Source organism: Letharia columbiana, assembly GCF_014066305.1.
Source record: "Letharia columbiana isolate WasteWater2 chromosome Unknown Sc0000008_s0, whole genome shotgun sequence".
NCBI classification, from domain to species: Eukaryota; Fungi; Ascomycota; class Lecanoromycetes; order Lecanorales; family Parmeliaceae; genus Letharia; species Letharia columbiana.
The window spans coordinates 1-105,502 of record NW_023501044.1 but is presented as its reverse complement, the minus strand read 5'-3'; the positions used below and the strand labels follow the sequence as shown (position 1 = coordinate 105,502).

The 105,502-nt window shown below is 45.3% G+C and overlaps 32 protein-coding genes across 32 annotated transcripts; 22 read left to right on the top strand and 10 right to left on the bottom strand.

Annotated features, from left to right (window-relative positions):
- Window positions 1-9,800: 9,800 nt before the first annotated feature.
- Window positions 9,801-11,084, top strand: HO173_003383 (uncharacterized protein; the record flags this gene model as incomplete). The annotated part of the gene is made up of 1 exon (XM_037305310.1): window positions 9,801-11,084. One exon carries the CDS (start codon window positions 9,801-9,803, stop codon window positions 11,082-11,084), a length of 1,284 nt encoding a protein of 427 aa, XP_037167718.1.
- Window positions 11,085-11,251: 167 nt separating this feature from the next.
- HO173_003382 (uncharacterized protein) lies at window positions 11,252-14,011 on the top strand (the record flags this gene model as incomplete). The annotated part of the gene is made up of 3 exons (XM_037305309.1): window positions 11,252-11,819; window positions 11,875-11,985; window positions 12,045-14,011. The coding sequence occupies 3 exons, from the start codon at window positions 11,252-11,254 to the stop codon at window positions 14,009-14,011; spliced, it is 2,646 nt and encodes an 881-aa protein (XP_037167717.1).
- Window positions 14,012-14,804: 793 nt separating this feature from the next.
- Window positions 14,805-15,782, bottom strand: HO173_003381 (uncharacterized protein; the record flags this gene model as incomplete). Its single annotated transcript, XM_037305308.1, has 4 exons — window positions 14,805-14,963; window positions 15,045-15,232; window positions 15,403-15,616; window positions 15,780-15,782. The coding sequence occupies 4 exons, from the start codon at window positions 15,780-15,782 to the stop codon at window positions 14,805-14,807; spliced, it is 564 nt and encodes a 187-aa protein (XP_037167716.1).
- A 208-nt stretch (window positions 15,783-15,990) lies between these two features.
- HO173_003380 (uncharacterized protein) lies at window positions 15,991-17,523 on the top strand (the record flags this gene model as incomplete). The annotated part of the gene is made up of 7 exons (XM_037305307.1): window positions 15,991-16,000; window positions 16,210-16,322; window positions 16,457-16,593; window positions 16,655-16,844; window positions 16,893-16,930; window positions 16,985-17,430; window positions 17,480-17,523. 7 exons carry the CDS (start codon window positions 15,991-15,993, stop codon window positions 17,521-17,523), a joined length of 978 nt encoding a protein of 325 aa, XP_037167715.1.
- An 8,732-nt stretch (window positions 17,524-26,255) lies between these two features.
- HO173_003379 (uncharacterized protein) lies at window positions 26,256-27,044 on the top strand (the record flags this gene model as incomplete). Its single annotated transcript, XM_037305306.1, has 2 exons — window positions 26,256-26,353; window positions 26,393-27,044. The coding sequence occupies 2 exons, from the start codon at window positions 26,256-26,258 to the stop codon at window positions 27,042-27,044; spliced, it is 750 nt and encodes a 249-aa protein (XP_037167714.1).
- Window positions 27,045-30,034: 2,990 nt separating this feature from the next.
- HO173_003378 (uncharacterized protein) lies at window positions 30,035-30,640 on the top strand (the record flags this gene model as incomplete). Its single annotated transcript, XM_037305305.1, has 1 exon — window positions 30,035-30,640. The coding sequence occupies one exon, from the start codon at window positions 30,035-30,037 to the stop codon at window positions 30,638-30,640; it is 606 nt and encodes a 201-aa protein (XP_037167713.1).
- A 2,234-nt stretch (window positions 30,641-32,874) lies between these two features.
- On the top strand, window positions 32,875-34,488 carry HO173_003377 (uncharacterized protein; the record flags this gene model as incomplete). Its single annotated transcript, XM_037305304.1, has 1 exon — window positions 32,875-34,488. One exon carries the CDS (start codon window positions 32,875-32,877, stop codon window positions 34,486-34,488), a length of 1,614 nt encoding a protein of 537 aa, XP_037167712.1.
- A 953-nt stretch (window positions 34,489-35,441) lies between these two features.
- Window positions 35,442-39,530, top strand: HO173_003376 (uncharacterized protein; the record flags this gene model as incomplete). Its single annotated transcript, XM_037305303.1, has 1 exon — window positions 35,442-39,530. The coding sequence occupies one exon, from the start codon at window positions 35,442-35,444 to the stop codon at window positions 39,528-39,530; it is 4,089 nt and encodes a 1,362-aa protein (XP_037167711.1).
- Window positions 39,531-40,352: 822 nt separating this feature from the next.
- On the top strand, window positions 40,353-42,432 carry HO173_003375 (uncharacterized protein; the record flags this gene model as incomplete). The annotated part of the gene is made up of 3 exons (XM_037305302.1): window positions 40,353-40,377; window positions 40,434-40,465; window positions 40,633-42,432. The coding sequence occupies 3 exons, from the start codon at window positions 40,353-40,355 to the stop codon at window positions 42,430-42,432; spliced, it is 1,857 nt and encodes a 618-aa protein (XP_037167710.1).
- A 1,416-nt stretch (window positions 42,433-43,848) lies between these two features.
- HO173_003374 (uncharacterized protein) lies at window positions 43,849-45,903 on the top strand (the record flags this gene model as incomplete). Its single annotated transcript, XM_037305301.1, has 5 exons — window positions 43,849-44,007; window positions 44,061-44,301; window positions 44,356-44,558; window positions 44,615-45,767; window positions 45,830-45,903. The coding sequence occupies 5 exons, from the start codon at window positions 43,849-43,851 to the stop codon at window positions 45,901-45,903; spliced, it is 1,830 nt and encodes a 609-aa protein (XP_037167709.1).
- A 275-nt stretch (window positions 45,904-46,178) lies between these two features.
- HO173_003373 (uncharacterized protein) lies at window positions 46,179-46,592 on the bottom strand (the record flags this gene model as incomplete). Its single annotated transcript, XM_037305300.1, has 1 exon — window positions 46,179-46,592. The coding sequence occupies one exon, from the start codon at window positions 46,590-46,592 to the stop codon at window positions 46,179-46,181; it is 414 nt and encodes a 137-aa protein (XP_037167708.1).
- A 770-nt stretch (window positions 46,593-47,362) lies between these two features.
- On the top strand, window positions 47,363-47,827 carry HO173_003372 (uncharacterized protein; the record flags this gene model as incomplete). The annotated part of the gene is made up of 1 exon (XM_037305299.1): window positions 47,363-47,827. The coding sequence occupies one exon, from the start codon at window positions 47,363-47,365 to the stop codon at window positions 47,825-47,827; it is 465 nt and encodes a 154-aa protein (XP_037167707.1).
- A 247-nt stretch (window positions 47,828-48,074) lies between these two features.
- Window positions 48,075-50,275, top strand: HO173_003371 (uncharacterized protein; the record flags this gene model as incomplete). Its single annotated transcript, XM_037305298.1, has 2 exons — window positions 48,075-49,217; window positions 49,268-50,275. 2 exons carry the CDS (start codon window positions 48,075-48,077, stop codon window positions 50,273-50,275), a joined length of 2,151 nt encoding a protein of 716 aa, XP_037167706.1.
- A 708-nt stretch (window positions 50,276-50,983) lies between these two features.
- On the bottom strand, window positions 50,984-51,751 carry HO173_003370 (uncharacterized protein; the record flags this gene model as incomplete). The annotated part of the gene is made up of 1 exon (XM_037305297.1): window positions 50,984-51,751. One exon carries the CDS (start codon window positions 51,749-51,751, stop codon window positions 50,984-50,986), a length of 768 nt encoding a protein of 255 aa, XP_037167705.1.
- A 3,058-nt stretch (window positions 51,752-54,809) lies between these two features.
- On the bottom strand, window positions 54,810-55,294 carry HO173_003369 (uncharacterized protein; the record flags this gene model as incomplete). The annotated part of the gene is made up of 3 exons (XM_037305296.1): window positions 54,810-54,967; window positions 55,020-55,208; window positions 55,267-55,294. The coding sequence occupies 3 exons, from the start codon at window positions 55,292-55,294 to the stop codon at window positions 54,810-54,812; spliced, it is 375 nt and encodes a 124-aa protein (XP_037167704.1).
- A 364-nt stretch (window positions 55,295-55,658) lies between these two features.
- Window positions 55,659-55,868, bottom strand: HO173_003368 (uncharacterized protein; the record flags this gene model as incomplete). Its single annotated transcript, XM_037305295.1, has 1 exon — window positions 55,659-55,868. One exon carries the CDS (start codon window positions 55,866-55,868, stop codon window positions 55,659-55,661), a length of 210 nt encoding a protein of 69 aa, XP_037167703.1.
- Window positions 55,869-56,875: 1,007 nt separating this feature from the next.
- On the top strand, window positions 56,876-58,732 carry HO173_003367 (uncharacterized protein; the record flags this gene model as incomplete). The annotated part of the gene is made up of 3 exons (XM_037305294.1): window positions 56,876-56,988; window positions 57,687-58,603; window positions 58,659-58,732. The coding sequence occupies 3 exons, from the start codon at window positions 56,876-56,878 to the stop codon at window positions 58,730-58,732; spliced, it is 1,104 nt and encodes a 367-aa protein (XP_037167702.1).
- Window positions 58,733-61,010: 2,278 nt separating this feature from the next.
- Window positions 61,011-62,911, top strand: HO173_003366 (uncharacterized protein; the record flags this gene model as incomplete). Its single annotated transcript, XM_037305293.1, has 5 exons — window positions 61,011-61,499; window positions 61,558-61,987; window positions 62,043-62,482; window positions 62,539-62,664; window positions 62,723-62,911. 5 exons carry the CDS (start codon window positions 61,011-61,013, stop codon window positions 62,909-62,911), a joined length of 1,674 nt encoding a protein of 557 aa, XP_037167701.1.
- A 3,673-nt stretch (window positions 62,912-66,584) lies between these two features.
- On the top strand, window positions 66,585-67,034 carry HO173_003365 (uncharacterized protein; the record flags this gene model as incomplete). The annotated part of the gene is made up of 1 exon (XM_037305292.1): window positions 66,585-67,034. One exon carries the CDS (start codon window positions 66,585-66,587, stop codon window positions 67,032-67,034), a length of 450 nt encoding a protein of 149 aa, XP_037167700.1.
- A 176-nt stretch (window positions 67,035-67,210) lies between these two features.
- HO173_003364 (uncharacterized protein) lies at window positions 67,211-67,636 on the top strand (the record flags this gene model as incomplete). The annotated part of the gene is made up of 1 exon (XM_037305291.1): window positions 67,211-67,636. One exon carries the CDS (start codon window positions 67,211-67,213, stop codon window positions 67,634-67,636), a length of 426 nt encoding a protein of 141 aa, XP_037167699.1.
- A 1,141-nt stretch (window positions 67,637-68,777) lies between these two features.
- Window positions 68,778-70,112, top strand: HO173_003363 (uncharacterized protein; the record flags this gene model as incomplete). Its single annotated transcript, XM_037305290.1, has 5 exons — window positions 68,778-68,967; window positions 69,014-69,084; window positions 69,147-69,526; window positions 69,584-69,648; window positions 69,697-70,112. 5 exons carry the CDS (start codon window positions 68,778-68,780, stop codon window positions 70,110-70,112), a joined length of 1,122 nt encoding a protein of 373 aa, XP_037167698.1.
- A 650-nt stretch (window positions 70,113-70,762) lies between these two features.
- On the bottom strand, window positions 70,763-72,433 carry HO173_003362 (uncharacterized protein; the record flags this gene model as incomplete). Its single annotated transcript, XM_037305289.1, has 1 exon — window positions 70,763-72,433. The coding sequence occupies one exon, from the start codon at window positions 72,431-72,433 to the stop codon at window positions 70,763-70,765; it is 1,671 nt and encodes a 556-aa protein (XP_037167697.1).
- Window positions 72,434-74,291: 1,858 nt separating this feature from the next.
- On the top strand, window positions 74,292-75,419 carry HO173_003361 (uncharacterized protein; the record flags this gene model as incomplete). Its single annotated transcript, XM_037305288.1, has 1 exon — window positions 74,292-75,419. One exon carries the CDS (start codon window positions 74,292-74,294, stop codon window positions 75,417-75,419), a length of 1,128 nt encoding a protein of 375 aa, XP_037167696.1.
- Window positions 75,420-76,632: 1,213 nt separating this feature from the next.
- HO173_003360 (uncharacterized protein) lies at window positions 76,633-77,353 on the bottom strand (the record flags this gene model as incomplete). The annotated part of the gene is made up of 2 exons (XM_037305287.1): window positions 76,633-77,135; window positions 77,203-77,353. 2 exons carry the CDS (start codon window positions 77,351-77,353, stop codon window positions 76,633-76,635), a joined length of 654 nt encoding a protein of 217 aa, XP_037167695.1.
- Window positions 77,354-84,144: 6,791 nt separating this feature from the next.
- Window positions 84,145-84,999, top strand: HO173_003359 (uncharacterized protein; the record flags this gene model as incomplete). The annotated part of the gene is made up of 1 exon (XM_037305286.1): window positions 84,145-84,999. One exon carries the CDS (start codon window positions 84,145-84,147, stop codon window positions 84,997-84,999), a length of 855 nt encoding a protein of 284 aa, XP_037167694.1.
- Window positions 85,000-85,290: 291 nt separating this feature from the next.
- HO173_003358 (uncharacterized protein) lies at window positions 85,291-85,888 on the bottom strand (the record flags this gene model as incomplete). Its single annotated transcript, XM_037305285.1, has 2 exons — window positions 85,291-85,493; window positions 85,594-85,888. The coding sequence occupies 2 exons, from the start codon at window positions 85,886-85,888 to the stop codon at window positions 85,291-85,293; spliced, it is 498 nt and encodes a 165-aa protein (XP_037167693.1).
- Window positions 85,889-86,993: 1,105 nt separating this feature from the next.
- Window positions 86,994-87,905, bottom strand: HO173_003357 (uncharacterized protein; the record flags this gene model as incomplete). Its single annotated transcript, XM_037305284.1, has 3 exons — window positions 86,994-87,710; window positions 87,761-87,816; window positions 87,872-87,905. 3 exons carry the CDS (start codon window positions 87,903-87,905, stop codon window positions 86,994-86,996), a joined length of 807 nt encoding a protein of 268 aa, XP_037167692.1.
- A 4,274-nt stretch (window positions 87,906-92,179) lies between these two features.
- On the top strand, window positions 92,180-94,249 carry HO173_003356 (uncharacterized protein; the record flags this gene model as incomplete). Its single annotated transcript, XM_037305283.1, has 1 exon — window positions 92,180-94,249. One exon carries the CDS (start codon window positions 92,180-92,182, stop codon window positions 94,247-94,249), a length of 2,070 nt encoding a protein of 689 aa, XP_037167691.1.
- A 166-nt stretch (window positions 94,250-94,415) lies between these two features.
- Window positions 94,416-95,399, bottom strand: HO173_003355 (uncharacterized protein; the record flags this gene model as incomplete). The annotated part of the gene is made up of 1 exon (XM_037305282.1): window positions 94,416-95,399. One exon carries the CDS (start codon window positions 95,397-95,399, stop codon window positions 94,416-94,418), a length of 984 nt encoding a protein of 327 aa, XP_037167690.1.
- A 6,186-nt stretch (window positions 95,400-101,585) lies between these two features.
- Window positions 101,586-102,244, top strand: HO173_003354 (uncharacterized protein; the record flags this gene model as incomplete). The annotated part of the gene is made up of 2 exons (XM_037305281.1): window positions 101,586-101,710; window positions 101,746-102,244. The coding sequence occupies 2 exons, from the start codon at window positions 101,586-101,588 to the stop codon at window positions 102,242-102,244; spliced, it is 624 nt and encodes a 207-aa protein (XP_037167689.1).
- A 1,110-nt stretch (window positions 102,245-103,354) lies between these two features.
- On the top strand, window positions 103,355-103,549 carry HO173_003353 (uncharacterized protein; the record flags this gene model as incomplete). The annotated part of the gene is made up of 1 exon (XM_037305280.1): window positions 103,355-103,549. One exon carries the CDS (start codon window positions 103,355-103,357, stop codon window positions 103,547-103,549), a length of 195 nt encoding a protein of 64 aa, XP_037167688.1.
- A 148-nt stretch (window positions 103,550-103,697) lies between these two features.
- HO173_003352 (uncharacterized protein) lies at window positions 103,698-104,255 on the top strand (the record flags this gene model as incomplete). The annotated part of the gene is made up of 2 exons (XM_037305279.1): window positions 103,698-103,946; window positions 104,007-104,255. 2 exons carry the CDS (start codon window positions 103,698-103,700, stop codon window positions 104,253-104,255), a joined length of 498 nt encoding a protein of 165 aa, XP_037167687.1.
- Window positions 104,256-105,502: the final 1,247 nt, after the last annotated feature.

Sequence of the window (105,502 nt, the reverse complement as noted above, 5' to 3'; positions counted from 1 at the left end):
GATAAAGAGTTTAACTTATATATTATAAGACTAATCCTCTTTAAGCTTAAAAGCCTTAAATCTAAAGAGAATCTTCTCGCCCTTTATACTTCTTTTTCTTAGATACTTCTTTACTAATCTCTTAATAGTTAAATTTAAAGACTCGGCTTTAAAACGTTATCGACTACGTACTACTTTAAGAAATTATTCAACTTTACTCTCTTCTCTATAAGACCTTTAACGAAGAATATCTTAGAAGTTAATTTTAAATACTTATTAATATATATCTAGATATTTATCTAAAGTATTTTAAGTATAATAGCGATTAAACTATAATTATTAATATAATTTACGATATAGTATATCTCTTACTAACCCGCCTATAGATATATTAGCAATAAGATCGAAATAATCGTAAAAATAAAGTGGCGAATCAAGGCTAAGTCTAGCCTTTTGGCTTAAGACGGCCATAATGCTTCTTAACATATAGAGGGTCGAGAGACCCTAAATTCCTCCTCCATCTGGGCATCGTCAGCGCTTTCGTTAGAAAAATGAGTCATAACTCTATATACCTAGGGAAAGCAACCGGAACGGTCTATGAAGGTCAGCCATGTTCGCAAGTCTCCTCAATCAAAGACTGGGTATTGGAGTTATGAAGAAGTGGTCAACCCTTAGCCTTGGGCGGCCTCGCTCTACCACACGGGCTAGATCTACACGGTGCTACCTTGAATTACTTTTAGCGCGGGGCTTCCTTGCCAAGCCGAATAATTAGCTCACGCTTGACCAGATGAAGGTACCTCGCCCAGACGAAAATAAACTGCAGACGGGCGCAATTCTGACGTTGAATAAATCTTCAACGGTTCAATATACGCTTTTAATTTTGGTTAGGAATTTATATAACCAGTCAATTAGAGTAATTTGTAGCGGGCCCTGAGTGCAGTTTATTTTTGTCTGGGCGAGGGTACTTGTATCAGTATCCAAAATTAAATAGATCGAGAGAGCTAGTTCTAGCACGTTCTAGCAACCCGCTCCATTCTGGCAACCCCGCCCTCTGGCATTCACGGTCCCGGCTTTTACTATCTTGCTTTCCGCGATGCAGCCTTTCACTGCGCTTCATAGGACTGTCTCTGCCAGTGCTAGCTTCATCCTCCTACTATTTATATATTGGAATTTTCATGTAACCGACGGTTAAAATAGGAGCCGTTTTTCTTCGGGCTCGAATGCATGCCCACTTCTTTTCCCCATCTTTCTACTTCTATCCATCCTACTTCTACTCTTTACTACTTCTTCCCCCACTCAACTATAGAATAGATATATCAAAGTGCAATAGAACCTTTAATATATTATTAAGCGCAACTAGCCGGTTAAAAAGAATTTTTAACAATCAGCTTACTTCGAGGATACCCCTATTAAGAGAGTAGATATTAATATTATATCTCGGCTTCCTTAACGTCGCTATCGTATAGTATTATTTATATTATTAAATATATACGATATAATATTAAATTTCTTAAACTTATATATCTTTCGAAGTCTTAATTAAATTAAATTTCTTATTCGATAAATTCTTTAAGTTTAAGTTATATAAAATCTTATAAATAATATAATTAAAGTCTTTAAATAGTAGATTAATAGATAATGAGTATAAGGCTTTCTAAGCTTAAGTTAGCTTAAAGGTCGATATATCGAATTTATATATATAATCTCTATTATATTAAAAGACTATTATTTATAATTAGTTAATCGATAAGTATAATAGCTTTTATTTCTACGAATAATTAATATAACGTCTACGTAAGATAATCGCGCTAGCTAATCTACTTTTTTTATTAAATTTAATTTTCTTCTAGTAAACTACTATGCTTTTGCTTTTGCTTTTACTACGTAAGATATTTTCTATCTTTTCTATTAAGTTAACAATATTCTTAGTAGAGAATAGACGAGAGAATATATTAAAGACGAGTATTAGTATATCTCTAAACTTCCTACTCCACTTTTAAATTACTTTATCTTATCTTCCTCGCACTTCTATACTTCATTTTTAAATCGTCCCTCGAGTTTCATTTTTAAAACCCTCCTCTTAAAACAAAGTTCCACTTTTAATCTCCTTTCTTACGCTTCGATTCTAGTATTAAGAGAGTAAGAATATCCTCGAATTTAATATATTTATCTCTAGAAGTCTATACACTCTAAGATAGTATAATAATTTAAAGATTATATAAACTTTAAAAGTAAGTATATTTAAAACGTTTATAAAATCGAAGGCTATATAATTTAAATATAAATTTAAATATTATTATAGAATTAGAATATATAATATTAGAAAGTTTAATATATTTAAAACTTTAGTATTATCTTATTATTCTAGATAATATAATAATATATAATAGAAAGTATACTCTCGAAGAATATATATTCTTCGAGTTAATATACTATCTTAGAATATAGTCTTATAAAGATAAATCTAGAAAAGAATAAGATATTCTTACTTTCTTAGCGCTAGAGCTTTTTAAGTTATTAAAGTATCGAGATAAAAAAAATATAGAATAATTACTCTAATAGATATAATAAATTTATAAGACTAGATAAATAATAATTAGTCTAAAACTTTATAAGATATACTAATTTTATTAGATATATAGACTCTATAAACGGTCGCTATATAATTCTTAAAATATATTATATTATTAAGTATAACTATCGTATATTTAAGATAAGAGAAAGAATAGAGTTCGCGGGGTCGAAAAGGGTGACGGCGGTCGAAATATCGCTATAATAAATATTTATTATTAAGATTATAAAGTCGCTTCTTTAAAGATAGATCGATATTATCGAGATAGTAAAGATATTAATAGAATTTATATCTTATAGAAAAGAGATAAAAGATTAAAAAGTTTGACTTAGACTCGAACTTAACGGCGTTTAAAAAACGTTCTATATTATTAAGACTATTTTCTCTCGTCTAACTTCTTTATATTTAATAAACTTTACGAAATACTTTCTTCTATCGAATATAGAGCGATATTATATTATCGATAATAAAGATATATTAATCTATATCGCTTTTAATACTACGAGTTAATAGCGAGTTAAAGAAGATCTTAACGATATATAATCGTTCTATAAACGCGTATTAAACGCGTTTTAAGATATAAAGAATAGAATTAAATAACTTTATATCTTTCTTAAATTACGCTTATATATCTTATATAAAAACGATAATATTATATTCTTTTTAGATCTACTTTATAAGTTTTTACTTTCGCGCTTTAATCTTTCGATTTATAATTTATTTAATTTTCTTATATTAATTATAAATAGCTTATTTCTCTATATAATAGATAAATATAAATTAATAATAAATACGTTAGAATAGTTTATCTCGACGATCGCGAAGCTTCTAAATATCTTTCTTCTAGCGAATACTTATATTTTACGCCTTAATTAGCTCTTTAGATTATTGAGAGTTAATCTATTAATTTATTTAATTAGCTGCTTAAATTAATCTTATTTAAGACGCTATATCTCTATATATAATTTAGATATTATATTAAATTATATAAGATAGATAGTTACGCTAAAAGATAGCTAAATTAATATAATTTATAATTAGATTATAAACGATCTTATTAAAATTAAAATTATCTAATAAATAATTATATTAATCTAAACTCCGTAAAATTAAAAACCTTCGAACTTACTATTAATAATATTTTTTATTATTTATCGAAGATAATAAATTATAAAGATCTATACGAAGCTAGTCTCTTCTTTTAATTATTTAATTTACTCGTAATACTTATTATAGAAAAGCGCGATATTAGCCGCGATAATATAACTTCTAAAGAATTATATAAATATATAAAATAACGATATATTTAATATATTCTCTTTTTATAAAATTAATTAATAGTTTAATTTCTTTAAAATGTTAAGAGTTAGAATTATCTTAGAATTTATATTTAAAAAAAGATAAGCGTTATCGTCGTAGATAAGATCGATAATATAAGATATAATATAAAAGAGAGAATTAGTATCGATAAAGAATATATAGATTTTTCTATATATCTATTAGATTAATAAACTCGAATTTCTTAATAATTACTTATAATTTCTTATACTTCTTATAAGACTTAATTTAAATAAACTTTAATTATAAGATAAGCGCTATTTCTTCGATAATCTTATCGCGCTAGATAAATAAACCTAAATCGCGATAAATAATTTCGAGAAGAGCTTTAAATTAAGATTTAGTAAATATCGCGATTAGTAGAATCGTTATTAGCTAAACTCATTATCGTTTATAAGAGAAGATATTAATATTTATTACTTAATAGTAACGTAGTAACTCTATAAAATTAATCGTATTTAAGAGAGACTTATTAATTTCGCTATTATCTAATCTATATTCTTTTATTAATAAATCGTTAATAAATTATTTTAATATTACTTATATATATAGAAACATTAATCTATATATCTCGATTTATATTATAAATTTACTTTAAGATTAATAAATTAATTTATTAATTCTTTTATTTAATATAGAGTTAACTTAGTTAATACTAATAAATTTTAATTAAACTAATTTTCTTAATAGAGTAATAATTATATATTTAATAAAAGAAATTCTTAATTTAATTTTTTATTAATTATTTTAGAGTGTAATAGAAATTAATATCGATAATATCGTAATATCTAGAGATTAAGAATTAATAATCTAAATAAAATAATTATAAATTCTATATTAGAGATAACTTACTCTCTTTATAAATCTTCGAGATAATTAATATAAGAGTTAATGATATTAATATAAAGAGTCGTTAATCGATAGTATTTATTAACCTTCTTATATCGTATATTATAGTATTCTCGAGCTAAAAGCTAATTTCTCATAAAGATAGAGGAGTAAGATAAGTTTATATCTTATCGTTAAGTATATAATAATATTTTATAATAAGCTATAGCGAATAATAGTAAGAAGGCTTATCTATATATAAAAGAAGGAGATATAAGTTCTTAAGAATAGAAATAAATAGAGGAAAGTAAGTTGAATAGAGAGGAACGTAGAGAGAAAGATAGAAGGAAGGAGTAGGGCTATTTTTATGGTCACCTGAAACGGCCGAGGGTCCCAGTATCCTCTTTCTCTCTCCCTCTTCTCCCTCTTTCCCTCCTCACCTCTATATCTCACGTATTAAGAATTTTATAAGCGACCTATGATAAAGTAATAAAGATGATTAAGGAGATATAGAAACGACTTAACTCGATACGATTACTAGTACGCAAGCCTATATACAGCCGTTAAGAGATTGAAAGGGAGAGTAAGAGAGTGTATTAGACGTTCAGGCAGCGTAGCGCTTAAATAGGGGACCCTGGTGCAAAAGGTGCTTAAAACGGCGTTTAAGTATGCCGAAAATGGCGACCTTTTTACCCGAATCCAGGTTAAGTAAAGAATAAACTTTATTATCTTTTCTATAGTATTAAGTAAAGCTATTAATTAATATTCTTTAGAAATCGAGTAGTTTTTATTTAACTTTAAAAGAATAATTATTATTAATATTCTAAAGTGCTTTAAATAATAGCCGTTTATTATATATATATTAAATATTCTATATAGATAAAAAAATAACGACTTTAAAATCTTCTTAAGAATTAGATTAAAGATCGCGTTTTCCCTCGAGACTCTCTTTAATAATACTTATATTATAATCTTTCTTATCTTATTTATAATAATTATATTTATTAAATAGATTTATAGATATATTATATTAATATTAATATTATCTAACTTTATCTATATCGATAATAAAAAGAACGTTCTTATAAGAAGATCTACCTTCGAGTTTAATTTATTATATTCTTATTTATCTTTATTAAATAGCGAAGAAAGATATATCTATATTATAAGTTATTTTCTAACTTACTTAATCTTTTTCTATATTATTTATAATAACTTATATATCTCTATTATAAACTCTCTAAACGCCTTTCTAATAATTCTCTTAATTAGATTATTTTTAAAGTTCTTAGCGACTTTATACTTATTCTATACTTTCTTTAAAAGCATTATTCTTTAACTTTTTTTTAGCGATTTATAATACTTTTATACTTTCTTATATTTTAATATAAATTCTAATCTAGATTATAGCGATAATCTAATAATTAAAGTAGATTTCTTTATAGTAGTTTAAATAGAGTTAATAATAGTCGCTATTTAATAATCGATATCATCGTTAATAAGATTTCTATTATTTTTTAGAGAATTAATTAAATACTCTTTCGATATTATAGCTCTAGCGAGTATCTCTCTTAGAATCTCGATATCTAGTTTATTAAAGTTTTAGTATATTATTAATATTAACTCTATTACGACTAGCTTAAGCTTTATAAAAATTAAAAGATAATTAAATTTACTTTTTAAATTATTTTCGATATTATAATTAATAATATTTATTATTAATACTAGAATAATAAATAGTAGATCTATTATTATTTAATAGTTTTCTTTATATATTATTATTTCTATTAGTAATACTTATTTTATAATAAATTCTTTCGTTATAAGTATTAATTCTTCTACTCTCTTATTAATATAAGTATTTAATTTCTCTTATATCGTATAGTAAAGATTAAAGTCGTCTAATATAATTTATTTATTATTTTTAAACTTTATAAGCGTCTTATATAGTTCGTTAAGTTCATCTATTTATTAATTATCGAGGTTATAAATATTATATATATATATAATTCTATTATTTTTAAACTTAATATTAAGAGTATAGAGGTTTAATAAATAATATAATAAATATTATTACTTTAATAATATTCTCTTATTAATATAGAAATATATTTATATATTATTATAATAAAGATAGATTAAGTTAAATCTATTCTTTAGAGAATAATATAATATATTTATATTAATATTTCTTTAAAGCTTCTAAATTACTACTATATTAATATTATAAATCTTTTTATTATCGAAGAGTTCTATTATAATTATTTTAAATTTTCTTATATTATATTATAATATTAATAGCTAATTAGAATATATTACTATTTCTTAATATTATTATTAATATTACTTACTCGCTTCGCCTAGTTTATAAAGTTTATATCTTCTTTTTAAGTATTCTCCTTTTCTTAATTATCGATAAATCGAATATATCTCTTTTTATTCCTATTAACGAAGATCGTAATTCTCTTATTACTACTCTTTTAACTTAGAGACTATCTATTATTCTTAAAATTATTAATTTCTCTTATCGCTATATCGTTTTTATATTATTTAGCTTTATCTATTACTTTAGAGAATAATCTATTTCTAAGCGAGATTCTTATTAATAATATAGAAGTATATCTTCTTTTATTTAATTAAAGATTTAATATAGTAGTTCTTTTAAGATTTAGCTCTCTAATTTCTCTTCTATTAACTATTCTATCTCTATCTACTAGTCTATTATATATAAATACTAGCCTTAAAAAAAATTCTTATTTCGCTTATAATTAAATATATTCTAAAAGTAATTACTTAATTAATCGCTTATTTAATAGCTAGTCGATACTTTCTTTATTATTATAAATCGTAAAAGAGTCTATTATCTCGCCATTCTTATTCTTACTATCTCTCTCTTCTTTATTATATATATCTTATTTTAAGTCTTATATAGTCTCTCGCAAATCGAGTATTTATAAGTATCGACTATATATTCTTTATAATAATACTTCTCTAAGCATTTCCCGTATATTAAGTAATTCTTTTTAAGATATATAATTAATAGATAATTATATTTTCAGTATACGAAGTATTACTTTAATTTATACTATTTATTATAGATATAATAGTTATATAATTTTAAATCGATAACTAGATCTTCTTTTAATACTCTATTTTCTTTCTCTAGAGATATTAATTTAATAATCAATAAACTCTTATTATAACTCTTTTTATTCGCGTTAAATTAGTTTAGTTATATTATATTAAGACTTAGTATATTAATATTCTTATTTTAAACTCTTTTAATTATTATAGTTATATCTTTAATATTAAATATATTAATTCTTACTTTATAAAGTAGAAGATTATATATTTTAATAATTACTCTTATACTATTACTTATCTTTAAAGTTTAATCTTTACTTTTTCTTAATTTATTTATCTTCTTCTTATTTATAATTATAATATATATATTATTACTTATTAGTCTTCTAGTCGTTTTAATAGATTTTCTTATAATATTTATACTTTTTATATATTTATTAATTATTATAATTATCTCGCTCGATATCTTTCTCTTTAATACTTTATTTATTATCTTATCTTATAACTTTATAATAATCTTATTTAGCTTATTATATAATACTTAATCTTATTTTAATATTATTAATAATATAATAGAAATTTCTTTAATAGTAGAGAAGAATATTAAGAATTAGCTTAGTACGCTAATATAGCTAATTATTAATATATTACTTCTTAGACTAACTATCTAATACTTAATATATATAATCTTTTTCTCTATATTATTATCTCGATTACTTAAATTAATAGCTAGTTTATATATTTTATTTAAAATTATCTAGATTTTAAATTTATTATTTACTCTTTTTATAAATATTATTATCGTTTTAAAGATAGTAACTACTTTATTTATTAATAGTTTCTAGTCTTTATCTATTATTTTTAATATAATATTTATCGATAACTTTAATATAAATACGTGCTTCTTAAAATCGTAATTACTATAATCTTATTAGGACTAGCTAATTTTATTTAGTATAATTATAGGAGTATAGACGTCCCCTAAAGTTAATTGAAGAGGTACTGGCCTTACTGAGTGTTTTGAATACGTATATCTACTTTCTATAGCTCAATAATATAGCATGAGCGTTGTGCGAAAGTTTTGGTGATCGTGCGGACCACAAGATAGGGATGAGGAGGTGTTGATTCGTGCATCAGTTAGTGCTAGAGCACAATGAGGGAAGCTCGGAGTTTTCCGCTGCCCGGCATAACATCACGATGATAAACTCCAGCAGGCTGGGGTGGCATGTACTCCAAGAGCGGTTGGACTGATTGCCTTGCGTTGCAATTCGAAACCAACACTAAACTAATGATCAATGGTGAAGCTGAGCACTCGAGGAATTATCATTATTGAAAAGTGTGCGAAATAGCCTCTGTAAACGGAAAGTATGGGTCCCACCACGAGGTCTTCCTTCTTCCTTAGGAGCTCAGCCCCCTATTTTGGTGCCAAGGCGCTACTGACGCCTTATGGCAGTGGGACCAGTTCATGCAGCACAAAAACGTCCTTCAACGAACATGCATATACCCGCATGTCTTCAAGACAGATCCCATCGTATGCCTCTTATAGCTGCTTCTTTTCAACGTGTACCTGTTAATAAACCTTTTCTCCGGTCCGGCTCCAACTCAAGTGGGCAAAGCCGCGCATTCCAGCATAGGTAGCTCTAAGCTTGATCGGGGTTCCCACCTCTCTAACTTTTATCAGGTAAGACTAGCCATACATATGACTTGAATCTACTGGCTTGATCTTGATGCTAAGAGACTCTAGTCTAGTACTTCAAGCTTGGTTGTGGATGCACAATCTGAAAAAGGAACCACAGACAGATTTACCCACAACATCGCCTTACAGCGGTGGGTTTCAGTTGAAGTAGCAAGCATGGTAACTTAGCGTTGTGGTGCGTATGAAGTAGGAAGAGAAGCTAATTCAATGGCAAGTCAACATCAAGGGTTCGCTGACAGCTTCTGCAAATAGAACACATCCATTCCTTCCTCATCTCAGCAGACATTTCTGCCGCTCCCCACTATGGCCAATGCGCACCGCGGCGGGCCTGACAGCCATTCCAATGCTCAGGACATCTGGCTACCTCACCTAGCAGCTACCCCGATGGTCAATTTCCCCGAAATATCGGTTGATGATTGGAACGCTGCAGATACTGCTCAGCGCCTAATAGAGCTTGATGATGAAGCCAGAGCACATACAACCCCAGAAGAGTATTCGGAGTCAAATTCTAGACTTGTTAATGTCTGGGCTCAACACGAAGAAAGGACCCTCGCGCGGTACCGCGCTTTGCACAATCGAAACGATTCAGATGTCAGTCGAGAAAGCACAAACATGCGGACTCGCCCCTTGGACAGCCAGTATGGTTCGGATGGAAATCAGTACAACCCGTATGCGCCGCATACCTCCGAGGAATATATGTTGCAAGAGATAGAAGCTGGGCGGATGGATCCAGAGATGATGGATATACCTCGAGATCCATTGATTCCTGCACAGTCGCCGTTGTCTGAAAACGGCCCTGGTCCACCATTAGCTCATGTTCATGCCGGCAGCCATGCATCGTGGATGGCGCCGGGTCCTCGCCCCCGTGTCAGGCAAGGTCTGAATCGTCCAGGAGTAAATGCCGATCTACCAGCTGCACATGAAGCGTCATGGTTCCAGCATCCTTACGATGGCAGTACGGCCGCCGAGGATCTAGGCGAAGAAGAATACCATGATGACTATCCTGCTATGCTCCCATACCTCGATGTCGGAGAATCCCCAGCCGGCTCACATAGCTCATATGGTACCGCTCCTGACCCTGTCTTCCCTAACCTGGAAAGCCCTTTTGGCATTCAGGGCCCCCCTACCTCATCGCTGGATCCGCCAAGTCTAAACGGGGTTTTTGCATTGGGAGTCCCACGACAGACACGTCCAGCATCAACTGGAAGAGAGAGGAAGCGACTGGCGAAGCCTTCACTAATGGTGAAGCTCGAGACAGATCCTGCGCAGAAAAAGTCGCAAGCCCCTGTATCAATCAGAAGAGGCAGATCTGATGCGTCTTCGTCAAGCGAATCATCCTCCGTCGTTGCCCAGACCACTCAGAATTCGCGTCCCTTCAACCTAAGGTCTCGAGGATCTATGGGTATGAGCTCAACAAATGCTAGGACTCGTGCTGGTTGGGAACCCCAAGCCGTACGGAGACTGACACGAAGAGCGGAAGCAATTCAGAGCCCACATCGAAAGAGGAGGCGTGACGCCGTATCACCTCAAGATGTCAGTACAGAAGAAACTACACTGACTGCGGGCCTACCACAAGGCAAGCAATAACACATATCAGCCCAGCGGATCCCCACTAACACGTTCCAGCTCCCGCAAGTCATGGTCGACGTGCTAGTACTGGAACCTCCGAACCGCAGCAACGTTCCGTTTTGCGTGCTGAAGCTCCTGTATTTGTAAATGGGTTGGCAGCGACGAGTGGACGAACGTCCGAGGACATGGCGGCGCTAGAAGCCATAAGGCTAACCCTTGCTCGCCAAATGGAGCGCCAAGCCAATTACTTTCCTTCTCTTCCTCGACCCTCATCCTATCTGCCACCATTCAGATACCTTCGTACCCGCCGCCTCGTCTTTACCTCTGAGCTTCTCCCTCATAGGTTTGGCGCGCAAAAGCGCCGGGCTATTCTAAACATTTTCCGGACAAAAGCACCGTACATACCAGCGTGCATCAACATTGCTCCTGGTATGCCTAGGATGCAGTATCACGTTTTTGATGAGAAACCTCCAATTGATAATGTGCCCTATCATGCACCACTTGGACCAAATAGGCTGGGTTGGCCAAAGGATAGCCTGCCTCTCGAGGTGTTCCATAACATCGCTGGTCATCTTTCTCGCGATGACCTGTTGCAGATGCGCTTGGTAAACCCTGAATTTGAGCGGAAGACATCCAACATTGTCTTTCATACAGTGGTCGTGCCTTTTCGGCCAGAGATCTATGGCATGATGATTCATGATGGTCCTGCTCTGGACACAAAAATTGACACCAAGGGCAAAGGAAAGGCCACAGGTAGGACCGACCCAAATCCCATGCCGGAACCGATGTGCTGACTCATTGCTTCCAGAAATATATGGACCGGTTGAGCAAGAAAGGACTGTCCATGACGGAATGAAGGTATTCCAAGCATGGGGGCCCCACATCAAGAAGTTTGCAATGGCTTTCGATGTGGAAGAGGGTAAGCTCGTGGCGTGCTCCTCCTGAAGATCTCCAAATCTTACGCTGACCCATCCACAGACCAATTGGTGAAGCCTCCAGTCAAAGGCAAATTCGAATTCTTCTCGGAATTTTGGGGCAAGTACAAATGGCCCCATCCATACTACAGTAGATTCGACTTCTGCGCAGGCCTCGAAAAGAAAGCCGACGAATTCCGATGCATGTCTGCGGCACTTTCCAACCTTCAGGGAGTCCGTGAGCTCGGTGTATCCATCGACAGTGGTCTCGGATACCTTTGTGGACCAGACATCTCTGATCATGCTCAGCTCTTCCAAGAGAAGCCTAAGATCTTTGGTGTCTCAGAAACTCAGAAGAGCTTGAAACTTCTCGAGCGTCAAGGTTTATGGAACGGCATCGTACGCTCGCTCGGTCCCGCCACTGCTACAGACTATGTCATACAAGGGGACACCATCCTGGCCAATCAAACTTCGCTCATGCCAAATGAATTGGGATACTTCGAAGTCCACCTCCACTTCCCGCCAAACCCTCGTTCGGACTCCTGGCTTGTGGGCTCTCCGAGACTTAGAGGCCCTCGCGTCGTGTTCGTCGATGCAAATGGAGACAGGCCTACGGATCGACCTCTCGTCTTTCAAGGTATCAACCTCGCCTACACTCCTCATACTGGTGGAGCGACGGAGGCCCTCACAATCGGAGATGTGAACATTCATGACCCTGCTTCATTCCAGGGGCGGGAAAAGAGCCCCTTTCATACTGCTGCTTTGATTCCCAACAACCTCACGCCTGCACAGAAGGAATGGCTCTTAGAGACCGAATGGGCTCAACGTGCGTTCCTTTCAAGCTACTGCATGGCCTTGACGGACAATTCGCATACATTTCAACATGTGCAGTCTTTCACTGTGGCCAAATTGTCTAGCAGATACCTGTCAGCTCTTCAACGCGAAGACTTTTGGAAAGCTCTTCCGAACCTAAACACCCTGACCATCAACGTCTCCGCCGACTGGCGCAACATTATCAAATCAGACTCTGGTGTTGTTGAAGCTCCAGATATTCGCCCCTCTGGCGCTACAACGCAATTCCACAAGCTTCTTGCGACATGTATTGCTGTTGTTCCAGGGATCAAAACCTTGAGCCTAGGCTACTTTGGTGGTGGGGAGCATCAAGTTGGAATCTTCGGGCGTAATAAGCATATCTTTCCTGCGCCTCTGACCAATTTCTCCGATCACCATGCTGCTACGAGCGTCAATGCTGACATGCTTGCGCTACCACATGTCGAGCACCTAACTCTCACCAATTGTTGGATTACTCCACCTGCACTCAAGACCTTCGTCGCGCAGATGCGTGCAGCCAGTCTGCGTACCCTCACATTAGATTCAGTATCGCTCACAGGTCACTCGGGGGTCCTGGACAACATGGAGCCTAATCCGCTTGATAATGGGGTGCTACGTATTCCCGATGGACCTCCACGACGATTCGGCGATCCTGCTGTGGGAAATCTATTCCAGCAAAGAGGCAGTGCCCCAGATCCACGATCTGACGGGACTGGATGGATGGTCGAATCACGTCGCATCGGCTCCTGGGGCAATGTCATCGACGCAATCACTCCAGGGCCTACCGTCAACCTCTTGCGCTACGCCTATCAACACCTCCACGACGTGCCTAAAATGCGTAACCCAGGTCCACTTGAGCGTATTAACTTCGTCTCATGCGGCTATGTCAAGCTTGTCAATATGAAGGACTTCAACCAAGCCTTCCTCGGCGAGGTCAACAACAATCCTCCCCATTGCCTTCGCAAGCGTGCTCTCGATTTGATGCCTATTATGATGCATCGCAATGATGACCCTCTTCTGGGACAAATCATCCCACTGTTGCACGACCACGAGCTGGAGGTTTTTCAGACTGCCTTCCCCATGGAGACCAATTGGAAGGATGTGACTGAATGGGACAACTGTCAGGACGGGCAACCCATCGGCGGATCCGGTCGCTTCAGTGGCCATGTGAAAAAATTGATTTTCCCTACCGAGTGTTGATCGTCTCCATCAATTTCATGCCAAAACTACAGGACCCTCGTCACTTGGTATAACCTTCAGCCCAACCTCCCGAACCTACGACGTTCTCGATTATCATGCTCGTTCAACGTTACAAAAGTTCGACAGATAGATCAATGCGAATACAACTCATTGATGGGCTTTTGAAGAGCTCTGCTTCGCTTTACGTGCTTCGGTCCACACGAGCAGCATTCCCAGCCCACCACCTCATTCCATACCTCAGCACACGACTTCAACGCCGGCACAACCGATGAAACCTCCACACCAAGGCCTGTCAATAGTTTGTCTTAAGATCCCCACGTCTTTGACGTGATCCGGCATTATTTACCTAGCCGCATTATGTCCTCAGCAGCATCATCTAACCTATTTCAGCGAGCCAGATGAGAGACGCTATGACGGATATAGATTACATGATACAGCATATCTTCATGCTGAGATTATTGATGAGCTTGAACACAAAGCCAATTCGATAGATATCTTTTTATGATGGGTGATGGTAGAGTATTCTTTTACCGCTCCTCTGTGAGAGAGCTTCATGCTTGTACATACGTTTTACCAGCGATACTCAGCCCATTGATAGATAGCGTTTGCAAACCAAAAAAGACTTCATTGAAATTGTGCCTCCTCTAAAGAGAACTGATTCAGAGCGTAGTGCTTGATTCTAGGTTGATAAAATCCTCTCCGGCTTGCAATGATATGATGGTGACTAGCTAGCTAGAGCATTTTAAGCTAAGTAGCTAACGATCAGAACCTTTTCGGCACCAACACCCGCAATCTATCCCTGCGTAATAGTCCTCCTCAACCTCACGCCGCGCTGCCTGCTGTTCAATCTCTTCTTCTCGATCTCCGCGACTTGAGGGCCCTTCTGCACGACCTCTTCACCTTCCGTCAGAATCAACTCAATGTGGCACGGGTTTGACATATAAGGATTAATCTGTAATCGCTAAAGTTAGCAATGATGGTCCCAAAGATCCTACTGTGTCAGACTCTGAGTGCGCAGTAGGGGGTGACATACACGACCATGAGCACGGTAGGTACGACGGCGCTGCTTGGGGGCCTGGTTGACTTGAATATGCTTGACGATCAGGTTGCCAGTGTCAAGGCCTTTGGTGTCTGCGTTTGACTCGGCATTCTTGAGGAGACTGAGGAGGAACTCGGCGGACTTTTTGGGCCAGCGGGCTTTGGAGACACCGAATTGTTTGCCTGTCCGTTACCTCAACGTCAGCATCGCATTCACATAGTTGTATGCAGAGTAGCGATGTAGAGCTATCCGAAGCTCAAGAGTCCCAGTTTCCCTTTCCCAACCCAATTTCCACTCCACCGGCGTCCTCCTTCCCAGCCCTATCCCACCAAGATGGCACCATCCCACGTACCTTGCGCAGTCCTCCCCGTACTTCCAGCATACCGCCTCATGGGCACCGCCTCTTTATGATCGATCACATTGCCCAAATATGTCAGAGCGCGCTCGAGCTTCCAGCCATTGATAGCCTGAGCCGTTTCGCGGGTATTTTTGAAGGAGACGCGGAGATAGGAGCCGTGAGCGCGGGCGGATTTGCCTTGCTCGATCGTGGTGGCTGCGTAGCGGACCTAGAAGAGGAGGAGCGGATTAGTCGGCGTAGAATCAAGAATGAGACACAGGTGATGATAGAGATGCGTGATCGAGGGCAGACGATTCGGCGGTGCTTGGTGCGTTTGGAGTAGTGGAAAGTACACGGTAGGAATCATCAGGCCCGGAGGAAGAGTAGCTTACCATATTGATGGTGCCTTGACTGTTGTCGTTGTTGGTGGTCCTGCTGAAGTTGGCGGGCGTTGACGATGCTCCAAATTCAGAGTCGCTTAGCATTTGTGTGCCGCTAGTCTGTTTAGAGACTAGCAGATCTGGAAAATGATCGTCCGCGAACTTTTGCTTCGAGCTCTCACGATATCCAATTGCTACCAAATAATTTATCAGAGCCCGCGACATGGCGCGAGGTATGTTTCCTACGGATAATCAAGGCCTCTCTTGAGTCCCAAGCTTGCTGACCAGCTTTTGCTTCGCAGAATTGAGGACCACATGCTGGATATCCTAGTCACAAAAATTGCAATTTCCAGAATTGGGAACAAAATTACTACAACAACCACAGATCCTTCCCAAAAACCTATGCTATTGCCGTAACTCTCGAACATCCATAAACATACAGGATTATGGCATTTACACCCAGAGGTCGCGGTGGAGACCGTGGAGGATCGAGAGGAGGAGATCGAGGTGGATTTCGTGGAGGCAGAGGTGGTGCGCCTCGCGGTGGTAGTAGAGGTTAGTCTTTTCGTATGGTCCCTGTGGTTCCTGGTGCCGCTGGGCTGCATGACGTTCATGTCACCATGCTTGCACTCAGTCAGACAGACAGCTACGCGGTGTCTAGGGAGCTCTTGCTAAAGCATTCTGCCTAGGTGGATTCGGCGACCGAGGAGGTAGAGGTGGAGGGCGAGGAGCACCAAGGGGTCGTGGCGCCCCTAGAGGAGGCGGCCGTGGAGGTGGAAGGGGAGGAAGCGCATTTGGCGCAAAAGGCGGCGCAAAAACTATTATCGTACGTTTAGGGGCTTTCCCTTACAAGACAAGAGCTCAGGGTTTGTGCAGGAGCCCCATAGGCATCCGGGAGTCTTCGTCGCTCGTGGAAAGGAAGACATGCTGGTAACGAAGAACATCACACCAGGAGAGTCAGTCTACGGGGAGAAGAGAATCTCAGTGGAATCTAGCGCAACAACTGGTCTTACAAACGGCGACGCTGCGCCAGCCACCAAGACGGAATACCGTGTCTGGAATCCTTTCCGCTCCAAGGTATGAATGCTGTTGGCAAGAAAGAAACCATATAGTGACAAACCATAGCTTGCCGCAGGTATCCTCGGAGGTCTTGATGAGATCTTGTGAGTAATCCTTCCCGACTGGTTGGCATCTTCAGCCTCTGACGTCTCCGGTAGCATCCGCCCAGGCGCGAAGGTCCTCTATCTGGGAGCAGCAAGCGGCACATCCGTCTCTCACGTTGCCGATATCGTTGGCCCTACAGGCACAGTCTTCGCGGTCGAATTCTCCCACCGCTCAGGTAGAGATCTCATCAACATGGCCACACACCGCACAAATGTCATCCCAATCATAGAAGACGCCCGCCACCCTCTCCGCTACCGCATGCTAGTATCAATGGTCGACGTCATATTTGCCGATGTGGCGCAGCCTGACCAGGCTAGGATAGTTGGGCTGAACGCCCATCTATACCTGAAGGTAGGGGGAGGAGTCGTGGTCTCAGTCAAAGCCAACTGTATCGACAGTACGGCAGCCCCAGAGGCCGTTTTCGCGAGGGAAGTTCAGAAACTGAAGGAAGAGAGGATCAAGCCATTTGAACAGTTGACATTGGAGCCTTTTGAGAGGGGTGAGTGCTGCCTTTCATGGTTTTGCTTCAGACTGACACGGTTTTATAGATCATTGCATTGTGACGGGCAGATACGTGCGTTCTATGACTTGAACAATATCAGGATATGTGAATGGGAGGTGACAAGCCTGCATGCTTCTCAGGCGCCGGAGCTCGGCGATTGTAAATCCCTTCTGCAACGATGTAGATTTACTACAATCAAATGTTCGTTACTACGATGCCCATGACGCTAGGTCTACTGTCCGTGATAGTAGTGTGGTTGAAAACCATAGAAGGTGAGTCAAACATCCAGCGGCCAGGATCGAAGAACTAGATCATAATCGTATGGGAACACGCTACACTTAGTATGGGCCACCCCAACGCTAAGGCCACCCCAACACCAATTTTCTCAATTTTTTGACCCATCCATCCCCCACCTATCTACCACAACCACAACGATGCCTAACTCATATACCGTTATTCAAGAACATATTTAACAGGCCTTAGTCTCTATTGCCCCCGGAATAAAGCCCAAAGTCACTCGATTGATTACTTAATTTAACGTGCCTTACGATTAGCTCCTATATCGCTATAATAAGATCCCCCTTAAAGATAATCACTCTTACGCGCCCATAGATCTTAAAAAATAGATTCTTTATTAATACATATAACGACTCGATAGATCGGGAATATCTTATTATTATCTGATGTTTATAAAAATTATAATTTTTTTTTAGATCTACTCGTTAAGCGAGAATTAGATATTATTTAATAAGTTATAATAGTCTAAGTAACTCGAAAAGTAAAATCAATACGATGATTTAGAAGAGAGGTATTATTATTCTTATTAGGCTCGGTCTTAGATTATTATATATAAGAAAATAAAAATTAAAAGAACTTTAAGAGCTTTAAAGTAGGTAAATACTAAGAAGTCTCGGATATATAATATATTTATAAATAAGAATATTAAGTAATTTAAGACTACTATATAAAGAATTAGAAAGTTAATTAAGATTAAAGTAATTAAAAAGATTAAAATAGATTATAGTAGATAGCTCTAAATAAATATATATATAGGTAAGTAGAAGTTAATAGACGTAACTTTCTTATAAACTTTTATAGCTAGTTTATATATAGTATAGCTTAATCTAGTAAAATAAATATTCTACTATCGTAGACTTTCATAGATTCTATATCCTTACTACCTACTCACGATTCTCCTTTTAAATCTAGCGATATTAGGGAGACTTATAGTGGCCTTATAAGAGATCGATTGATTTATTCTTCTTATCTAAGTCTGTTCTATTAGTGTAAAACTTATTATAATTAAATCTACTTATATAACTATATAACCTATTTTCTTATTTTTCGTATATCTAAGATCCTTATTTCTATACTTCTTTATATATCTCTATTCTTATATCTTATTATATAATCTTATTTATATCTTACTATACTCTAGAGTTATTAAAGAAAGTAATTTCTCGAAGAAAGTCGTAACGTTATCGTTCTTCTTATCGCTTTTCTTATCGTTTTTCTTATTTCTTAAAACCTTTTTTATTAGTATTATTCTTTAAAAAGTCTTTTATAAATTATCGTTATTAGATTAATTCTAGTATTTATATTTTTATCTCGAAAAATAAAAAGAATCTTATTAAAAGAACTTACGTACTTCTACGCTCTTAACTATCTAGACTTTTTATAAGATTCTATTATTAAAAGTCTAACTAATTTTATAAGCTTATACGACGAGAGAATATTTACTTCTTAGTCTAAGTCTATTATATTTTTTATTTCTATACTATCTCTTTTACTATTTTAAGAAGCTATCTTAATTATAATAATTTCTTTCTTTGCTTTTTATAAAAGATTTATAAAAAAGGATATATTAGTTTTTCGCTAGTTAAAGATCTTAAATTATAAACTTACTTCTTTAAGAAATTTAGACTTATTATCTTTATAAGCTTATCTTAAATATTTAAATCTTCTTCTTTTTAAAAATGCTATTAAATAAATAAAGTCGAATCTTAAAGCTATTTATCTTCTTAATAGTATCTCTTCTACTTAAATAGTTATAAATTAATTTATCTTACTCTTTAAGTAGAGGTTTTCCGCGAAGATTATTAAAGTAATATCTCTTATATTTAATATCGAGCTCGCTAAACTATAATAGCTATCTTAAAAAACTATAATCTTTTATTATAATAAGACGCTTAATCTAATATAAAAGTATAATATTAAGAATCGTAGCTCGATAGAGCTTCTATCTCTAATAGAGAGTTTCTTATTAATATATTTCTATATATATAGATTCGTAATCTAACTAATATCTCTATTAAACGTAAGTATACTTAAGTATATAAGATCTTCTAATTAATTACTTAGAATACTCTATAATATAGTCGAATCTATATATCAAGTTAATCTCGAGATTTAGAAGCTTTTTAAGAATAAAGTTAAAGAGAATAAGCTTTAATTTTATAAGGAGATTATTTAGAGAAATATACTTAAGACTTAGATCGATACTCTACTTATTATATATTATATTAAAATATATAATAAGAGTTAACTTTAGAAGCGTAATAACTATTTTAATTATTAATTTTCTTCTTTATATTAGTTTAAGAAATCTAAGATATCTATATTAGTATTATCTTTAATACCTTCGATATCTTCTTAGAAATCTCTTATAACGAATTCTAATCGTATAAACTAAAGACCTTTATATCGAAATTAATTATTCTTTTAAGATCGTTTCTATTACTAATAATCTCTTTTAAAGAATCTTTCTAATCGTAAGACTTCGAAGAATCTTTATATTAATAAATCGAAGTTCTTTAATTATAGAGTAAACGGTTATTTATATATTAGATATAGTTATTTAAGTTATATTATAAAAGACTATATAAACGAGATACTTTCTACTTAAAAATAAGTATATCTAAAAGATATCGTATTTAAGAATTTATTTTAAGTAAGCTTTACTATAGTAGGCTTCGATAACTACGATAGTAATACTTCTTCTTATAGAAGTAGCTTATCTTCGAAGTCTTCTATAGTTTATACTTTATCTACTACTAGTTTATTCTCTAATTTATATATTAACTCGATAAATTTTATTTATATTAATATTATTAGTTTATTTCTTATTAAGTTTATTAAGTTTAAGAGTATTATAGTAAATCTCGAGAAAGAATTAGACTTTAATAAGAGATCTCGTATTAAGAATTCTAGATTCTTATTTTAGTAGTAGTAGTTCGTATCTTAGTATCTTATAAATTAAAGAATCTAGTATTTAGTCGAGTTAATTCTATTAGTTTTAAACTATTTTATAATAGTCTTTTATAGCTATATTTAAGAATAAGAAACGTCTTAAGCGTAAAGATAAGAAGAGAGTCGAGAAGAAAGTCGAATCTTAATTACTTATAGAAATATTTAACGATACTCTTAGAAAGTATAATTCTTTTATTTCGATATATTAGATTCTTTAGAATAATAAGATTAATATAACGTAAATAAATCTAATTACGTAGTTATCTTTAATATATAAAGAACTTAAGCGTTTATATATTAGAGTTATAAAGAAATATATTTCTAAGAATACTTAATCTTAAATATTATAATAGATATTATTTTAATAGTAGTTTACGTTTTAGTCTATTTCTTAGATTCTATAGTCTATATCGTTATATATAATACTCGTTTTATCTTTTTAATCTATAATAAGTAGTAGTTTATAGAATTCTTCTACTTTTAATTCGAATTAGAATTCTTCTTTATAGCTATTTCGAAGAACTTAATCTATTAAAATCGTTTTTACTCTTATAATAGCGTAGGCTAAGAAGTATATTCGTTTTCTATCTAATATAATAGAAGTTAATAAAGCCTTTTATATTCTCTATACTATTTCTAAATCTAATAATATTATAATAACTCTTAATAAGAAGTTTATTTAGACGAATTAAGAATTCGATATAAATATAATATCGATAGAATTTATTCGATTTCTTATTCTATAGCTTCGCTTACTCGAAGAAGTTAGCTTTAAGAGCTTCTCTATATATACTACTAATTATTATAAGATTATTCTATATTACTAGATCTAGTTACGTCTAATAGTTAAGGGAATTATTCGAGATATTTAATATTTTATTACTTCTAAGCTATTTTATACTACTATTACTAAAGAGATTAAATATTTAAATTTAATTCTCGAGATTTTATAGCTTTATTTAGTAAATATTATAATATTTATATATTAGTCTAAGATTATTATTAATAATATCGATATTAGAGAATAGATTCGTACTATTATAAACTTATAATTTATATTCTATAAAGATTATAATCTTCTTATATATTCGAAGTCTACTATTTCTTAAATCGAAGCTATCGAGTTTAATAATAATAATACTTCTTCTTTTAATTCTTCTTCTAATAAGAGTAATAATATCGAGAATATTAAGAATTCTATAACGCTTTTTCGCTAAGTTCTTAGTATAACTCGAAATTAATTAAATCTTAAGAATATATACGATTTTCTAGTAAGAGTTTATTAAAAGCTTTGCTTATAAAAGTCTATTATTATAATTATAACTATAATTATAATAAGAATCTCGAAGTTTCTTATAAGACCTTATTAATTAATAATTATAATTCGTTTTCTATTAGTAAGTTTAATTAATCTATTAATTCTCTTAGTATATTTAATTTACTTTATTATTCTTATATTTCTTAGATTAATACGAAATCTATTAAGTTATATAAATCTCTTTATTCTAGTAAGCTAATTTTATATCTAAGTATTTCGACTAGTATATTATCTACGACTCTAAAATATTAAATAAAATCTATAAAACTTATATTAGAATTACTTATTTCTTCGAAGATTACTAGACTTTAAGTTCTTACGTTATTATATTACTATCGTTATCTTAATAATATAAATCTTATAAATCTTTCTTATATAAATCTTATCTTATATTAAATACGAGTTATATCTAATATAAGGCTAGCTTCTAATATTATTTAGAAATAATAACTTATTTATATCGAGTAATAACTAAGAAAGATTATTTAGAAAGATCTTAATAAAGGTATTTATAAGCTTATGAAATCTATTAATAAAAGGCTTTTATAGTAAAATATCTATGCTATAATAATCGATAAAGTAGATAATTCTACTTCTTAGAATAAGTCGAGAATTATATTTAATTATTCTCGTATTAAGAAAGATCTTCTAAAAATCTATATAAAACTTAGCTTTAAGATGTATAATAATCTTTCGAATTTAAGGTATAAATATCTTTTTATAGCGAATCTCAAGTATACGTATCTAACGATATCTCTTTATCTCGAGAATTATTACTACTTTACTTTTATTATTTTAGATATTAAATAGCTATAATCTACGAGAATATAGTAGAGTTTTAAATTAATAGGCTTTATTATAACTAAGCTTAATTATAAAACTTTTAAATCTCTTTTATCTTCTTATAAAGAATTCTTATTTCTTTACTTATCTAATTATAAGAATCTTTCTATATTTATATTCTATATAAATAATCTATTTAATAGATTTAGTTCTTTCTAAAAATAGTATAACTTCTTACGAAAGTACTTTTTATCTCGAATCGAGTAAGCTCGTCTAAGGCTATCTTTTAAGAAGTTAAAGCTCTTTATTAATAAGATTAAGGCTCTTAATATTATATATAATATCGAGGGTTTTATACGTATTTTAGAAGATTAAATCTCGAAGATCGTTAAGTAGCTTACCTCTATAAATTAGATTAAAGTATACTCTTTTCTCGAGATAATAGAAATTATATATCGTTAAGTAAAGAACTTTATAGAGATTATTAAATCTCTTATAATATTTACGAGAAAGATAGATTAAAAGTAGACTATATCTAAGAAGCTATTCTTCGAGATTCTTAAGATTAAGTATTCTACTCGTTCTAGTATATATAAAATTAATCTTAATCTTATAATTTATTTTTATACGAATACGTTAGACTTTATAGAAGATATTACTATTACTTAATTTTAATTTATTTATATTATAAAAGTCTTCGATAACTTTCTTATAGAAGTATCTATTATCTATAATTCTTTTATATTTACTTTTACTCATCGAAAGTACTCTATTTATAAGCGAGAATTATATATTATTATAGAGTTCGTTTAAAAGTATAACTACTTATATAAGCACTCTTATTATATCTCTATAATATATATTAATTATAAGTCTCTTACTTACTTTCTAAAGTTTAATATATATAAAAGAATTTATAAGTACTAGGCGGATTAAATAAAACGTCTTAATTTTAAAATTAAGTATATATTAGACTATAAAAATAAGATAGTAAACGTATTATTAAGAATCTTATTTAATACGAATTATAGTAGTACGTAGTAAGTATAGAAAGCTTATAGTAGACTTATATAGTATAGCGCGAAGTAAATCTAAAAGAATAAAAAGGATAATTATAAAGCTTTTCTTAGCTCTCTTATAATCGTAGAAAAAGATTAAATTATTAATTAAGATACTATCTATAGTATCTTAATATTCGCTACTATATTTATTATTATAATAGCTTCTTTATAGAACGAAGTATACTTTAAGTTATAATAGTTTAATAAAATCTATAAATTTCTTTTAGATTAGTATAAGAAAGAGTCGCCCTTTATCGTACTACTACGAAAGACTTTTAATTATCGTATATATAATAATATTCTATAAATCTATCGTTATAATAATTTTTACTTATTATATATATCTAAGTTTAAGATATTATTAATTTTTATAAAAGCTTATAACTCTAATAGCTATTAGATTAAAATAGGTATTATAACTTAACTTCGTAATCTTTACTATTAATTAGATTAATCTTAAGACGTAAAATAGTATATTAAGAAATATTTAATATATACTTAGTATAATTTTATTACTCGTTCTTAATCTCTTAATTCTATCGTTATAACGTATTTCTTTTAGCTTATAGAGATGAATTTTATCGATTCGCTTAAAACTATAATAGTAGAAAATAGATTTATTCTTAACTTAAATTATTATATATCTCGATTTAATATATCTTTCGCTTATAAGAATAATAACGTCGAGAACGTTATTTAATACTTAAAGTATTTCTTTACTATATATCGAAAGTCTTACGTCTTCTATATTAATTAAAAATAATACTTTAATTATAATAAGCTTCGAGAATTTCTACGATATAAGAATATTACTATTAACTATAGTTCTATAGCTTTCTATAAGTTAACTAATATAATTAAAGTTATAAATCGAATTCTAAAAGAAGTCGTTTATAAGCTAGAAAAAGAATAGGATTACTTCTTAGTAGATATTAGAAGTTCTATTAATTCGCGAGTTATTAGCTATCTCGATATCTCTTCTAAAGAAATCATTCTTAGTTTCTTATTAGAGACTTCACGTATAACTACTATCTTACGATCGCTATTAAAATATAATATATATACGTAAACTACTTAATTAAAGAAAGCTATTTATAGAAATAAAGTTTATATTTATTTAAGATATAGAGTTAAAGTCTATAATACTATTAAAGTAGCGTTATTACGTTAAAAGAAGAATATAATAATACGCTATAATAAAGATATTAAGCGAGTAGTATATTATATAAACGAACTCGCTATACTCTATTAGAAGAAGGCTAATAAGCTATAATCTCGCTAACGTAGATTATTTAGAATTTCGGACTACGGAGAATTATATAAATAAAGCTTTATACTAAGATAGCTTAATAATAGATATATTAGAAATATATTTTACGAAGATTATTTAAAGACCTATATATCTCAAATAGGCTATTTAGTAATAGATTCTTCTCTATCTATTTTATTATAGTAGTAGAATATTAGAAGATCTCGTAAGAAGCTTTTTATTACCTAGGATCATTATAGATAACTTTGTTAACCTAAACGAACTCGCATACTAAAAGAGTATTAACCGACCTATATATGAGGGAGTTCTAAAGTAGATATAGTAGTCTTATAGATAGAAGTTTCAGATTGCTACGATTATTGTTGTTGTTGTGCTACACTATGATGCATATTATATAGCCTGCGATAGGCTTTAGGAACATTCTTTACTATAGTTTATTTGCTTTCTGCTATCTTGCTTGCGAATAGCTTCAGTCGCTGGGGCTCTCTGTCTTATTTGTATGGGAGTAGTTAACAGGCGTAACTTCCTTGCAGGCTTTTACAGCTAGCCACATATAGTATAGCTTAACCTGGTGGGATAAATATCTTGCTGCCGTAGGCTTTTATAGATTCTATATCCTTTGCTACCCACATAGTAGAACTGTTTCGTTCAACTGTAGGTAGATTAATTGAAAAAATTGGTGTTGGGGTGGCCTTAGCGTTGGGGTGGCCCATACTAAGTGTAGCGTGTTCCCATACGAATAGGCGTTAAGGGTCGGCCTTCTCTGTCAGCCCTCTGATACAAGATCAGTTATATGCCTCTTGGATGACGGCATTCGCGGTGGCAGGAGCTAGCACAAGTACAGGTGAAGACTTTGCCAATCAGGATCGAATACCATACCCAAGCTGACATCAAGCTACCCTACTCTCCTCCTCCTCCAAGACGCCCTAATTTAGCGAGCTAGCGTAGAGCACCTTTACATAAACAACGCTCTCCCTCACCCTCTCTCTCAGACTTTTGCCCACCAAGTCCTCCCCGTCAGCAGCTCTCATTGGCTACCAGCTTTTCACCTGCATTTCCTGCCTCGTCCGAAGTGGGGCCATTGCCAACACATCCTACCCCCAACCTGCAAGCGAAAGGGCGTTCACCTGCCAAGATCGACATGGACTTCCCGATGGACGATCACTTTGATTTCGACGCCTTCATCAATTGGCCCGATAACGTGTCCCCCGCGCATGATGCCGCAGGGGGCGAGGATGGGTGAGAGGTTTTTTTTTATTGGCTAACCGGAGGGCACAGAAGGGACCCGCTTGGAAGTGCGACTTTTGGGCATGCGCAGCCACTAGCAGAAGCGATACCTGGCTACAGTGCCAACACCGCCAATGATGATACCGACCAGGTCACCGCCGCTCCCATCCCACCACCAGGTGGCGTCGACACTCCAAGCTTGGGCCAAGAGTCGTCAAGCACAAACCCTAGTAAGAAATGTGCCTGCATGGTGTGCCTGGGAATAGGCATAGTATTTAGTCGTGGCTCGATCCCGTATCTATGTCATTTTGCAGGCTGCAGCTGGGATCCTGCGATTTGGGCCAGAAAGTCCGAGTATCGGGTGCAGCATGAGAAGACCCATTACGAGCGAGGTCCAGAAAACTCGCAAACCCCCTTTTACTGCCTCGTCGAGAATTGCCGCTTCAGCTCAAAGCGTTGGTCGGACCTCCGCCGCCATACCACCGCCAAACATTGCAACAGTCCCAACACGTTCGCGTGCTCTGTGATCGGATGCAAGTACCATGGAGAAGGCAATGGCTTCACCAGAAAGGACAAGCTCACAGCCCACTACAAGAACATGCACCAGGGGCAGAAAATTCCCGGCCAGGCCGCACGAGCAATCAAGCCAGCTCCAGCTTCATCCCACGCCGAAGCATCAGGGTCCAGTAGCATTGGTGCGTAGGGGGTGTAGAGAACGGTGGGTTCTCAGGACTGCTGCAGTACCTCGAGAATCTAGCGATGGGCATGCTGAAGGGAAGAAGGAGATGAATGGTCTTCGCCGAGAAAATGTGGAGAACGAGCGAGTCTTCTATGCATAGGTGATACAGGCATCACATTCTTTAATGACTCGCAATTTTTGATATTTTGATATCGGTATCACCACTGTCCCTTTTACGCCTCATCACACTCTGGGTGAATTTGGTGATGGTAAACCATGGGCAGACCTAATCACTCCTTTTATAACGGCAGAAATATCGATAGACTTGAGTGGACGCAATCACTTTTTTACCAAACAGTATTCTGTTCATATTTGACTATGACATGGACGGTCCATACATCATACTGCGCTGCAACCCTAGAAGAACTGCTTCGAGACAGCAGAAACCGAAGTTGACCTTCGAGTTGGTCAAACAACAGCCGACCCAAATGCTAGGTAGCGACTTCCTTTTCTCTAGAACTGTCATTACGACCGTCCATGAACTCGCGTATGTAAACCTTGAAAGGAAACTCTGGACTGGTCGCCATTAGTAGGGATGGGGGGCGTGTGTACTGAATAACATGATGAAAGCATCGAGAAGTTGTGTTACGAGTGTGTGAGCAGCTGAAGGAATAAGTTTGCATTCGCCATACATGTGTCGGGCTATTTATGACTTTATTCCAAATTCTCGATCATGCATCGACCAGCCAGCCATTTCTCAAGTCCTCCCACGTTCACTACTACTTAGCAAAGAACCAGTCATTCCTCTCAATATCCCCTTCTGCAACTTCTTCGCAATCTTTGGTCCGAAAAGGTGAATGTTCTGGCGCATCCGAAACCGAGGACTGGCCCAGGTCAACCTCTCTCCCGGCCTGCATGCGCTTTATCGACAAGCGTTTCTTGAAGACGTTGAAGGGCTTCCTTTGTTTTGAGACTCAGTGCCAATTCACCCGGACTGTGAGTGTGATAAACATGTCCATGTCTGATAGAGATCACTGCGGAGGACTGTCGTAGGGCTGACAGCTTCTGGACCGAGTCGACCAGCTGTGAGTCCCGATATCGCACCATCGTCGAGGGCGACTCGTAAGTGTTAAAGAAAAGTTATAACTCTCGCAGGCCCCGCAAAGATGCCAAGTCTGACTTTTGGAGGTTGAGTTCCCACTCACAACCTTCAACGAAGTGGTTTATGTCGAGGCGAAGGTTCTTGAAGAACATGACACGGCTGTCCTCAAAGCAGAAGAAATTGGTTGACCATAAAATTGGGAAAGCCTCGAGATAGGTCTGACGGCAGGTAGAGAGCAGTCCAAGGTGCAATGGCGCCGAAAAGCAAGCTTCGGTCCGAGAAGATGTTCTCTCGTCTCGGGCGCCGTCACAGTCGCATACCAAGCGAGGTTGGCGTGATTTATGTCGGCGAAGGGATTGAGGATGAAAGGGGTAGATGAGGCGCGAAGACGTCCTGTTTGAGGCTAAGATACAGATGTCACTCCTCACACTATGGCAACTAGTGTGTTGATGAGTGGCCAAGGACCCTAACAACAACGACAATGAAATTACTTGACGCATTGCAAGCGTGACCGGTAGGAGACCCATTCATCTTGGTGCAGGAAAGCTGGGCTGCCGGAAAGTGTTCTGGGCCAACCATCTAACCGCCAAGTATGATCCAAGGCTTCCAATGGTCCGCCCCCACCGTTTGGACCATTAGGATGGACATGTCCAGGTGTTCGAACGGACGGCCATGGCAATGTACGAGGACGCGGATGGACGGCCAGGACCAATGGTCCGATGTCCTGATTTTGGGTTGGATATCTGAGTATCATGAGCATAGTTTCTTTAAGAGTTTCACTAGATGTTGTGACGTTAGGCTCTTGGACAATCAGGATGGACGGTTCCATTTGGTCTGGACATGTGCAGACGGTGGAAGAATTGCAGACCACAACAATGGCTTCAATTTGAACATGTCCAGGCCTTTGGACCGACGATCCGGAGCATGGAGAGCATTGCCAGTGAAATATCCCTTATCTTTGGTTCTCTTCCATTATTGCCCGAGACTAGTATTGTATAGCTTTAGCAACCGAGGAGAGACTGATATTGAGACTGGTTCAGGGAATGTTAGAGCCGGAGAACAATAAGCTGAGGCTGGTTGACTTACTTGCGATCTCAATAGCTGTAAGAACCACTCAATAACGAACTTACCAAGCGCTACCTACATTCGAACAGACGACGCTAAGACCACTCATATCATCCAGGCTCTGCCTGTTGAAGCCCCGGTTTGCTAATAACACTGAATCTTTCCCGATCGTTGTCAATAATTTCTTTATGTTGAAGTCTCATCCTGCCACTCGACGCAGACTCTCATCCTCTTTCCTGGAACGGAGTTCTATTTGCCAAATCTCTACTCTGCCACCTCGTACCGCTGCTCGCGCACTTTTTTATAACAATCTGTTGTTTTCCAAGGCATCATACTGCCACATCATACCGGCCTTGGTCCACATCTTTTTGGCGTTCTTGTTTTGGTGAAGATCCCTCTGGACCGTAGAACATGGCTCTAATCTACATTTTGCCGACAATCTGCTGTCATCCCTCGATACAGAAGGAGAAGCAATAGATAACGCTGAAGCCTTCATTAAGTCTTCTACTTCCATGAGCAGCACGATGACATGCAACCAGCGCTGCTGTCATTTCATCTACCCTTCCAGATAGGACACTCAATAGGGTACTGGATTGCTGTAGAAGGCAAGAGGATTGGCAAGCAACTTGGCCAAGCGAATCACAAATAAAGCACTTGATCTTAGTGTGCTGACAGACACGACATGAACCAAGTACGTGGCATTGCATATGTCCAATTGAGCTTCTAAAAAAGTTTGCTTGCCAACAGTATGTTTTCTGCTAAATGAAAAATTCCATTTCGACATTAAAATGACCTTGAACTCTATCTACACCATAAGCTCACAGAAACTTTGGTCAATTTTGTGAAAATGCCACAACGTCTGCGGACAGCTGGGGGCGGTCGAGGGAACACACCGGACCTGTCTGGAGCGATGGACGCCACTAGGAGGTTAACTGACGCGATGGCATCGCCAAGCGGAGCCCGCGATGCTGATGCAGCCAGTGAAATTGAAGGTTCCCCGGGCACAGGTAGAGAACAGTTGAATGCCACCACACCTCCACCTCCATACGCTGAGTCTGAAGCTTCAAAAACACATCAACCGGTAGAGCGTTACGTCAGAGCCGATGGCAAGATCGGAGTCATCATATCACATGGCCACTATGGTGCTTGGTCCACGAGGATCCGGCTTCTGTTTGACCCTAGAGATCCGGCCACCCCGGGGAAAACGCGCAGGATGGAAGAAGTCGCTGTTTTCGACAAGGAAGTCGTTGCAATCGTGTTGGAAGGACACATAGATCAAGCAAAGAGGATTGCAATGGCAAAAATGGGGCTGCCGATCCAGCATCAAATGACTTTTGATCATGTGCAGTTGAGTGTTGTGTGGGTGGCTCCTGGAGACGAATTTGAGGTGGCAGCTAGTCCTGGTTTTGAGAGGATCAGAGTGAAGAACTTGATTGATTGGTGGCGTGCTTGAGGGTAAGTATGGTGATACCGGATTTCTGTCAAAGGGAAGGAGCATGTGCCCGTGCGTAAGGTGGGGGAGGTGGAGGAGGAGGTGATGGTGCAGGAGCCGCGCTTGTCGCCTGCGTGCCAGCAGTTGCAGTTGCATTCGTGATGGGTGGGGTGTCAAGGGCGGGTACCCCCGTCAAGATGCGGCGATTGCACGTCTTGTCCCAATAAGTGCCGATGGTTGCAAGCATTCAATTGTCTGCGTTTTCCGGAGCCTGGTGCTCGTCGTTTTGGGCACATTATAGCATTCCACAGAGCCATATCTCTCACCCGCAGATTGAAAGGTGCCTGGGTATTGTCGCAGATGCCAAGGTAAAGAAATTCGTGTAGTAAAGTTGCAGCTGGAGTTTCGAACTCTTCGACGGTACGATCGTTACCACCGCAATCATCCAACACGTCCGAAGTGCTTGGAAAGTTGGTGTTGTCGAACCACGGATCGCAGAGATTGATGGAACCAGTTTCAGTGTCCTCGTCCCAGACCGTGTGAGCGTAAGAGCTGCCATCTTGTCCGTTGAACCAAAGTCCGGGTCGGCACCGAAGTCGTTAATGTCTGTGCAAGGTAGCCTACCAATGGACGAACTCCCTGGAGGCCAAGGCTGAGACAGTGCCGCTGTCACAGATGAAGGTCTCCACGAAACTTATCTCACATATCAAGTACGTGCAGGGATACGGTGGTCAAATGTCGCGCAATCTTTTGCGGTTGTTTTGGATAACAACGCGGTCATTTTCATCTCAACAACAGACCCGGAGAAACCGATCGATTCTGCATGCGACGCCATCATCGTACCTCAAGAGACAGTAGAGACTTCGGACTGAATCTGCGGTGTGGCTTTGACTGTCTTTGCCCCGGAAGGTGATGTTCCGATGTTTTGCTACGGTCAGAGAGTGTCCATGACCTTCATGGAGCAGAAAGAACGGGAAGTTGTGGAAAAAGCGAACCTTTCCTGCATCCAGTAGATTGATGGAAATGATTGTCTCCTAGGTTTACAAGGTGAGGTTTATACCAGAAGGGCGCCGGAACAGCTTGTAAAGATTTATACAGCCTATTTGAATTTGCGTTTGATGCCGGTGCCATATGGTCCCCTTTTGAAGATAACCCTGATAGCATGGTGTGGAGAAGATCGCTCGCTGATATTGAGCGATTCAGCGTCTCCCGTTCTCTCTTACCCAGACTTTGAGCCTTCGTTTAAGTGCCGCAGGCACTCATGAGCCTTGAAGCGGAGTAAGTAGTGTGAGCTGACTTCGCGTCAGATTTTGGGCTGTAGAGATGCTGCAGCAAGCTCCATTCGCTGCTCCCCAGAGATGGCTGTTATCGAAATAGAAGGCCTGCTCTCGCATCGTGTGTCGGCGAGGTTATGCGGGCAATGACCTGTTCGAATGTTTGTTGACGGACACCACGATCTTCATACCTAATGACACTTGTCCTTTGTTTCTCACGCCTGATAATTCAAGAAAAGAAATTGGTACAGTCTGCGCAAGCCTAGAGGGCATGAACGGAGACATTTACGCCAAAATGCAGCCGGACGAAAGGGAAATTGACCTACCATTGCGATAGGGACGTCGTCTAGGTAGGCAAAGTCATGTCAGCCTTTAGTGCTTTTCTGGTATTCACAGTAATGCAGTGTAGCCACCTGCCTCTTCCCCTATTGACATGTAGGGGCGGTCCATTGGGATGTCCGATGTTGACCAATGCTTTCGTCGCGCAAAACAATCAGCCTAAGGCGCATTCTATCGACACCGCCATCAGATGACAGCCTGTTGTAGATCATGAGTGACCGCCAGCCTTACGCAGCCAGAAAATAGGCCGCGCTCTCATTTGCTAGCCTTTTTCTTCCACAGCCAAGAGTGGGGCATGGACAGACAGCTTCACCCGACTGCACCCGATTGTTAGCCTCGACCCAGCAGGCTCATTCCCAGACGAGATGCGCCTTATATGGATGGATATCGCTGTTAAGGATGTTGACCTCTAACTCGGCTGACCTTTATTCAGCGCTTTCAAAGAAAAATTGTTCGACGAATTTGCTCTTGATTTTGAGCACAATACTCCGCAAAGTGCGCTTGTGTCTTTGACGCTACCAATACCTCACCGAAAGGGTCTACAGATATTCCGCACCTAGTATCGGTGACCAAGTAAATGCTTTAATCAAATTCCTTGCTGGGTCCGTCAGACTTGGAACACTGTAACCCAGTACGGTACATATGGAGGCCGTTGGAGGCGCTGCTTCTATCCTTGCCATTGCAGGAGCAGGAATCCAAATATCACTAAAGCTGATCGCGTTCGCGGACCAGATCGGAACGGCATCCAAGAGGATCCAAGATGTTGGTACAGATGTCTCGGTCACGGCCGGGACGCTTCGAGAGCTAGGCGAGTTCATGAACAAGAAGATGCCTTCTAAGAAATCGACCGCGATATTCAACCCCGATCAAGTCCAGAATATTGTGGCTTCCTCCACTAGATGCAAAAAAATATTCGACGAGCTCAAAAACATCCTGGGCAAAGCTAGTCAGCAACTGCGGGACGTTTATAAGAAAAAGACGAAGAGCCAAGACGCATCTGCAAAGATCAAATTGTCGAGACTGGAGCGCATGAAATGGCCATTCTTGCAGCCTTCCATGGAGTCACTCAAGGGAGCACTGAGAGATGCTAAAGGCACGCTGACATTGATACTTCAAGTCGTTCACCTACGACATGCCCACACCACAGCCAGCCTCGACCGGGAAGAGCAGAACGATCTCATTCGGATGATAGCTGCAATGAGGCGGCAACAGCTGATCTCAAAATGTGGTGGTGGAGGCGGCTATCAAGATTTAGACGCCGGCGATACCGAGGACTCTGACTCCAGGAATTCTTCAGAAGTTCGAAATATATTGGAAGCTTGGTCTGTTACTCCCAACACCTCGTCTGACGAAAGCTTCCAAAATTTCCTAATCACGCCAATACCGATATCTCAGCAACAAATTGAAAGAGCATTGGAAACTTCGCCACAAGCTTTTCGTGAGATTGCTTCGATGATAGATAGCTTGTCCGTTCCGGAACGGGACGCCATACTCGGAAGGGTCCTAGGTAACAATCGATCACACCCAGATGACCCAACCATGCGGTCAATCTCATCTCAAAGCTGGACAGGCTCTCATGACTTGTTTGGGAACGTCACTAGTCGCAAGTTCAGATTGATAATCGAACGACGAGTTGGCATATCCAAATCCTCAGGGACCAACATAAAACATAAATCGCCTGGCCCCATCCACAGACAGGGATATGCAATGCATGAGGCGCAGCATTACAAGTTTAATTCTGACCCCCATGCATACGTTAGCTATTCCGATTCTGACAGCATCCATGGGACAGAAGCGGATAAGCCTGAGCCAAGCCCCTCGCCGCCTGCAGGGGGTAATGAAAGACGTAGAAGGAGACGTCCAGCTCGAGTACCTCCAGTGCCCTCTCTCGAGACAAGGAGGCGTCCAAGTCAAGCATACCCAACGGCCTCTTTTTGGAGAAGAAGACCGGATGAGTGGGAGCGAAAGCAGGACATCGATGAGAAGAAGCACAAAGAACAGACGAGTATTATCAGGAACAAAATGATAGAAAGGCCACCGGTCCACCAGCACGAAGGGGAGAGTCCTGGTAGCCAACGATGGACGGAGCCGCAATTCGCCAGCGAACCATCAGATGACGAATTGGTAAGAAGTCTATTGGCTCAATACACCAACTTCGAACTTGGAGAACCATTGGTGCAAGGTATTGTAACACCACCCCCACCAACCTACGATGAGGCTTTCGTAATCCCAAAGAGGGTCCCACAACCGTATTGATGTTGTGCGAGCTCTACTCAGCTGGAGATGCTCTGTTTAGCCATCGGCCCTTTGGCTTACATGAAGCCATCTTTGGGAGAAATTGTCCAAGTCATCCATGAAAAGAGATTGCGAATCTCGAGAAGCCCTTTTGCCATTCCATAGGCTTCACTAAAGTGATTATCCAAGTTGAAGGCTCTTCTACTTGAATCACGGCATCTACGGGAGAAGCGGTCGCCTGATCCAAGGATCGTGAGGGTTTTGTGCTGTATGATATAAATGTAATAGAGCAATATTTGAGGATAGGAAAGATATTTTTGAATGAATAGGCAAAGCAGCGTTTTCGTCGTAGGGGCGAAGGTCAAACAATTGTCGAAGGAAGCATGATGCCCGAGTGAATGAGGGGTCCGCATGATTTAGAAGCCATGAAGGTGTACGGTAACAACAAATCTTTAGTTCAGGCTGGCGACGGGATCGAAGAGTACCGGAGGTTAAATAAGAAATGAATTAAAGACAAGATATTGGCGAGGGACAAAGTCTAGGTATGCCACTAATCTTGCTCCTTGATGTTGCAGAGAATTGGACTGGCAGTCAAACCAGCTGGCTATCTCCTTTAGCAATGCACGATAGCGTTCAACAAGGCATCAAAGCCGTTGTCGTGACCGCCATCCGAGCGTCTTGACCTCAATCACTGTGACTATATTCCCACGACTGTCGCTTGGAAGATTGGAAAAGCTAACGGAGGATTACGATCTGGATTGTGAAATTGCTAGTCTAGATAAGATAATCGGAGTAGGAGTAATATGTCCCCGAAAAAGCTTGGCAACAACAGGGATTGTAATCCTCTGTGCGGCTGTGCTCGGAGAGAGCTCGCCTCGCCCAGCCCTCGACGATTTGGCCATGGATCGGCGCAGTCCTTCAATCTGCCCATCCGGGCTGTTTCTTTACTTTCCACAGCCTGTGCATAGGAAGGTATGGAAGCCATCGCTGGCATCAGCTCCATTCTGCAAGTTATCGAAAGCGTCACCAAAGTAGCTAAGCGTTTGAACGAAGTTAGAGAGAGCTACAACAATGTCGCGCTCAACACTACCCTGGTCGCCAGCCAGCTGTCTACAATTCGAGCCGCCTTAGAAGCTCTCTATGAATGGCGAGCAAGCGACCGAGACTCGACTGGACCCTCAAGGCAACTCGACAAGGACCTGGGTATGTCCCTGAGCTGCTGTGCAATCCTGATCAGCGTTATCGATGGCAAACTGGACGACTCTGGCCATATGCCTGGGCTGAAACAAAAGATCAAGTACCTTTGGCTGGAAGACATTCTCAAAGAGTACATATCAAACCTCGAAGGTCAGGTCCGGGCTCTACAGCTTCTATTGACCATCTTCCAATGCAGGACTGCGACGGAGAAGAGGCAAAAGCTTGCAAACGAGGAGAGTCGAACTATAATAGAGCAAGTGCGGGCAGAGACAGCATCCCTGGCGCTGGACAACATGGGTTTCCAAGATGCGGCCTCTGTATTGTCACTGAATCCATCCGTGACCCTCGATATCGACTCTATACTCATGAAATCGCCTGCCTACAAGCGTGTGTATGGAGATGCGCGGCTGCGTATATCACCTGTAGTTAGCGCGAGTCCCATTGGAAATAGCGAACAGGAAGCCCGTCCAGGACCCACACCTGTCCTAAACAAAACGCTCCAACCGCCACCTCTGCCCTCACGACCAATTCGGAAATCGATGCCCCAGAGTCGAGGCAGGATCAATGTCTGGGACTTTTATCCTGGCGAAGAAGAGCAGGACTACAATGTTGATGCGACGATCATGGCGGACTCTAGCGATGTCTTTGAGCTTCCAGGGGAGACGCAGGGGAGCGCTGCTGCATCGCAACTGAATGAAGAGTCAAAAAGAGAGCCCGATGTCCCGCTGCAGCGTCAAGAAGAAGTAACAGAGAGCGTTAACAGCGAAGTGGAAACGACCGGCGCTGAGTTCTCCCAGGACAGTGTTTCGGAGGTTAAATCTTTGTCGATGCAGGCCGAGAAGGTTGTCTCAACAGCGCTCCCAGCCGCAGTCGATGACACAGAGCAAATTTCTGCTCTCGAGGATTTTAGGAACCAGCTGAATCTTGCGTTTGAAGGGAAGAGCCCTTCCCATAACGGTGAACGTGATTTGGGGCTCTTGTATGGAACGGCCATGCTTTTCCAAAGTGAGGAGAGCCATAAAGTTGTTGTCACAAGAGACGAGACTTCGCAAGCTGTCTCTCGCAAACGTTCGAAAGATCTCAGGCGCCATAAGAAGCCGGAATCTGAAGACTTGGGTCTTGATCTCGGTGGCAAAAAAAGCTTACGAGAAGAAATTCAGAGGCCGATGTCAACACACTCGAGTCTCTATGAATGCAGCATAATCGCGGTGTCGAAGGAGCAAAGTACTAGGACGTCTTCTCCATATTCTTGTGTCTCCTGCAGGGATGGTGGTGCAACAGACCACATTTTGGAAAATGATATACTGGAGGCGGAGATACATCATCTTGTCCGTTTAAGTCCGCAATCAGAATACGGAAGCGCCGATGTACAACAAATTGCAACTGACAGAAATTTGATGAATTCCAGTATACTGGACCAGAGTCAACAGAACCCAGTGAGTGCCGGTGCTGACACTTCGAATGAGTCACAGTCCCAGCGTTCAACGAGTGTCTTGCCCGTTTTCCCAAAGGTCACAAGCGTCGAACAACCTACGCACGTTGGGGATCTCGCAACGCGTTCCACTCCTCCTGTAGACAATGTTGCCAAGCCGGGGTCTGAAGAAATCGAGCGGATCGAGACGTCGCGGTCCACTGCCGGCCTTGGCCTGCAGCATGTCAAGGCACCAGAGATGAGCAACCCTCATCCTCAGGTGATCACAGAATTGCCTTTAACCATGCAACCTCCTCCTAGACGCGCTGCACCCGCGAAAGTCTTATCTTCCCAAAGTCCACCAGCTCTTGTGTTCTCCCCATCCACGGAATCCAGGAATCCTGAAAGCGAGCAATCTACGCTATCTTCCAACAGAGGCTCGTCTGCGCATGATGCAACGTCCACTATATCCTCTTCCGAGGCGCCTGAAGACAGCACAATCCTGAGCTTACAACACTCTACCTGCAACACCACAGCAACTTCTATCGGTACTCACGCGCCAGGATTGGATCGGGATCAAGCGCAGTCTGATTTACGCAGATTACAGAACAAGCTTGCTACAGCCAAAGTCAGAGGCGACAGCCGCACAGTGCAAGATTCTTTGCAGCGATCAATCGAAGTCATCAGACGTACATATTTGGCAGGATCACCAGCTGAGGACATCAATGCACCTGCAAACTCCCCGAATCCTCGACTTAGCAAAGCGCGATCAAACCTCATGCGCTTCCCATCTCTGCCTGGTTCAACAAAGGGTGTGACGCTCGGCGATTTTGCGGCATCTGGCAATACGATTTCGGTCCAAAAGATTTTGAAAGAAAAGGTGAACGTCGACTCAAGATCGGACAACTTCAAGACCCCTCTGATGCGAGCGGCAATGAATGGGCACATCGAGTGTATGAAGTTGCTCAAGCGGTCTGGCGCCGACGAGATTGCCGTAGATGCTAACGGAAGGACCGCCCTTCATATAGCAGTGGCAAGCAATCGATTGGCTGCCGTAAAATGGCTGTTAGAAGCTTATCCTCCGCCTAGACCTGATCAGATGAGGCACCGACCTTCAATACTATTTCGGGCAACAGATGTAGTCAAAGGCGTTAGGTCGCAGAAGAACTTGCGAGAAGCGTCTGATGCAGAAGGCTCAAAGCCATTACACATAGCCGCTGAATTGGACAAAGGAGGTATGGTGAAGACACTTATTGCAGCAGGCGTTGACACCGATTCTAAGGACAATTGGGGACGAACACCATTTCACCGAGCAATCATCTCGAAACGCCGCGATTCATTCGACACACTATTTCGAAGCGGTGCCAAGATAGCCGCAGTGGACGCAAAGTCTGCATCGTCATTGCATTTGGCAGCACAAGCTGGACAGGCAAACATGATCGAAACCCTCCTGGAAAACGGGGCAAAGCGATGGGACTTTGATGCTAATGGTAATCAGCCTATTCACTCCGCTGTTTGGGGAGGAAACCCATCTGCCATCGAAGCACTTGTTACAGGAAGAGCAGACCTTGACAAGCAAACTAAATCAGGCGAGACGCTGCTACACCTGGCTTGTCTGAAGAAAGATCTGGAACTTGCGAAATATCTTCTGACGAAGCTTGTCGACGTCAATCCTTGGGCCGGGCCTAGTTTCGGCGTGTCGCAGGTGCTGTCTCACACTAGGATAAAAGGGTCTTCGATGACTCCTTTACACTATGCATGCTGCACTCACGATTTCGAAATGGCCCTCTTACTCTTAGATCACGAGGCTCTGGTCAACGCTCCCACTCCAGAAGGGGCGACAGCGCTCATGATGGCAGTTGAGACCGAGGATACTAATTTGGCCAATTTGTTGCTCCAGAGGGGGGCCAAGGTGAATGCTAAAGTTCCAGGTACTTTGATCACTGCATTACATCTTGCAGCCAGAAGGGGAGATTTGGAAACCGTTCAACAACTCTGCCGCCATCGCGCGGATGACAGCGCCCGGACAAGCGGCTCTTCATACGGCAGAAGTCCGATAGACGAGTGTACGAAATGTCCCAACAAGGAAAAAGGTCAAGCCGTGGAAATATATCTTCGGACAGTAGTCACCAACAGACTCAATAACGCTCTACACGCTAACGCTCGCAACCATCAAGCCAGCCATCCTGAGTTATACCAGCCATATCACAACCCATCAACAGCGCAGATACCACCTCTTGCCGGTTCTGTTAGCTATGCCCCGTGGGGCAGGGCCCAGCATGGCTACTCCCCAAATCCGGAGTATATTGCGCAGCAAGCACAAGCGCCGAACCCGCAGTACTGCCATCCTGATTTTGATGTTCCGGATGAGCGTCTGCCGGTGTATGAGCCTGGCCCTTCTGCGCCGGCAAATCTTGCGAATCAAGCGCCGGTTTACCGAGAAGGGTATGCTTGATCGTGCTACTGTCAATGTGATGGTACTTTGGACCCAATGGTACCAATCATGGCCTTTGTTTGGTATAGACGATCCTTTGCCGATGTTGAGAGCGGTTGATGGAAGTTCCAGATGAGTCATGTCGAGCTATCTATTTGTTGTTTTCCACCTCCAGTAAACGAAACATATAGAGCCGTCTAGGAGACTCATATACCCTTGATCTTGATTATGATAGAATAATTCTCTGGTCGTGGATTGTTTGCGTTCTAAAGCAGCGCCCAAAAAGTCTTCGAATGATCTGTACAAATTTGATCTGGGCCTTTACGCCGATTCCGAAGACCGAAGACGAGTTGCGTAACATAGACGCAGAGATTTTCACATATCGACAGAGACGGAAGGACATAGCAACAGATGTTGATGCAGCGTGCAGACTATGGCAAGAGCTCGTCCCTTGTATTGGGATCAACCCTGAGAGAATTGAGATAGCTTGTAGATTTAGGTTTTCTATCTTGATATCGGTAGAGCAAGATAAAAGAAATTTCAAGCATTGTTGGTGTAGATCTCGTATAGTTTCCAGGCTAACCTTTTTCGTGGTGTTTCGCGAGACAGCTGAGTGGCTGATGCAGACTAAAAAGTTAATTAACCCACGTTTGAGGCTGAGCAGTGAGAGAAACCGGCCACTACCGAATGATTTATCTTATATATGCTACTGGCAGTTGCATCGATATATATACCTAAACACACTTCGCGATCAAAAGGCGTCATCCCAAGCGCTCCTAATGCTAGACCGATCTTGATCCTACTCAAAAAGGAAGGCAAGAGAGCGTCACTCAAAACCGTACAATGGTAAAAGCACCAAGAAGCAAAGGTGATTAATGGCCCTCAAATCTTTGTATCGCTTGGTTGGCTGACACCCTCGCGAAGGTTGCCGAGTATGTGTACAACGCCGTGTCAAGGTAAGCAAGTCCAAATTAGCCGACATTGTTGCGCGCATGTCTCAACCCACATGCTTAGGGGGCAACCTCAGGTTTTGCCGGATTGGGATCATTAAAATCAAGAGCCTCATCGAAACGCAAAGATAATTTAGCCTGCAGCCTATCGCATGCGCTGACTTGCTGTCTAGTGCGACCAAGAGCAACCTACCTGTCTGCGGTGCCGAAAAGCTGGTCGGCAATGTCCTGGCTACCAGACTATAAGCTTCGTAGACGAGGGCCCATCAATTCGGGATCTATACAAGACGGACGATAAAGGCGAAAGACCTATCGATAGGGGGTCACCCCCATCATTGTTGACTTCTTCCGGTAGTAGACCTGTCAACTCTGCGCCTTTCGAGTATTTGACCCAGGATGTCTCTCGTGAAAGTGGCATCAATCCGGTACCGGATAACAGTGGACGATCCCAAGACATCGAGAGATCCGCTTTGGTGTCCATCTTGTCACCGACAGCATACCAATCCCAGCTGCTCTCATTGTTCCTCGGTACAGTTGTGTCGGATAATCCCGTGCACATCGCACCAACCTTCAATTGCCACAGCATTTGGCTTGCTCAAATGGCAAGTCGTACCGAAGTATCTTCGACCCTTAATCACGCTATCCGCGCCATATCGCTCTCGTTTTTGGGCCGCCAAACACGGGACAGAAATCTGGTGCAGAACTCCCGCTTGATTTACGGTAAAACACTACTCAAATTGAACCAATCTCTCCAAGACCCAACAGAAGGGCTTGATTCCGACACTCTTAGTGCGACGGTTCTCCTCACATTCTACGAACTGCTGAACTGCACGGAACATAACTCGTGGGTCCGCCATGCGGGCGGGGCGGCCCATCTAATGCAGCTCCGTGGAGTGGCTCGGCACCGTACGGAGTTTGATAAAGCTGTATTTCTAGCCTGCCGATACTCGATAGTTTTGGAATCGTACCATACAGGGAAGCCATGTTTCCTATCGTTGGCGCCATGGCGGAAGTTATCCCAAGAGATTCACGACTCCTCGGCTAGTAAAAGTGCGTTTGAAGACGCGCGAGAGGCATTCTTTCAGGAGATTGTGCAGCAGCCTGGGTACGTTATGGAGGCGGTACACTACATGGCGAGTGGGGGCCGGGATCGCTCGGTGCTGCAGGATCTGGTCCGCCGAGGGCATATGCACAGGTCGAATCACAAAGCCATTCACAAGAAATGCGTTGAGGCATTGACGGAGGCCGGACAAGAACCCACAGAAGTACCATCTTCTGTCGACGACAAGGTGTTTCCCACCGTCTATCAGTACCATGGCATTCTTGTCGCCTCCTTTTTTTGCTGTTACTGGACGCTTTTGAAAGTCTTGAACATCGCTTTGATTGGGCTAGAAGCTAAGCTTTCAGCCATGGAATCGACCTTCCAAACGTCCCGGGAACCGATGACACCAGCCCAAAAACTTGCAGCGCGCAACATGGTATTCTCTCGCGAGACCTTGACCAGTGTCATCGTCGCAGAGTCTACGCCGCCCCGAGATGTCGAAAGCGCTGCTCTTACAAGAAAGACCAACGTCACGAGCAGCGGAGAAACCCCGCAAACCTTGCCAGATCGGATATCGTCTTCCCCAATTACAGACGTGCCTATGAGGACTAGATCCACTGGATCTTCAACACCAGCAGCAACCAGCCCATCCGACTGTCCCACCATGAGCCCAAACGACACCGCAAAGCGACGGGCAATGTACATGGCCGAAAACAGACACTGCGCCCACCAGATCTGCAAATCAGTCGAAAATGTATCCACCGCGGCATTTCTGGGGCCCATCTTCATCATACTCTCATTGAAAGCGATCAGCAGAATGTTGGATAAACCGGAAGAGAAGGAATGGGTATTGCGTAAAATGGCGGCATTGGGGAAAACGTGGGGTCTTGCGAACCAGAAGCCAGATGTTGTGTTAGTACATAGAGCATGATAGGGTCGTCGGGCTATCAAGTGCGGGCACCCCCGGGTTTATGCCAATGGGCAAGCCCGGAGAGGCAAGTCTTGCGTGGACTAGTATACTATTCAGCTGGCTTCAAGAGAGTCGGGTCGGCTATGAAGCCTGTGGAATTACAAGAGAATCATGAGAGTATGACAGGTTCATACCCATTAATACTCCTGACTCCTGCGTTATCGTGTCTGTGGCAGGTATCACGGTACTTGCTGGATCTCCATAGACATCTGGACGCTTCGGCTTTAAATAGTAGATGAACTCCGAGAGCGGACCTCCATCCAATCGGGATGTTTTCATTCATTTCGCTCAGAATTGGTATCTGATCATTGGCAGAGAGCTCGCCTTCCTCATGTCCGTTCACCGTCCCGGCCTGGTGAATGACCGAGGACAACTTCCCTCTTCGCTCGAACGTTTCGGAGCAAGTCATGAATGGTTGCACGCCTCTTGAGTACCTGCCGTGCAAGATAGATACTTTCCGAGGTACCTGCATCAGCAATGCGGCTGAGTCGCAAGTTCACGACGCTAAGATCTGTTGCATGAGGACGGTAATCCAACGGACTCCCTTCCCACCCGTTTGCCACTTGACCGGGGCTCCGCTTCTGTGTGTGTGTGTGTGTGGGGGGCTAATCAACGCTCTTACGTCACGATACAACAGCTTATTGGCGTGCCTGGATTATCCCATCTTCGCACGGATATTGGTTGAGATCCTTCTACCATCATTATTGGCCATGCTACGGACGTTTTATCTCCATTGGAATGCTTCTATCAGCAATCTCGAAGGCGGAGACAATAATAGGTGGACGGCATCGGCATGTGGGGCGTGTCATGTCCTTCTGCCGACTTAATTCATGCATCATTTGATCTATGCATGTCAGGTATGCATGATAGCTCTACCAATGGCTGTGGTGCCTCATTTAGGGGCTCGGCGATACCTTGAATTTTGTGTGTGACTGGGATTAAAGTATGTTTGTGTGACTCGCGTGAGAGAGGCCCGTAGGCGCGGCCAGTAGAAAGTGGGGCAGGCGGGAAAGCGGGAGAGTACCGAGAATAGCTTCGGTCGGGCCCCTGCATCTGGCACCATGACCGATATTCCCTATCCCGCCTCACAATTCCATCCCTCCAGATGCCTCCTTTACCATCCGAACAAGGCATCTACCTTTGATACTGCAGCTGACTTTACATTCTTAAATGACTTGTATGGCTGTGACTACATTGCTCTACCATCCACGCTAATGGCATCTCATCGCCCACAATCAGGTGCCGAGGTTGGCCATCCACTCTTGCCCTTCCTTACTCCTTTTTTGATGGCAGCCACGACCGTCATAAAGCTATGCTGGGGCCCAACACCATGCCTGCAATCTCACCAACCTCGAATGACCACTTCGGAGATCCAACATGAAGCAAACACTAGCCTTGGCCTTATCCTTGGCGGCATTATGTCGTACAGCTCCAGCAGGTCTAGGCCTTAGCTTCGATAAGCGAGCGGGCTCCCTGCCTACCTTGAAATTACCATATGCGACATACCAGGCCGCCAACTACAACCCCGATGGCGACGTCTGCCTCTCTCTCCACACTTCTTTCGTGCCTACCTCTAATCTGTTTCACAGATCTACACCTTCAAAAACATCCGCTTCGCCGCCCCGCCCGTCGGAGATCTTCGATGGGCTAAACCAGCTGCGCCGGAGACGGAGACCGAAGTCCAAGATGGCTCTTACGGCCCCATTTGTATCCAAGCACCTCTGAAAGGGCCTCAATTGACGGGACCTGGCGCCAGCAGTCCGGTTGGGGAGGCTGCGAATCAATTTCTGGCGGGGATACCAGTCCCGTACTTTGCCAATGCTAGTGAAGGTATGTCCATGTTTCTGTCCCGCAGTAGGTAAAAGAGTGTTGATCAAAGCGTAGATTGTCTGTTCTTGGATATCTACGTTCCAGCCGCAGCCGTGGAGAACCCATCGGTGAAGCTACCGGTCGTATCTTGGTTCTATGGAGGAGCCTACATCTTTGGAGGCAAAGATTCTTTTGGAGACATACTGCCATTGTACGATGGGACCGGTATACTACAGGAGTCAGGCGGGAATGTTATTTTTGTCGCGAGTAATTACCGGGTAGATCCACCTTTCCTAGCCAATGTTCGCCCCTGTCAATTCTGACAAGAAATCAGCTCGGCGCCTACGGCTGGCTCGCCGGTACGACGATGGAATCTGACGGCCTCCCGAATGCCGGCCTCTACGACCAACGCGCTGCCCTCCAATGGATCCAGTCTTACATCTCCCTTGTAGGCGGCGACCCAACCCAAGTATCTGCTTGGGGCGAATCAGCCGGTGCAGGCTCCATATTGCACCATCTCGTCTCCTTTGGCGGAAGCCAAGATCCTCTGTTCAGCAAAGCAGTAATGCAGAGCCCAGCTTTTCAATTCTTATTTGACCGCAAAGGAGGTTTGGAGCAGACATTCCAGAATTTTACGACGTTAGCTGGATGCGCTGGTCAAGGCCTTGCTTGTCTGAGGGCTGCGAGCGCGGAGACTTTGCAGAGCGCTAATACGAAATTGAACGAGCAGGGCCCCGAGGGGACTTTTGCTGTTGGGCCGGCTGCTGATGGGAGTTTGATTCGGCAGTTGGCTGTGCTGGAATACGCATCAGGGAACTTTTACAAAGACATCGACTCGTTGATCCTGAGCCACGTCTCCGATGAAGCCTTCATATTCGTCCCGTCGGACGTGACAACCGACGCCCAGTTCTCAACCTTCGTCTCTGAAGTCTTTCCACCTTACGGGCAAAGTGCTGGCGTGAACGCTGTGATCGAAGCACGCTACCCGCCCGTCATGAGCGGAAGCTCTAATTACACTACCGAGTTCGACCGCACCAAAGCTTTGTTGGCCGATAGTTCGTTCCAATGCAACGTCCGCTACCTCAGCGATGCGTACAACGGGATCAACTACAACCTTCAATATTCAGTCACGCCAGGCTTCCACGGTACAGATCTCCTTCCCACATTCTACGACCTCAACGTAGACTTGACAGCTCTCGGCGACAATGCACCATTCCCGCTCATCCCCGGCTTTGGTTCCTTCGCACAAACTTATCAATCCTACATCGTGTCACATGCGAGAAGTGGAGATCCGAATACCTATGCCAAGCTGCTTAATATACCGCCCGCGATCAACTGGCCTAAAGCTGGGAGTAGCAACGCTGATGTGTTGACAAACGTTTTGAATGCGGGAGATTTGGGCTTTAGTGTGATTAGTGATAGTGAGACGACGGAGAGTGTATGCGGATTTTGGAGGGAGGTGGCCGCTGCAGTTACCAATTTAGGCGGTGAGTGATGCCTCGAGATCGAAACGGTCCTGCGAAAATTGCTGACCTGAAGTCACCTATAGGCTATGCGCCTCCAGGAAGCGTTGTGACGAGTACGATTGTGCCTGTTGCGGGCGACTCGTCTGCTAATTACTAATTTTGATTGACGCTTGCGGCGACGGAGTTAATTTTTCATGAGAGTTTTCATGTACACTATATCCCTAATTCTTTCGCTCCCTATTTTATGTCCATAGCTCGTTTAGCATTCATTGTCCATATTCACACCTTCATATCGGAGCGATCAGGTGCATTCTTGCTCCTTCCATGCACACTTCGAACTCGCTCTACCTCCTACTGTCTCCATCAACTAGCCAGATCCCCCCAAAAGATCTAAAAGCCCCCTACCATTCCAAACCATTCCCCTTCCAGCCTTTACCATTCATCCGCAGTGTACTCCTCATCCGGCGATATTCCTAATCGAAAGCTCGAAGCGGCGTCGCGAGCTCTGCATTCGACGCGCTTGACGAGGATCTGTGGTGGGAGTATAGTACTTGGGGTCTGCCGTACCGGATTTGGATGGTTCCTCTTTCGACTCTGTTTCGATGTCGGTCGTTTATGGCGTCGTTTCCTAGATGAACAGAACAGACATCGCTGCGGAAATGTTGATGATGCATGAAAATAGCTCGTATGGACTTCCTTCCCTTCCTCCCGACCCACCGCACAGCCCAGCCCAGCCCAGCCCAGCCCAGCGACGACGTGTATCTCCAGCCGCGTCGACACGGGGCCTACTTCCCAATCCGAACCCCTTTCCCACTCCTTGGCTGAAATCCGTCCCGAGCTGGCCATGGCCTGGGCAGAATAGATGCAAGGGTACGGAGCGGAGCGGTTGGTTTTTTTTATCGTTGTGCTTTATTCACGGTTGTAGCGACTGACGCCGGCGTTCTTGCGTGAGGCGCCGTTGGCGGGTGGGATGGGGATGTGGAGGTTGCTGGGTTTCAGGGAGGGGAGAGTGGGGCGGAGGGGTGGAGCTGAGCAGAGCAGATTGGGGGAGGGTTTCCGGGGATATGGTGTGACGCACGTGAGTGTTGGGATGTGGCCGATGGGTAATGGTGGAGTACGGACCAAAAGGGCCTCGTGTCACCTTACGGCGAACGGGGCTCTGCGCGATCGTATGCATTTATATATTTGGAGACTCGTTGCGGAGCGTCACGATCGGACGGACGGAAGAAGCTCTCTGTGACTTGATCGAGTCGGAACACAGCAATGCTGTCCGGGAAGACGTCCACGTTGTCGCTGGCATTTCGCGAGACTGACGCGGTCTCTTCATGTCATGCTCTCCGCTCCTTGTCGTGTTCGGATTGTAATTATTCACGTTGCTCGTCTGCGTATAGACTAGAGGCAACAGAATGGTATAAAAGGCTTTCCAGCGCAAAAGGTATGATGGATTGTTCAGAACTGAGAAATATTAGTAGCGGCATTACAATTGAGGGTAGACCTAAGCATACTTGTACTCGAAACCATATGTCGAGCAAGAACGGGACAGCACCGATTTCGATAACCACCAATGTGCGGTCATCGAAAAATAAGGAACATTCGAGGATCTGCCACCTCTTGAAATGTGGCACATCGGAGAATTATCAGACGGTGTCATCACGGTAGGGATGCGCTTGACGCGTATATACAAAGAAGAGACCGACTTCAAGCTGACGCGGGAGCCCCATGAGTATATCATGGCTCCTTATGCTAATATTCATGCTCATGGAAACTCGAAGCCCGCCCGTACGCAAGGCAGAAGTCTACATCGGTACCAAACCAGTGAGACATCTGTCGAGACGAAACCGAGTCCAGAATCAGCAACCGGAGACGGACTCTTCCCCTGCAAAATCACAACAAGCAATCTACTCAACCCCAGGCCCCCCCAGCGTAAGCTCCGCTGCCCTGGAGTCAAGTGTGCTTCAAAAGCGATAAGCGTCCATCATGTGCGCATAAACAAGCGCAGAGGTCGATGGCGTTGCTTGGTCGTGAGGGACTTGGAGAGAGGGGACAGGTTTGCGAAGTTTTGCGGGAGGGGTTCTGCATGACTTCTTGATGAAAGTTCTAGTCGAAACGAATTGTACTGTCTGTATCTTTATTCAGGAAATAGCTACAGCTCTGTCCCCAAAAATTAAAATTAAGCTCTAAAACATGTCTTTCGAGTTTGTAATCCCACCTATAAAGTGTTGCGGTGGGGACAAACCGTGATGCCAAGCTTTTGCAAGAGTTATTCACACGCTAAATTTACGCTCTTGCGCGTCGACTAGACTCTCGAGCCTCTCGGCAGCAGAGACCATGACGGACTACAACATGTACCTTGGCGGACTCATGGCAGACTGTCAGAGGAGCGTGCAACGCCCTTCCCACCCGCCCGAACATCCCACTATACCTACTCAACACTTCGCGACACCGCCAACCCCTCTCCCTTCCTATTCATTCAAGGAACCACAGACCATTGCGCCTCGACCATGTATCTCTAGAGGCCTACCGTCCACAGCTGCTGACCCTGCGGCCTATACTTCTAGGAATATACCGCCTGCAGGCACTGCATTTCGACCTTATGTCTCCAAACACCTAACGCTCCCAGCTGCTGGCCCTCGACCCTATGCCACCAAGGACCGACCGCCTGCAGCTGATACCGATCACCCCAATGTCAACAAGAACGTTCCACCTGCTGCTACTGCCTCTCGATCTGCTATCTCTAGGAATCCACTCCCCGTACCTACTGCTCCTTCGCCTTTCGTTCCTCTATTTCAACTACCTATCGTTAATTCAATATCCGCTTGTGCTCCGCAAAAGATCCATGAACCTACAACCCCGATTGGTCAGGCAGCACCGATGCAAGACACGCGCAAAGGTTGCAGCAAAAAAGAACCAGACAAAGTATTCCCCATACGCTACAAGAACCTGAGTCAGAGTGCCATGAGAGAAGAACTCAGAGCACGTGGCCTACTCTGCCATGGTAAGAACTCCGACCTTGTCGAGCGCTTGGAAAAAGACGACGAATTCCAAGCCAAGCCGAGGACAGCCGAGAATTACGATACAATGAGTCCGGAAGATACTTGCAGTCTTTGCGTCCGCCGCTGTATCCCGTCCCAGGGTCTGGTTTCATCACTTAAGGACCGCTTGAAAGCTCACGACAAAAGGAGAAATGAGACAGATGCTGCCGTGCCAGGACTTAGCCCGTCAATAGTTTCTCGCGAGCCTCTCTCTGCTCTCGAAGTCAAAGCCAGCCAAGAAATGCCTGAAGAGAAGCAGCTTGTGCAGAAAGCGAAGAATGAACTGGCCTCAGTGACAGAAACAGCGGAGAAGACCGATCATACGGCGGAAACCGTGGCACTCACGAAACCCATGAAACGTGTCGAACACAAACCAATCAATGGTATGCCGCTGGGCCAAAACATACATAAAGCGTGCAATGACTGCCACAACAGACATGTCAGCAGTATACCTACGATCCAATTAGAGCTAGCTGACTCATGCCACAGCGTCGTTGTATACATGACATGAACGGCAATGAGGACCCTGCGAGAGCCATTGAGCCTGCAATTCCAGAACCGACTGGTTTTGAAGCGTACATCGAAGATAGAACGGAATTCATCGCTGAGGAGAAGCCAACACTGGCTGTCCAAGAAGTCGCGCCGAAACGTACTACAAGACTTCGTCTATCACACCCAAGAGTATCGGCTTCTCAAAACGACAAGAAGCCAACAATGGCTATTGAAGAATTGGCTGGAACACGTGGCACAAGATCTCGCGGATCATACCCAAAAGCATCGGCTTCTCCGAACGAATCGAGAAGATCAGCGCAAACTGGGCTTATGAGAAAGGATGTGAAAAGGAAAGACAATGTGCCAAAATCTAGGCGAACTCAGTTGTACTACCAGCCGAAAGATGAAATCATCCTACTTCAGATATGCCTCAAGTTGAAAGATGTGGTTGATTGGGGAAATATTTCGGGCTTCTGGAACATGGTGCAGGACACGTTGCAGCTGGAGACGGGCAAGCCGTATAAGAAAGTCAGCCGTCATGTCAGAATCCTTGTTTGTAAGCGGCATGCTGAACAGCAGGAAATCGAGCAACGGGGCAAGATCTCTATCTCTAGGGTCAGTGCAGAATGCAGGCCGCTTCTGGACAAATGGATCGCGGGGGCAAACGGAACACGTCATGTCTCGCCAAACACCTCAACTATACCCACCTCGATCGAAGACGAGGACAACATGAGCCTTGGTAGGGTAGGAAGACAGCAGTTGGATCCAGACGACTCTGTGCTTGAAGTACAGAAGAGATCCGCTACGGATGCCTGGCTAGATACTTCGTGTGACACTACACCATGCAAAACACTCGAGCTTTGCACCTCCGAGCTAACCTCTAGTACAAGCAAATCTTGTGCTGACAGTGTAGGATGCTGGAGCCTGTCGGGTTCTAGCGTGACGAGTGAGAGTAGCCTTGAAGACGAGAGTGAAGACGAGGACGACATGGAGAGTGGAGACTAGTACTCTACAAGTGTCAAGAGCGGAAGTGAGGAGGATCTTGTGACTAGAGGGAGTAGCGTCACATCCCCTGGTCTGGTAACGAATCTGAGTCCCATCAAATCCAAACATGCACTACTCTTTCTAGCACATTATCCTACCCGCGATAGACAGTAGGAACAGCTGAGAGCTTAGCTAAATTATCAGAAGCATGAGCCTCGAAATGTCCGATATTGATTAAAGTCTATCGTGAACAATACATGATTTTCACACGAAGGAGACGGAAGCGCTGGGAGACACAAGCTGCGTCGAGCGAGGAAGAAATTCATCGAGGCCTTCAGCTGAAGGTCAGATAAGAGTGTGTAGCAAACATGATGCATAGAGGGCGAAAACCCTTGATGGAATCGTAGAATCTGCTAAAGTCGTCTCTTACAACTCAGACGCAGTACCAGAAGAAAGCGACGGTTTCACAAATCTTTCTTTTTGTGTGTCCAACTGTTTCTGCTTAAGATCCTTTGACAGCAAGAGCCGATTTATTTTGATTGATAAAGGAGGAGAGCTTTCTCCTGTTGTGAATTGAGATCCTCGCTATGCATGACTTTTCAGTTTTACAACCTCTAGACCGCTGAAAAAAATATATTTTTTTGAAAGAGGAGACTACATGACCACGGAACTCAAAAGACTTCGGTAACTAAAACAAAGCGCTAGATAGCCTGACCCGGCCACACCTGCTCATGAAGTAAGCCTTCTGCCTCGGTTTTCATCCTTTCCCCATGTATCAGCCGATCTGCCAGCGGTTTCGCGTTTCTGAAGGTGCGGTTCCCCCACGGGTCTCGCTGTCGCCCACGATACCGTCTTCTGAGGTACAGGTGCTTCTCCCGGGGGTAGCACCGCATCCGCTGTCGCGGCTGGTCCTCTCGGCCTCTTTTCGCTCGCTCGTGTTTCTGACGTTGCTTGTACCCTGTGCCTCGAGCGTCGATGTCCTCGCGCTGGTCTTCCTTCACACATCCCCGTGTCGCCCACCCTTGCCGCCGTCTTCTCTTGTATCGTCATGCCCTTCCAGAGGTCCAGATGCAAACATTCGGCTCCGAAGCCACCCCAGCTCCACACCGCCTCCGCCAGCCTTTCCGCCATCGCCACACTCCTATGCATGCCCGCCGTGCAATTGATCAGGACCGCGACGCAACCTCCCCGCGGTTCACGCTTCATCCTTTGCTCGAGCTCTCCCAAGGCCCGGTGAAACTCGTCCTCGTTCGCGGGGACGGAAAAGAAGCTCTCGGCAACCTCTCTGTTCCGCCCAGTGAATTCTTCACAGAGGTGCTTTTGAGGCGGCCGATGTTTGGACAAGTCCAGTTCAAGGATGAGAGGGCAGCCGTGCACCTCCGCCGATCCGTAAGAGAGACCGAAGGTGATGAAATGAACGCAGTGGCGAGGGCATGGTCCGTTGCCTTTGGGATGCCTCACGATGTATTGCGTGACAAGCACATTCGCAACAGGCATGATTTCTCAAAGAGGACGGTACAGGCGACAGGGACTCGGCCTGTCCCCTCGTCAGCCTAGAGCCAAACTGCGATCCAGGAGTCCGATTGTCGTTCTCGTGGAGCGCGGATTCGGGAACGATACGAAGTTGGGTAGACCCTAATCTGCCATCTTCGAGCAACGAGGGACGCAGGTTTACGTTTGCACTGGAAATCGCAAGCTGCGAGGAATCCAGTCGGAATCAACCTCTCGTACTCGTGACTCGCTCGTAGCGCCGACTCACATCATCTTTGGCGGTTCGGCTGTGGCGACTGAAACAGACCAGAGACGAATCTGCAACGGACACGGCCGAAACCTTTCCCCAGTTCCTCCACAACTTCGTCGCACACTCGCAAAGCGGGGCTGTCTCTTCGAAGCTCACCATGGTTCATTTCTCGCCTGCAAGGTATAGCCAGATCACCTTTGCGGTTTCCTGCGTGATACCCCTACGTGTCGAAAGTATGCTACTGCCTCGCATCCCCCCTCGAGAATTCAAAACACGAACAGCATCTGCCCAAGACCCGTAGCGCGGTTTGGACCTGCCCTGAGCCTGTTGCACAATCAGCCGCGAGTGCCTCGCTCTGGGGAAATATTCCCTGATTGGCTAACCAAGACGAACACTGCCGCCTCGCTGCACCTGCCCGGGCCCATCCAGGAAAGAGATCTCCCTCCGAAGCGCTTACTCCGCCTTCTGGAGTCGTTTCAAACCATGCCGCAGTCAGATGGCCGCTTCCCGGGCCACTAGCTCCTCTAGCGTCTCATGGTCAGGGTCGTGCTCAGCGGGTGTTTCCGAGTCGTCCGCGAGGGAGGTTTTGCTACCCTGCGCGGTAATTTCGAGAGACTCATCCTGCGCCTCCTTTATTTCCATTCTTTTTTTCCAATCGGCAGCGTTCCCGCATACAGGGGGAAATCAGGCATTGTGAAGCAGACCGCACGTCTCCGTCCTGGAGAGTATGGCTTTTCAAGTGGGTGGAAACATGTATCTGCGATTGAGGACGGCCTTCAGGTGTCTGTGCGATCCTGGCTCTTTGTCGCAAACGTAGTCTGCGACCACATCCTTCACGACTTCGGGGCTCCGCTGCGTGGCGTATTGACCGATTTGGCTTCTTTTCAATCATAGATTTCTTGGGTCTCAATAGGTACTTTCCACAGAAAAGATGACAGTTGTAACTGAGTGAACCCTAGATAAGTGTCCTTTTTAGTGAAGGAAGAATATTTTGCCTGCTTCAAATGGCCTTTATTCCGAAGACCTTGAGGTGAACAGTCAACTTACCCTGGTTAATGCCCACAAAAGTGTGCCAAAATGGAAAGGAAGAAAGAAGCCTCTAGGGTTCTTTTCTCCCCCTTGATGCACCACTCTTGCTCGATCCTCTTACACAGATGCGGATCCTCTCCCCGAGAATAACTCACTCAGCTGGCCCTCCACACCGTAAGCATTCCCTTCACTCCCTCCAAAACCCCCTCAACCCCACCAACATCCCCTCATCAACCCCCAACTCCTTCCCTTCCCACTCACGACCCCCCCGCTTTCCCTCAACTCCCCAAAGTCCGGCACCGTCCCCCGCCCACATGAACCGCGCCGCCAATCCGCCCAGGACTCCGGAAACAAAGCGTCGAATTTCGGATCGCACTCGTTGGAGTCCTGCAGTCCAGGCGCGTTGCCAAGCAAAAGTGACACTTTTCAAGAAATCATCCCAGATGCTCTGATTTTCCTCTCTTAATTTTGAGTCCGACGGCCGCACGTCTCACACCCTACGCTCCCTGTATCTTCATTCGCTCATGTTTTTTTTGGGGTATTCATCAGAGCGAGTCGGCTCTTCCTGTCAAAGGATGTTGAACGGAAATGACCAAACGCATCGAAAACACTTCCCGTACAGGGAAAGTGACGAGGTTTGGGGGGATCAGTGCATCAATCTGGCAGGTTGATCTCCGCAGGTGAAGACTTGTTTCGTGATCTGGCTACCTATCTAGGCCGACGGTTCGTCCGTGATGAGTACACGTCTCAAGGGGAAATTACGAAGCAGAAAGTGAGGGGAGAGACTTACTGACGAACATCCATTCTGGTCTCTTCTATATTGCCGCCGCGTTGAGAGATAGTGCGAGCTTGTCCTCGTCCAGGTCGTGCGACCAGTTAGTGTTGCAGCCAGAATATATCTCATATCCGTCGCAACAACATTTGTGATCTTCCTCATGAGTCTTCGAATTTGGCTATAATTCTCAAGTATGGAGCTGAATGCTCGTCGAACTCGACTTGACATTCTTGAGGGCTTGATGGTAATGAGGATGGGGGGTGCGTGACGGAGCTTTCGTCTCCGGTACAGAGGGTTTTATCCTCATCGACGGACACAATCGTCGAGCTTCCGAGGTTGCTACAATCCGGATCCAGCCATTAGGAGCGGTTCGAACAGAAAGCGAAGAAGTCGATCTATGTTTGCAGCTGGTCATGTCTCCAGGCTTACCCACCAAGCACCCAAAAAGCAGAGCCTACGCGTGTGCTGCTGTGAGCTGCCACATATGTTCAATTTTATCAGTAAGTGACAGCAGTTGATGGGGTTAGCAGCGCATCTGTCCTCGAAGTGATTGGTATTTGGACACCGCCGTTGCGATGGCGCTTGCCGCCACGAATGTCTGCAGACCCCTGGACAAACTTCTCAACGTGCGAGTATATATCGAGGCAAAGGTCGTGTTTTAGGCATCATTCCCTTTGTCTTGTCACGGAAATCGCGGTAGATTATTGAAGGACAGTGATTTCAGAGGCAGAAAATGATGCATGGGAACATGAGAGCAGATACTCAGAGTTTCGACCGAATGACTATCACATAAGAGTAACACTTGCTTCTTCTAACGGTCTCTCATCTAGAAGCAGAACTTCAGTCTGCTTTTATTCTCTCTGCACTACGACTCGCATGTCTCCCGAGACGATTAGTTCTTTGAATCGTATTTCATGAATGTGATTGCAATTGAACCAGACAACGCGCTTGACCCACAACTGTCCATGTACTAAGATAAAAGCTAGCACGGCTTCAGACTCTGAACGACTTCAGTCATCCAGGATTATGTGAACTCCAGATCCGTTTCCAGAAGTAAGCAATCTCGTGAGATTTGACGAGAACGGAAGCGTGGGGGCTCCCTGTGGAACCTCTCGGTCCTCAGCTGAGTTGGTAGTCCATATAAACACACCCATGGAGTCGCGCTCCCCTGTTGATGGTCAGACCATGTAGGCACCAAAGGAGACAACGAAGTGCCTCACCAACGAGCGCCCAACCAGGGGTGTGCTGAAATTCGAGACAACATAACTCTATGTAATCGGCAGCGAGCCAAAGGTCCTGAAAAGACGCAAGGTCCGTATCTGCATAGTCGTGGTGACTCAAGGGATCTTGGCCAGGCAGTGAGCCACGAGGGAAGGTCTCCAGCATGACGATAGCAAGGGTGCATTTGCCTGACGGGCTCTCCGTCAGTGCCTGCGCGAAATTTCTGAAGCTCAGATCATGACTGACCGACACTGTATCTCCTTGGTGTTTGCATTACAGGATTCGAAGTGTAGGGCATTGCCCCGGGTGACAAAAACTCGAATTCGGTATCATGATGCTTTGTTACCTCAACAGTGTAGAGGCGTTGAACTGTGGCACGGCAATCCTCATTGTTATAACCATCGCCAACCCAGTCAATGGATGTAGTACATTCACAATGTGATTGGCTTTGAAGTCCTCCAGTCTTTAGGCAAGAAGGGGCGACAGGTAAAGCGCGTATGTTCGCACCACAGGCAAGGCAGGTGAACACAACGGCGAACAAGACAATGGTCACGAGCATCGTGGCAGCGATGCCTATCGAGTTGCTACATCCAGAAATGCAGTCTCGAGCGTTATTTATGCTGGGTGATAGCTGCCCCTCATGCGCTGTCCCATGGGGGCTTCGCATCGCGCGTAGAGATCATTTGATCGGCACCAAGATCGCGAGTGGGGTGTCCTGAGGGCAGTTCATGGGACCATGATGCAAGATTCTGGACTGGACGCTTGATAAGAGGCTTCGCGATCAAATCAGAATCCGCTTTATTTGGCTGTTCATCGGTTCTGGAACAATGCCCTGCATTGCTTGCCATATCTGGCGTAACATCAGCGGCAGGACCACCTGTTTGGGATGATACCCTGCATTCTTTGGAATATCTCGCGCAATCAATAGCCATAGGGCCAGCTGTTTTGAATGACGACCCATATTTTTTCGGATACCTGGGCGGCACGACTCTCCGGACGCATCAAAAGTCATGGGACCAAATGATGAGTCTAGTCGCGAGGGTAGACTTTCTGTAGCCAGTGAATGAGTTCAGTGAGACCTTCGTTTCATGACGCTGATTCTCATTATGGATGGCAATGCCTCGGTCCTTCTAGGGTCTCCTCATCGCCATCCTGCGAGTCCATCGCCGCCGTGAAGCGGGAGCCAAGAACCTCGGCTAAGCGAAGTCTTTGTAGAATTTTTTGCTTCCTAGCCCTCTCATTCATGACACTTGAAGGGATCACTTCGCAAGCTTAGTACAGATGGTATGGATTAGATGTATATTGGATTGGCTGGCCAGTCGTAGGCAAAAAAGAGTTCGCTCTTGGTCGTACGGAAACCATGATCCTCCGAGAGGCAAGATAATTGCCCCCTCGATCATGTCGGCAGCGTGCCTGTCGATTCTTGGGTCTACCGTTGGAGGTACAGCGTCTGGATATTAAACGGCGAGGACGGTGACATTGGGAAATCATGTTGTGCTACCCTTTCTGGCCTATCTCAATCAGCGACATTTGCATGCCCGGTCCTGGTAATGGAGCATACATGGCTTAATATGGGTCCACCAATATCGCATACCGAGACATGCGGTCACTGAGAACACGGAGGAAGATTGCTGAGCGCATGAGCTTGGTGACGCGAGGTGCCTTCAGCTGTATAAGTAGCATTTGGTCACCATGATTGATGTGACGCCCTGCAAAAAGACAGCGTAGTATATTACTCAGCACTTTAGCACCACCAGGCACCATAAAGTAAGGTATTGTATGGTAGTTTTAGGCACTTCTGGCACCGAGGCATCTTTTGCCGGACCAGTGCCAAGAACTCGCCTTTTCCGGCTCCATGAGAAAACACCGCTCGAATGGGAGCTGGTGGATTTTCCCTATACTTGAAGCGGAGCAAGCAGCAGAAAGCCAATTCACCCGCGCCGCTTCCTCTGTCCCCTACTGCTATCTGTGATTCTTGGATGCCTGTAACCCTCCAAAGTCGCTGTGGTGCGGTACAATGCCCTAGCTTCAAGCACGCAGATTGCTTCGCAGGAAGTATGGCATCCTGTCTGCTGGTCACAGAAATGGTGCTACGCGGGCTCCATTCATGAATATGACCACCGGAGCTCTCAGAACCAGCCCAAAGTCCTTTGAAGAATTCCGGGAAGCGCTTCGCCGCGGCAGCGCACTTTCTAGATATCCTTTTTTCTTGTACTTTCTTTGTCAGTATAGTCACTACTCTTCATTTCTATTGCTATTCATTATCCTTCCTTGTGCTCCTAAACATTCATCTAGTATGATAAAGCCGCCTGTTTTACGATGAATGAAAAACAAGAAATCTCGATAAAGAGCACCGATAAACAATCAGAGATAGACGAACCCGTTCAGCTCATGTATCAATGCCATTTCTTTCTTGTTTAGCTATGATTGGAAACACACGATTCGAGATAAGGAGCCATAATCAAACACAAGAGTCACGACAGACTCTGTCAATCTGTGCATAAATATCATACATACCCTTACTGTTCCAGTGCCAACAATTACATCGCATCCAAAAAATCGTGGTTCAGTTCTCAGCATTCACCCTCATAGCGATCGATTCGCTTCCCTTTTCCTCTCTGATCGGCCCTTTACATCAAGATGCGCAGCCGCTCACTTGTCAGCAGTGCCCTGGTAGTACGTTTGCTGTTCACAATCCCACTCATTACTCGAGGCTCTTTCGCAACAAACACCACCACCGTTCAAGACAGCGACACATTCTTGGGCATTGCCTACAGTGCTGGGATCTCCGTGGAATCCCTCGAAGCCGCAAACCCCGGTGTGATCGCCACTGATCTGTTCGTCGGTCAAATACTCACCGTTCCCGTCAATGGACAACCCGCTACTGATACGCCCGCGTCTAATGCAGCATCATCGATAGCGACAGCTCCGACTTTGACAACATTGGCCACTTCTGCTAGCTCTCCAGTGAGTTCCAACCCTTTGCTAAGCGGCTCACTGTCGGCGACCCTATCAGTATCCCCAAGCGCTTCGTCCACAGCGGCTTCTTCTTCAACTCCCACAGGTGCCTCATCCACGACGACCTCACCGACTTCCACGAATGTCTCATCCACAGTGCCATCCACTTCGTCCTCGGTGGCTTCATCCACGACTTCCACAACAAGTTCGCCCTCATCGACTCCTCCAGCAACTTCCACAAGTTCCCCTCCACCCCCATCGTCTGCCCCACCAACGAGTACAACAGCATCGAGCACTCCTAACAGTCCGCCCGCCCCTGTTAGCTGCAGGCCGAGTCCCACAGGCAGTTACCATGACGCTACTCAGGTCCAACAAAAAACCGACGGCTTTTGCAGCGCCAACAAGAATGTGCTACTGACGGTGATCCAGAGCGATAACGGAATTTTGGACGGAAGCAGCCAAGGAAACAATCACAACCAGGGTTCAACACTTGACGAAAGTGGATATAACATGACAGTCACTGCGACACCCGGTTGCTCCATTGACAATGCTACCGTCATGTACCCTCTACCTACAACGCCCGATTTCAATTGCACTACGCTCCTTTACAATGCTTGGGAGACATGTAAGTACTTGGCTGCTACGACCCCGTCCAAACTTGAACACTGATAGGTTTCCAGGTTACTCTAATGACGGTATGGGAGGGAGTATCACTGCTGGGTGCTTGACATACAATTTCGATCCTGACCCATGAATGCGCCTCTGCTGGGTGCTCGGGACTGGTCCGAGTATGCATTTGGTACTCGATATTTTGTAGTTTGGTTTGTCTGTTGCTCGCTATCATTTGTCTTATTTCTCAGTCCACTCTTCGCTACTCTTGACGTGATTGAAGTTCGCTCGAATTCTGCCATGACGTTTTTGGGTACAGAGGTGCTGACAGAAAAAAGGCACCATTGCTGAAGGCTTCTTGGGGTGGTGAAGGGGTATGAGAAAAGAAAGGGTGCTCATTCGCCGATGAATGGGTCAGGATATGAGGCTGTTCATGAGGTGACGAAGGAGGTTGGAGGAACAGAAAGTGCGGCAGTGACAATCACTTTTAATGGCATTTCGAGGTGGGTGAATGCTTCCTAGCGGTTCCTCCTCTTTCTTTTGCCATTTTGTCTCACCTTTCTTCTGCAGTCGCGCAGATTTGCAAGCAGCAGCATCACTACGAATTAGAAGTGGATGAGGGGCTCTCATTCCGCTACCATTGGAATCCTTTGTCCTCTTCGTACTCGGCAGGCAAGGGTCGCTGAGTACTGTCAGGCTGTCAGCGTGGGTGGCGGTGCCCCGTATTTCAGAAGGACACCGGCATCGCACTATTGGATTACTGGCTGACTTTGCCGTCCGACCAGTGTCGAAGCACGTCGCAAAAGCTGGGACAAGTCAGAACATGAAGCCGAGGTCGCCCCTTTTGATTATTTCCATTCTCCCGGTCCTTTGCACGTCTTCTGACTCGGCTATATTTTCCGGAGGCGTTTCATGCCTTTGAATTAGCCAAAAGCACGGCTAAAGTCTCCATGTCTGTAGCCGCATCGAGCACGCGACTTTTTTTTCGGTTCGGCCAATTAAAGCAACCATCAGACATGGGTTCAGATGTCGGATCTTACCACGTGGAAGGTGTAATCCTTCGGCGACCAATCGCCGATTTGTTCGAGACTTGGGCCTCTCTACGATCTACTCTAGGTACTTTATACACTGTCGGTTCTCATCGGCCAATGACTGCAGGAGGTTGAAGAGTAAAGGTTTGGCGTCAAGGAGAGGCTGGGACGCTTCCTCACTTCATTGCCATCTTCAATTTGACTTTCCATATAGGGTTAAGGTGTTAATCCGGGGAAACCAAAGGCCCAGACCTGCAGCGACTCTGCTTCAACAGCTAAGGAAACTAAGGTAATGTAGGTTCCTGCCCGACGCTTACCGAGCGCCAAGACTGCCAAGATCACCAAACCACGCAGATCGCGGAGATGGCCGAAACGGGCGCTAAAATTCGGGGTTCAAGGGACCAAGCTCGAAACCAGGAAATCACATCGCTCTCCGAAGGAGCCCAAACTCATCTTTCTCTTTTCTGTCGGCACATTTCCTATTACGTATGAGCAGGAAGAAGTGAATCCAAAAGGGCAGGTGTGCAATTTACTGTTCTGACAACGCCCCTCAGCATTGCAGAATCTTAGACGAGACGGTCCAGATGAAGAGACGGAGCTAGAAAACCGTCATGCGTGCGTCTGGATCTTCTTGAAAAGTAGCAAATCAAGCTCCAAAGGCTTGCGAGCAGCTGCGGCGCGCTTATTATTTCCACCACTCACAAGGCCGGAGTCAATGTTATCTCCTTGAGCTAGGGACCCAGAAAAAGCGGGGAAAATGGGCTAGGCGCGGGGGTTCGACTTTTACAAGTTCGGCTTTTTGCTGACTCGACCATTCACTTTTTCCAATTACTTCCTGCACCTAGACCAGCTGACATCCAATCACAGCTGAATACCGTACGAGCTAGAGAACGGGGCGTGAAATGTAAATTAAATACCACCCACACTTCCCCCCCCCAACAACCTCTGCCAGGATCCATCTGTGCTCCGTGTATCACGTGTATCACGTGTATCGAGGGTGTCCAGCAGTGATACAGTCGGCGATACTAAAGTACCTTAGCGATACGAGTGGATCATCCAATTGATCATCATGGTTGCACCACATGATCAACCGGCGGCAGTCATCACGGACTTCACCTTGACGAGGTTAGCTCGCTCGCTTTGGCTTTTGCTTCTCTGCGGCCTGCCAACGGAATAATTCCTAAGGTACTGTATTACTTACTCCCTGAGTCCCTTAGCAGTATGCGGGGTGCGGGAGGCGTTTGATAAATAAGTACCTTAGTGTCTTGTCCACCACACACATATAATAAGAACCCTCAGCCCCCCCTGCGTCGACCTTCTCGCTCTTTCCTGTACCTCACCTCTCTTAACTTTTACCGCTCCAAGGTACTTCCAACTAATATCACCGCCATCATGCCTGGAGGAGGAGTAGCACCCGTTGTCATTACCGGCACGGCGGACACGTCGCGCCTCGAGGCCCCCATCACTATGAGGGCCTACTTGATCTGTGCCTTCGCGGCCTTTGGTGGTATCTTCTTCGGCTACGACACCGGCTGGATGGGTGGTGTTCTGGCCATGAAGTACTTCATCCGTCAATACACCGGCCTGCCTTACCCCGACCCAAATGATGCCGCTGCTGTCAAGGCTTTCCATTTGCCCGCAAGCGATCAGTCTTTGACCACCTCGATTCTATCCTGCGGCACCTTTTTCGGCGCTCTCATCGCCGGGGACATTGCCGACTTCGTTGGACGTCGAACCACCATCATTTCGGGCTGTTTCATTTTCAGCGTGGGTTGCATTCTCGAGACTGCTTCCACCGGCCTCGGTGTCATGTGCGCTGGCCGTGTTATTTGCGGACTTGGTGTCGGCTTCATCTCGGCCATTGTCATCCTGTACATGTCCGTAAGTAAAACCCCAACCAGCTCCCACCGTATCACACATATCCTGACAAACTTTCTAGGAAATCGCACCAAAAGCTGTCCGTGGTGCGGTTGTGGCAGGATACCAATTCTGTATTACAATCGGTATCCTCCTAGCCAATTGTGTTGTCTACGCAACTCAAGACCGCGACGATACCGGCTCTTACCGAATCCCAATCGCTGTCCAATTCCTCTGGGCTATCATCCTGGCCATTGGTCTCTTCATCCTGCCAGAGTCTCCTAGATACTTTGTCAAGAAGGGCAAGCTCGAGTCTGCCGCGCTGGCTCTGTCCAAAGTCCGTGGACAGCCAATCGATTCCGACTTTATCCAGGATGAGCTGGCTGAGATCATTGCCAACCACGAATACGAGTTGCAGATCATCCCACAAACCACATGGCTAGGCAGCTGGACCAACTGCTTTTCCGGAAATATCACAAACGGCAACAGCAACGTCCGTCGTACGGTAGTTGGTGAGTCGCCATGGCCTTCTCTTGATAAGCGCAACGACTGACACCCACGTGCTAGGCATTCTCATGCAAATGATGCAGCAATTGACCGGTATCAACTTCATCTTCTACTTCGGAACCGTCTTCTTCACCTCCCTCGGCACGATCAAGAACCCCTTCCTCATCTCCCTCATCACGACCCTCGTCAACGTCTGCTCGACTCCCGTCTCCTTTTGGACAGTCGAACGCTTCGGTCGCCGCAAGATCCTCATCATCGGAGGCACGGGGATGATCATCATGCAATTCATCGTTGGTATCATTGGTGTTACCGCCGGCAAGAGCTCGAGACATGACAGTGCTGCTGTCTCGGCCATGATTGCCTTCATCTGCTTCAACATCTCCTTCTTCGCTGCGAGCTGGGGCCCGTGTGCGTGGGTGGTCGTTGGCGAGATCTTCCCTCTTCCGATTCGATCTCGCGGTGTCGGTATCTCTACTTCATCCAATTGGTTCTGGAATTGCGTAAGTTCGAGCCTTTATCTACGAATAGGTGATCTTGTTGATACTGACCATGACAGATCATTGCCGTCATCACTCCTTACTTGGTCGGTACCAACAAAGGTGACGCGAACCTCGGCGCCAAGGTCTTCTTCCTCTGGGGCTCCCTTTGCTGCCTCTCCACCGCCTTTGCATACTTCCTGGTTGTAAGTTATCATCTTCTCCCCATGAGCATGCCGCACAAGCTGACACGTCACTCCTCAGCCCGAAACCAAAGGTCTCTCCCTCGAACAGGTCGACAAGATGATGGAAGAGACGAACGCCCGGCACTCCGCCGCCTGGAAGCCCCACTCCACCTTCGCCGAGGAGATGGGTCTCACGCACAAGGGTCTCGCTCTGGACGTGGCACCGGAGGATGTCCACACTGCCGTTATTGAAAAAGCGGCCGGTTGAGAATCGATTTCACATGTTTGTCTTGTCTTGGAGAGGGGGAAACCGATGGGAGGTACTAGTACGCGTCTGTAAATAGTCGAGTGGTATACCCTAGTTGCCGTCACGATTACTGCTCTACACATCTTTTTCGTTCCTCCTCCATCCCATGATGCCATCTTCAACAATACCGACCCAACGACGCTTCCATGAACGCTACCCCGAGTCGCCAGCATGTGTCCTGAAACCAGACATGAAACCCGTCCGTCCCTGCTCCATGCACCCCCCCCCCACCCCCCAGTCATTTCTCTCTCCGGCACCCACCAACCAGCCCAGGTACATCCCTTACAGGTCGCAAGTCCGTCCACCCACGGAAATCCTCAATCCCCGTCGCCAAAAATCCTGCCACATACCCAAATTTTTTTCGCCAGCCTCGGTCTCGGATACCGCCGCCGGTTCCCCGGGATGTTTCAGGGGGGTTGTTCGTGCTTTTTTTTGTTTTTATGGATGTTTGTTTGTTTGTATTGTATCACATCCCATCCCATCCCATCCCTTTCTCAACCGAGACCATGACGGGGTTTGACACGGGTGGGTTCGGCGACTAGAGCCGAGGCGAGTGGGGCGGTAGGTGCGTACGCGCGTATATATGTGTGTATGTTGTTGGAATTGGGTCAATTTGCGGCGCGGGGGTTGGATGGTGGATGTGGTGCTTTGTTTGTATGTATATGTATATGCGTCCGCGCTTTGCGTTTGAGACTTTGATGTTTAGGTGGCTGTTTTTATAATGAAAGAAAGGGGGGGGGGGGGGATGGTGCTGGCGTTGTTGAGGCGGTCTTGTTGCGGCATCGGAGGGGGTATGTGTGTGTGTTTCGGATGGGGGGCTTGGTTTGGGTTGGTGTGGTTGTGGCTTCGTTGGGTATGCGGTCGCTGACACCCTAACTGTATATATATATGTGGGGTCATGGCCGCTTGTATGCCTCTTTGTCTTCTTTCTCTGTGGGGTAGGATTCGGGGTGGGGTTTTGGCGTGTCGTGAAGGCCTGGTGGGCGTCTCGGGTTTCGATTGGTGTTGGTTTTCCGTCTGGAGTCTTCGTCGTTGTTGTTGGTGGTGTTTGGTGGCTGCGTTTTGTTGCTGCGTGCATAGCTCTTTTGGTGGCTTGACGCTTCCGTCGGTATCTCCATCCCTTTGCTTCGAGAAGAAGGCGTTTTTGATAACGTGGATTCTTGGCTGGGTGTCGATCACATCTGTGGGGCTGGGTTTTAGATTCTCTGAAGGAAAGGGACGGATGCTATATTCATACTGGGCACATACGGAAGGCGAAAGCGATGCCGGCCGCCTGTTCTGTTCGAGAGAGGGGGAGACTAGGCCTTGCCGGCGAAAGAATCAGTTATCGATATGAATCAGCACATCATGCTCGCTCGGCGACCGTCTTGCACGTTGAGCTTCTGATGAACATACATCTCCAGATGCACCACGATGAGAGGAAACCCGCGTAGCAAGCAGCCACGGGTGACCAGGCGTCGACTTGCATTGATCATGTTCCAAATGGGTAGAGTCTCCGAACACGTGTGTACGATAAACCCACTGCAAGTTCCAGCAACGTGCAGTCATCGTGTTACTTCTGCGGCTGCAGCTTCTTACCGATTCCCTTACTCCTGGCCAATCAACATGATCGATTCACACGGGTAGGCGATGTACTATACACTTAATCTCATTCCTTCACGTTCCGTCAATGTCCTTGATCATTTTCGGATTCTTAGCTCCTTGGTTTCCACAACTATCTGGCTCGAGGCCCAGAAGCATTCCACAATTCTATCATAGCAACGGTCCAACGCGTCCTCCTCACCGGCGCAAACGGCTTCCTCGGAACCCACATCCTCTCTCAACTCCTCGCCTCCAACTTCTCAGTCCGCGCTATAGTCTGCTCCCAGAGCAAAGCCAATCAGGTGTGCTCCGACCATCCCGCAGCCAGCCGGCAAGATCTTAATTCGGCATCGTGCCCGACATCACCGCTCCCGGTGCGTTCGATGCTGTTGTCAAGGCTGACCTCCCTATTGACTTGGTCATTGATACCGCTTCCCCCTTTTTCTATGAAACGGTTTCGGACAACTTGAAAGATTTCCTCCATCCCGGCTAAGCAAGGCACAGAGGAGATCTAGACAGCAGTTAAGGCGCATGCGCGGAGTGTGACGAGGGTAGTTGTCGCGAGTAGTTGTGCTGCTGTGTTTGGTTTTGCCGCTGGCGATAATGACAGGAGACATACTGCGCATGATTGGAATCCCTCGACACGGGAGGAAGCTGTCATGTAAAAGGTATTAATTTAAAAGAGTTTATATACGATCTTAAATTAATTAATTAATAATTTTTCATTATTAATAAAAAAAAATATATTTTTAAAAAATACCTTATAATAATCAAAACAACCTAAGACATCCCTTTATTTATTTTATCTTTTATTATAAAACATACTTTTATCGGTGCTTGAAGCGAAGCATATGGCATCAGCATCATGGCATCAGCACATGGCAATGAAGAATCAGCGAGAAGTGTAAAAGGAATACGAGACCATGGTCAGAGGAGACAAGAACCACTGACATGACAAAGATAAGGGATGGACGCATAACGCTAGTGGATACGAATCACCTGGAACGATCTAGAGGCTGGGGGAAAGAAAGACACTATACTACCAATAGGAGCCGCTAGCACAGTCTACAGAAATAGCAGATGACCGGATCACCAAGCAGAGGAGTAATTGCGGTCAGGGGAAGAAGGAATGTAAAGATAGCCTCATTTGTTTTGCCAGTTTGAAGACACACACACATACATTCGGTCTAGCTGTATAAGGATTCAATAATACTTCTTAGACATCATAAAATACATATCAGTGATAGTCTATAAACACGGACAAGTTGATAAGGGCGTGGGGTATTCTATAGGACGAGCAAGAATATTGCTGAGAGAGCCGGTCAGTCTTTTCGAGATCGCATCGTCTGATCACTGTATGCTTTGGGCCCTAACGACAGCGTTTCCCAGCATGGAACTACGGGGAATGAGAGACACCTGCTTTCGATCTGGTCAGTTTGTGTCCGTCAATGATCTATGGACCTCCGGCCCATCACATCCCCAGCCTTGCAGATTTGAACGAATCCAACGCGTGCATTTAGAATTTCTTTGTCAGTTCGTCCCGAACCGTAGAGCTGCCGCCGAATGGCCTTTACCTGTACGTAGACGTGAGGGTAAGCGGTTCCTTCTACATCATCATCATCATCATCATCATCATCATCATTCACCTACCGGATTGAAAAACTCCTAAGCTCGAAAAATCCCAACCCAAATCAAACCAGACCACAGGACATCGCCACAGCCCACCTCCGCGCCGCGACCGTCCCAGAAGCCTCAAACAGGCGCTTCATCGTCTCCCAAGGTCAGATCGGCAGCCAGCAGATCTCGGATCTCCTCCGCCATAGCCTACCAGCGCTGGCCAGCCGCACCCCGGAGGGCACCCCCAGCACGAGCTCTTTGCCCGCAAACGCGTACGGCGCGGACAGCTCGCCCGCGGAGCAGGTCCTCGGGGTCGAATCACTGAGCGCGGCGGACACGTTTGTGGATTTTGGGGAAAGGGTTGTTGGCGGTTGGGGTACGGCGGTCTGGAGGGCTGGAGGCGGTGGTGATTGTGTTTGCGATTGGCTTGTGTGGGATGAGTGGTGCTGGATCTGAGCGTCTGCTATTCAGCCCAAGGTATCTTGAACCACATTGGTACCAACTTGCAGGTATTCGTACAACCTGCATCACAAGCTCCAGGTTCAAAAAAGGAAGCCCAGACATCAGCGCTGGCATTGCCTTCAAAAACAACAACGTCAAAAGCGGCAGGATAAACCAAGCTCTTACCACTAGAGACTCGGAACTACCTGAATCCGTAGGAGAAGGGGGAACTATGCTTGTTGGCATTGATGTGACACATCAGGCTCCTGGCAGTATGGACGGCGTCCCAAGTATCGCTAGTGTTGTGGCAAGTATCGATTGGAAGTCTTGTCGATTACCTGGGAGTCTGTGCTGTCAAGAAAACAAAGAGGAGATTGTCAAAGATCATCGTGAGATGATGAAAGAGCGCTTGAACGTCTGTATGAGCAAGAACGCAAATGGGTGAGCACAGAGAAATAATCGTCTACCGCAATGGTAGGTGATGTAAAAGACAAGATCAAGATATATTGCTGATACAAGACTCATACATCAAGGGTATCTGAAGGGAAGTCTGATGATGTCTTAAACACAGAGCTCAAGAGGGTACAGAACGCATACAAAAATCTCAACAATCCTTAAGACATGCCCAAGATCGCTATCATCATTGTGGGTAAGCATCATCATACCCGGTTCCATCCCGCAACAAAAGGCAAAGCCGACACCGTGAGCGACTGGAACCCTCCGAACAGTACGGTCGTCGACAGAGGAATCACAATGGAGCGTCGTTGGGATTTCGAAACACAAGCACATGCGGCTTTGGAAGGCACCGTCAGTGACAGATCAATACCCGCTTTCTATGACCAAGTCGAGCGATTGACTCACTGGTTGTGCCGTCTCTATTGCCGAGCCACCAAGGCCGCTTCGATCTGTCCTCCCGCTTACCATGCGGATCGCATCTGCGCCCGCGGGCGATGCTTTCTCAATGAATGCCTCGACAGAGAATGGCCCAAGGATCAAAAGTTCCAGATCAAAATGGCGCTTTGGACGCAAGGAGTCCACGAAGAGTAGGGGTTAACCACCACATGCGGTCCTCTACCGCTTTATGACGCGGCGCGCCGACAGCATGTAGGTTGGAAGACTCGATGTTCTACATCTCGGTCGGATATTGCGGTGTGTTTTGCTCAAATCGCAGAGTCGACGGTCAGTGGCTCGCTGAGATTCATCAGCATGGGTCGTATCCTAGACGATGAGCCAACAAATTCGACGAGGTAATTTTGGCTTGAACAGCGGGCATGAAAGAATGACGTGGAAAAGGGCCGAAGCCGGGCTACATCACGGGGCGGGGATTGAGTACCGACGGCAACCTACCTGCCTTGGGGTCTCGTCAATGCGCAGCTGATATGGGTAGTAAGAAGCCCACTTGCAATCCAGCGGGCAGATGCTGCATTAGCTCGTGGATTGATGCACCAACCGATTACAGTCAAACGATAGAATTGACCAAATTTCTGAATCGATAAAAGCCTCTGATGTTGCACCTTTTTTAAACTCCCTCCTTCCATCTGGGCCTCTTTCCATTGTCATTTCCTATGTAGTAGCTAGTCGCAAGGCGGGAGAATAGCGTAGACGGTGCTTTGCGTGCAATTCTTTACGAGTATCACGACTCAATCTCTTCGACTATGCTTCGGCGTCTATGATCCCAGCAACGTTGACGGAAGGTCTCCGTGACAGTACGGGCCGCTTTGGCGATGATGATGATGGCTGCGGCTTCCCGCAACTCCACCGTCGCTGCCACCCGTTTGGGAAATACGTCCGTTCTATCGTTAGCGCTGGCCATTCTTTCGACCTTTAATACTCGCCTGGTTGGCTGGGGGTTCGAAATTCGCTACGGCCGTTCTTGAGTGTCATAGCTTGACAGCTTGGGTTCGTCCCGGGAATCCGGGAAGGACGGCGCTATCGTATGCGAATACCCGTGAGTTTGGTGGGCGGTAATGACTACCTACTATGGTACGTTCAACGCCAAGCATCGATCAGAATGGATTTTCATTGCCTGAGTTGCCCTCGGCACTCGCTGTTTCCACCATGCATGTGTTGAGTCCCCCTAGCCCCACTGCGGTCGGGCTTCGCTTGGCGTCTGCTCTTTCCGTTATAATATTTCGATGAGAAGTGGATAGATGACCACACAACAAACGAATTCATCGTACTTACGACCATGGAAACCAACAATTCAGGACGTGACCAGGTCGTCCGCGTGACCGTGGCGTGTGGTATTCTCGCGACCCTGGCGGTATGCCTCCGCTTTGTGGCACGATTGAGGAGTAAAGCTACCTTCGGCGCCGACGACTGGTGGATGGCCGCAAGTTTGATCCCATCGTACTGCATGCTGGCAGTGGGCTCGATCAGTCCGTCCTATGCTCCAGCGTTTCCATTCCATGCTGACGAATACAGTGATTACGAGTGGTAAAGGTGGCCAGCATGCTGACACGTTGACTGAGAGCCAGATGGCAACGTTCTTGAAGGTAGGAAGACGAACCTCGAAACGTTTCCTTGGGGAAGTCCCTGACTCGTTTGTACATTTTAGACACTCGACGCATCTTTAATAACCTACACTCTCACCATCACCATGGTCAAGATCTCCATCCTACTCCTCTACCGCCGCATCTTCACCACCCCCAGCTTCAAAAGAGCAACCACGGTAGTCGGCATCGCGTGCATTTCTTGGCTCATTGCAGCGCTTTTCTGCCTCGCTTTTCAATGTCACACTGATGCCGAGAGGTACAATGCGGATAGTATTTTCTCAAACCAATGCATCGATCTGAAGGCTTACTGGGCTGCTACCACCGGCTCGAACATGGCTCTCGATCTTGTTATATTGTGCATGCCGCTTTATATGGTGTGGAACCTCAAACTTGCGACTCATCAGAAGATATGGCTTTCTGGCACCTTCGCCTTGGGCACATTGTGAGTGGAATGACTTGGTTGATTCGCAAAATTGCTGTGGCTGACGAAGCGTGGCAGGGTTTGTGTCGCCGGATTAATGCGCATCATTACGATTAAACTGGTCAAAGGGGGGGATCTTACCTGTACGGAATGTCAGAATTCAGAGCTTTAGTATCCTGACGTGGGTACAGATACCGTAGTCACATGCTACATGTGGTCTCAAGTCGAGCCCACCATGGCCATCGTCTGTGCCTGCCTCACCACTTTGCCCCCCCTCTTCGCCGGACTTCACAACTTCCTCCCTTCTCTCAGCTGGACTAGCAGACGTACTGCATCATCTTCTTCCGCCAAGAACAACGGACGCCGCTCCGACCTGGGGATTGACCCCGAAAGCGACCAGAAAATTGAGAAGAGGCCGATGAGATGGCCGTCGGAACGTCGTAAGAGTGACATGGAACTATCTGGATTTGAGCAGCTGGCCAATGCCGGAATGCAGGGGGGGATTAGCTTCTTGGAGATAGCCGAGAGCGAGAGGACGGAGCACAGTTTGCAGGAGGATGGGGCATCTACCACGGCCAGGGCGAAGAGTGAGGAGTCTTTTGTTTGAAGTTGCGGAGAGGCTTCAAGCAAATACTTTGAAGGAACAATTTGCAACGAAAAGCAAAGTCATAGACAGGATATATGGTTTGTGAATAAATGCAGCATAAAAAAAGTCAAACTATCGACGGCTCTGTTTGCACTGTGGTACGCACATAGCTAGCTCTTAGCTCCTAGGGTAGTAATATTCTCATATCTCCGGACGAAGCAACTGCAAGTAGACCCCACGAGTGCGAGCTAAAAACTTCGCATAAACACACAAATCAGTGAGTTGCCCCTTAGCGCGCAACATGTGTATGAGAGAGCGTGATATGCTGATTTGGACTAACACAAATCGTATGTGGAAACAGTGAACAGGCACACAGGCACAATCAAATGACATTATCTGCGGTCGGGCCCTCTCAACGCCGGCGTTAGTAAATCTGAACCGGCACATCCTGTCAAGATGAAGGTTCCCAGCTCCTCTCAAGCAGACATGGGACCAACCACTTGACAATTATGGCTTTGAAAGAGATACATCGATTGAATAACCAAATGCTGGTAAAGGACCGAGTATAAATAGAGCTTGTTGTTTGACTTTTCCAGTCTGGACTCTCATATGCGACCCACTAACCCACAGTCCCACTGTGACGATTATTGGCCAGGGTCTTCAATCCAGTGTTAGGCAAGAAAGACCCTTCTTCGAAAATAATTAGTCAACTCTGGATCCGCAGGTATGGAATCCGTGATCCAGCCCCAAAGGTAGTTTGCATATATGTCAACAGCCCACCCGGGTACATTGCGCGATTTTTCCGTTTCCTCCGCCTGAAGATAGCAACGCTCTAAGTATAGTCTCACGTTTCTCTGGAAAGGCTCGGTTTCTTCCGCTCCCTCTCGGAGCCAGAACAATTTCGATCCGACGGCGGCAGCAAGTGAGATTCTGATATCCTCCAGCTTGATGTTCTTGTGTCGGAAGACCATAGACATCGCCTCATGGTATGTCGAGGTCAGAAAGCTGTGTTTTTCGTCAATGAAGAAACGTTCCTTATCGCCGGTAACGAGATTGAGCGATTGCGATAGTTCCTCGCCAGTTCTTCCCTCGGACCGAAACGTCTTGTCCGGTATCAACTCGAGTTCACGTTGCAGGACCCTAATCGTGAATTCTCTCGTCTTATAAAAAGGATCCAAAATCAATTTGACAGCGACCACCATATGCTCTGGAAGGACGGGCAACAAACCCCAAGGCTGAATGGCGGTTATTGCATGCGTAGCATTTAACAGCTCCCTCGCTATGTTTGCAGACTTGGGTCCCGATTTTCCAGCGGACCATTGCGCTACCGAAGTAAGTCCACTCGAAGATATCAGATTTTCCATTACCAGAACATCATCGGCCTCAAAAACGTCATTCCTTTGCGCGTAATCCGCAACCGCCAGCTCTCCGGTACCTACAAAGCGCTCAAAGGAGTACTGAATCGTTTTGAGTTGCTGTGGCAACGCATATCCACTCCAGACCTCCGTCGAAGACTTATGGAACTGCATGTCCGGCACGGTGTTCCATTCACGGGGAATTACCCATCCCCTTCCGTGACGACCCTCGATAGGAATCATACCAAACGCAAGGTCAAGGCTGTGAGCAACGGGAACGTCACGCATACCCGTCGTAACGCTCCTGATGGCGTCACGGAATCCATGATGAGAGTCGAAATTCGCAATCTGCGAGAACGGTCCGTAGTCGGCGACGCGCATCTGGCCATAGAAAGACGTCGAATGTCGTGAGCTCTGCGGCGCGAAGTCTCCAGGACGGAAACCGCAGAGGATGATCAGTGCTGCAAACTCTGGCGCCGAGAAGCCGTAGGAAATGCTCCCATTTTCAACTAACGCATCTCCGAGTCCCGACCTTAAAGGGCGGATCCAGAGGTTACGACCCGAAATGACACGTTTCCGCGTTGGAGCTAGCTGTGGTCTCAACCCACCATATGCGTCTAGATCAGCAGCCTTTATATCCATCCGACCAAAGAGATTACTCCAGGAACTTTTCCCACATACTCCATGATCGTCTTGCGATGTGGCAATGGTCTTCTCTTGCAAGTAGAAATGCTGTAGCCAGCCAGAAAACGTAGGAATTACGCCTTCTTGGATCCCATTGCTGGGCAACTGGTCCATCAGAATGCAACTGGCCCACGCGCCAGCGGCCCTTTCTTTCCATCGTCGGTTCTCCGCAGTCACATACAGCAGCAAGCTACGAAGCTGGGTCAATACAGCAAGCAGGCCGACACCGGTGAAAATAGTTCCCAGCCAAGTCCCCGCCAGTGACGCAACATTGGCCGATTTGTCAAAGTCAAGTGGAGCCATGTGCTTGAAGATTCTGAGACTAGAAAGAACGATGCGAGAACAAAGGCGATGATGGACGGAATGAATCTTCTTAATTAAATAAGAAACTCAATGGGTGCATTACCAGTGACACTGGAAAGATCTTGTCAGCTGGCACTGGGAAAGAGAGTAGATGTACAAGGTGATGGAACCTCTCTTGAATCTCATATTGCTCGCCCTTGATTCTAATAAAGTGGGGTGTGAGATGCCAAAATGCCAACGCATGCCCATGGCGGAGGCGGAGCAAGCACACCACTTGGGGGCCGGCGACTACCTTTCCAATCATAGTTCTCGTTATACTAAGACAGTAAGCAGGTCTAGACAGGATCAATACCGCCCCACACCACCTTCATGGCAAGGCTGTAGGAACCATGACAAGGCTGTAGGAACCATGGCAAGGCTGTAGGAACCATGGCAAGGCTGTAGGAGTCATGGACCGAGGCGGACGACGTTGGCCGCGAAAGTCCTGAACTCCTGGGCTGGAGAAACCCGGATAGAGCAGCGGAAGGAGGAAAACATGCCCAAAATGACACGAAGGCATAAAAAGAAGATGTCGCACGTAAGAATAGAAGCCGAAGGACCCATGCAGTGGACCACCAGATCTCTTGTTATAATTAAACAGGGGGATTCACTAAGGACCCCGCGCCTTAGTATTCTGCTAGGATTCATGTGCGTGCGCCCGTGTGGCACGATTAGAATTCCGTCCCTTCATCAAATAGGGCTGTCTCGCGGAAGCATCAAGATGTGAATAGAGAAAGAGAGAGCGAGGGGAGGTCAATATGATGATAAACTCATGCCTCGTAGGATATGTGGTCTACTCATGGTAGCATCATGACTGTATTCGTATAATCCAGAAGTGAGTTCTTTGATAAAGTAATTCGGCTAAGTGGAAGGATTTACTGGCGTCCTCGCTCTATCAAAGAACTCACTTCTGGATTATACGTGTATGAATGTTGGTATTGCGCAGTCTGGCCGACCTCCGGGGTTAGCAGCGGGCGTAACCGCCGCCCCACTGGCCCGAAACAGGGGCGATCATCCTGCGTGGGGATTGCGATTACGACGACTTTCCATCTTTGCTTCAACTTCTATGCCACCCCCTATCCTTCGCCCTCAACCATGAATCGCCAAGCGAAAAGTCATCAAAATCTTTTTACGGCGTCAGTGTGATTGAGCCCCCTTGATACTATGATTGAAGGAAGCAAGGCTCATGTTTCACTTTTATCAGCATCGAGCATGCAGGATCACCGATTTCAGGCAAGAGAGACCGTCCTCGCCGAGCAAGTCCCTGGCTCCCTGCATCCAGGGGATTCGATTGCGTAAATACAATCAAATACGATAGTTTTTCACCGGCCATGGCAGAAGCTCGGCGTCTATTTCCTTGCATCGATCAAGGGGTTTGTGAAACGCTGAAACACAGAAAGAATTTATTGGTGCTGGGTGAGCCTTGCGTTAGTTAGATGAAGCCCCTCCCATCTTATAGCCCCGCTCCACTCACTCCCAACTGCCATCCACTCGGTAACTCCTGAGTCTTCCTCTTGTGTTTTTTTCTCTCCACTTCTCTATCGACCCTTTACTTTCTTTTCTTCGTTGTTAAAAGCAGATTTCGTTCTTTCATCTGCTTGGACAGACAGTCACTCATTCATTCACTTCTGCCCTTTGCGAGCTTGGTTCTTGCCACAATCATTCTTTCAAAAGTACATACTTTGTAAGGCTACAGACCACTTTTACACCTTCAAAACTTGCATTTTATCGGCTGCTTCGGTTGTCTTAGGAAGCAAAACATACACAAACTCGCGATCCCAACTTCACCCACTTGACAAGTACCCTGAACGACGTCAAAATGCATACCTCAGTCCTCATTTCAACCTTCCTCGGCGCTGGCGCCCTTGCTTTCCCTCAACACAAGCATGCACACCTCCACGAGAAGAAAGACGTCGTCTTGTACTCCCAGTGGCAAGAAGGTCCTCACACTCTCGTCCAAGAGTTCATCAACGAGAACAAGGTGGTTGGGACCGCACCTCCTCTTGCTCCAACCTCCGCCGCCGCCGTTCAGGTCAAGGCAGATTACGCCTTTCCTCAGGGAGGTCATTACTCTTGGGCAGGCGAGGCAGGGAAGCTGCATGAGCGCCCTTCATTCCCTATGACAAGTGCGGCCGCTGCTCCCGAAGCTCCTTCCCCAGTCATCACATCGCCCGTCGTCTCCTCTACTCCACCCGCCCCCGTAGTCATACAGGCCAGCCCAGTCGACTCACCCCCCGCCTCCTCTTCCTCCTCCGCCCCCAAATCCTCAGGCAGCGATACCACCACCGGCACCACCAGCGGCGCCTGCAACCCCACCGACGGGGACGCATGGTACTCACCTCCCTGCACTGGATCCTCCGGCGCCTCAGCCCTCGACAAAATGAGCAATTTGCGTAAGACATGGAACGACACCCTCACTGACTACGCATGGAGTCCCGGCCTCGCCCAAAACGCCCACGACACGGCCTGGCTCAGCACCACCTGGACCTCGGGCGTTGACTCGAACGGCAACCCAACCGAGACCCCCAACGGCGAAGGCCGAGGCTGGGTCATGGGCCATCACTTGTTCAACGGCAGCGACGGACAGTGTATCGCCGAAGGCGACAACACGGAATCGGTCGGGGACCTCACGCCCATCGAAGCCATGTTTTTGATGTGGATCTGTGAGAGGCCGAACGCAGCCATCCAGGACATGTGCACTGCGATCAACAGCACCGGCGGTGACGCTGACTGCTGGTGTGATTTGTTAACCGATCCGAGTTGTCCCTGTGGCCATGCGATGATCATCATAGACCCGGGTACGAATAGCCTCGGGTGCTACTTCATGGATGCGGTGGCGGCGGCGGACAAGGCGGATAACGCAGTGAATGACATTGAAAAGGCGAAGGAGTTGGGCTCGCCGGGGAATGGCGCCCCGGGGATGTTGACTTGTGATTTCTCTACGTGAGACGATGGTTCCGTCGTCTGGCCTCTCTGCCTGTGCCTATTTACATGCTCCAACTCTTAACCAGAACATTTCTAACGTTGCATGTGGGAACCGAGCACGAGGTCTACCCAGCCGAGAGAAGCAGCTTGGTGTGCATGCATGGTGGTTCCCGTACTCTCTTCACACTTTCGCTTCTTCCTTTCACATAGCTCGCCGTCAAGCCGTTGTTCTCGAGTACATCATTCGGGTGCGCCGATAGATAGATGTATGTATGGATGGATGGACGTATGTACTAGTACATATACGATATATACGATTCACCCCCTCTTACGCGGTGAAAACAAGATATGCTCTGCTCACCCCCTACCTACCTCCCTACCCACCTCAACCAACGAGATAACCGCGACACGAGGCTGCTGTGCCGCCTCCTTCTCCATCACCTACCCCGAACGCGAACACAAATCTCATATACCGAAGCCTTCTCCTTTCCCGGATAAGAGTGAACCTGTAGGCCTTCTGTGCAACCCGTAGACGGGCTCCGCAACGCATACGATACGTGTTATGTAAGGTAGTCAGTCACTCAGACCTCCGTGTCGGAAAACATGTCACTCTTGACGATTCGACATGACCGGGTAATCCTGACCACCACTGTATCGGATGTTGGTATTTCTGGAGTTGTAAGGACGAGATGTTCCGTTCGGCTTGTAACTCGTTGTTGGATATGCCGTTGACGACTGTAGGTCCAAATGGGAACATCTCGATGGCGTGACTGTTATCGGTCCAGTGGCCCGTGTCGAATCTTACGTACGGTCGGGAGTTTTTGTGATCAGTTTCGTTGGTCGGGACTGAGCGGTGAGCTTGTTTGAGAAAGGGGTTTGAGTGCTGTCGGTGTTGGGATTTTGGAGGAAGGTTGTGGAGCGCAGATGAGGTGGGAAGATGTTCGGCTGGGATGAGGATGTGCAGGGTCGACTGGCGGAGGTGTTGGGGTTCAGGATTTGATTTGAGATATGCGGAGCGCGTCTCGTAGTCACCAGGGTATTCCGGATCAGAGCAGATGGGTTAGGTAGTATTGCAAAAGCTCAGGTCTATTGATTTCCTGTGCCAAGACTGGGACATGGTGTTTGTCCTTTGCTCTATCTGCTTTAGGCACACCAACGCCTTTTTGCACACCCTACTGTTTCCATTCACGCTTCATTACCCCCATCCTCAGACCTCTCCTCCCGCAATCTCACCTTCAATACCTCCCCGCAGCCCCATTGGCATACACCGCGCCCGTCTTCTTTGCCCACGGCCCGTGCGTCCCCGACGCGAACCCCGTGCTCGCCCCATACCCATACCCGGAGGACGCCGTGTGACTCGGCGCCGAACAATTGCTCCCGAGGACGAACCAGTTGGCCGCGAGCAGCGGGGAGTGGAAATCCACCGCCACCCTGCTCACGTTGAACGCGACGCGGAAGGTGTCGTTGTAGGGGAAATTGGACGGGATGATGAAGCCGGGCGGTTGCGTGTAGAGGAGGGCGAGGTAGGCGTGGCCGACGGACGAAGGGGCGACGTAGGGGACTTGGGCGCTGGTGTTTGCGCTGCCGATGCCGGCGGAGGAGAAGGTGACGTCTTGTTGGAACCAGACCAGGTCGGCGGGGATTGGGGAGCTCAGGTTCGCGGTCGTATCGACTATGATCGCGATGTAGGTTTCGTTGAGGCCGAGGGTGCTGCTGAGGGTGGGGGTGGTTGAGGGGACTGGGTTTGAGGGTTAGTAGGGAAGTGGAAGTGGACACGGGAATGGGAATGGGAGGGGGGTACTGACCTTTGTAGGGGAGAGTCTCGCCGGCTTCTACGGAGACGCTGCCGTATGATAGGCCTAATGTCTGGTTGGTGACGGCTAAAGTATAGCTGGGGGGTGTTTGGGTCAGGACGCTGCCGATGAGACACACCGCTGCGGCGATTAAGGAAAGCATTGTAGTTGCGGTTTTGAATTAAAGTGAGTGGGTTTTCGAAGGTAGGCAAGGAAACGGCGTGCACCCAAAGTGCAGCAATGTGTGTCAAAGTGTTAAGAACACAGGAACGCGAAGATGCGCATTGCTATTTAATGCTGGTGTTATACGTGCAGCAACGCTCACCGAAGGACGGTTTGATTTCATGTCTAATGATGATTACGCAGGTACGAACTGCAACGTGAATTTCGTGCTCCCTAAAAGGGAATATCGCGTTAGACCCGTGGGATAATTCTCGATGACCGAATTCCTCGTTGCGCGGATTTTGAAGCTATCCGCATTCGGTCATGCAGGTTTCGGTGATCTCGTCGATCCCTAAAATAGGCCAAGGATCAAGGGATATTGGCACTACCACATCGTAATGACTGAAGCAAGTCCGCTTGCTCATGTAGATAGTATAAAGGCTTTCCTTTGGCATGGTCATTGAACGAACAGACAATGCGGTCAATCGGTTCAAGCAAATTGGTTCCATCCGCCGCGGCGCGAGGAATAGTCAAGAAGCAATCTCCCTACCTTCCGCAGCCACAGCAGAAGTCTCAGACGTATGCGTTGTATCCAGACATTCGACGGGTTCTATCGGTGGCAGAATCGCGGAGCCACTTTGAGCCTACCGAGATAGATGGCACTGGGGCAATGGCATTGTTCGTGATAATCATCATCGATTTATGGTTACCGATTCGACGTGAGATTAGCGAGACCGCATGTCAGCGCTTAAATGCGCCGCTAGATTGGTGTGAGCGCGCTGCAATGGAACTCAATCAATCTGGCGTAAGAATCATGGAGTGACCGAAACATGCATTGGTCAACGCTCGCGGCCACATCTGGCCTCGCGTTTTCAACTTGAGATTCTAATTCCCTATTCGATCTTAAGTGCTAGTCAATTAGTAGGTATGAAAATCTCATAGATATAGTTTATCTAGATATGACAGGTCCTTCGTTGCTGTTGCTGGGATGACTGGAGATGATAAAGAGAAAGAGATGCTGGCAGAGAGGCACAAAGAAAAATTTCCGGGCAATTCTCGGTTAATTTGTTCTGGGGAACGAGCTAACTCAATTTCCATTCACGTCGGGTCAATTCTACGGCATAACCTGTAGCAAGCACAACCCTGTATGCAACCACTGGGAAGTATTGTTGCCTAGATGAGGTACGAGGTATGCAGGCCTTGCCCAAGATTGGATTGCGGGCTATCCTCGTAGATCGGGTAATAATGATGATGGAAATCCGGAACCGCCAGAGCCGAACGCGACGACGGAGGATTTCACGAGCTGCAGGCGATTGTACATGCGAGCAAATTTTCACATTTTGGAGGTTAGAAGTCTTTTGTCTTTACAAAAGCGGACTCTTGTCGCCCTCTCTACTAGATACCTAAAAAATGACCCTACCGAACAGGTCAAAGAAACAAAGGAGCAGAGATTCTGACCTACAGCGAAGAATTTCTTAACACTTTTCAATTCTCGAAAGCAGCAGTTGGGCCCGTTAACTGCCTAATTACATTAACACGTAGCAACTCTAGCATGTATATCTTCAACCTTTTTCAACTCTCAAAGCAGCGTTCGAGTCGGTTATTCTGCGAAAGTGCTTTGATACATAGCAACTTTAACTTGCACCGAAGAGATTCTTAAATATTTTTTAACTATGAAAGGAGTAGTCAGAGCCGTTTTCTGCATAAGATCTATAACACATAGCAAATTAAACCTGCATCGAAGAATATCTTTAACACTTTTTAATTATTCAAGTAGTGGTTGGACCTGGACTGTCTTGGAAATGCATCGAAGAAAACCTCCAACACTTATTGAGTCCTTAGACCCCTTTTTCTGCAAGATTTCCTGAAAGCACAGCAACTTTGGCATGTATCATGGAGAATTATTTATGCCATTGTATGCTAACGTGGCCCCAGCAACAGTTCGCAAATCTAGAATCCGCTTTCCCACAGTGGAATTGATTTTAACATCTCTAGCAAATCCTTGACATTTCCTTAAATATGAGTCCGTACGACCGAGAGGCGGTTCTAGCTTCATTACGGAGCCAGAAAATCGCCATAGCCGACCTGAAGGCGAAGCTCAGTGGTTGGCCTCGCAGGATCAGTCCCAACCTTGACACGCTACGCCAGGATGTGGAAGCTTGGCTTGAAAGGTACGGTGCGATACCTGTCTATAGAGAAGTCATCATAACCGGCTGACAGGACTGATACGGATTGATAGCACGAAGGGCCACAGCAAATCTCATACTATAGTCCCTAAAATCTGCAGACTTTGCACTGTTTGGCGCAGTATGGTGGCCGCAGGCAAGTATGGAACGTTTGAGAATTTTCACTTACCTTGCAACTTGGGTACGTCCTCTGACAATCGTTGCTGCAGATGACGATACTGATAGAAAGACCATTTCTCGATATTCTTCTGGGACGACAGTAAGCACTGCCAAATGAAAGTGGCGTGACACGCAGTATTAATGAGAATTCATGATAGAGATTGATTCGGACAATGGATGCTTGGGGAATGATTTCGAGCGCTCACAGGATAATCGCGCCGAGACCCTCCGCTACGCTCGAGATTGCATGGGGATTTCCTGCGACAGACCCTGCGAGATACCTTCTCCAATCACAGGGAGTTTGAAAATCGTCGGAGAGGCAATACGCGATGCATACAACATCGGTACAAAGATCCTTCCGCCGCTTCTGGCATCGAGTACTGATTTTTTGTGGATAGAACAGCGCGAGAGAGTTTCATCTGGGATGGGGATCTTTATCGAGACGACGGAGCGGGAGCAAATTTTGCGCTTGAGCTCAACAAAACCATCAGTCGTGGAATACTGGGAATGTCGTCTCGGTACCAGCGCGGTGCGCGTGTGTCTGGCTGTCAATGAGTACGTCAAGCTTCAATCTCCGGATAGCTGACAAGAAGATCTGCGAAATTTGCGAATGTAGCAGCTGAATTGGTTCCAGATATGCGTGGGGCGGCATGCAGCTTCCGCGCTCCATCATGGAGAGTCCGAACATGAGATTGCTTTGGAGCCGTACCAACATGATCAACTCATCGTAGGGACATCAATGCCATCGCTCTCAAGCCTAATGTTGACTGGTACTAACGACGACGATTGTCCATCAGCGTCAACGACTTACCGTCGCTGAAGAAAGAGATTGTAAGCTCATCCTGTACCTTAGCCTCTATTGTTCAGAGTTCTGTGGCCTTGCTAAGACACGACCATGCTCTACCCAGGCACATGGCGGTATCGAGAGCCTTGTTCCCCTGCCCTTCCCACAAGACCGACAATTCTTCCAGCTGCCGTCAACCGAGTAACTGATATGTTATTCGAAAGTGTGCAGGAATTCGAAGAAGCTGCGCAACACCTTTCAAGCAGCAACGATGCGTCTAGTGGGGATGTCAACTCAGACATTTTCAAATTCGTGAATGGGTGCAGGTTCTGTTGTATTGGAATTCTGGCTTGGAGCTAAGACCACGGTTCGAATGAGGAACATACTGCGCTAGATTGCTTGTAATCGTCAGCGCTTGTGCTGACTCTACACCTGTCAACAGTCTCGTGATTTTGCGCTATGGTATCAAGTGCGAAGACATGAGTCGTGGGGTCTGTGTTCAGGTGTGATCAAAGAGAGGCGGATCTGACGAGGAGTATGATGGTTCTAGCCTCGCATAAGGATCTTGTCGGCAATCTACGCTTGTTGTATCCTTGATGCAGCGTTACGGGCTGACAATGTCGATATCGCTGCTTTGCTATTAGGGTCTATAAGGGTAGGAAATAGCAACGTACAAATCAATATCTAGCGTACAAACGCCAGAACAGACATTGCAAATGATGAAACAGCCATTCTACTCCACAGGGAGTGGTCTTTCAAACGCGCGGAATTACCTTCAGAGTCTTGCACACCGCTACTCGTACCATTGACAGCCCCCATTGAATGACTACCTTGTCTTGGCGATGGAAAATTGGTAGTAAAGGGTCCAAACAATCCTCCCGACCCAAATTCTCCCATTGTTATACCAACTAAGTCTGCAGTCTGCCAATTTGAGCCCGCGCTGACGCTTTTGAGCGGAATTCTTTTCGAGCCAACCACTAACTGAGCAGCTGTGCTCAGAGATACGAGCGTCCCATCGATAGTGAGGTCTCAGCACATGGCAGAACGGTGCGTTCGAACAGTAAGGGACTTTAGGTCGAAGAGAAGCTGACGACCACAGGAGGGGATAACCACCTCGCCATCGTGATGAGATCCAACCGTTGTCCCGATTCTGTCTGCCCGTAAGCACCTGATCCTTCGCCTACGGTTGCCAGCAGGGGTTGAATCCGCCATCGCTGCGGTGCTTTTGTGGAAGATACGGATGCGACGCAGGCAGCACGTGTTTTGGGACCGCACTCAACTCCGGGGGTTGCGGTCGGGTCGCCTGGTGGGTTCCTTGGTGGTAGAAGTACAGTTCTCGTGGTGTTGATCGGCTTTGTGAGGTTACAAGATGATTGATCTGGTGTGTGAACAGGGCATGATAGGGTGTTGTGCAAGTTTTCGACAATCGATCAACGGAATCGATGAGTTGATGACTGTTCCTGGAAGAAACAGATGTGATCGTATTCAGGTATGTGGAGGGAGGATACACTGGGAACGCAACGGGACTTGGTGCGTCTTCTCTGTCTCTCGGTCTTCGGGAGTGGGTATGTGGGCGTTATTGTTGACTGATTTTCCAGGCACCACCAACGGTAATGTAGAAATGGACTTGCATTTCCATTTCCATGTGTAGTGATCGAGAGACGACAGGATTCGTGGATTTAAATAGGCTGCCAGATATGAAGAGAGAAAGCCGGGAAGTTGGCAAGGACATGGAACTAGTTCCTTGGGAAAACATACGAGCGCTATCTTTCGTAGTGTTAGAATATCAGCAACGAGCTTTAAGCAAGAGTGTTTTTGGTTTCACGTGGCTGTGTTGCTCTCCGGTCGGGTTCTGCCGGCGCAAATTGCATTGCCCTAGAACCAGCAGTACGACACGGAGAATGCATATAAGACAGCCGGATAAAATTGAAAGCTGGCCCGGAATTGAGTTGAATCGAAAAGGTTCGTACAAAGCAGCAACCGTACCAGCAATTCTGAAGCAGCGAAAAAGCTTTATTTACATTTCCGCCTCTTTCACTTCGCTGTCCTCATCTTGAATTTTTTTGAGAAAGATCGCTGGACCCAAGAGTGTTCCACTTAGAGGGTTTCAGCTCTCTTCTCCAAAGCTGTCGCATTCAACATGGTGCCCTCCTTCCATTTCCCTAACGATGGCTCGACTGGTCCAGATATCCCGACTTGAAAGACGCCCGCGGCTATCCGTACGAGTCCCCCTCTATACCCGTGTTCTGCATTCACACATTCCTGCCGAACGCTCTCCGCAGAATATGCAATTTCACTTCTAGAGAAAGTGTCACGGTGTATTGGCAGCCCCTGCCTGGGCACAAGCCACAGGCCACAGCTTCCATATTCCCATATTCGTTGCCTATCCCACACCAGTAGCTCGCGGTCAGATCCTTCGATGAACATGTTGTGGACGGCCTGATAGCAGTCCGCTGGGTGAGTGATCCGGCTGGCTTCTTTTGTGGGGTCCCGGCCCGGGTGTTCGGGTATACATACTGGGCGCCAGGTCGCGTTGATCGTGAGATTGTTTGTTGAAATGACTATTGATAAGGTTGGAGGTGAGAAGGTCGGTGGGTTTGCATCCTTTGACGTTCCAACAGTTGGAATGCGTTCTGTAGGGATGGCAAATGTAGTGACTAGTAGAGAAAAGGCGAAGCAGATGATCAAAGCGCGAGATAGCATTGAGGGCTCAAATGCAGTATAAGCAGTAGATCTTCAAACATGCGAAGGCTCGAAAGCAGAGAAAGAGAGAGAGAAGCACAAATGTTGCCACATATGGCATGCATGGTGCTCGTGAAATAGATGTGCGCCAATACTGCTGTCGCCAGAAATCACGCAACGTAATTAGAATCTATTCTCTCGAGAATGAGCCAACGCTGCTCTAGGCTTGAGATACGACCTATTTATTAGACAGTGTGAGCAGTGGAGGCAGTCGCCAATCGAATATGCGAACTCAATCGCTGCCTCATCGCATTCGTCAGGACTGACGAGGCAGCAGATTGCATAATACTCTCTACTTGATTTGCGCGCTCCCAGATACTGCCAGGTACTGGGGTTCTCGCATTCCGTGCTTTCATTGTCGTTGCTTAATATCATTGCAGAACATCTACCTAGGCGCTGTGGCTGGGATTGGTCCGGCTAAGTTGCCTCGAAGGATTTCCACATTTTGCGCAGGAACTCCGAGACTCATCTCTCTCGCTAGGCTAGGATCAAACGGGTTGAGTGCATCTTCAGTTAGTACCACGCTCACGTTGCATTGTTGTAGTCACCATTGATGGAGTACAAACATGTGATGTGAGCGAGGTGTTCTCGATGTCATCGCTCATTCAGAGGAGTTTTGCAGTTTGGACTGCGCCTCCACATCCGAGGATCTGCGCCTGCGGAGCCCCGCAACGGCACCACAGCATAGTCTCAAGTCTTACGATAGCATTCCTTTTTCTGGTCGCTGATGAGAGTAATGCGCTCAATCCTTCCAACGGTTCATACCTGCTTCAGATCCTAGAGCCGTCGCTCCTTCTCTTTCATCCCTTCCATCTTCCATGCATGCATGCATGAAACGTCGTTTCGCTTCTCGTCGCAACTAACCTCAAACTTCTCTTCTCTACAATTAGTATCCTTAGTCTGAAGCTTTTCTGCAACACCATGTCGCAAGCCGTCACCAAAGAGCTACCATCTACAGGACTTCCACCCACTCGGTATCCTAACAACATGAGAGGCCAAATTGTACCCTATGGGCAGCCAGCTCTTGCCCACACAGGAAGCCCTCCCTCTTTGTACCCCAACAACATCGGGGGACAAGCCGTTCCTCAAGCGCAGCCAGCTACCCCCTATGAAGGAACGCCGCCATACACAGAAAACCCTCGCTGGACAGCACCCCTTCCTTCCACGGGCGCTCCTCCCTATACCTTCAGCCCTGCCTCGACAGCAGCTCCTCCCTCGTACACAGCATCAGCCGATCCACCCTCGTCCTCCCGTCTCCTGCACGTCTACCATTCAGGTATGACGCACCACAATACCCAAATTCTCGGCCCCGACAAAGTTACCGTCCTTTACACGGTTAAAATGAATACCGGAGGTCTCTTTGGCTCCATGCCAGATGTAATAGTCTACAAAGCCAACACCGGTACCGTTGTCGGTACGGCCACCTTCCACTCCTTCTCTAGAGACATTGAGATGGTTATCCACAACAACCCCATTGCCCTCTCTGCCTCGAGCATCTTTACTAGCGCTCACGAATGGACCAGTTTGGCCACTACAACAGATGGGAGAAGGATGTGCTTTAAGTGGAAGTCGGACAACCTCTTTAACGGGGGCGACATGATATGTTTGGATCAACACGATAAGGTGTGTGCAAGGTATGAGAATAGCATGTGGGCGTTACAGAAGGATGGAAAGTTTGAATTAGTACCATTCGTGAGTGGGGTTTTGGCGGACGAGGTTGTCGTGACCGGACTAACGATGCTGGAGGCGAGGAGAAGGAGGAGTAGAAGTAGTTGACCGAAAATTGGTGCTGCAGCGAGTTCAAAGGGGTTTAGTGCAGGTGGGGGAGGGTACTGAGAACGATGTGGTTGAAAATGTCAAGGTTGGCTTCTCTCTCGTTCTGGCGCCTTGCGACATGCCATAGGGCAAAGTATGTTTCTTCATTGCCTATGTACTTCTACGATTGTCTCTATCATCGTTTTCAAAAGATCTTCCAGTCCGTACGCCTGTCACAATCTCGTTACTTTCCGCAAATGCCACATCGTCATTTTCATTCCCTCGTCCCGTTCTGTCTCCTTTCAGCCGCCCCTAGAACATCGCAATAGGGTTCGTGGCGTTGGCGGGCCTCGACTGCGTCACGTCCCAATGCTCAACAAGGCACGTCCCATCCATCCTGTAGATATCCGCCAGCGCAATTGGCTCCTCGTTCGCCTCGTTGACACGCACGTGGATGAAGCCGATGTTGTTGTCGAAGCTGTGGCGGAGGACTATGGAGGGCACATAAGGAATGACTGCAAGCAGGACTCGGAGTCAGCCTTTCCAGTTTCCCCGCCATTCGGACATCCACCATTTTTTGTCAGGCGAGGTAGGATGCTATTTTTTTTCACTCACTGTACGACAACTTCTCCTCGTTCGCAATCCTGCCCTGCGCATCAAAGGGGTCATGCTCGGTCAAGTTGAGAGCGATGTACTTGTTGAAGGCGCCAATGACGTCTTTTTCGCCGTAGAGCTGGTTGACGAAGCCGTCGAAGATTTGGCGTTGGATGTATTCGGGCGCCGGGTGTCCGGGGCAGTAGCTGGCGTTCGCGCTGATGTCTGTGTAGGTGCGGGGATAGAGACTTGGTGCTCGGAGAGCGAGGAGGGAGGGGATGGAGGCGAGGGTTGTGAGGAGGATCGAGGTACGCATTTTGATTCTGGGGGATGGGGTGGTAGTAAGAGTGCTTAGGGTGGGCTTGATTTGGCCCTGCGTGTGGAGTTGTGGGGTTTGTGGGATGAGTGTGCTTGCACGGGGGAAGAATCGGATATATATATCACCGATATCTAAAATTTGGAGCATATGATGCAATGGTCGAACATGCAGAGCTCGGATACCGTTGCAAAGAGCAAGAATATGATGCACACGATTTCACCACGGGTGGACTCGATTCGCGCGCCTCTGAACATTAGGCACGGGTACCTGCATTGGAGGCACATCGTCTTTCCGAGCTAGATTGGAAACGATCGACCATGACCTGCATATTCGCACCCAGTCCCCTAGTCTATGATCATCATGCCAACACTGGTCCGCTACGGTTACCTATCACCCTCAACGTTCCTGTTGACGCATTGCCCTTTCGGGACAACCGAAGCGAATATGTCCGGCCCGGGACGCTCCTGGTCGAAGATCCCTCGTTGACGTGAACGACAGGGAAACATCTTAAGGATTTCCAGTCGACGTTCCCTGATTATTTATCATCCATTGATGAAGGAAGGCATTCACGGCGTTGAAGGATTCGTCCCGCTACTTTAGTGCAAGACGTGGCCGGCCGGGGGAATATGCAGGTCTCGGTCGCCTGGAAATGTATAATGTAATGTAAGGTACGTTACGCGCGGCAACGACACCACGTTATCCGTGATCATCACTAACGCTGGCTTTTTGAGTCTCCGGTGCACGGAGAAGTTCGTGCGTGGAGGGGTGGGGTAGGTAGGTCGTTGTCGGCTCTGTGGCAGGGTTAGACTTACCCTCGCGGTGATTTAAAATTGCCGCAGCTGGTGACGAGGAGGGCGGTGGCGTAAGATTATCATTTGGCCCGTGATCGGTCATCAATTATGCCGAGGGGACATTTTCACAGCGGGATATCACGGGGATGATGACAGTTTCATGCAATCAGCGTGTTTGAGCGACTGGCGGAGAATCAATCTAAACGCTCTAGACATTAGGCGCGAGGAGTTATGGAGCCTCGACGGCGTTGGGAAGAGGCTCTCATTGTGATCGTGGGTGTAGATTACGCTCAGACAAGTAGACACACCCTTCATACCGCAACCATACCTCCCTTGATCTCACCTTCGTAGACCATGGGCGCCCCGACCATACTTCCTTCAACCTGATCTTCATAAGCCATAGGCGTCTTCGCCGACTCAGCCAAGTCTCTCATTCCACTCGTATTGCCAATCACACTAGGATATGAAGCCTGCTCCATAGTAGGCTCCGCGGCCCCTTGAGCAGCGACAGGCTTCGTCTCCATGTCCATTGACTCAGGAGTTGGTGGGTTGGCAGCGTCTCCTGGAATCCCAGTCATGACGGCCGCCTCATCCATCATCTTCTCCTTCTCCGACTCCCCAAACGTATCCCTGCCACTCGCAAACACTTTGTCCAGATCAAACTCGCCCCACTTGATTTCCACCGCCAGTCCAGCGAACTTCCACTTTCCATCTACCTTCTTGTACCAATGCTGGTTCGTGCCGTGTGCATGGCCCTTCACTGCGACCGCGGTCTTCGTCTCATCTGTGTATCTCTGATGCGGAACCCGCAACTGATGCCATCCGATGGCTTCGGTATCCGACACTTTCTCCCATTTCGACGAGCCGATGAAATGCTGGGTTTTGAGCAGAGGATCACCGAGAACATGTGGGTCGGAGGCCATGGCTACGTATTCGTCTGCGGGAAGGGCTTCCCATAATTTGTCAAGGAAGGAGCGGTAGTCGATGCGCATGGTTGGGGCGACGCAGGCGCGGAGGCGGGCCCAATTCTGGTGGATGGGTTAGTGGACTTGTAGAGGACATGGAGAGGGAGACGAGCTTTGGAGTCATAGCTTTCGGCCCATTCGAAGAGTGCGGCATTAAGGCCTAGGTAGTCTGTGTAGAGCTGTCAGCAGGAGAGGTTAGAGGATGCAGAGGTGTGCGTACTTGCCTGAGAACGAGATTTCTTCTGGTACGAGAGGCATGATTCGGAGCTGTATTGTGCGTGGTAGTTGAGGGCTGAAGCGTAGCAGCTCTGGAGAAAGCTAAAAGGGCTCTGGTTTTCTATTCAGAGCCATTGAGCCTCTCTATTACAGAGAGACCAGGTGACTGGATTCTCGCCCAAGATCGGTCACCGAGGATCGCATGGCGAGAAGACGACCATTCATCGCCTTTCAACGAAGTTCTTCGGGGGGCCGATTCTTTTTCAAGCTGTCCGTCTCCAACATAGCTATCGGCCTCGATTGGCATTGTTTTTGGAGAAGATTTGCAGGACAATCCAAAAGTTGAGATTGGTGGAGTCACCACGTTACCGTGGGCACTCTCGCACTCAAAGCTAGCCACTACTCTACTTTACAAAAATCGTAGTTTGATTGGTCAACTCTCCCGGCGCTATTAAGCGAGGTAACTCACTCCTGGACAGCACGAGTAGAGTTTCCCGTTTGGCAGAGTCCCCACTAAATTGACCTTCGCTTTACGACTAGGTACACTACGGTATAATCAACCATTTCAAAGATATTTTATAATCGCAACATAGGTATTTGGTCCTTTACAATGTGTCCAAAATCCTCGTATTCGTGAATTACATCTGAACTGAAAAGTTCAAGTCGAAACTCAGCGATTTTCGCGTACTCTTCGCGGGGATTTGGCGTCAAGACTAAAATTCTAAACTACTTTACCATTCAACGAAACGAATATCTAAAGCGTTGAGCTCATGATAAGTCGTATAATCATTGATTGTCTACTCTTGAGAATTTTGAAACGTTGCGACACCTATAAATGTGGGTATTCAAGTCTGCAGGTACCGGGCATTAAACCCGGGCTCGGAATAGACTTTCTGGAAACTCTGGTGTAGCGGTTAAGATGGTCGTACTACCATCACAATGATCACCTCCAAAGAAGACTGACGTCTGAACAGTAACGAATAGAAACCCTACGATCCGTGAGCAACCTGTAGGTAGAACCAGCGTCTCTTCTGGGTAACCGTTGCGCGAAACGGCATCCTCCCGGGCATTCTGCTGGCGCCTATTATCAATCCAGCCGCTAGAAGCTGCAGGAAATTTTGGAGAATACGAGTTGAGGTTGCCTGCAAGGAAACGATGGTATGGCGTATAGTATCACTAATGTGAGGATGACAGCCAGCAACACCGACGCGGCGGTCCACATGCACATAAGCAACAGGTACCAGCGTAAAGAGCGTCTAAGACTGCTGTAGCACGTTGACCTGAGCAGACTTCATGTAGTTTTCCGAAAGCAGCAGATCTGAAAGACACCGATCATGGCTCTCAAAAATAGTGATTGATTCAAGTCTTCTCCTGACTGGACCGCCCCCCAGCAAGATTCATCGCATGGCATCGAGGCAGAAACCGATGGCTTGGAAAGAATCAGGGCATCTTTCAACCCTGTAACCACCCGCGTTGGATTCCAGGTCCAGAGCAAACAGTAGGCAGCAAAAGTCCCTGTCACTAGATATGACTCCATAGCGCATCACGAAACCGTCAAATCAGGGGATGACCATTCCCACCTTAACTCGCGACATCGAGCGCGAAATCGCCACTGCTCTTCATCATCCATGGTGGTGTCTGGATAAGTGGCAATTATCTCGCCAAGGAAGTGTACCTCCTATGGCCCATTCTGCAGACTTCGAACGTTTGCGTCATCAGCATGAATTACTGCTCATACTCCAACATGCTTCCAAGACTCCCGGGTCGAGCTCACAAGCGAACGTGGCGGCTGCTGCATCCCTTATGGCACGTGCTGATAATCTGAAGATCAGTGGACCAGTTTTGAACATGTTGATTGTTTGCCATCCGCTGCACTCGCTAGAAGGATTGCATGAATACAAATCAGACCTGCAGATGAAGGATCCATTATTTCTCACAGCTTGTTGTGGGACTGCTATTCGCCCAACACATCTGAGGGCAGCAATGATTTCACGTCGCCTTTGTTGAGGAGGTTGAAAGGCCTTTCACCGCAGGTGACGTCTGCTCCTAAATAAGACTGCCTGAGAGACGAGGGTATTGCGTATGCAGAGGCTTTGAACATGGTTGAAGTGCTGACAAGACTTTGGGAGTATCCAGGGGTGCCCTATGGGTTCACCACGATAGTGGGGCTTCAGAATAAGCAGAAGGGTGGAAAAGACTAGTGGAAGGTGAATTAGCTTACGTTCTCGCAATGGGCTTGTTCCATATTGAAGCGAGGAGTTTTGCTGAATTATCGACCCCAAAACCCAGCAATTTCTGGGCGTGCCAACGTCCGTGCCCAGAAAGTATCCTTTTCGATCAAGTATGCAGCACTCAACTGAATTGACGACTCTCTTATTGAAACAAAGCCAGGTCATGCATGAAGGATTCTGCAGCGACGGAAATAGTCTTGGCAAATTAGATCAAGTTAGCGCTCGGGTTCCGCGCGCATATCGTTCTGAGGTAGCAGGGTAGGCAGCCTCGTCGCACTTCAACCTCATCTCTTCAATATTTCCCAGTAGGCACTTATTCACGTTTTCCCTGAAATGACATTGATTGATCCACGATGCAGCCGAAGGATTTGGCAACGGTACGGGTATCGAACCTATCCCCTAGCTTGGGAGTGAGCCGGCTTCACAGCTTCCTTGATCGCCAGAATGTAAATGCGACGTCGAATATATCTCTCTGTTCACACGGATCTGCCAAGGACTCTTCGCTAGTTGCGACGGTCACCTTCCAATCCCAATCAAGCGCAAAAAAGGCCTTGAATTTGAACGGGAGATTGCTGGCCGGTCGCAATGTCAGCATAGAACGAGGGTTCATGGGTCTTGCAGTGCTAGCGGCACCGGAAGATCCAATGCTTGAGTAAGGCTTGGCCACGACACCATCGAGCATGCATTCATAGCCTTTCGTGAACGTGCTGATCACTAACCGAGCAGCATCATCGCCGTTCACGGTCTCAACGGTCACGCCTACGGGACTTGGGCTCACCACGAAGATGGACAATCCGGTTTCGAGGCTATGTGGCTTCCAGACTTCCTTCCAGGTAATGTCAAAAACGCACGAATTTTGGTCTATGGCTACAACTCCGCGTTGCTGGGTTCCAACACCTCTGTGAGCAGTGTTAAGGACTTTGCACACGATCTCTTACAGCGGATCATAGACGATAGGGCAGACCAAGTCCGTCATGCTCTCTTCTTTGGGGTCAATACTTATAATTTAGGTTGAATCACGGCCTTCGATTATATATGCCATTCATTGGGGGGTATCGTGGTGAAGCAGGTAGAAGCCTCTTTTGAACCTGATATATACTCCCCCTAAGACTCAATGCAGGCACTTGTCTCTGCTCATGCAGATTATGAACGATATCATAGCATAAGAGTTGCTACACGATCCATTCTTTTTCTGGCAACACCTCACGGAGGTAGCAAGAGCGCAAATATAGGATCTCTATTATCGCATGTTGCATCCTTAGCGTTTCAAAGTCCGTCGCAACAGCTCCTTGAAACACTCAAACATGACTCCGATGTATTGACTCGGTTGTCAAACGGATTCCAGGAGATCCACTCTTCTTTCGACATAATCAACTTCTACGAAAGAAGAAAGACCCCTGGCTTGAATTCTTTGGTACGTTTTCATTCTTCGGATATGCAAGCTAACTGAAAATATGAAGATCGTGGACGAAACCTCATCCAAGCTGGGACTGGAAAATGAAGTGCTGATTCCGATTGATGCCACGCACCGACGAATTTGTAAATTCCAAAGTCAAACTGATTCGCTTTTTCTACCAGTGCTAGCACAGATAAAGCGATGCTCGGCTCAAATCACCAAGGCTGATCAGGCGCAAGATAATGAGTTATTATACTAGTCGTTGTCGTTGCTTACAGTTGAGCAGTAGTGACGAATTCTACAACTACGGTCGTACCTGGGCATTTCATAGTACCAGTCTCTCCAAACCCCAATTTCGTAGGGCGCACAGAACAAATGCAACTACTGGAAGACTGTCTGAGCGCTCAGGACTACGATGTATGCACGACATATCCCATCGTGGCAGTCCATGGTCTCGGAGGGGTTGGGTAAATTCGTGTGTTTTTGATAGTGAAGCTCCGCTACCCATTCAATATCACTAGGAAGACACAACCTGCGACCAGATTCGTCTATGATCGAAAAATCAGAAAGCCTAGTGCATCAACTTTTTGGGTTTCTGCGCGGAACGCGGACGAGATAGAAACAGGGTTTCGAGAAATCGCGGATAAGTTGTCGCTGCTCTCGTTTTGTATCAGTATCTACCTACAGAGATGGTCATTTGGCTGGATTATCACCCAACGTCCATTCCAGAAACCATTTTCCCTCGGATCAATCAGGTCTCCCATCATATTAGAGTAGTACTCGCCAATCTTGGTGATTATGCAATGCATGCTGCTACCATCCCCGTGGAATGTTTTATGCTGTGCGAGGTCTGCTTTCTGGCTGGCTTCTCGAGGCATTTACTCAATCCGTTCGACATATCCACTGCACTATCGAAAGATTTGGATCGTATCATTAAATTGGTTATCAGCAGGCTATCTCACGACCAAATGCCATTGGGATATTTTCTTCGCAGGGTCGTTTTGTGGCTCCGAGGGGACCTGAGGCAAAGAAACCACCTAACCCCAGTCAGCAAGATGGCAGACACATTTGAGACGCTGCGTTTCAAAATTTCACTGGAGGAACGCCCGGACGATTTTCTCATGCTGCTGGCAAGCTCTGTTGTTGAGGTATGTGATACTCTCAATCACACAAATGCTGAACAGCTTGCCGTTGCAACAACCGATATTGCAAAAGAAAACCCGAATCGAGAGGAACAGCGCCGGCACATAAGATACCGTCTTCTTGAGAGTCTTCGACGTCTATTCTCCTCCATGGAACCTTCATCGACCCTGCTACGCAGGACTAATTCGGTGATCGTGCGTCGCCTTTTAAGAGTCATGACGCCAGAGGAGTTTGCGACTCAGAAGTGGTTCGATATGAAGCAGAAGCTGTCCTCTGACGAACTAGGTCCCCTTGATTTTGATGAGAAAGCGGCTTATATGTGTCTCATAGCGGAACTGCTTTGGGAATACCGAGGCCCGAGGTACTTCCTGGATTTGCAGAACGTCTTTTCCACTGTGATTACCGAGTGCTTATCTATGAGGATAAAAGCGCGACAGTCAACTGTTCTGCAAAGAGACCGGGCAGGTATACATGCTTTGTCCCGTAGTAGTTACATTTCCGGTAGCTTTGGAAGGGACGTTATCTCCAAAAGCAAGAACAAAGTAGATAGACATCTCATTACTCCGCTCGACTACATATGGGCAATCACTCTCCTGGTTGCCCAAGTGACGTCCGACCCTAGGCAACGGTGGAAGACTTCGCGCATTGGTGATTCCCACATCTGGCCTCTGGATCTTTGTCAACGTGAATGGAGCCTTCATCTTGTCTCAAGCGTTAGCAAAATCTACAAACGTCTTCGTGCTGACCAAGGTGATGAATCGGTTAGATATGCGCGGTTTCTCAATTCCTTCGCGGATCTGAGCGTTAGGTACTCTTTGATGAACATATACTCGAATCTGGAGGACTGGGAAAGGCTTCAATGTGAGCTTGTGACGGTTTTACCATGTGATGACATGTTGCGCTTCTGCAGCACACCGAAGGCGTTTCCATGGGAGGCTGAATTAATCGCTAGTGTGGAAGAACATGCATCGTCACCACCACCGTACACACCCCAACACAAGGGCCAAGAGGTCTTTTGGCCTTTTCTGTTCTCAAGACTGTTCAAGGCGGCCAGAGATTTGATGGCAGGCCAAGTTTCGCACACTTCAGGGGTATCCGAAGCGTCCTCGGAGCCTACTCGGCTTCAAGAATATGAGGCTAAAAGTCAAAATGCCGCCGCAGAAATCGAGGCTCGGCTGGAGGCAGCCGCATCTCAGCGTCAGTCACAGGAACAAAAACGTCCTCGGAACAACACATCGAGACTTCGGGCCTTGGGCCTACCTGACTCTTTCAGCTGGATCGCAGATCCTAACATTGATAGTGCAATGGCACACTTCTTCACCCTTGCGCAAAAGAAGGAGATGCTCAACGAAGCGGAAGCGAAGGACCTGCGACTGAAGATCAGGGCTGTGGCGCGGATGTCGCCTGAGTCGTATGCTAAATACCTGGGGAACTTGGAAATCATCTATCAGCTCGCACAAAAGCTTTCTGCCAATGTTCCAGGATCGATGCACGTTGGGTACGCATCGGATGAAAGCGATACAGGGAGTTCAGACGATTATATGGAGGAGGAAACGGACGAAGACATCGAATTTGATACTAATGCCAGGATCACGCAGTTTGACTGGGGCTGGTGAAGAGGTTACTGTCACATTGATCGCAAGTGCGACATTCGTATATGCTGGCGAATGTTAGTCTGCTAGGGAAAATGCTATTTCAGATTCAATGTGTAGGGGGCGTTTGGTCTGGCCTTCTTACTGTTCTCTTTCTGTGTACCTACTGGACTTTCCATCTACAAAAAATCTACTGCATAGCCTTAACACCAAGCAACTCCTGCGCGTTTCCATAGGCAACCTTGTCCATCTCCTCGTTCGAACATAGCCCACTCCTCCCAAGTTCATCCATAAAGTCTTTCCCTTCCTCGTTGCTCGAGAATGGATAGTCAACGCTGTAGAGAATGTGCTCAATCTTACAGACTCTCAGCAGACACGCCATAGGGGGCACAGAAAACATGCCAGCGGTGGTGATATAGATGTTCTGATCCCACACGGTCTGTAGATCTCGCTGCCGCTCCGGCCATTGCTTCTTGGCGAAGCGTATGATGCGATCTAGCATGTACGGCAGCATCTCGCCCATGTGTCCAATGATGATCTTCAGCGTGGGATACTTGTCGAACAAGCCGCTGGCAAAGAGGCGCAGTATGTGCACCCCGGTTTCCGAATGCCAGCCCCAGCAGTAGCTGTCGAGACCTTGCGCTACGATCTCGGGATAGTTGCCGGAGCCTTTCGCCATTGCCGGGCCCGGGATTGTCGGGTGCAGATAGATGGGCACGTCGAGGGCTTGGCATTGGGAAAAGACGGGCCAGAAGAAAGTGTCATCGTAAAAGCGACCTTTCTCATGGTTGTTGACCAGCGCCCCCACGAATCCCAGGGTCTTGACACAACGCTCCAATTCCTCGGCGGCAGCGGCAGGCTCGTTCATGGGAACCATGGCGAAGCCCGCAAAGCGCCCTTTGCTCCCTTCCACCGCGGACTTGAGCTCATCGTTGGCTTTGCGGCAGATCTCGCTGGGCGCCGAGCCGTTCGTGGGGCCGTGGGATATCACCTGCAGAGTCACCGAGCCAGCGTCCATGTCTTTGAGTCGTTCATCACCGAGATTCGATAGCTTGGTGGTGATTGGAGGAGGAAAGTGTTGGATAGCGGTCGGAGCTGCATCAGAGGCCCATGCACGAGTGGTTTCGGAGAAGAAGTGCTCTTCGAGAGTAATCAAAGGTCCACTCTTGGCCATTACTGAAGATTCCTTTTCTCAAACAGTTCTTTGTGGCGAGGGCAGGTATTGTGAGATTTCTTGATTAGGTAGATGTCGATAAAAAGATATTAAATGACGTGCATGACTTTGTCGCTCATGGGCGCCGGAAGGCTAAAGTTTCCAGCTGCACAGAGCCTAAGAATAGCATCTTCTCAGCGGTGCCATGGCTGGCCCACGCATAGAACTACTACTAATACCCTCGACGACGGCGCCGTTATCACAGTAAAGCGTAAGGTGTAACTGGTGTAAGCGAGATAGCCATCTACGGATGGCCACAAGAACGGCAAGCATCTCTTTAAATTGAATATCCTTCTTGCGGTAGCGGGTAGCGAAGTGTATACTAAACGTATCGTCTAGTTCAAGATGAGCGGCGATATCCTCGAGGATATACCCTCCTATTCCGAGCTTATTAGAAGCGTTTATTTATATAAAATAGTAATAATATACGGCTATACGCCGAAGTAGACGTATCTTATTCTATTTAAATAAAAAGATATTCTATTAGCGTAGATCCGCTACGATTACGGCGGTAATATAATAATATTCTTATTTTTTAAATAGTATAAAGTAGAGTCTTCTTAGAAAAGTCTTATTAGAGATTACCACTTTAACGAAGAAGAATAGTAGATTTATCGTTAACTTAAGCTCGTTATAAGAAATACTTCGTTTATTTAAAAGAGCTTTTATCGACTTTCTCGCTCTTTTTAACTTATCGAAAGAGAGTCTAATCTTTATCTTCTCGCTATTAAACTTAATTTCTAAAAATTCGACTCGAATATCTTTCTTATTCTTAATATAATTTATCTTTAAATTATAGTTATCGTAAACGATATTAAAGTCGTTATTAAATTAATTTATATCGCCGTTAAGTAGAAGAATAGCGAAGAAGTCGTCTAGATAGTAAAAAATAATACTTTAGAAGAGGATAATAACGAGTATTTAATAAAGAGTCTTAGCGAATAGATTGAAAATAAAGGGCGCGGTGCGTAGGTTAAATAGTAAGAACCTATCAATGTAATAGAAGCTATTCTAAAAGAAACCCAGTAGTTAAAAGTTCGACTCGGCTATGGGGATGTATCTGAATGCGTCGGCGAGGTCTCGTTTGATTATGATTGCACCACCTTCAGGACCGCCCACTGGACCCATAAGAGGGCCCTCTGATGGACCCTTACCCCCTTCTATCCTCGCTATATCTTCTGTCCACCAGCCAGGTCCTTCAGTAGGACCGCTCACTCCGTCAGAGCCGGTTCTCAATCCCTATATTATTTAATTATAATTCGCCCGTCAAAAACTCGAACGGAAATAGGCCGACGAAAACAATATACTTTAGGACCGTGATGAACTCGCCCGTATATAAAGCGAGGTTAATAAGATCCGTACCCGTCGCCAGTCAACTGCCTCTATTATATACCAGCTTATACTTTAAGCCCCTATGCCATCGGCCTATCAGCCATTCCTATTCATATCACCTCCCTAACTATCACCTATACCTCTTTAGGCCTTATAATCAACTTTAACCCTGCCGTAGTAGAGAACGCCAACATTATCTAAGACGGAAGTAGTGCCACGTCGCTCCTTCTTATATCAAGGTAATAACCCTATAATAACCCCCCTTCTTCTTCGTTTTAAAGCGGTAGATCTGAAATATATTAAATAAATTTATTATAAGATATTCGATATTAAATATCTTAATAAGCTATTTAATAGCTTTATTAACTATCTCGCTAACGATAATAAGAAGACTAAGAAACTTAAAGAGCTTCTTCGATACTTCGAGGTCTATAGTCAAATTATATATTTCTTTATCTATAAAATAGTTACCCTACCCCTTTAAGAAGTTCTATTAAACTATCGCTATTATATTTCTAATCTATTAACTACCTATACCTTTTAATTAATATACTATTTCCACGAGATCTTTATTTATAATAGAATTTAGCTTTATTAAGATAATATCTATATATAGCGAATACTCAATAATTATCTTAAAAATTAAATCTTAAAATAGCGACTTTTATAGACTTAATCGAGAGCGTATCTATCGTATAATTTACGTCTAAGTTAAGCTTTACCCTAGATATATCGTAATACTACTTCTATATCTTCTTACTAGAATATCTAAAACCCTTAATCGTTCTACTATAATTGATTCAATCGCAATAAACTCTATAACGCTCGAGGTTATCGCTATCTATATATATATAATATATATAATTAATTATATTCTATTATTAGCTATATTAACGAAATCTTCGCTAATATTACCTCGCTAGATATAAGATTTTCTTCTATTTCTCGACTATAACTAATATTAAGAGATCTTAAGTCGATAGTCGAGTTATTTCTATATATGCTTATCTCGCTAAATAAGCCTCTACTAAAGAGACGTAGCCTATTAAAGAAAGACGACTAAAAGAAATAGCTTAAGAATTACCTCGATTAGATATTCGTTAATATCTTACTTATAATTATCGCCCGCGATATTAAAATAAACTATTAAGACCTTAATTAGTTACTATTAAGTAAACCTCACTCTAGTATCGCTATAGCACTCGAAATACTATTTAAAGACTTCTAAAAGTAGGAGGATAATGACCGTTTAATAAGGTTAGACGTGAAACTCTCGAAATACTTCATTTTATCTTTATTAGACCTTATCTCGAAGCATAACGATAGCTAGAGAAGGATTTACGATCTTTTCTTCTCACAGCTATACTCCGTCAACTACTACATTCACGAGGCCTACGAAGCACTCGAGTATATCATATTAAATAATACTATCGATACTCTACTCACTTAGAGCCAGAGTGTAATCATAATTAAATAAGATCTCGTCGACGTATTTAGACACATCTCTATAGCCGAGTTAAACTTTTAGCTATTAAGTTTCTTTTAAGATAGCTTCTATTATATCGATAAGTTCTTATTATTTAATTTACGTACTATATTCTTTATTTTTAATCTATTCGCTAAGGTCCTTTATTAAATACTCGTTATTATTCTATTCTAGAGTATTATTTTCTACTATCTAAACGATTTCTTCGCTATTCTTTCATCTAATAGCGATATAACTTAATTTAACGATAACTTTAATATCGTTTATAATAATTATAATTTAAAGATAAATTATATTAAGAATAAGAAAGGTATTTAAATTAAATTTTTAAGAATTAAGTTCGATAGCGAGAAGATAAAGATTAGACTTTCTCTCGATAAGTTAAAATAGATAAGAAAGTTAATAAAAGCCCTTTTAAATAGATAGAGTATTTCTTATAACGAGCTTAAGTTAGCGATAGATTTACTATTCTTCTTTATTAAAGTAATAATTTCTAATAAGACTTTTCTAAGAAGGCTCTACTTCGTATTATTTAAAAAATAAGAATATTATTATATTATTATCGTAATTATAGCGAACCTACGCTAATAAAATATCTTTTTATTTAGATAAAATAAAATATATCTACTTCGACGTATAGCTATACGTTATTACTATTTTATATAGATAAACGCTTTTAATAAGTTTAAAATAGAAGGATATATTCTTAAGAATATCGCCGTTTATTCTAAACTAGACGATATATTTAATATATACTTCGCTATCCGCTATCGCAAGAAGAATATTTAATTTAAAGAGATACTTATCGTCTTTATAACTATTCGTAGATAACTACCTCGCTTATATTAATTATATCTTACACTCTACTATAATAATAATATTATTATTAAAAATATCCGTAGTAGTTCTATATGTAAGCTAGTTATGGTATCGCTTAGGTAAATAATTATATTATTCGCTTAATATAATATCGTTTATAATATAATTTAAATTTCTACTAAGTGAAATACTTTAGTTAACTTACTCTCTCGCTTCAAATTTAATAGAATTACCAATTTATATTTATAGTTAAGCGCTCTCAGTCTATATAGAATTTATTAAGCCGCGATTTATTTAAATTATAGTATAAGAAGACTTCTCTAAATTATAATATTATAAGATATCTCTAATAGAATCTAGTTAATAAAATAAGAAGTAGTTATTAAACGGCGAAGGCCTTCTATATCGAGTTTTGTGCCTTATTAAGAATTATCGCGTTTTCCGCTACTATTTAGTTATTTATCAACTAGATAGTACATCTAGCCGATTATTATATTTAGATTAAATCTATTAAGGCCTATCTTATAAGCGTTCGATTAGTTTATATAAATATAGAATTCGAGAATCTCGAGGTTTTTTACTACTTACTATTATAGCGAGTAATTATTAATATTCGTAGACTATATAGCGAGATCGATATTAAAGAATATCGTCTAATTACGCGAGATCTATTATTTTATATTCTTATCTAATTCGATAAGACTTCTCTAGAGGGAGTCACCTTATATACTTTCTTTTATCTTATATTTACTATATTTCTTTATATAAGCGAATTTATATAGTCTTAAGCTAAATTCGAGAATAGCGACTTTGAACGATAGTATATTATAAGACGTTTAGTTACGCTCTATAGTTATTATATAAAGCTATCTCTATCGTTCTCGAAAACGGATCTATTTAGAAGAAGAATTACGCTATCTATTACCGCTATAAATAATAACGTCTACTCTATTTATTCGCTACGAAATTTATTTACTCGCTTCTCTATTAATGGATTATCGCCGTTATTTAATCTAAATAAGGCCTTTATAAGATAGTACATTATCGCTACGTTATGTAGTACTTTATATATACTCGGTTACCTAGATTACTACTCAGAACACTCTTTCTATAGGGGGTCGCTATCTCCGCGAGGGACGCCGGTCTAATCGATAATGAGATTTAACTACTTGGTCGTTGGAAGTCTGATTCGTACCGCCTATATATCGAAACGCACCCGGCCTATATTCTCGCCGTATTACGTCGTTTTTAGCGTCCTTATATAGCTTAGAGCTAATAGGTTCCCGTCAGGTGTGAGTCTATTTTAGGAGTTTTTCTAGGGCTAAGCTGTATAGTGGACCGCTATCTGCGTACGGCTAGGCCTTAGAACCCAGCCAATTATCATTTAGAACTTATTTGTGCGTGTAGTTTTCATAGGACGTTACGCGAGATAGTACTAGTCGCTATAGCTTGACTAGGGGCTAGTAAGGGAGAGGTATAGCACACGCTTATGGTAGGATAGCCGAGATTGCTATGTTGGAAGAGCCTTGAATAGGCGGTATCCCCCCCGTTTCTTACTTCTCATTCTTGTTCCTCTCGTCGTAAGAAGAGGTTTTTTGGTCTTTTCCCACCCACCCGCGCCTTGTTTTTTAGCGTTTTCTTGTACTTAGACTTTAGGTCTTCTATCTTACGTAGAGGGAGTTTTCCTAGGGCTGAGTTGTATAGTGGACCGCTGTCTGCGTGCGGCTGGGCCTTAGGACTCAGCCAATCATCATTTAGAACTCATTTGTGCGTGTAGTTTTCATGGGACGTTACGCGAGACAGCACTAGTCAGCGCCAAGCCTTAGTGTACAGCAGTCCTTTGAGCAACTCCCAATACCCAGAGAAAAGTCAATAGACGCAAGCGAATACTCTACAACATCTCATCCCTTTCTCGCAGTCTCAAAAGCCTTACGGCTGGCATGCGCTGCATTTTGCAAAGCTTTCACTCCCCAACTATCCACACGACTGCCCAAGGCGTTCTCATCCACGAAACATGCATGTGGAAAGGTACATCCCACAGCGCAGGGGGAACTCCGGCCGCAGCAACCGCTACAGCGCCTCTTCTCACGAGAGAAGAACGCGCTGCTGGATTCTGGACGCAATAAGCTCGAAAAGGATTCACCCTGCTCCAAGCTTACCAATGTGTTCCCAAGAATGTTTGGATTGAAGGGTGTGAAACACTCTGATCCGGTATCATTCGCAAAGCCAGCGGAATTTTTGGAGCGGAGTCGAAATCAGAAATTGTGCCCCCACCTCAATCAGTCCCGCATCTACCATGCAGCCTAGTCTGGTGCTCTAGTCTGCTGCTATGCCTCAGCTCCTATTTGCTGGGCCGCGGAGCACTCACGCACCTTTGACCGTGAATTAATCTGAGAGATAAGGAATCATATCTCTAGCACCACAAACCCACGTAGGCAACTCTTGCAACGCATCATTGACCCAAGCCTTATCCTCAACCAAGCGGTAGATTGAACTCCTTGCCTATCAGTATGGCTGGGGCTTTCTTAACTCAGCTTGTCACAATCGAATTACGGGAAGACGAAAGTTGCATGATTTGTATGGAGGCATACGGCGCTACCCTTTCCGAGAACAGAGCTGAGCTGCCGAGAAAGCCGTCCGTCTATTCTGCGGTCACTTAATTGGCTCAAGGTGCATCACAATACGGCTTTCCCCGGAGAACAGTAGCCAGAATTCTTGCCCTTACTGTCGATGCGAGCTTTTCGTCCTCACCCAAAAAGGGAAAAATGTCGACGATGAGGACGAGGAAGAAGATGAACCTGCGTGGCGCTACCGCCTGTGGCGAAAAGAGTGGGACGTCGTCCAAGGAACACTAAACACACAGGGCAATACAACCCTCGAAGCGCAATGGCTACAGTGGCGGAGGGACTGGAACACGGCAGCAACTCGGTTGGAGCAAGGCAGCATGGAAAGAGCGACGGCGGCACGAAATTTGCTTCAGACCCAGCTAGGACTGTCGCAAGGGTTCTTCGATGGACTCGGAACCGAATGGCCAATTGCGGAGGTCGCGTTATCTCTTCAGACCATGCGCTTCAGGGAATGCCGCCTTTACAACCAGTTCGCCGCTGGTTCTTCTCAGTACTTGCAAACTCCGCCTGACCGGTCGATTTCGAAGAATCAGGAAAGATAGGCTCTTCAAGGAACTCAAGCGTTGCGGAGCGTTTCGTAGTGTTCTGATGTCGATTGTTAACAAGCGCAAGAAGTGGGACATACTTCGTGGACAAGCGCTCGTTTGGGATACGACTTGTGGGGTCTGGTATTCGAATGCTTATTAGATTTCTGTCAACCTCAGGAGGTGTGTTAAGTCTATAAGTATGTTAGTGGTCAAGCGAAGCGATGTCCATAAAGAAATAGCAGTGCTGTTGTATAATTAGAGCGGTTCACAATTATTTTTCTCATCTAGCTCTGTGTTGCTCTATTTCTTTCTGCGATACGTCTTTCACGACATTCCAATATGCAAAGCGTACCGGAATCTCAAGTAGTAGACTCACATTGAAACGATGAGAGCGCGACCGTGGAGCAGCAAATGTTCTAGTCTGCGCTGAAGATATATCCCTCCGTGCAAATGGAATGGCTTACCCCAGTGATTCTTCATCCTCATTTCCACTCGATTGAAACTACCTGTTGTTCATGCACGCCAACCATCCTTTATTTGAATTGAACAAGGCAGGTTTCGATCATCGCTCCGAAATGGACAATGGAATCTTGATGTCAGTGATGGCTTTGTCCGAGATATGGTAATCGTACCACAACTGTAGGCCGTACTGCAGCGTCAAACAGCTTCAGCCCTCTCTCTCTAGCTCTTTGCATTATCTTGCCCCAGATCTTCAGCTCGGAAGCCTATTCAACATTCACATCCCAACATGGCAGACGAATTCCGGTTTCCCGCTTCGCATGATCGCAAATCGCGAAATTGCCAGATAGTACCTGCATGACTTGCAAAAAAGGATAACTACAGAGCGCCAGCAAGAGCTCCTACGAATGATGACTTGTCATTTTCCTCTCGGGAGGCCAGCCACCTGGCTCTCATCTTGCCGAAATCGAATATTTATACTGAGGTTCGATTTGCTCGGGTACCAGGAAGTGTGAAGCAGTAATTCGTCTTTCATGTGGTCCTGCGGTTGGCGAAAAGGGCATCGAGGCATGGATTCTGCGTTCACGGGATGAAAGGTTATGTGCGTCAAGCCTAACTTGAAGTGCGCGTGGGGCCGCTCAGACAAACAGCACAGATGTCAAGATCATGATAGAAGACAATCCATCTCATGCTGGTTGGATAATGTTCCCAGAGCGCAGTGCTGGACCAGGGGCAGTTTCCGGCACGCTATCCAACGGACGAACAAGACACGCCGACACTAAGGGCATGTGTACCGCCGCTCACCATCTAGTCTGGCTAAGTCTGCGCAACCAAGGCGTATGCTGCGTCGGAAACTTCTGATCAATATTATCATGCAAACCGAATGAAACGAAAAAGGAAAATCAGTACGTTCCCGAGACACGCAACGTGGACAAGTTTGTGTGTTCAAACTTGAAGATAGCAGAGCGCCGTTCCTAAACTCTTCATATCTCTCCGCTGCAAGTTGTCTATGGCTCTCAACCCTTCAGTAGGACCTGATCAACCATACTCCAAGGACCTGTTCGACCCTTATCGAGTACTAGAGATGATCGTCTCATTTAAGATAGCCAGTAAGATACATGACGGAACGGCCTCGTCTTTCCTAAACGCAATGGCCAACCTGGGCGACAATCCCAACATGAAGTCCACCAACGCCGTCCTCAACTCATTCGGCGATCTCAACCACACGGAACAGGACAAAGTCATGGAAAGTCCCAAGGTAATGTTTCGAGCATGTAAATCACTCGAGGGGTTGAGAACAGACACTAAGATTGATCAGTACTGGAATTCGCTTGCAAAGTGGGGCACGGAAGAAGACCGCGAGGAAATGTCTCGCAGGAACGTGGACAGACTCAAGGGAGATCTGGAAGATACGACTCAAGGTGTCAGCACGAGAAAGTCCGCGGCGGTCAAGGCTGAAGCGGCTCGGTTGCTTGCTACGATTCCCAAAGAAGGTAAGCTGTTCGAATGGACGAGGGCAATGGTCTGCAAAGAAGATTCAGGGGATGGTTCTGCAGCTGGCAAATGAGGGTTGGGACGAAGTCAATGAGCAGGTACTTGGGGTTCATGCTGTGAGACAAAGGTGGAGCAGCGGATTGACAAAGCCGAGGGAACCCCGTGTAAGAGCGCCAGGTTTTCGTTCGTAGTCACTGCTCTGTTGAGGAAATCTAACTCATAAACAGCGAACTTGTTTTGTTGGCCCGTTCGCCTCATTCCCGTATGATTGTAAATTCTATCAATTTGCTCCTCCCACGCCCCATCCCTCATCCCTCCTGAAAGCCGTCGATATCTCCGTATCCCCCATTGTCGCTCCGCACTTCTATATAAAATCCGTCTCTTCGCCGGCAAGCTCCCACACACATTGCCATGAAGATCCATCCAGTCCTTACACCTCACCCGTCTCAAAACCCAATGGGTAGACACCAGGTTCAATGTGTCCTAGCTGATGTCTGAAAAGTAACGAATCTGACATGTTGCGTAGCAGCTCGACGAACTGCCTTGCGATTCTCCCAGTCGAAGAGATGGAAGAGGGAGTCGGCGAAAATAATATCAAACGTCCACTCCAACCTTGCCAGGGTATGCGAGTTTTGCAGGAGATCCGCCCTGACAAACGTGCTTTTCAGCCTTCTTCTGTCCAGAAAAATATCGTGATCAGTATTTATCAATCCCTGGTTCAGATGTAGGCCACATATGTTCTCGGATAACGCACCATCGTGGACTATCCGCCGGATATCTTGCCGAAGCATCAACCCAGATCCAAAAGCTTCTCGTCATCTTTGATGTGCGTTACGATTGATGGATAGAGGGGAGTGAGGTGGATGCCCAACAGGAGGAACACGAATAAGCCGATGCAGGGGCATGGAAATGGGAACTGTCAACCTCGACCGCGAACTCAATTGAAAGAAACGGTGAGATTGAGACGCACCACTTCTTTGACATGATCTAATAGGCGATCCGGACGTGTACCGCTGTACTTCTCTAGCAAATCTCGTGCTGGTTGCGGAGTTGTTCCTACATCGGCCCTGTTCCAAAGCAGGTCTTTGTTCGCAGCACTAGGCTTAGGTTGGGTTTCAGTCATAGTCGGAATGAGGTGCAGTGAAATTGATGAGGGGTCGCAGGTCTCTACCGTACAATACGTGAAGGTAGGCAGAGTTGCGATTCTCGTTAGGTCTGAGGAATTGCTCGCAAGCTGGTAGGCACTAGGTAGGTAAGATCTCACGAAGATGGTTAGGCAACAAAGCTGAAATCCGTGAACAGCTGAGTGAGTAATTAATC